Source organism: Pinus tabuliformis, chromosome 5_2, assembly GCF_031772625.1.
Source record: "Pinus tabuliformis cultivar Carrire ecotype Pingquan chromosome 5_2, CPIR1, whole genome shotgun sequence".
Lineage (NCBI taxonomy): Eukaryota > Viridiplantae > Streptophyta > Pinopsida > Pinales > Pinaceae > Pinus > Pinus tabuliformis.
Window position 1 is genome coordinate 259,475,543 of NC_142306.1, and position 144,179 is coordinate 259,619,721.

The window sequence follows — 144,179 nt, forward strand, 5'->3', positions numbered from 1 at the left end:
GGGACCTCTTCCAAGGAAGTGGAAGAGGAATTTTCCTTAGAGAGTAAGGCAAAGAAGGCCAAGGGAAAGATGTCCCAAGGTGAGGAGGGCGGAAAGAAGATGGACTTGATGAAAGTCAAGTGTTTTCATTGTCACGAGCATGGGCACTATGCTAAGAACTACCCACAGAAGAAAGTAAGAAAGAAGGATCCAGCAGTAGCGGCAGCACATGAGACTCTAGCTTCACAATTTGAACTTGATTTCACTCACATTTCATGCATGATTGACATCACCATGGGAGGCGTGTGGTATCTTGACAGCGGTGCCTCATTCCATATGACGGGGAATAGAGATCTCTTTAGTGATTTTGAGGAGAAATACCTCAAGCAGAGCATAGAGTTTGGAGATGACAAGAGGTATAAAGATAATTGGATTGGTACAATTACATTTCAGAGGGATTTTGGCTCCCCTTTCAAGATCACAGATGTGATGTATGTTCCAGGACTAAAGAAGAATATTGTTTTAGTCGCGGTATTGGAAGACCCTGGCTATGATGTGGTTTTTAGTAAGGGAAAGGTTTTCCTTAGACACATCACCACGGGACAGGTGGAACAAATTGGTGCACGGGTCAAGAACCTGTATGCTCTTGAGGTTCAAGATGCATGAAAATCCTTGAGGAGCAAGGTAAATGTTAAAGAATTGGCAGCTGAGAGGGAGAGTAAATTACCTCTCAACATGCAAACCTTGGAGAAGCCTCAGAAGCAGCTTGAGGAAGTTGTGGAGAGGCCACAACTAGAGGATTTGAGAGGAGACCGAGTGGACATATCCACTTAAGCAAAGAAGGAGTCTCAGAAGTTGTCTTAGATAATTGTGGAGCAATGAAAATTGGAGAAGCTGAGAGGAGATCGAGTGGAGGCATCCAGTCATGCAAAGACCTCTAGTAGGGGGGAATTTTGAGCCAAGTGGGCAGAGGGATCACATGCAGCCCTACCTCCAGGTGAGAGGTGGGGTGATTTGAAGTGATAATCCCAAGAGGGCTGAAATTGGGCAGGGTCCATTGAGTGGTTTTATCTCATGGATCGTACCTTGCTACAAGAGCCCAAAGTACAAAGTAGGTGGAAGAATCAGTGGCATTGATGCAGTCAAGATCAAAGTGATAGAGGCTAGTGCAGTCAGATACTGAAGGAGCATAAAGAGGGTTGAAAACAAGTGTAGAAAGGAAAAGTCAAAAAAAGCACAAAGTTTTTAGTTGATAGAGGCAATAAAAGTCAGAAACTTTGATGATAGAGGCATCATTCTAATTCCGGTTGGATGTTTTTTTTTTGGAGCTACTGGAGCAACAACACTAGAGAGAGGTGTTGCATGCAAAACATTCCAAAGGTTCAGGATCAGGATCAATTTGAATTCCTTTCTTGTTGAGAGGGAGTGTTGAAAATAGCAATAAGAAATGATAAAAATAGAATACAGAAATTCCAGTTTAATTTTTCTTTGAATTAAACTGAGAATTAAAATTGAATTTTATTCTCATAGCAACTTGTAATAGTTAACTAGAGTGATCTGACTTAGTTAACTTAGGAATTTTGAGTTGGAAGTGTTTTTGAAGTCATGTATATGTTCTCCCTATATTATAGGGGTCCAGGATGAGTTAAGTACGAGTTGTAATTAGTTAACTCAGTTTATTGAGTTAAGTCCAGTTAAATTAGTTCCAAACTATTTGAGGAACTAATAGTGAGTTAACAGTCAGCTGATGCATTAGTGTACTAATCTAGTGCTACTCCAGTTAACTGAATATTCCCTCATCAAAAACTCATGCTTGTCAATTTTGAGAAAGACCGAGTTGAGACTAGAGTGCAGGGACAATGTACTATTTTTTTTAGATTTTTCTGAGTTGCACTGATGGTGCATGCATTCAGGAACTGAGGAATTTCCCTTTAAATATGGGCTATTTCTCTTAATAATTGTGCAAAGAATTATAATCTTGGAGGCTTGGAAATTTGGCTAAGTATTTGCCAAAGGATGTCATCAGGTGGAGGACAGGAAATAATTGTGCATGTTAAGCTCAAGGTTGAGCAGAGCATATTGTATTCATCTGAATTCTTTGACCACGGGCACAAGGAAATAGGGACTTGGAGAGAAGGAGAATTGGCTAGGTGTTGGCCAAGAGTTTACTTGTGAGTTGGGGATTGAGTTTATTGAGTGCTAGGATTGTTCTTGAGAGAACAAGAATTGTAATTTCATCTTGATATTTCGGATTAATACAATACAGATAGTGGAGTTTTGAATTGTGGCTTTCCTCAAATATTTATTGTGTTATGTGCCATTGATGTTTTTCCTCTTGTTGATTATTGTTTTGCTCGATATTTATGTGCTTCCGTTGTAAAGAGTAGAAGTAGATTCTTGTCTCTTTCTTTAGAAATTTGCATTAGCATGTGAATCTATAGGATTTTCTACATAGTGACACGTGGCATCCCATACAAGTTCTCTCTACTGAACCAATCCATAATCATGTCATCGTAGGATAATTGGAATAACTTTGTCTCAAAGAATCCAATCTCAGTCTCACTAGTGGGGTTTGAAAGATGACATAAAGAGATAGAAAATAACAAAATATCAGACTTTGGGAGGCCAAAATCACAAAGATACAATAGTTTCAAGTTCAGCCTTTTCAGCAAGCTGAAAATCAAGCTCTAAAAGGTGTGTATTTTTAAATTTGCATAACTTTTGTTTGAAAAATAAGTTTGAAGTTATTCAAAGAGCGCAGTGAAGCATAGATATAATTAATTTTTTCCAAAGTGCCTCCAAATCAAAAAAAATTATACACCCATTAAGCCCTCACAAAGCTCTAGTATGAGACATGAAGAGGAAGAAATGAAACATGATATATCAAAGTTACGGGAGCAAGTGCAACAAATTTCACTCTCACAAAGAGAAACCAAACATCAACTAAAAGGGGAGATGGATGGTTTAAAGTGGACATGGAAATTTTAAAATTGGAGATGGAAGGTTGGAAGGATGATTTAGAAGCATAAATGGAAGGCTTGAAAAATTTGCTACAAGAAAAGCTTCCTAATGGTGATGAGGTAGTCCATGAAACTCATGATAAGACAAAAAAGAATGTGAGTCATGATTTTAGAGACTCTAACTTAGGGCTAAAGATCAACCATATCCCAAAGATAAATATGAGGAAGTTTGATGGCAAGGATCCAGTAACATAGATACTACAGATGGAGCAATCCTTTGATTAGTATGATGTGCCACACACGCAAAAGCCCAATCAATTTGTGTGGTATCAATGGATTTGTTCTCATAAAGCAATTTTCAGTTGGACAATTTTTATGGAGGAATTGATAGCACATTATGAGGATACAAAGAGAAATACCTCTTTAGCCACTTAATAAATCTCAAACAAAAGGGTTCAATAGCAAAGCACAATGAGGACTTCCAAAGATTGAATATAAAGGTAAATGATATTCCAAAGGAGCATATGAATGATCTCTTCATAGGGACTTTAAAAGATAACATCCAACATAAGGTTCACCTTTGGGAATGTAATTCATTGGAAAATTCATTCAGGGTGACAAGAAAAGTTGAAAGAAAAATTATGGAAACAAGGAGGTCTATCACTCACAACTATAAAGATTCTCCTAGCCTCCCACAACCTACAAGATTAACACCACAAAAAATAGAGGAAATAAGAGAAAAAGATATTTGTTACAATTTGATAACAAATACACTAAAGGTCATAAGTGTTCTGAGAAGAAATTATTTTACGTAGATTGTGAAGAGGGGGAAGAAAAGGAATAAGAAACATCAAAAGAAGAGGATATACACTAGGAATCAACCCTAGAGAAAGAAAAAATAAATCGTAATATATCTTGTAATGCATTGGTAGGAATTACCACTCCTCAAACTATCAAGATAGAAGGATATATCAAGAAGAAAAATGTAATAGTGCTAATTAATTCAAGTAGCAACCATAATTTTATTCATTGTAAGATAGCCAAGGAATTGAATTGCTTTCTATATCCAACACCAGAGTGTCAAGTGATGGTTTCAAATGGAGGAACTATAAATTTCTCAGGGAAGTGCCATAATATCAAGCTAACCATGGGGGAATATATATTGAATAGTCCAATTCTTTCCATTCCAATGGGTAGTTTTGATGTTGTATTCAGAGTCGAATGGTTACAATATTTGGGGACAATATCTTTTAATTTTCAAGAAATTTTCTTAATTTTTTTTTGGAAGGAAAGGAAATTGAATTAAGGGGTATCACAAGGAAACAAGGGAAGATAATCAACTCTAATGTCATGAAAAAGCTTTTGAATAAACGATAACAAGGTGTGATTTCACAATTATTCTCACTCGATGTTTAAACATCGAAATCATCCATTTGTCTAGATCTCTAAAGAGTCTTGGACAATCATTCCAAGGTATTTGAGACTCCCAAGGTTTCCCACCTATTCATGATCATGATCTTTCTATTCACATGATTCTAGGAAATGTTCTGCCAAACATCAGATCCTACAAATACCCCTATGCCCAAAAGAATGAAATTGAACATATGGTTGCAAAAATGCTAGAGGTGGGTATAATTAAACCTAGCTAAAGTTATTCATCTTCTAAAGTAGTATTGGTGCACAAGAAGGATGGATCGTGGTGTATGTGTACATATTATAGAGAGCTCAATAAGCTCACTATTAAAGATAATTTTCCCATTCTTGTCATTGATGGAATTTTTGATGAATTACATGGATCAATTTATTTCACCAAGTTGGATCTTTGTTTTGAATATCATCAAATTAGAATGAAGATCGAAGACAATCCAAAAACAACATTCATAATTCATGAAGGTCATTATGAATTTTTGGTCATGCCTCTTGGCCTTACTAATTCACCTTCCACATTTCAAGGTTTGATGAATTCCACTTTCAAACCCTTTCTTAGAAAAGTTGTGTTAGTATTTTTTTATGATATACTAATCTACAAGTCTTGCAAAGATAATGTTCAACAAGTTGATAGGGTGCTTAAACTATTTTAGGAGAAACAATTGCATGCAAAACCCTCCAAATGTTTCTTTAGGGTACAAGAGGTGGAGTATTTGGGTCATATTGTATCTCATAAGGGTTTTAAGGTAGTGTTGTAGCTTACACTCAATTTTGGAGCCTTCCTTGGTCTTTCACATTGTTGTCACAAACATCGAAGCTTATTTCATGAGCTTTCTTGAAGTGTTTTGTTCCCTTTTGTATGTTGTGTGAACTTTCGTCCTTTGACATGTTTGGTTTCCGCACAATGTGTACAAGCCTATTCTGATAGTTTCAAGGGTATATATTTTTGCATACGACTTGTTTTAACTATGTAAAAATTTGTCCCACTCATTCACAAGGTTCTAAGCACTACCGCACAAGTGTCATCACAGTCGTCCTAAAGCCTATCTTAAGTGTTGCACTTGTCGTAATTTTTGCGCACTGAGGGAGATGATTTGTTCATATGTTCGGATTTCCTATGTTGTTGTGTCATCAAAATATTCTAATTTTGTGATCATAGTCAAAGTTCATCACCATTCACATTGATCTCACCGATCCCACACTTAACGATTTTCCGAAAAAGTTCGCTACTGAGCAACCTAAGTTCATTGGGACTCTCCTGAGCTGCACATTGCGCAGTCTCAAAACTTTAGCTGTGACCTTGCTACTTGGCACTACACAATGCATAATTCTTGCCTCCCAAAATTGTGCACTGCGTAGTTTCTATGCCCAAGCCCCGACCTTAACCTCTAGAATTGCACAATCATGTCCCTCACCTAGCTTAAATTGTGCACCTCACCTCCTCAAGCCTCAAGCTCATCCCTTGATCCCTTGAATAGTGTAGATGCGTAGTAGCCTAACCTTCCTTGACTCCCATAACTGTACAGTTACGTCTCCCAGTGCCCATTCCCTTAGCCTGTCCCACTGGCTCCAGAAATTGTGCAGTCTTGTCCCTCACACCTGCTTGAATTGTGCATTGCGCAGTCGTAGAGCTCAATATTTTCCTGGCTGTTGGAGCTATGCACTGCGTAGTCACTGAGTCCCTCTTCCCTACCTGTCACTTGTTTTGGGCTCAGTCAATGGATCAGAATGCATCATCTTAGACTAGGGGCTTTTTCAGATTGATGTCATCCCGTGATGAGTGAATTGCAGGAACATGTACCTTATCATTTCATGAAAATATGATGGAGAAGGAGAAGAAGGAGGGAAACATGATTAAAGACTCTCTTATATCTAAACTTACAAGTTGATTGATCAAGAGAAAGAAAAGGGGCACTAGTTTGTGACCACTATTCAAGACTTGAGATCATTGAAGATTCCTCATCACCAAGCCATGCCAAGCTGAAAAGAAAGCATCTTCAAGAAGTCATCAAGCACTTAGCAGCAATTGTGACTTGACATTGCCACATCATTAAGTAGTCCATGTCAACAGTGTTATGTCATGTCATGTCATGGGTGGTCATATGGCACATCACTATTGTGGATCATGTATATTGTATTCAAAATGTATTGTAAAGTGGAAGTCCAATGGACACACATGGAATATAAAGAGTCATGTAAGTTGAAAATTCATAGGAATTCAAACAATCATGAGGATAGTCAAAAGTTTACCCTTGGTTTTATATACTCCTTCATTGTATGAGCAAAAGACTTTTCACCTTGGCTCCTCCCGCAAGGCATTAGAGAGCAGATCAGTTCTTTGAGTAGCAAGGGGTGGCTCCAATTCTCCACTACTGGAACTAGTGATGTACATTGTAAACATGTGTCTTGGAACTTTTATTTAATAAAATAAGCCTTCAAGGCCATCATTTTATTCATGCATGGATTATGAATGTTTGTAGGACAATTCCGTGGATGTTTGTATTTCATGTTTGCTTTCACATGTGCTAAGATAGTTGAAATATTTCAGTTGTTTTATTACTTATATTATTAACAATGTGCTACGATGGTTGTCATTTCCCTACACATCCTTGTGGACTATTCCACAAGATATTAGACAAATATTTCTTCATTTGTTGGTTGTAACGACTGTCGCATCCTTTGTGGACTATTCTGCTAGATGTTAAACAGATCCTTTCGATTCATATGTGTCTCTAAATTTCAATTTAATTTGTCCTTGAATTAAATTGTGAATTAAATTGCAATTATTTTCTCATAGAAACTTGTAATAGTTAAACTAAGTTAAGTTGACTTATTTAGCTTAGGAATTTCGAGTTGGAAGTCTATCTGGAGTCATAAAAGTGTGATCCCTAAGTTTTAGGGGTCCAGATTGAGTTTATTTGAGTTGTAATTAGATAACTTAGTTTGATTGAGTTATAGACAATTAAACTAGTTCTAATTGTTTGTGGAACTAGTAGAGGTATAGTAATGAGTTGGTGCATCTACATTGCTACTCCATCTAACTGAATATTCACTCATGAGAAAATCATGCATGTCAGTTCAAAGGAAGACCCAGTTGAGACTAGAGTGTAGGGACAATGTACTATCAGTTGTATAATTATCCAAGTTGTACAAATGGTGCATACAATTAGTTGAGGACCTAGTTTTGGATTGCGCAGTTATGGAGGAAGGATTTCCCAATTAAATATGGGCTAATACTCTCATGAATTGCACAAGGAAATAGGGGCTTGGCATGCAGTGGAAATTGGATAAGTGTTGGCTAAGAGCGGGCTTGTGAGGCAGAGAGTTGAGCATAATTGTGTGGAATTGTTCTTGTGAGAACAAGCTTTGTATCTTCACTCATATTTATGATTTAATTCAATACAGATAGATGGGGTTTCAAGTTGTGGCTTTCCCTAGGAAAAATTATTGTGTCATGTGCCATTTATTTGTCTTCTTCTTGTTCATATTGTTTTCATTGATTTATTGACTTTCACTGGTTGAAAGTAGAAGTAGATTCTTGTCCTGTACTTTAGTAAATTGCATGAGCTTGTGAATCCACATGAAATCTTGCATGGTATTAGAGGTGAAGACAATATAGAAGATATTAGTTCAAAATTTTCCTTGCATATTGATGGAGCTCTAGTTTAGGGCAGATCCAAAAGACCCTATGTGTAGACTTCTTAATGGAGCTAGAAGGCTACTAGTGGGAAGATTGAGGAGAAGGAATTTTATGGGCGGCGAGTTTGCAGAGAAGATATGAAAATTTTCAAAAATAAAGAGCATATATGTATTTTTTGGGAAAAACTACCCAAATTTAAAAAAATAATAGTCCAAATTAGAGTCTCAATGAGGGAGATATCGTCGATTTAAGATCACTTTTTTTTTCTAGAAAATTTTGTGATGATGGGACAAATGAAACAAATTGGTGTGTGAGCCAAGAACCTGTATGCACTTGAGATACAATATGCATTTCAATCCTTTAGGAACAAGGAAAATGTTAGAGACTTAGTGGTTGAGAGGGAGAGTGAATTACCTCTCAACATGTAGCCCCAAAAGAAGCCTCAGAAGTAGTCTCAAACAATTGTGGAGTAGCCACAATTAGAGAAGTAGAGAGGAGATCAAGTGGTGACATCTAGTAGGCGGAAATTTTGAGCCAAGTGGGAAAGGGAGCCCATGAAGCCATACCTCCAAGTGTGAGGTGGGGTGATGTGAAGTGATAGTCACAAGAGGGTTGAAATTGGATAGGGTCCATTAAGAGGTTTTGTCTCATGGATCATACCTTGCTACGAGAGCCCAAAATACATAGTGGTAGGACGAGTTAGTGGCGGTTAATGTAGTCAGAGGTTAGAGTGACAGAGGCTAGAGCAGTTAGATATTGAAGAGTGCAGAGAAGAGTTGACAACAATGCAGAAAGGAAGAGTCAACAGAAGCACAGAGTTTTAAGTTAATAGAGGCAATAACAGTTAGAGAATTTGATGACAGAAGCATCATACTAATTTAGGTTGGATGTTTTTTGTTTTTTTTTTTGTTTTTTTTCAGGAGTTGCTGTATCAGCAACACTAGATAGAAGTGTTGCATGTAGAAAATTCCAAAGGTTCAGGATTGGGATAGAGTTTAATTCCTTTATTATTGAGAGAGAGTGTTGAAAATAACAACAAGAAATGTAAAAATAACATCTAGAAATTCCAATTTAATTTGTCCTTGAATTAAATTGTAATTCTTTTCTCATAGCAACTTGTAATAGTTAAATTAAGTTAAGTTGACTTAGTTAGCTTAGGAATTTCGAGTTGGAAGTCTATCTGGAGTCATGTAAGTGTGATACCTAAGTTTTAGGGGTCCAGATTGAGTTTATTTGAGTTGTAATTAGATATCTTAGTTTGACTGAGTTATGACAGTTAAACTAGTTCTAATTGTTTGTGGAACTAGTAGAAGTCTAGTAGTGAGTTAGTTCACTGGTGCATCCTCAGTGCTAATCCATCTAACTGAAGATTCACTCATGAGAAACTCATGCATTTCAGTTCAAAGGAAGACCCAATTGAGGCTAAAGTGTGGGGATAATGTACTGTCATTTGTATAATTTTTCGAGTTGTACAGATGATGCATTCAATCAGTTGAGGACCTAGTTTTGGATTGCACAGTTATGGAGCAAGGATTTCCCAATTGAATATGGGCTATTCCTCTCAGGAATTTCGCAAGGAAATAGGGGCTTGGTAGGTAGTGGAAATTGGATAAGTGTTGGCTAAGAGTGGGCTTGTGAGGCAGATTTGAGCATACTTGTGTGGAATTGTTCTTGTGAGAAAAATATTTGTATCTTCACTCATAATTATGATTTAAAACAATATAGATAGATAGGGTTTTGAGCTGTGGATTTCTCCAAGAAAACTTATTGTGCTATGTGCCATTGATTTGTCTTCTTCTTGTTCATATTGTTTTTATTGATCTATTGGATTCCACTGGTTGAATGTAGAAGTAGATTCTTGTCCTGTGATTTAGTAAATTGCACGAGCTTGTGAATCTACAGGAAATTCTACAGAATGTTGGCAGGTTTAGAATCGTCAACATTTCTGGTGCTAGAAGGAGGGAGACCAAATTTTTATGGCTGATAACCCCACCAACTCCTCTGGTCGAGGCAATAATATTTCCAACAACTCCCTTGCGCGCATTCCTAACATTAATAATTGTTCTCTATCCAAGACTACACAACCTTATAAACTTACATACGAACATCTCTGGGCCATCCTTCCATCACCCGAAATTTTGTGAGAGCTATTGGATTGATACCTGGAATAGAAACTCTTCGATATTTTCCAAGGAATAACCAAACCAACCCTACTGGGATAGTGGTTTCAACAGTTGAAGAGTTGGTTCTTGCCACCCTTGAAGAGTTAGAAGACTTTAAAGAAAACATAGAAAAACCAAAACAACCTCCAACCTTCAACGGTGGTGATGGTGATAACATAGTGCTCTTAGGTGATACTTTTCGTGGGTTGGGCAAAGAAGAAGAAGAATAAGACCAATCAGATTCTGAAGAAGAAAGGGAAGACATTGAAGAGGACATGGTAGAAAAAGGTCTGGATTGGATGTCTCAGGGCCCACTTACACTACCGGGTGTGTTACACAAGATGCCAAGGAATCCAGAAAATATCCTAATGAAGTATGACCCTGATAGAGAAGTGAAGGCAGAGTACCATCTGGACAACTTCTACCTACATCTGGAAACACTTGAGGTACACCACACTGATATTACATGTAGACTGTTTCCATGTACCTTAGATGATAGAGTAGCTATGTGGTATCATATTCTTCCTCCAAATTCCATCCAGAATTGAAGTGGGTTTAAGAAAAATTTCCTTAAGAAATTTGTTGATAACAAGACCCCCGCCATGTTATTTAAAGAGCTGGGCAGTCTCAAGATGGAGCAAAAGGAAAAAGTGAAAGATTTCAATTAGAGGTTTAACCATATTTTGAACAAATCCTCAACAAACACTAAACCTCATGACTCCATCACCATCGATTATTACACTTCTGCCTTGCCAACCAACATTGCATAGTTTGTAAATAAAACTACGAAACAAAAATTGACCAATTTTTTTGAAGAAGAAATCGTGTTTGAAAGGGACTTGCGTGTGATTGGAGTCATTTTAGATGATGAACCAACTAAAGACTCCAAGGACATGGGTAAAAGGTCTCAAGCTCTATAAGTAAGGCCAAAGAGAAAGAATCTATTGATCTTGAAAGCTTGACCCGTACTATGAAGACTCTATCAAATGAGTTGGCAGAATTGAAGAAAAGGTCAAACGAGACCAATGTAAGAAGCAGGCCTCCTAAGTTCAACCTGTTTAGAAGGACTCCAAATTTTGACAGTAGTAGCAACCCACCCACAAAATTTTCATAGATCTCCAATGTTGTATTGAATATTGAAAACATGGGCACAGATAAATACTATTCATATCATCAGGAATATCATTGCGAGAAAACATGCCGATATTGGAATCAGGCCATGAGGTTCTTGCTACACATCTTATTGATGCAGTAACAGTTGAGGAGTGTACTAAGCTTACAGAAGAAAAGCTAGAAGCTATTGCAACTGAAGAGGCTACGAGCGTGGGGCACTCAGTAAACATGTTCAATTACATACTCACAACCCAAAAGAGTAGTGCCAACAACCAACCTCCGAGTGATGGCCCGACCAAAAAGCAGACCAACCGATATGATTTGAGAAGCTAGGGGCTGACTATTGCACTAAAGTTGATGACACAAAAAATCAAAGAAAAATTGTTAATAAATATCATTGTACCCGTCAGCTCGACATATAACTCTCAGAGAAAGTCTAATTATCCAACTACAATGAAAAGTTCTTCTGTAAGTAGTAAGAATAAGATCAACATTCTAAAAGTTAAAAACCAAGTCATGTCCCCAGACACTTCAACCATCCTTCCCGCTATATATTACAACAAAGTTGATGACATGAAGAAGGTTCATGCGAACATTTAAATGTTTGAACTAACAAAGTTCACGAGCTAGCAGGACATCCTCTTACATGCACTTGGGTAATCCAACGTAGGAAATGATGCTTCTTCTAACAAGGGATCTGGTATGTCTTCTGGTTCCCTCAAATCTGTACTTAATTCTTTAACAATGGATGCACATACACTCTACCCACCTTTTCTATTAACTTTTGAAACCTTCAATTTCAATGTACACAATTTATTGGTTGATTCAGGTGCATAGGTGAACATAATGCCATTATATGTTGCCAAGAAAATTAAAACAAAATGGGACAAAACATATGCACAAATTATTCAGCTAGTCAATACTCACGTCCATGCAATCGGTGAACTCAGAGATGTGATCATTCGTTTATCATCTGATGAGTGAGTCCACCAATGTAGCAACATAGTGATTGTGGACATTCCAGAAATATATGGAGTGTTGTTGAGTAGAGACAGGTCCAATAAGCTACAAGGGTACTTTGCTATGAACTGGTCACATTTATGGCTTCAGTATAAGGGTAGAAATAATCGTATCTAGGTGAATTCAGAAAGATACACGAAACATACTGTCACTCCCTTGAATGGACATAATGAATCAGTGGAATTCGCAAAAATTATCTTTGGAAATTGATTCCTTGAAATCCAACTGGGATGTCATCTTGCATAGCCCTCCCCAATCCCATCAAATACATAGTTGGACGTCCTTCCTAGTCCAATTGGTGAAAATGACATTTGCACAATTAGTAATAGTAATGATAGTACTAGTGTAGTTCCTAGTCCTTGTACATGTGATATGTGGACCTTGTACTTTGATGTTTCCAAAATGTAGGAGGGCTTTGGTGCTGGTTGCATTTTAATAAATCCATTACAGAGAAAAAATTTGATCTCTAGCCGCTTGGAATTTGAGTGCATGAACAACACTACAGAATATGAAGCATTGTTGGCTCAGTGGGTCCTGACCCAGGTGTAGAGTTAGTTTTTCCAAAACAATCCATACACTACTGGCCCTTTCGACATCAATCCATGGAGCGTGGACTGAAGTCTCACCTGAAGTAGTATGGGGGCACGTTAGAACCAAGTTTCCACACCCATAGATCAATGTAATTTCGTTTTATGTCCTGAATATGCCTTCGTGCAGATTGATTAGACTTTAAGGCTTATCGATATAACTCCCTTTAATTGGCCTCTAGACCTCTGCGAAGATCTATGACTATCTTTTATGGACCCTAAATAGGTGGATCAACTACTTACGCGTATCAAAGATGACTTATAACCCAATAATTACTCAGATCAGCTTAAGTGTTCAATAACTTCAACATACAACAAGATAATCTTTGCGTAAATAGTTAGCATCAATTGCGTTCATATAATACTACAAATCGTGTAAAGTCGTGCATCAATACAATATTATTTCATAAACCCATCATTTATCACAATATAAACACATTCATGTAAAACAGAGTAAGTAGACAAAACACAGGAATTTCTAGAATAATCTCTTTATTAATACTTCAATTCTGCTTACAGACTCAAGACATTCATGTGCACTTAGTTGCAGGGGTCCGCGCACTCAGCTGCGGACTCTACTCTAGGCTTCTATGCACACAGCTGTAAAGCCTTTCTTCTACTTTAATATTTATATGCTCTTCCTCTTACTGACCCATTACATTCATCTTCCTCTCTATTTCTTGCCTTAGACATCCTAAGACACACCTATTTATATAATCCCATGGTCCGCAGACCATGGGTAGATCTTCAAAAGCCGACTCAACTTACATAAAAGAAGGGTAAAACCCTTTATGACACTTTAACTATCTACGTGCTCCGCAACCACAACTTGCGGAGACTTTACATTTTATACAAAAAAACTTGGGATTTTGCCCCAAAATTGACCCTAGGGGACCCCATCCCAACAGACCCCCAACACAAAGATCATGAATCACCCCCAAGTCACTTTACTGGCACGTAGATCTTAGTGCGAAGATCTCCCAACTCTACTTGTGCCACTTCCACTTCAGCCACACTCTACATGGTTTCCTATCTGATCTTCTCCACCAGTGCTCTGTTGTCAGTCCTGCACTGTCCTCCTTGATTTTTTTGCTGTGTCCTATGTAAAGTTTCCAATTTCTCTTGGATGTTGGCAGAGACAATGTAAGCCTCATCCAACCAAGGCCCCAATCTGGCCTTGAGGATTGCCTCTCTCTGATGTGCTGCTTCCACCTGTAGATGAAGTTGTCTTATCTCCTCCAGCTTAGCAAGGTGTTGTGCGGTAGCAATGGTGCGTGCCATTACTTTGACTTCATCATATTGTTGTTGGAGTTTGCGATCTTCTACATTCAAGGCTTTCAGGTTGGGATCTTCCTGCATAGTCGTGACGACCTCCATTGCTTGCTCAAAAAGCGTGGTGTAGTCTACCATCGTGGTGTCTACTATCATGACTCCATCCTTCATAGCATCTTCGCATTGTTCCCTGACCTCTGGTGGAGTTGAAGGCTGTGACTTCAACTCTAATTCTATGATCTTCAAGTTCAGATCAAACTGAACTCTAGCCACTTCTGTCTTGGCATTGCACACACCTGCAACCAGCTTTCTGATCTTCACCTCCAACAATGCTTCCTTAGATATATGTAGTTCGGGCCCTATTCTGCAGGCTTCTGCCACTACAGGTATTTTGTGCCTGAAATTTTTTCTTTGCCTCTAGCACCTCAAACTTCTCAACAAACATCTGTTCATTGTTTACTCTATACTCGCTTATAAGGCTCAGTGCACGCCACTCTCGATCTTTAACCTCTGCTATCACACCTACGTGCAACATTTGAAGAAACTTGTTGGGGAACGCTGCCAGGTTGAGGTCGATGCTCTTCAAAGTGTTGAAAATAGCCTTTTCAGTGACCGCCTCTGTGCTCAAAGATCCATCTGGAAGTGCGACTGCCCAGAGACCCAGTGACTGTAACATCCCAGCTTCTTGAGTGGTCCCTGGTGCCAAATTTCTTGATGCAGTGCTAATCTTCCCTACCTCAACCTAGATCCTATTTTCCTAGATCTACAACTCATGTAGATGCTTATGAATAACACTCAGTGCTTGCTCTTGCTGTTGCTCGAACTACTGTAGTGGTTCTGTGGTGGTATCCTGCACCTTATCACCTATTTCATATAGGTTGCCGTCTGTCAAAGTAATTGGGTCCAGCGACAACTTGGTGGCTTTTGTTTTCTTCCATGACCCTTCCTTTTCCTACTCCCTGTACTGCTTCACTCAGAAGGGAGTGCTCTACTCATCCTGACCACCACCACCCTGCTCTGACTGCTCTTCCTCCTCTGTTTGGGGTGAAGGAGACTTATCACTCCTCTCGGAGCCATGCTCTTCTTGTTTTTCCTGCTTCTTCGCAACACATTCCGCTTTCAACTTGGGTCTTATCCTCAGGCTCTTTCCTTTGTTTCTCAGCCAATTGCTAAACCTTCTATTTGGATCTGTCCTTCTTCTTCTTCTTCTCTGTGGACTTGTTGGTGCCTGCTGTCATATCAGAAGGAGAATGAAAATCTGTTGGCCAACACTTGATGACCTCCTCAATAGCATCATCTATAGTGAGGTAAGGTAAGTCAAACCAGTTTTTCTCCAGATCCTTCCGCGCCCAGATGTATACGTGGTGGAAGTCAGCTTTGAAATCCACGTATCCTAAAAGCTATTAAAACACGGTTGGTGACAACCGCGGCTTTTGGTCAATGGCCATGCGAATGCTTGCCTCCATCAACACCCAAAATACTTTGGTCTCTGTGACCCGTGCAACATCTTTCATGGCCCACAAATATGAAAATTTTGTAGCTTTCGACAAATATTTCTCTATGGGAGGAAATTCGCTGTCCTCTGGAAAATCCCAGGCGACTAGCACAATCGAGAGAAAGAACCATGAATAGTGGAATTTTTTACTCTCGACTCATGCCTCTCTACAGTTCGCAAAGGAATTCACTACACAGGTAGCACGCCCAGTTGAACTACACGCCCTTCGCACACTGTGCAACCAAAGAAACCACTGGTGCTAGAAACTCGTTTGCATGACACTTTCTCATAACCTTTCCAGCCAGGATCTGCATGGCAACATTTACCGCGGGGTCAGTGATCGAGGTAATAGAATACCCACGTGGATTCTTCACAAGCTTAAACTTGTCCTTCATCTTCTCTGCGAGGTCACGCTCGCTTGTCTTTCTGCCAAACTCCTTGGTTGGATTCAATCCTAAGTGCGACAACAATATGATCCAATGGATCGACATATTGGTGATAAGGATTGGTGCGCTCAGCCACAAGCATCCGTCATGCACCAAGTACAACAACTGCTTAATGATAATCAAGTTAATATTGGAGCGATGGTAGTGGGGCACCCACAAAAGGTTCAGTAACCCCGATTGGTTCACTCTACAAATCCATTCCACAGGCTCTAATGCGGTGACACCAAATTGGTTGTATAAGACCCTCTTCATGTAGGTGTCTATAGAAAGGTGGGGGAACTGCTAATGGTTTGAAAAATCCCAATCTTCTAGCTTCAAATGTAGGATCCGTGCTAAGCGCGGACCTTCAAAGGTTAGGTTCTTTAGTAACAAGGGTGTGTTGAGGAGGAATTGTCCTGCATTTGGGTCCTTAGGGACCTTCACTTTTCCCTTGTGTGGAGGGATATACTCTGGAAGCTTAGATATAGGATCCACCCTTGCATTGTCTATATCTTCTGCACCCTCCTCAACCTCCAGATCCACCGCTTTCCCCTTCTTTTTCACACTCGACTTTTCCTTCCTCTGGGCCTATGTCGCAACATGATTTCTCAGTGACTTGCGCACCGACACCGACTTCTTTTTCTTATCTTTCTTTGATTTGGAGACCTCCCTCACCGACATAGGCTTTGCCCTAGGCGACCTTGGTGTTGTAGGCACTGTAGCTGGAACCTCCATGCTCATTACCTTTGGGGCAGCTCCCTTAGAGGCGATAGTTCCTCCAGTGCTAGCAGTTTTAGTGGGACCTGGTCCTAACATGATGTCAGTAATGAGTTTTCAATCTAACTCAGGCAACTTGTCGAATGCAGGGCTTGCGATTAGAGCTTTGAAATACTCGTGAATCATGCACACCAAACAACACAACACATATTATAAGGATGCAAAGTGTTTTCCGTTGGATGGCCACGCGTAATTTATAGGTGAATTTGAATTCAAATTCGACTGTTCCCCCCAAAATCCATCCATAAATGCTGAATTAGTGGCTGATTTTCCAATATTTCATTCTTAAATTTAGCTTTAAATGCCTTAAATGCTGTGCCCCACCCCCCCTCCCCAGCTCCTCTTAATGTCTCCTAGCAGTCAAATCATGAACAACGACTGTAATGATTACTTTCTGGCTACATTGCGTGGTCTCTCCTCCTATAGCACATCTCCCTTCGCGTTTCTTCTGGTACTATGACATCATTCATTTCTGCGTAGCCCCCTGTCACGTAGCTCTTCAAATGGATAGTGTGGTTTATAGTCCCATGCCTCCTTGCAACTGCCTGGAGTGCTAAGACTATGCTACCATCATGTAGTTATTGGGGTGGATCGTCGGTGTATGGATTCAATTGGCTTCCATTTACCTTCCCCGGAAATGGATCTCCATACAACTTTGCGAGATGAACTACTCCACCATCTGTAATCTCTTTGATAATATATGGCCCCGACCAGTGCATTTGAAATTTTCCTGGAAACTTATCAAACTTACTATCATATAATAAAACTAAATCATTTACATTGAAGGTGCACATTTTGATGTGTCGATCGTGCCAAGATTTTTCACGTCCCTTCTGAACCTGATGATGGAATCCAACCAAAAACCTATCTTCCTTGAGTTCTGTTAGCTGCGCGAGCCTTTATTCTAAGGCTTTGTGGTCTACCATTCCTGTGAAAGCCTCTATGCATAGATTAGGCACAATGTATTCCACAGGCGTTACAACTTCTACACCATAGACCAACCTAAAAGCTGTCTGACACGTAAGATTCTTATAGGGAGTTCTGTAAGCCCATAACACTGCTGGTACGCGCACGTCCCAATCATTCCACTGCGCATTGCAAACCTTCATCAGTTAATTCTCCAATATCTTATTAAAACCCTCAACCATTCCATTAGCCTGAGGATGGTATGGTGTACTATTTTGATGGTAAACCTAGAACTCCTTTGTTAGCGTGCTGATCGTTTCATTGAGAGAACGTGTACCATTGTCACTCATCAAAATCTTCGGGAAACAAAACCTCGTCAAGACATAGTCAAATAGGAATTTCATTGTTGTTGCCCTGGTACATTCCTTCAGAAGATGTGCGTCTACCCATTTGGTCAAATATTCGGTCACGATGATGATATACTGCACGCCCGTCTTCTTGCATGGAGGTTGAATCGGCCCTACAAAATCAATTTCCCATTTCTCAAATGGCTGTAATGTCACCTGTGGATTCAAAGGAAGCTCGTCCCTCTACGACAACTTTCCTGTCCTATGACATGCATCACATGCCCTATAATATGCTTTGGAACCCTTATGCAACTTTGACCACCACAACCCAATGCTTAAAATCTTCTCCACTATTTCTTTTCCTGCATAATGTCCTCCTGCAGCTCCTCCATGAGCTTCAACGAGGATATTGTGTCATTCAAAGTTGGGCACATAGCTTCAAAGTATTTTTTCGATCCCATCTTATACAAATGGCCTACAATAACTAAAAAGTCTATCACGCGTACCACCAATTCTTTCTTCTGTTGACTGGTGTATCCCTCTGGAGCCATCCATGTGGTTAGAAAGTGGATAATGTCTGCAAAGTGATTATCTGCTATGCACACCGCAAAGAGCTGTGTGTCAGGAAACCATTCCTCCAAATTGGTTGGATCCTCCCCTATTTCAATGTGCAACAGATGGTCTAGCCCCGCATTCAACCTTATTGGCTTCACAATTACTTCGAAATCATACTCCTGAAATAACAACAGCCATCTACATATTTCCCCCTCCAACGTAGGCTTATTGACTAAATATTTTAATGCAGAATGGTTTGTGTACATCTTAAAATGTCCACCTAGTAGGTAATTTCTAAACTTCTAGAGTGCGTACAACATAGCCAAGCCTTTGCATTTTGTCATCGAATAATTCTTTTCAGCCTTAGACAACTTCCTGCTCGCAAACGCTATAGGGTGATCCAATTCTCATTCACTGGCTTATGTCAGCACTACTCCTAGTGAAATACATGAGGCATTTACATGCACATGGAACTCCTTCTTCCAGTGCAGGAAGACAAGTATTGACACAGTGACCATTTTCTCCTTTAGTACATCCAGGTTATGCTGAAATTATTTAACCCAATAGAATTTAGCATCCTTCTTCAGTAATTTTTCCATAGGCACGGTAATCTGAGCATAACTTTTGATGAACTTTTGATAATATCTAGTATGGCCCAGTGTTGCAAACAACTGTTTAACACTCCTTGGTGCCTCCAAATTGATTATAACCATGATTTTAGTAGGGTCCACCATTAATCCTTGTCTGCACACCACATGACCCAACAAGATTCTGAAAGGGACACAGAACAAGCATTTCTTCAGGTTTAGTGCAATCTGATACCTTCGGCATGTATCCAACATCAAGCGCAAACTGTCTACATGGTGCTTAACTAGCCCAAACACTATCCAGTCATTGAAATAGACCTCCAAGAACTTGTGAATGAACTCTTTGAACGCTGCGATGACCACGTGCGAAAAAGATCATTGACGCATTCTTAAGTCTGAAAGGCATCACTGTATACTAGAAAAATCCCCATTCTATCGCAAAGGTGGTCTTACTCCTGTCTTCTACCATGATATTTATCTAATGGTATCCAAAGAACCCATCAGTGAATGAATAGGCCTCCTAACCGCCGACATTATCTAGTATTTCATCTGTGAATGGAGTTGGAAAAGGATCATGAATGCAAGCATCATTCAACTTCTTGAGATCTACGCAAATCCTTATTTTATCCTTCTGCTTCTTTTCTTGAATGACCTTTGGAATCACCCAATCAGATTCCTCCACTAGTTCAATAATACCCGCTGCAAGCATCCTTTCCAACTCCAAGTGGACCTTTTCCTTGTATTTGGGATTAAGGCGATTGAGACCATTTATTGGATTAGTGGGTCCTGACATAGGTTTAGAGTTATCTTTCCCAAACAAATCCCTACACTACCAACCCTTTCGACATTAATCCGCAGAACATAGACTGAGGTCTCACTCGAAGCAGTATGGGGGGATGCTGGAACCAAGTTTCTGCACCCAAAGATCAGTGTAATTTTGTTTTATTTCCTGAATCTGCCTTCACGTAGATCGATAAGCCTTTAAGGCTTATCGATATAACTCCCTTTAATCAGCCTCTAGACCTCCATGAAGATCTATGACTATCTTTTGCAGACCTTGAATAAGTGGGTCAACTACTTACACGTGTCAACGATGACTTATAACCTAGTAATTACTCATATCAACTTAAGTGTTCAATAACTTCAACATACAACAAGATAATCTTCGCGTAAACAGTTAGCATCAATTGCATTCATATAACAATACAAATCGTGTAAAGTCACACATCAATACAATATTATTTCATAAACCCATCATTTATCACAATATAAATGCATTCATGTAAAACAGAGTAAGCAGACAAAACACAAGAATTTCTGGAATAATCTCTTTATTAATACTTCAGTTCTGCTTACAGACTCAAGACTTTCTTACGCACTCAGTTGTAGGGGTTTGCACACTCAGCTACGGACTCTACTCTAGGCCTTTGCACACACAGTTGTAGAGCCTTTCTTCTACTCTAAGACTTCTACGCTCTTCCTCTTACTGACCCATTACATTCATCTTCCTCTCTATTGCCTGCCTTAGACATCCTAAGACACACCTATTTATACAATCCCATGGTCCATAGACCATGGGTGGATCTTCAAAAGACAACTCAACTTACATAAAATAGGGTAAAACCCTTTATGACACTTTAACTATCTACACACTCCGCAACCATAACTTGTGGATACTTTACATTTTATATAAAAAAAATTGGGATTTTTCCCCAAAGCTTGGGCTTTTGCCCCAAAATTGACCCTAGGGGATCCCATCTAAACAAACACTCATCTTGGGCTTGCAAAGAGCCATTGACCACAATGTTGCCATCTTGAAAGCAATAGGTGACTCATAAATTGTGGTGTGAGAGGAACACAATACCATACATTGTGTGTCACCTCATCTTAGAAGCTATTAACAAGAGGTATGGTGTTTGATTTCACATTTCCAAGCTTTTAATATCATTTATGTTCCAAGAATGTGTAACTCAACCACAAATGCTTTAACAAATTCTGCTACTATGTTGTCGCCATTTAGGGATGGTTTTTCTGTTGAAATTATTTATAAGCCATCCATCCTCGATAATATCATTAATCTATACATTTTTGATGATGAGTAGCAGATATTGTGCTTCATGGAAAATGTTGATGTGTTCAAAGACACAACAATTGATGAGGAAGAGCATGAGAAGGCATTGTAGGATACAACCAGTGAAAGCAAAAGAAATCTCATCCCAAAGGGTGTGGTATCGCTGGAAAAGCTGGATGACCTACATAATCGTTTTTGTGGACTTGTTAATGCTAAAATACACAGTTTCACGCTGTCGTATGAGCAGATTAACTTGAGAACTGAAAAGGATATGAAGTACGTCAATCTTGGTAGTTGTTGTACACCACAAGAGAGACAAGCCTTTATCCATTTATTCAAATAGTACCAAGATATGCTCACGTGGATGTACGGTGAGATTAAAACTAATGACATGTGAATCATCCAGTATGTGATACCAATAAAATAAGGGGCCAATCCATTCCAACAAAAATTGAGAAAAGTACATCCAATGCTTGAGCCTCTTATTCAGAAAGCGTTAAGGAAACTTGGGTGTCAAATTTGGTCCCAGTAAGAAATAAGTTTGGGGAATTCGCTTGTGTGTCGATTTTCGAAATCTTAATCTCACCTTGGACAAGGACAACTACTCATGCCATCTATGGAGCAAATGATATAAACAGTATTAAGGTCAGAATTTTTTTCTTTTCTATATGATTACTTAGGATACAACCAGGTTCTAGTCTCAGAGCCTAACAGACTTAAGACCACCTTCAACATGAATTGGGGCACATTCGAATTCAGGCGAATGCCATTCGGGTTAATCAATGCTGGTGCAACATTTCAACGTGGTATGTACATCGCTTTCCACGTATTTATTGGATGGAGCGTAGTGGTCTATCTTGACGACATAACAATAAAATTTCAACATGCTATGGACATCACTTTCTTTGGGTTTACTAGACGAAGCATAGTGGTCTATCTTGACGATGTAACAACATTCTCCAAATAGATGTCAAACCACATCTGCCACTTAAAGAAAATTTTCGAACGATGTCACAAGTGCGAGATATCCTTAAATCCCAATAAAAGTGTCTTTGCGGTGTTTGAGGGTAATATCTTAGGCCATATTATTTCCAAAAGTGGGATTAAGCTAGACCTAGACAGGGTCAAAGAAATAATGCAAATTCCCTTCCCAGTGAACAAAATGGCCATGCAGTTCTTCTTGGGGAAAAAAAATTTCCCCCGCAATTTCATCTCCGACTACACTCAGATTGTTAAGCTAATGCATGAGGTGGTGAAGAAGGATGCAATTTATAAATGGGATAAAAGGGAAAAGGATGTGTTTTCCTGTATTAAACAGGCTATTGTAGAATCATGCACATTGTATAACCCATACTCCAATAAATATTTTATTCTCTACACCTTTGCTTCTGACACTTCTCTCACCACTGTACTCACCCAAAATGATGATTTGAATAACTATTTCTTTCATGGTGCAAGTCTGTAAGGACCCAAAATTAACCACCCCATCGTGGATAAACAAGCTTATGTAGTATATAAGGTGGTAAAGCACTTTCAGCCCTATCTATTGAAAAATCATTGCATTATATTTGTTTTGCACCCAGTAGTTAGATCACTGCTCGTTCAACAAGAGTTGGGTGAAAGGAGAGTGAACTGGATGATTGGTTTTCAAGAATATGATCTAGAGATCAAGCCAGTTCACACAATCAAGGGCCATGGTCTTTGTTGACTAGTAGTAGAAGTAGTGAACACAAAGGAGGAAGAAGAAGATCTTTGAGGATGGGAGCAAGAAATTGAGATGTACAACATTGAGCGAGCCTCCCCCACTACTAGCACAAACTCTTTCTACGCTGATATGTACCAATACCTTGAGCATGATACCATTCCCTTCCACTTTCGACATGACAGAAGAGGGCACTCAAACTTAAAGCATTATCCTATTAGTTTGTGCATGGAAGGATTTTCATAAAGCATCACAATGGAGTATTTCTCAAGTGTTTGGAAGCACATGATTTAGAAAAGGTATTGTGTGATCTCCATGTTGGACCAGCTAGGGGACACTTTGCGGGAAACACAAAGACACATAAGGTCATGTAAGCCGACTTTTAATGGTCTAAATTATTCATAGATGCTCATGCTTACACCCATAAGTCTCTGGTCTGTCAGAGGTGTGCCAGTAAAAGCAAGAAGTCAACCGACCCATAGTAGCCCATTGTAGTGCAAGAACCTTTTCAACAGCGGGGCTTCAATATTATTGGAGAAATATTTCCACATTCATCGAAGAAACACCACTGAATTCTTATTGCACAGATTATTTCAAGCAGTAGACAAAATAAGTTCCATTAAAATAGGTGAATGATTAGGAATTCATTAGCTTTCTATAACAAAACATCATTTATAGGTTCGACATTCCTACTTCACTTGTTTTCGACAATGCAACATAATTCTCATCGCTAAGACTTTATGATTTTGTATTGGAAAATGGTATTATATTGAAACATTCAGCTAATTATTATCCATAGGGAAATGGTCTTACTAAATCCATGAATAAGAACCTAATCTGCATTATCAAAAAGAGCATATTCTTTGAGCGGTGAAACTAGCACTCTGCTTTGGTAAATTCCTTATAGGCTGATCGAGTCATGCTAAAGCCTTCCCTGAACAGCTCTCCTTACTTCCTAGTATACGGAAAAGAAGCCATCCTCCTGCCCAACATCTAATTTCCTGTCCTCCAACTCTCACAAGAATCCTAAGGCAAGTCGTGTCTATTGGCAACATAAGATGAACACCCTTGACAAGTTATAGGAAGAAAGGTTAAAAGGAGAAGAAAAATTTTCAATTCATCATAAACGTATCAAGAAGTGGTTCGACAAGAAGTCTATTGGGAAGAACAATGTTAGTGTGGGTGACATAGTCTTGAAGTGGGATAAATACCATGAGGACAAAGGAAAACACACTAAGTTTCAGTCCTTGTGGATTGTGCCATTCATAGTACACGAAAGGCATAGCGAACGAACTTACATCTTTAATCACTTGATGGGAAGATTGAATCTCTCCCTATCAATGGCCAAGACTTAAAAAATGATTTCCAATGATGATATAGGGTTGTGCCCTACGCTGTGTACATATTCTTTCCGTTCTTTTTTGCTTGAGTTTTGTTTTGTTTTCGTCTTGTGAATAAGTGTTGTGCATGTACATGTTGTGACTTCTAAGTATATGTTTGGTCGAGCTCTAAAGAGTCTCATGAAACTTCAACATTTGACTAACCTTTTTTCCATCTTCCTTGTGTTTGTTATATCTTTTGGCCAATGATGTTCTAATGGAAAATATGATCCGTCCATAAGGAGAGTTTTGGTCCAACCTAGAACCCAGGTCTATTCCAGAAACTTCATGCCTACACTCGGTCTTTATGTTTCAGTGTTTTCATGCTTATCCATATCATAGAAACAGAGGAGAAAAATCTAAACAAGAAAACCTAAATCATAGGTATCTATATGCTTCTCTGAAGGAACAACCTCTTCTTCCCTCAATAAGTTAGGATCCATCTTCCGCCCAAAATAAATAAGTGTTGATGCACAATTTTCTTTACAATCAATAAGTAAAGGTGAAAGAAGAGAAAGGATCCCTACATAGAGAGGTGAAGAAAGAACCTCCGCTAGGGTAATGTTCAGACTCGCTAGTAGCAGAGCAATGTTTGTGTTCCCGTGTGAGTCTTCCATGGCATTATTCAGGCCTACTGGCAGTGGAGCAACAACAGAGATGAAAAATTATACTTTGAAAATCTTAAGCTCGTGAAGTACACTACCCTTCCCAACTCAAAACATTGTCATATCATTGAATCTTATGTAGTGTTTAACTGAGAAGGGACAAAGGGGACCATGCATATTCAAGGAGTAAGTGGGAAGACCAAATTAATTTGCATGATGAATCTGTTATCATTCAGGTTGTTCCCAAAAGTTGTAAGAAAGGGAATACGGCTGAGGTAACCACAGACCAATATTTTAGACACAGATTCTAGCCAATCTGTATCCAGAGAGGGCTCTCTCTTTATAATTTAACTTTGTTTTGAAGTATATTAGGCTAGTTATGAAGTGCAAGGGTTTTGTTTAGAGTTTTGGTTGGAAGGACGGGGTTTCAATAGAACAATGAGGTAAAACTGAAGCATTTCAGTCCATTGGGCATGATGGAGTCAAAGAAGGATGGCTTCCTGGGTTGGGTTTCTTATCAGAGAATTTATCACAGAGCAAGGTACTCAAATATGAAACAATTTATCGGCTGAAATCTGATGGAATGGAGTCAACGGGTGAAGGGCAATTAAGAATTCTTCATCATGTTGACAGGGGGAAAATGGATGATTACTGCTAAGGAGCAGTTAAGAATTCCTTCGCTAATATTCAAGATGAAAGAACCAGAGGAAACAAGAGAAATTAAGAATTCACTGTCTATGCTAATTCTGAAGAAAACATTAATAATAACAGAGACTGAACACAGAGTGCAAACAAGCAAATTCTGGGTTATTCTTTTTCTCTATTATTTAGATCATGGGACATATATGATATAGTAAACACAGAAACTGTAAGACACAAGTTAGAAGGTACTTATTGATCCATAAAACGATTCAAAAATTTTGCAACATGGTCCTTAGCATCAATTCTTCATCCAGTGAGCTAGACAAAATGGTTCCAACAACCTTTTTATTTCCAAAATTGTTCAGTATTACAGTCAGAACTATGAACATCTACCACCAACCAACCCAAATACTTCGTCTGGGGGGGTATTTAAACAAAATGTTAAGATATTATCCAAAATATCTGATAGAAATGATATCTGCTGACAATTAATGCTTCTTTTACATGGATAGAGACAGATAGTCTCGAAAACAGGGAGACAATAAATAGATGCAATAAATTCATGTTGCGCTGGTTGATCCGAATTTATGATATGCACTGGAGGTAGGTGCTGCAAGTCGGTTCCCAACTATCTTCTACTGATACTTTGTGCTGATTTTCTTGCTTTGGCTGAACTTCCTTAACTCTGATGTGATGCGCTTTGACCCGCAGGACCGTGATTATTTTTTGTTCTGCGCATTGTAAAAGATGGTGCAAAATTTTGATTTGACCAAAGATAAGCTTACAGGATCTCTAGCATGCTATGCCACCACTCTGGTCCTAGTATTTTATGTCTCTGCAACTTTCTTAAAGTCTCGTTAGTCTCTGTGTACCTGTAGAAGTTAGGAGGGATGGTGAATAGATGCTTCACCTCATGCTCTACATAGAATAGATTTTCGAGGCTGCCATAAAGGGACTCGCCAGATGGAAGTGCTTTTTCTCCTGAAGTACTTGAAGATGCATTAGCTTGATTGATAGCATATGTATTTAATTTATGTACATAGTCCTTGTGCTTCATCAAACAATCATTATCTCCCAAAGGACTTGGCAAACCTTTTTGGTGTAGGACTGTAAATTTTTCTGTGAAAGAATCAATTTCTCCCTGCATGTCCTGGCATCTTCTGTCCAAGTTTTGCATTAGAGTTCTCATGGTTAGAACTCTCTTGATTTCCAGAATGGTACCTGTTCTGTCTCTGATATCTAGTGCTTCCAATTCTTCACTGGTCTTGTTATTCAAAAAATGTATTAGCCTGTTAGCTTGTTCAGGCATCTATCCCAATAAGGCTATTGTTTTCTGAATTTCTACTTGGGCTACTCTTATCAGATCAATCTATTCATAAATGGTTTGAATAGACCTCCATACATCACTAAGGGATTGAGTGATGTTGGTCCACAAAATTCCTCTGATTTCTGCCAGAGGCTTATGTAGAGAGAGATCCTTTTCTAAGGCTCTTACCTTGTTTTCCAATGCTTTGACCTCCCTTGTTTTCTCTGCCACACTCATCTTGGATTTATCATAGCTTTGCTCCACTTTTGCTAGTTTTTCTTTGACTTGCTTCAATTCAGACACTTGGAGTTTCAACAACTCCATGGCTTTGATTAATTGCTCTGTGGTCATAGTTGTGCTGCTGCCTGGTGCTGTTGCTGCTGAGGTACCTGTGGTAATTTCTGTTGTAGGTGTTGGGACAGTGGGAGGCACTGCTGTTATGACTGTGGGAGAGGTAGTTGTGACTGTTGGAGCTACTTCAGGTGGCTGGGAGGTCGACTCTCCCTGCTTTTCTTGTAGTGATTTCTCCAATTCCTGCTCTTTCTCACCCAATCTATCGTTCAATATCATGAGCAGGTCCATCATGTCCTCTTTGGACTTCTGCTAAACAATATATGCTATCTGTGGATGCATAGAAGGAGGCATTTTGAGCTATTTTCTGAGGGCAGAAATGTCCTCTTCCTTTTTCCTTATTAGTGCTTTTATGCATTTGGCATCTGTGGGATCATGTCCCAGTTCAATGATAATATCCTCCAAGGATTTTATCCTATTGTCCTTTGCTAAAGAAGAAGCTTTCTCTAAGTCTAATTGAGCAGAGGTGTTCTCCAATGAGTTTTACAATTTATGAGCCAACATTGCTTTATCGGCCAGTGTGGAATACACCATCTCTCCAATCTGTTTGTGCAGCTCAATCTGGTCTATTGGATGAAAGTCTTTGGTGAAGGCCTCCAGATTTTTCCTGATATAATCAGCTGCAGATTGTGGTTGCTGCACTTTGGGCTTGAAATAGCTCATGATCATTTTTCCCTCCTTTATGTCATATGCTGACATTAATCTTTGTTGTTTTGTGGGGGCCATTTTAAGATATTGATTATAAATTTGCAGCCTTAATGGATCATTTCTAGCCTTTATCTATGTGAATGTTCTTTTGATATTAGAGGTATGCTTACTTGGTGGCCTAGTGGATGAAACTTCCACACTATACCGCCTTTCCAGCTCTTGCCTGTGTGAGCTGGTTGATGTGTCTATCACTGGGGAGGTCTGTGGGCTGGTTGCCCTCTCACCTCTTAGGCTTTCTATAGTTTCTTAAATGGTTTCCTCTTCAGATAGAGGATTTAGTCTTTGCCTTTCTGCACTCGGCTGTTCTGCAGGTCCATTGATGGGTGTGGCCTCTTCTCTGTCCCTTTTCTTGCCTTCTTCCTCATTTAGAGGAGTCTGTAGTGCAGGAATCTCTACTGCTTTGGTCTGTACTGGAGGAATTTGCTTCTGCTAGTCAGTTATTGTTCGCTGCTCTGTGCCTGCCACTTCCTTACCCTTAGAAGAGCTTGAAACTGGTGTGTTAGTTTCTTGTATAGGTTGCTGTGAAGTTCCAGCAGAAGATGTACCCACTCCAACTTGCTGAGGCAGTTTGAAATATACTTGTCCAAAAGAGTCTAGGTCAAGGGTTTTTTCTAAATCTTTAGTAGCTTGTTCCATATTTTCTTGACGAGTAAGTTCTTCTACTAATGTACCCTCTACCTACTCATCCTGATTAGCATATTGTTCTACTTCAGGGATCCTCTGATGTAGGTAAGTTGACAGCCGGTTTCTTACTTTTTTGTCACTTATAAAGCTATTTGGGTCATATGGCACCCACTAGAAGCTTTTCTTCAATTTAAGGTCTTCCCCTAAAATCTTTTTAGCATCTTCCCATGCTTCCCTCTTGTTAATGATAAAAGGGCCTAATTGGTTTCTTATTCTTAGCTGAACCTTCTTCTTTACATTGCAAAAGTGAGTTAAATCTGCATTGATAAGTTGCCTGAAATACTCCAGTGCAAATATTCTCATGGGCACATATTTGGGCAGCTTATAAGGGCACAGCTCACAACCATATATCCTGATTTCAGTGTGATCCTGGTAGAAGTACCAGTCACCTATCCTGTAGTTTTTGGAGAGCTGTAAAATCTTCTTTATGTCACCAGAGAGCCTAGGAGGAGAATCTCCTATCACTAGAGTGGAGGTTGGATGTATAAACAAGTCAATGAATTCACAGTGGGTATAAGGGGATTCACCAATTCTGTGGAAGACAGAGGTCCAAAAGATTACAGACCTCCTCTCTCCTTTGGAATCCAATTTCCTGATGGGAAATATAAAACTGTTTGGGTGATAATACAACAACAGATGGTATATGAAAGTTGTGTATTTAAACACTCCTTCGCTTTCCAAATTCATAAATTGAGCATGGATTTTGTTAGCAATGAAAGAGGCATAGTCATATTTAATAGCAGGGGGCTGTCTTGGAGTAAAGGTGGATAACATAACCAAGACCATTTCATCCATATATTCACTGGACCTAAATCCCAAGATCACTGATATCATGTCAAGAATAATTCTTCCTGTCTCATTGAACGAGACATATAAATAAGGAGGTGGGCCTTGGGGCTGGCATTCTGGTTTCATGAATAACTTAGCAATCCGGGTTATTTCTGCACTGGACAGTTGGGAGCCTTGCTCAAGCAGAAATCCCATGGAAAGAGGAGCAAGAGGCTGAACTGGATGAAAGTGTAGCATCTCATTGATAGACTCAACAGTTATGTAAAAGAGAATAGTTTGTGATGGAGTCATGACTGCTTTACTGATAGGGTCATAATTGGCACAGTAGTGGCGAATAATATCTAGGAATATATTGACTGAGGGAAGGTAATGCCTGGGGAGATTGGATTCCCATATTCCATAGATATCAGAGTTGTTTAGATGACTGTTTCTGATTAAGCAAAAAGTATGAAGATGATTTTGGCAACCAATCAAGTCTTTTATTTGGAAATCTCGGCCAGCCAAGGGTAAATGATGCTGGTCTGTATGAGGTGCATTGAGGGGTGCTACATTGAGGGCCATAGGGGCTTCCATTGTTTAGTTCTCTGTGTTTTTAACTTGAGGTCAAGTTTCTGTGGGAAAAATGGGCAAACGAACAATTCTAGATGGGTTGGTATGGCAATTATGGACTGCTTCAACTTGAATTTGGCTCCTATAGGTATTATTTGCAGAGGAAAACAAAAAATACACGTTTGGGAGGTAGGATGGGGTAAATACCCCTGTTTGGAGGCGAACGAGTGTAATTTGCAGGTTGACTGATGAGTTGAGGAGCAGAATGCTGGTCTTTGCTTAGTCAGGTGGCGGACTGGAGCTTCTGCAGTTGTTTGGATGTAATTTTCATGCAACAGTCTCGCGAAAACAACGAATAACAATGGACGAAGATGGCAACTTTACGAGTTTTTTAACAAAGATTGGCTTTGTGGGGCCTTTTGGTGCTTTTCAGTCAGATGACGTCATCGGGAGGTGACGTTTTGTTACGACGTGGGGTACCGATGCTGATGTGGAGGTGATGTGGCAATGATGTCAGCGGGCGAGGTCAGTGGGAGGGCGGTAAGCGGTATTGGCCCGCACCGCTTATGCGCTAAAGTGGTTTCTGGTGGAGGGGTCGTGAGCATGGCGGGAGGGCGCCGCGTGTCCCAGGTACGACAGTAATACTGCCGGCTCCCCGGGCGGTAAACATCGGTGGGGAAAGGCCTCGCGATATGATCGTGAGCCGTCCGATCAACGGGCCCAGATCCAATGGTTGGCGGTATGTCGGAGATGGGTCAGGGCTATGGCGCGGGACCCATATATTTAAATAATGATTTTTAACCATATCGGGGCGGGTTTGATTGGTTGTCGGGGGGATTAAACTGTTAATTAACCAGATGTTAATTAACTTTTACAATTGCGCGCGGGGAGGGTTATTTGCAAGGTTTCAGATAAACCTTGAATCCCATCATTTATATAGTGCTATGGTTATAAATTAACCAGGGGCGGGATATTAATTAATATATATATATTTTTTGGGAATTTTCCATATGTTTACATAATATGGGGGAAAGGGAATTTGTAAGGGATTTATATAATAATGTTAGCAGTTAATATGGGTTTATGAAGAAAAGGCGCTAAGTTATAAAGTTTGATAACTTAGGCTGAGGGAACAAGAGGATTTTTATTGAAGAAATGTGGATTCTTGTCTAAAGCAAGAATGTTATTTTACTCAGGTTTTTTCATGAAATGGGGTGATTTAGGAGTATTGAGCAAATCTCAATCTCCTTGGGGGGAGGTTAGTAAGTGATTTTGGGAGAAGTGTGAGGGGAAGTTAGTCATGCATCACTTCATTTGTAGCCAAACCATTGCCATAGTACTTATGATATCAACAAGATGAACACCTTTTGAAGGACAAAATTGATCATAAGATTGCTTCCGCAACACCAAAACTACCTACCCAGCCTATTACCTAACATTTTTTCTTCCTCTTACATGGGTGCACTTGGACTAGCAAACCCTTACAATTTTTCTTTTCTTTTCATGGGAATCCTATCTAAGTCTGCCCTTATTTATTCAAAGGGCTCAGATTTGATTGTTGAGCTCCTTTGCTTCTCTACCTAACTATTTATCTGCCCAGATTGAACTGTTTGGACATATTTTATTCTCTATTTCTAAAACAAGAAATTCAAACATGAACTGGCTAAGATTAAGTTGTTTGGCCATCCATCAACTGTGGCCAGAGTCAACTAACTGCACACAATGAGATTTTTTGCAAAAATAGACTAGTAGTGGCATTTTGGACTAGCACACTTTCATGGTCTTCTTTATTTGGGGTTCATTTCTTTCTTTTTTGACCATTTCATTCTTTTTGCCCTTCGATCTTTCTTTTAGGGCATACCCTCTTTACATTTTTTAAGTTTTTTGTTTTTTTCAAAATATGGTACCTTTGTAGCAGGGAAAGGATGAACATATTAGGGACTTTAACCAGTCAATCATGAAATATGACACCTATTGGTATAGGAGCATAACACTGGCTCCACTTGGGGATGGCTTTTCCTGGTGAAAAGTCAAGAACAACAGGTTAGATGGCCTTATGTACAATCCTTGCTGCATTCTGAAATTTTCCTTTGCTGTAAATAAACAAACTGTACAGAGGACCATGTAAAATATACACCTCTCTCATGAGCTGATCCAAACAATTGCACCTCTATTTTGGATAATTTGTCTAACTGTTTGTTCTCATATTTTGACTTCTTTTTCAATTAGGGGGAGGAGTACAGGGTTGACCCTTCTGAGTTTTTGCTTGAAAGGTTTTTGATTTTTGTTGGGACTCAGAAATGTCATATTTTCATCTACCTTTTTCTTCACTATTCCTTACATTTCATCATCCCATTAACCTTTTATCATACCATTTTCATAAATACATTTGGGTTTCACCTTCTTATTTTCCATTTTATTCATTTTTGTATTACAAGTGAATTTATGATTAAATATTAGAAAATATACATATTTTTATATATCTCAAGAATATGTGAGTTTTGTGATGTGTAGGAAATATGTGAAGAATTAATTCCAAGAGACTTATCCATATCTCCTCCACTATATTAAGGAGATAATTATGCAAGTCTATTCCTAAGGAGAAAATCATGGAGGATTTGGTTGGCATATCTTATCCAATTCCTAAGGAGAAGATCATGGAGGATTTGGTTGGCATATCTTATCCAAGATATGTGAGAGATTTGTGGAGGATTCAAAGGGATCATATTTTGTAATAATGGGAAAGTAGTTAAAAATGGTTGCGAGATTTATGGAACTAAAGAGAGATTAGTGGATGATCATTATGAGTTTGTTACTCATCCCATTGTATAAATAGGAGTACAATCTCCTCCATTTGTAGTCTGGAAGTTTTTGTCATCTTAGAATTTTGGAGTATGTAATCTTAGAAGCTTAGAGTTGTAATCTTAGAGTTGGTTTGTAATGGAGATTTTGAAATAAAGGATCATACTTCAATTTTGCTTCTACATCTGAGTCTCCATTGAAGTGGTGTGCTTGTGGAGTTATGGAGGGCCCCCATGGCCTCACTTGCATGCTTATTTGTTTATAATTTACTTTATGTTTTTGTTTGATTTCAACTTTCAAGTTTTATTAAATGTTCTAATATTGGAAGGATCTTATTTGAAAGTGTTTTTGTAAAAGAACCATAAGATCTCATACAATGATTAGATCTAGGTTTACTTCATTTCCGCTTTTAAGTTTTAGTTTGATGATCTAATTTTGGAAGAGATCTTGTAGAATATGTTATTGTAAGAGAATCATAGATCTCAAACAAGTGTTAGATCTAGGCTTGATTAGTTATTGAAAGATATCTTAATGAATATGTTCTTGTAAGGGGACTTTAAGATCTTGGACAAATTAGGAATATTTCTAGATCTATATATTTTAGATAAGCACTTCTAAGTTTACCTTCCCAGGTTGACATTAAATTAAACTCTAATTTGCATCCGCATTTTAGACCACACAATTTTATTTGAGAGGTATTGTATTTTGAATCACAGAAGTGTCATAGGATTTGAGATCTTCATAGCTCCATGCAAAGACATCCTGGAATTCCTTGAACAGTTCAACATATTTAAGCTTTTGGTCAGGAGGCAAAGTTTTGGACAATTTTATCATTTTAGGATTCTGTTCAGTCCCTATGTTACAGTCTTCAATCTCTGCGTTTAAAGGCTGCATTTTGGGTTTCCTTGGGATATCATTAGAATCCAAAATGTCTTCCAGAGGAGTTAATCCTGTGGGTAAAAAGTTGTCCTTTAAATCAATAACTTCATATTCTCCTCCAATAGTTTCATCAAAGTCTATTTTTTTAAGATTTTGCAACTCTTCGTTGGTAAATTTTGTTGCATGTAATATTTGAGTTGTTGTTTCAGCTGAAATGTGTGTTTCAATTTTGTCTATTTGATCAACTTCACAAATGGTGCCTGTGTCTATATTAGTGCTAGAAAATTCTTCTTTTAAGGTCAGGAAATTATTAATCTGAGTGTCATTGTCAAACACTTGCCAGTTTTTTACATTGTCAGGTATAGTTGGCCTGTGTTTAATCTCAGCTGTAAAATGATGATTAGGCTCAAATGGCAGTTTACAAGTGCTGGCAAATGTTGCCAAACTGTGAGCATGCAAATTGTGTTTCCTTGGAATTTTGGCAAGCTGAGTTTCTAGAAAGGTATTGAGTATTTCAATTGCTGCCCCTCTATAAGACCTTAATCTAAGATCATTTGTGAGGAAGTTTCCTTTCATTTGTTGAATAACTAAATCAGAGTCTCCCAAAATTGATACCCTAACTGCCCCTAGACTTTTGATCAATTTGAGTCCTAGCAAGAGGGCTTCATATTCAACCATGTTATTAGTGCATCTAAAATTCAACATGTATGCATGTCCTTCAGCATGATCATTTTCCATATTATGTATCCAAATTCCTGCTCTTGCTCCTAGTTTATTAACTAATCCATCAAACTCTAAATACCACAGGATTTCATGATTACAGCTAGTATCAGGGGTCTTAGCAACTTGCTTACTAGGGAGATTTAGATTTTCAATTTCATGTGGTTTCCCTTGTGTGTCTGATATACCAATTATTTCAGAAATTCCTTGGGTTTGAGCACTAGGTTGTTCGTTTATGATTTTTTCTTGTGCTAATGCTAAAACATTGTCATTAATTGAAGGGTGAATTTCAGCATTGTATAGGATGAAGGAGTCCATATCAGAATGCATGGAATAGATGGGAAAATTCTGAGGTTTCTCCTGGCTGCTCACCACGTATTTCATCAAAGTTTCTCGGTACAATCTCTTTGGTTGGCCAAATACTGAAATGGTATCATAGGACATGTCCAATTGTAAGGATCCTTGGAGCTTTGCACCCCAAGATCTAGACAGCAACATGCCATATTTTGGTTGAATATCAGCTACCACTACATCCATTAAAATTGTCTTGGCTGGGTATTGAACTAATGATACACATAAATCTTTGATCAATCCTAGACATCTGACCTGGCTTGAATAAAAAAAGAACAAGTCTTTGTATGGCATGGTGATATCTAGGTCCAACTTTTCCATTACAGATTTGGGCATTAAATTATGGGAAGCTCCAGAGTCAAACATTGCATTGTGCAGTATTTTGTCATGAATGTTTAGACTTACATAGAAAGACTTACATAGAAAGGAGGAACCCTTCCATCTACTGATTTGTCAATTACTTTAGGGCCAAAAATTAATTCCGGTTGGTCATCAAGGACATTTAATGCATCTTTGTTTTCTGAAATTTGAAGGGATCTGCTGATTTGTTTTCCATAGACATCATGTTTAGCCAATTCTGAAAATGGAATTGCTATCTTTAATTTGCCTATTTTGGTCTCAAGGTTGAAAGGATTTTCTGTTTGAATTTTTTCATTCCAGGCAGTGAGATTTTCTTTTTCAGCTGTGTTTTCAATGTGTTTTCCTTTATCAGGAGTAGTGTTATGGGCTGAAGCTGCTTGTATGTCAATTTTTGTAGGTTCTCCCGCAATTTCTTTGGAAGAAACGGAAGATGAAAACTGTTTATTAGGTTGTTGATTATCTGAAACATCTTCAACTGTTGGACTGTTTGGGTTAGGTATTTCTTTGGGAGGAGTTTGTACATGAGGGTTCTTGATTTTAGCTTTGGTAGGTTGCTTAGTTTCTTTCTGTTTATTGTCATCAGGGACATCTATTCTCCTGCTTCTCAAATTATATTGCTTGTGAACTTCATAGATGGTTGTGTCATATCCCTCCCTAAAATCGAATGATTCACCTAATTGGATTTGGAACTAATTAAGAGTGTGAGCCTCTTGGTCTTCTTGGGTTAAGAAACTTTGCTGTTTACTATTAAGCCCCATTAAGTTAATTTGAGTGTCTTCTATTGGTTCACTAGAAGTTGAAGCTTTAGCATAGTTTTCTTGGAATGGAGGTCTAATGTTTTGGTCTAGGCCAACCTTTCCAATATTGGGATTCTGATTTTTTCTGAAATTTGGGTTTCTTCCAGTGTTGTTCGATTGACCATCCCAAGGGGATTTTCTCTCAATTGTTTCTATTCTATCACCAAGTCTGTCCATTCCTTTAACGATAGCATCTAATTTTTGCTCAAATTCAGAAGGTTCTTCTTTGATTGGTATCCTCCTCTCAGCTCTAGCTTGAGCTCGTTTGGAAATCAGGTTGGCCTCAACATTGAAAACTATACTCTACATGTATTCTAGGCTTCGAACAACTCTTTCCCTAAGCTGGTATGCCATGTCAGAGTCAAATGCATTAGGAAATTTGATCAAGGCCAAGTCTGGTGGAGGTTTGAGATTCTGAGGAATAGCATTGTATACATTGTTAAATCTGGTGCAGTAATTCTGAACAGTTTCTTGTGGACCTCTCTTTAAGTTTTCGTATTCTGATAAAGTGTGGAGAGGATCTTTTTTCTTTTCCCATCTATTTAAGAAGGTCTGATAAAGAGCTTCAAGATCATTGATAATGTTTGCAGGGAGTGCTCTAAACCAGGTTCTAACATCTCCAGTTAAGCTTTGGACAAAGACTTTCATTCTTACATTATCATCATCAATCTCATAGTTTTCAAAATAATCCATCATGTTCTTGGTGTGTTGTTGAGCTGTGTAAGTGCCAGTACCATCAAAATAGGTGATCTTTCTTTGATAATCTTGAGGCATAGCCCCCAGATTTGCAGGTAATTACAGGGGAGCATATCGGTTTGCCATATTTGTAGAGATAAGTGTAACAACTGGGAGAACAGGGATACCAGTTGAAATATGTGTTGTGGATGGGGGAGTAGAAAAGATGGTTTGAAGTGCTGATGGTAAACTAGGAGAAGCAACAGTGATGGCAGAAAGGACTGGTGCTTTTCCAGGAGTAAGCTCAGATTGGATAAGGTTCTGCTGGCTTCTAATGTTCCTAGGAATCAGATTAGGGTTTTGAAACACAGGTTGGGGATTTGGATCTGGATTTGATCTAGTGTAATGAATATTCTTCTTTGGAGCCAACTTCTGAATATATTTTGGTTTTTATTGAAATATTTGAAGGATACAACTTTAACAGTGTCTTGTAGGAAGTCTTTCAAATATGGGAGATTTGAATTTTCCTAAAGATCTATTGAAACAGGTAACTGATCAAGTATTTGAGACAACTGTTCAAAGCCTAAAACTAGACTGGAGATAGACCGAAGTAACTTTTATTTATTCCTGCAATTGCATAGAAAAACCAGTTTCAAAGGCTACTTGGCCAACTTCAGGCTCCATCTGTAGCTTTAAAAATTAAACAACAGTAACAAACAATTATTCTGATCCCTAGTGGAGTTGGCAATGATGTTATCACTCAAGTTGTTCCCAAAAGTTGTAAGAAAGGGAATACGGCCGAGGTAACAACAGACCAATCTTTTAGACACAGATTCTAGCCAATCTGTATCCAAAGAGGGCTCTCTCTTTATAATTTAGCTTTGTTTTGAAGTATATTAGGCTAGTTATAAAGTGCAAGGGTTTTGTTTAGAGTTTTGGTTGGAAAGACGGGGTTTCAATAGAACAGTGAGGTAAAATTGAAGCATTTCAGTCCATTGGGCATGATGGAGTCGAAGAAGGATGGCTTCCTAGGTTGGGTTTCTTATCAGAGAATTTATCACAGAGCAAGGTACTCAAATATGGAACAATTTATAGGCTGAAATATGATGGAATGGAGTTAATGGGTGAAGGGAAATTAAGAATCCTTCATCATGTTGACAGGGGGAAACATTAAGAATAACAGCAATTAAGAATTCCTTAGCTAATATTCAAGATGAAAGAACCAGGGGAAACATGAGCAATTAAGAATTCACTGTCTATGCTAATTCTGAAGAAAACATTAATAATAACAGAGACTGAACACAGAGTGCAAACAAGCAAATTCTGGGTTATTCTTTTTCTCTATTATTTAGATCATGGGACATATATGATATAGTAAACATACAAACTGTAAGACACAAGTTAGAAGGTACTTATTGATCCATAAAACGATTCAAAAATTTTGCAACATGGTCCTTAGCATCAATTCTTCATCCAGTGAGCTAGACAAAATGGTTCCAACAACCTTTTTATTTCCAAAATTGTTCAGTATTACAGTCAGAACTATGAACATCCACCACCAACCAACCCCAAATACTTCGTCTAGGGGGGGGTATTTATACAAAATGTTAAGATATTATGAAAAATATCTGATAGAAACAATCTTTGTTGACAATTAATACTTCTTTTACATGGATAGAGACAGATAGTCTCAAAAATAGGGAGACAATAAATAGATGCAATAAATTCATGCCACACTGGTTGCTCCGAATTTATGAGATGTACTGGAGGTAGGTGCTGCAAGTCGGTTCCCAGCTGTCTTCTACTGATCCTCTGTGCTAATTTTCTTTCTTTGGCCGAACTTCCTTAACTCTGATGTGAAGTGCTTTGACCCACAGGATCGTGATTATTTTCTGTTCTACACATTCTAACAAATGGTGCACAATTTTTATTTGACCAAAGATAAGCTTACAGGATCTCTAACATGCTCTGCCACCACTCTGGTCCCAGTATTTTATGTCTCTGCAGCTTTCTTAAAGTCTCTTCAGTCTCTATGTACCTGTAGAAGTTAGGAGGGATGGTGAACAGATGCTTCACCTCATGCTCTACATAGAATAGATTTTCCAGGTTGTCATAAAGGGACTGGCCAGATGGAAGTGATTTTTCTCCTGAAGTACTTGAAGATGCATTAGCTTGATTGATAGCATATGTATTTAATTTATGTACATAGTCCTTGTGCTTCATCAAACGATCATTATCTCCCAAAGGACTTGGCAAACCTTTTTGGTGCAGGATTGTAAATTTTTCTGTGAAAGAATCAATTTCTCCCTGCACATCCTGGCATCTTTTGTCCAAGTTTTGCATTATAGTTCTCATGGTTCGAACTCTCTTGATGTCTAGAATGGTACCTGTTTTGTCTCTAATATCTAGTGCTTCCAGTTCTTCACTGGTCTTGTTATTCAAAAAATGTATTATCCTGTTACCTTGTTCAGGGATCTGACCCAATAAGGCTCTTGTTTTCTGAATTTCTACTTGGGCTACTCTTATCAGATTAATCTGTTCATAAATGGTTTGAATAGACCTCCATACATCAATAAGGGATTGAGTGATGTTGGTCCACAAAATTCCTCTGATTTCTGCCAGAGGCTTATGCAGAGAGAGATCCTTTTCTAAGGCTCTTACCTTGTTTTCCAATGATTTGACCTCCCTTGTTTTCTCTTCCACAACCATCTTGGATTTATCATAGCTTTGCTCCACTTTTGCCAGTTTTTCTTTGATTTGCTTCAATTCAGACACTTGGAGTTTCAACTCCTCCATGGCTTTGATTAATTGCTCTGTGATCATAGTTGTGCTCCTACCTGGTGCTGTTGTTACTGAGGTACCTGTGGTAATTTCTGCTGTAGGTGCCGGGACAATGGGAGGCATTGCTATTATGACTGTGGGAGGGGCAGTTGTGACTGTTGGAGCTACTTCAGGTGGCTGGGAGGTCGACTCTCCCTGCTTTTCTTGTAGTGCTTTCTCCAATGCCTGCTATGTCTCATCCAATCTCTCGTTCAATCTCATGAGCAAGTCCATCATGTCCTCTTCGGACTTCTGTTGAACAACATTTGCTATCTGTGGGTGCATAGAAGGAGGCATTTTGAGCTGTTTTCTGAGGGCATTAATGTCCTCTTCCTTTTTCCTTATTAGTGCTTTTATGCCTTTGGCATCTTTGGGATCATGTCCCAGTTCAATGATAATATCCTCCAAGGATTTTATCCTGTTTTCCTTTGCTAGAGAAGAAGCTTTCTCTAAGTCTAATTGAGGTGTTCTCCAATGAGTTTTGCAATTAATGAGCCAACATTGCTTTATCGGCCAGTGTGGAATACACCATCCCTCTAGTCTGTTTGTGCAGCTCAATCTGGTCTATTGGATGAATGTCTTTGGCGAAGACCTCCAGATTTGTCCTGATATAATTAGTTGTTGATTGTGGTTTCTGCACTTTGGGCTTGAAATAGATCATGATCATTTTGCCCTCCTTTATGTCATACGCTGACATTAATCTTTGTTGTTTTGTGGGGGCCATTTTAAGATATTGATTATAAATTTGTAGCCTCAATGGATCATTTCTAGCCTTTATCTCTGTGAATGTTCTTTTGATATCAGAGGTTTGCTTACTTGGTGGCCTAGTGGATGAAATTTCCACACTATGCTGCCTTTCCAGCTCTTGCCTGTGTGAGCTGGTTGATGTTTCTATCACTGGGGAGGTCTGTGCGCTGGTTGCCCTCTCACCTCTTAGGCTTTCTATGGTTTCCTCTTCAGATAAAGGATTTAGTCTTTGCCTTTTTGCACCCGACTATTCTGCAGGTCCACTGATGGGTGTGGCCTCTTCTCTGTCCCTTTTCTTGCCTTTTTCGTCATTTAGAGGAGTCTATAGTGCAGGAATCTCTGCTGCTTTGGTCTGTAGTGGAGGAATTTTCTCCTTCTGGTCAGTCATTGTTCGCTGCTTTCTGCCTGCCACTTCCTTGCCCTTAGAAGAGCCTGAAACTGGTGTGCTAGTTTCTTGTATAGGTTGCTGTGAAGTTCCAGCAGAAGATGTACCCACTCCGGCTTGCTGAGGTAGTTTGAAAGATACCTGTCCAAAAGAGTCTAGGTCAAGGGTTTTTTCTAAATCTTTCATAGCTTGTTCCATCTTTTCTTGCCGAGTAAGTTCTTCTACTAATGTACCCTCTACCCACTCATCCTAATCAGCATATTGTTCTACTTTAGGGATCCTATGATGTAGGTAAGTTGACAACCGGTTCCTTACTTTTCTGTCACTTATAAAGCTATTTGGGTCATATGGCACCCACCATAAGCTTTTCTTCAATTTAAGGTCTTCCCCTAAAATCTTATCAGCATCTTCCCATGCTTCCCTCTTGTTAATGATAAAAGGGCATTGATAAGTTGCCTGAAATACTCTAGTGCAAATAGTCTCATGGGCACATATTTGGGCAGCTTATAAGGGCACAGCTCAGAGCCATATATCCTGATTTCAGTGTGATCTTGGTAGAAGTACCAGTCACCTATCCTATAGTTTTTGGAGAGCTGTAAAATATTCTTTATGTCACCAGAGAGCCTAGGAAGAGAAGCTCCTATCACTAGAGTGGAGGCTCGATATATAAACAAGTCAATGAATTCACAGTAGGTATAAGGGGATTCACCAATTCTATAGAAGACAGAGGTCCAAAAGATTACAGATCTCCTCTCTCCTTTGGAATCCAATTTCCTGATGGGTAATATAAAACTGTCTGGGTGTTAATACAACAGCAGATGGTAAATGAAAGTTGTGTATTTAAAAACTCCTTCTCTTTCAAAATTCATAAATTGAGCATGGATTTTGTCAACAATGAAAGAGGCATAGTCATATTTAATAGCGGGGGGTTGTCGTGGAGTAAAGGTGGATAACAGAATCAAGACCATCTCATCCACATATTCACTGGACCTAAATCCCAAGATCACTGATATCATGTCAAGAATAATTCTTCCAGTCTCATTGAATGAGACATATAAATAAGGAGGTGGGCCTTGGGGCTGGCATTCTGGTTTCATGAATAACTTAGCAATCCAGGTTATTTTTGCACTGGACAGTTGGGAGCCTTGCTCAAGCAGAAATCCCATGGAAAGAGGAGCAAGAGGCTGAACTGGATGAAAGTGTAGCATCTCATTGATAGACTCAGCAGTTATGTAAAAGAGAACAGTTTGTGATGGAGTCATAACTGCTTTACTGACAGGGTCATAATTGGCACAGTAGTGGCGAATAATATCTGGGAATATATTGACTGAGGGAGGTAATACCTGGCTAGATTGGATTCCCATATTCCATAGATATCAGAGTTGTTCAGATGACTGTTTCTGATTAAGCAGAAAGTATGAAGATGATTTTGGCAACCAATCGTGTCTTTTATTTGGAAATCTCAGTCGGCCAAGGGTAAATGATGCTGGTATATATGAGGTGCATTGAGGGGCACTACATTGAGGTCCACAGGGGCTTCCTTTGTTCAGTTCTCTGTGTTTTTAACTGGAGGTCAAGTTTCTGTGGGAAAAACGGGAAAACGAACAATTCTGGATGGGTTGGTATGGAAATTATGGACTGCTTCAGCTTGAATTTGGCTCCTATAGGTATTATTTGCAGACGAAAACCAAAAATACAGGTTTGGGAGGTAGGATGGGGTAAATACCTCTGTTTGGAGGTGAACGCGTGTAATTTGCAGGTTGACTGACGAGTTGAGGAGTAGAATGCTGGTATTTTCTTGGCTGGGTGGCAGACTAGAGCTTCTGCAGTTTCTTGGACGTAATTTTCATGCAACAGTCTCGCGAAAAAAACAAATAAAAATGTGCGAAACTGACAATTTTATGAGTTTTTTAACAAAAATTGGCTTCGCAGGGCCTTTTGGTGCTTTTCGGTCGGATGACGTCATTGGGAGGTGACATTTTGTCGTGTTGCGGGGTATGGATGCTGATGTGGAGGTGATGTGGAAATGACGTCAGTGGGCAGGGTCAGTGGGAGGGCGGTAAGCGGTATTGGTCCGCACCGCTTATGCGCTAAAGTGGTTTCGGGTGGAGGGGCTGCGAGCATGGCAGGAGGGCACCGCTTGTCCTAGGTATGGAAGTAATACCGCCAGCTCCCTGGGTGGTAAATATCGGTGGGGAAAGGCATCACGATATGATCGTGAGCTATCCGAACAACGGGTCTAGATCCAACGGTTGGCGGTATATCGGAGATGAGTCAGGGCTATGGCGCGGGACCCATATATTTAAATAATGATTTTTAACCATATCCGGGCGGGTTTGATTGGTTTTCGGGGGGATTAAACTATTAATTAACTTGATGTTAATTAGCTTATACAATTGCGCGCGGGGAGGGTTATTTGCAAGGTTTCAGATAAACCTTGAATCCCATCGTTTATATAGTGCTATGGTTATATATTAACCAGGGGCGGGATATTAATTAATAATTTTTTTTTTTTTTGGGAATTTTCCATATGTTTACATAATATGGGGGAAAGGGAATTTGTAAGGATTTATACAATAATGTTAGCAGTTAATATGGGTTTATGAAGAAAAGGCGCTAAGTTATAAAGTTTGATAACTTAGGCTGAGGGAACAAGAGGATTTTTACACAAGAAATGTGGATTCTTGTCTAAAGCAAGAATGCTATTTTATTCAAGCTTTTTTCATGAAATGGGGTGATTTAGGAGTATTGAGCAGATCTCAATCTCCTTGGGGGGAGGTTAGTAAGTCATTTTGGGAGAAGTGTGAGGGGAAGTTAGTCATGCATCACTTCATTTGTAGCCAAACCATTGCCATAATACTTATGATATCAACAAGATGAACACCTTTTGAAGGACAAAATTGATCATAAGCTTGCTTCTACAATACCAAAACTACCTACCCAGCCTATTACCTAACATGTTCTCTTCCTCTTACATGGGTGCACTTGGACTAGCAAACCCTTACAATTTTTCTTTTCTTTTCATGGGAATCCTATCTAAGTCTACCCTTATTTCTTCCAAAGGATCAGATTTAATTGTTGAGCTCCTTTGCTTCTCTAGCTAACTATTTATCTGCCTAGATTGAACTATTTGGACATATTTTATTCTATATTTCTAAAACAAGAAATTCAAACATGAACTGGCCAATATTAAGCTGTTTGGCCATCCATCAACTGTGGCCAGAGTCAACTAACTGCACACAATGAGATTTTTTGCAAAAATAGACTAGTAGTGGCATTTTGGACTAGCACGCTTTCATGGTCTTCTTTATTTGGGGTTCATTTCTTTCTTTTTTGACCATTTCATTCTTTTTTCCCTTTGATCTTTCTTTTAGGGCATACCCTCTTTACATTTTTTAAGTTTTTTGATTTTTTGAAAACCTTCGCAGCAGGGAAAGGATGAACATATTAGGGACTTTAACCAGTCAATCAAGAAATATGAAATCTATTGGTATAGCAGCATAATAGAATCAATACTCATTGAAGAACCAAGGCCCTGCACAAAAGAAGTTAACCAAGATAAAGAAGTTGGAATTCAACTAGTGTGTCACGAAATGTTGTAGATGCTACAACACCCTCCAAAATTCTGGCTTACACTCAATTTCAAAGCCTTCCTTGATCTTGTACCTTATTTTTGCAAACAACGAAGCATATTTCATGAGCTTTCTTGAAGTGTTTTGTTGCCTTTTGCATGTTGGGTAAACTTTCTTCTTTTGGCATGTTTGGTTGTCGCGCAATGTGTACAAGCCTATTAGGATCGTTTAAAGGTTCTATGTTTGTGCATATGGGTTTTTCTTACTATGTAAACATCTGTTGCACTCATTCACGAGGTTCTGAGCACAGTCACACAAGTGTCGTCATGGTCTTCCCAAAGCCTATCTTAAGTGTCACACTTGTCATAAATTTCCATAAAGATGTTGCACAAAGGGAGATTCTTTTTTCATATTTTCGTATGAGCTATGTTGTCGTGTCATAAAAATATTATAAGTGTGTGATCACATCCAAATTTCATCACTGTTCACACTTATATCTCTGATCTCAATGATCCCACACTTAGCCATTTTTGGAAAAACTTCCTGATCGAGCAACCTAACTTCACCGACCCTCTCTTGAGTTATGAATTGTGTAGTCTTAGTCCTCTAGATGAAATTACTGCTTGGCACTATGCAAAGCACAATTCATTCCTCCTAGGAATGTTGCACTGCACAATTTCTGTGCCCAAACCCGAACCTTGACCTTTATAATTGTGCAATTATGTCCCCATCCCGGCTTATACTGTGCACTTCACATCCTCAAGCCTCAAGAGAATCCCATGAGCCATTAAATTGTGTAGATGTGTAGTAGTACAACCTTCCTTGACTCCCATAACTGTGCAATTAACTCTCTTAGTGCCCATTCGATTAACCTGTCCCACTAGCTCCGGAAACTGCGTAGTCTTGTTCATCATACCTGCTTGAATTGTGCACTGTGCAGTCTTAGGGATCAAGATTTTCCCTTGGCTGCTGGAACTGTGCACTGCTGTTGAAGCCCCGAAAATCGGGTCGACAACAAGGGGGATACCCACCCGGTCCGGACCTTGGTTGGCAGCTCCTTATCCGTTTGGTATAGCGGGTCCGACTGGGGATAATGGGACCAGTTTCCCAATCTAAGGGTGTATGTGTGTGTGTGCAGAGTTGGATGTTGCTGATCTAAGAATACTTAAAGCTAATTTAATTCAAACTTTTAAACTAACTCTATGCTATTGTAATCTAATGAGAAACAACACATCTAATCTACGCTAACCTGGGGTGAATTTCTTCTATTATGAAATCTAAAGAGATTTCAAACAATAACTGGTAATAAATATCATTCAGCTATCATAAGAATAGAAATCAATTAAGATAAACCACTTTGCATAAAAAGTTAGGCAAAACAGTTGTGAAAAGCATATCGCATAATAAGTTATTCATATATCAGACATAAATAAATGGCTCCACTGTACAGAAGTGCCAAATGGTAACTCATACATTCATGCAGTAACATATAAACAACTGAAAACTGTATATCACTTTAAGAATATAAGCAGAAATGGTCAAGAGATAAAAGTACCATTTATGACTAATCCTACTCATAAGCTTCAAGCAAAAACGATTTATCTCTACTTGTTCTAACATCTACTAAGAGTACAAAAGTGCAACATCAGTAGCAGACATCAAATGCAAACATTAATAAACCTTGATCCATCCATTCATCAAAACCCCCTCCGAGGGTGCAAAAGTGCATGTTCTGAGGACAAGTTTTTTGACAAATTTCTGGACCCTTCTCCTAATGCCTATGAAGGGTTTAAATACTGCTAACTAATTAACTTAATTACATAAATTTAGGATACGGTTTTAAATGACCGCCCTTCTGCTAAAGCAAAACTATTTCTAAAAATTGAATCTAATTCCTAATCATTTCTGTATTTGCTCCTTAGTGCTGCAAGTATGCAACATTTGCCTGGAAAGAGTCGGCTGGTCGCCTTCTGCTTTCGTTTGAGCTATGAAAATAGAAATAACAAGCGCTGGCACCACTTTCTAGTAAACTAGAAGAGATTTTCGAGAATCTTCCTCTGGCTGGGTGTGTTCACTGCGTGTATACTTCGTAATAACCCAAATTTCTCTCAAACTGATTCTGCTTTTTCTATTTCGGTTTCCGGCCTTGCAAATGATTGAATAAGTTAGGGACTTTTCTCTCTGAACAATTTTCTGCATCGAAAACCGCCTCCGTTCTTTGTTTCGGGCTTTTCTGGTGCATTTTCCTTCTTTAGCGCCTTTTTTCCTTTACCGGGCATAAGCTTCAGGATCTTTTGTAAACATGCTGCTTTTGTGCACTTTTGACTCTGAGCATTGGATGGCCTATTGACATCAGCATCTGTTGAGTGATACTCTGGAATCTGTGGTCCTATTGCATGCGGCATCCGTTTATGAAGGCATCTCTTCTCTGTTCTTCAAGCATTGATGCTTTCCCCTTTTCCTTAGATGTTTCCTGCACATTGCTTCATGTTATTTCCTGTCTTACAGTTTACGCAAAGGAAAAGAATAATGATAATAAAGATTGACATTAAAGCTTTAAGCTCTTATGAATGTATAAAATCATGACACCCATAGCGAACTGACTCTTCGAAAAACACAAAACTGTCCTTCTTGAATACTTTGGCGTAAATTCATTAATTTCTTTTAAGGCGCGCACCCAATTTTGGTTTACGGAAAACTTTCCTTGAATACTGCGCCGAGGAAAATTTGCGATGGGTGATTTCTGTGACTCGCATCGCAGCATCGCGGATCGCGTCGTCAAGATGTGTCATCGCAGAAATTCATGATCGCATTTATCGCAAATCGCATTCATCGCAAATCGCACTTAGTCATTCAATCATTGTGTGCTGCTTATGCGATGTTGCGATATGCGACGTCGCATATCGGCCGTTGGAGATTTCTTAAGATTTTTCATTTAAGAGCGCTTCATAATGTATGCGATGCGATGAATTTCACGTCGCTTCTTCGCAGTTTATTATGCTCATAAGAAAACGTTTTATTCTCTTCTCGCGATGCGATATAGCTTTAAGGAGTTGAATACAAAAATTTTCATAAAATGTTTTTTGGATTTTTTATTAAGGGTCCCCATTTTCTTGGTGTTATTGCTAATACCAAACAAAGAGGGGGGTTGTTGGTGGCCACAACAATGGCGATTCACTGGGAAGAACCAGTTATCTTTGCTTTTCTATTGAATTTTAACTTCCAAAGCAGAAAAATTTTCATAAGTCTAAATTTTGTTATGGACAGATAGAGTACATTATGCCTTATCCTATCAATGATATTTTGTTTCAACCTTTTTCTATTCCAATTGTTTGCTTCCTCAGGCTTAGTCCTTGCATTTACATCAGCCATTACTTGGTCTTTTAAAGATAAAATAAGGTCTTCTCTGTGTGTTGGCTTTTAAAATATGCTCATTTGTCATAGGTAGAGCCTCTGCTGCCAGCAGGCGTCCATAGCCTCGACAGGGTTACCTGTTACCCAACAATGATCCTTTATCTTGCTTAAGGCTATTTACAACTTTTCAGAGAAAAACCCATTTTGACACTTTTTTCCTTTTTTATTCTCTAAAGAACAATGTCTTGGTTTGGTGGCCAAATTATGACACAGTCATTCACTTGATTTACACTTTTGCTGGACAAGCTGGCTCGTGATGAGACCCCTTGTCTTTTGATTGCAACAATCTTGAGTCGTTGCCTTGTTCTGGTGGATAGTATTGGCAAAGTCAGCAAGTTATAATATCTGTGATCATGATAAGCCGGCTCGTGATGAGACCTCTTATTCTTTTAGATATAGTGTTTTCTCGGATTGTTCCTCTGAATGCTGCGATTTCCTTTAGCAGGGAGGAAATCATTGTTTTTCCTTAAGAAAGCTCTGGACGACAATAATAGAGTTTGAAAACAGTAGTTTTACAGAGAATCTTTATTTTATTATTGATACCTTTCATTGTGCTAATATAAAACAATTTTTTGCCAAAGGTTGTTTTCATCAAATTTTTTGAAGTTGAAACTAGTATCATATCTAGGCTAAAGTTTTTTTTTTTTTTAACTCTATCTGTCAATAATAAAGATCAGGTTTTTCGAAAAATTTTACTATTTGTACAAGAGAAAAAAAAATCAAAATCTGATAGAGAATTGGTGTCTTTTTCGTGAACCCCTGTAGTAACCATCTACAACTGGTTTTATTTATAAGAAAAAAAAAAAACTATCCTACAAAATAGAAGAATAATCTTCTATGGAAAATATATTTTAAGGATCTGTCCATTAACAGGCAAAGAATCCCTTCTACCTGCTAAATCCTGCAACACAAACGTTGATGGGCCTATGACTTCTACAATCTGAAAAGGACCAAGCCACATCTTTTGAAATTTTGTATGTTTGCCCTTTTCTTCATGAGCCTTATCCCATTTCAAAACTAGATCTCCCATCTGAAAAAAATTTCTGCTCATTATGCTTGAATCAAAAGAGGATTTTATTAGCGCTTGGTGATGAGCATGGGTTTTCTTAGCTTGTTCTTGTCATTCTTCTAATTTAATTATTTCCATTTGTCTTAATTGTAAGGAGGAAGTAGATACTTCATCGATGTATTGTACTAAAGACAAGGAGGGGATCACTAAGTGAGTTGGGAGAACCACTTCCTTCCCATAAACTAAATTAAAGGGAGAAGTGCCGATTGAAGCTTTCTTCGTTATTCTATCTGCCCATAAAGCATTTACCAAATTTTTGTGCCAATTCTTCTGGTTCTGGTCAACTGTTCTTTTAATAATCCTGATTAGGCTTTTATTTGTTGACTCAGCCAATCCATTACCTTGCGGATAGTAGTTGGCCGAATATTTCAGTTTGAACCCTCTTTTAAGTGCAAACTCAGTCATTGCATTCCCAGAAAAGTATGAGGCATTATCAAACATTAAAGCCGTCGGCAATCCAAACCTAGTGATTATAAATTGATCTGTGAATTCAATGATGTTTTCAGAATTATCTGTCTTGAGAGGAACTGCTTCTACCCATTTAGTAAAATAATCTGTTGCCGTGAGGATGTATCTATGCTGCTTAGAAGAGTGAGGAACGATCTCACCTATTATGTCCAAGCCCCACTGACTGAATGGTTGCTCGATGTTTACTGGCTGTAGTGGCATGGACGGTTTCTTTTGTCTCCCTGCAGTAGTTTGGTAGACTTGGCATTTCCTCACGTAACTGTGTGAGTCTTTGAATAGCGTGGGCCAATAATATCCTGCACGTAAGATTTTATGTGCAGTAGCATCTCCAGCATAGTGTCCGCCTGCTGGTCCATCGTGGAGTTCCTGCAAAACCATTTCGGCTTCAGTTTTCTCAAGACACCTAAGAAGAACAGAATCGTAATTCCTTTTAAACAGAACATCATTTATGAGCTGATATTGTTTAGCTTTCAATCTCAGAGCTCTTTTCTTGGTGTGATCTAGGTGTGATGGAGCATACCCGTTCTTAAGATAATAAATGGTGTCAGCATATAATGATTCTGCATCGTTTAGGCTTACCTCATACATTTGTACCTCTTCAGATGAATTTTCAGGAATTTGCGATGCTCCAGCCAACATTTTGCAGAAGCCTTGACCTCTTACAATGCTTGCTGGTTTGATCTCAAGGTCGTATTCTTGTAAAGCAGTGATCCAATTTGCTCTTTTTTCACCCACATCCTTCTGTACTAGAAGATTTCTTACCGCTGGAAACGGTACTATGACCTTAGTATGGGTTTTAAGTAAGAAAGGTCTGAAATATTTGACTTCTTTGAAAACAACATATGCCTGTTTCTCCACGTCGGAATAGTTGAGTTCAACACCTTGTAAATTCGAGAAAAAAAATGCGATTGGAGCTTCCGCTTTCTCTTGATTTGCTTGAGTTAGAATCGCAGCATATGATTTCTCTGAGGCAAATGTGTATAAGATAAAAGATTCTGAAAAACTTGGGGTTGCTAAAGATAGAGCGTTAATGATAGCTTGTTTGATCAGGTTGAATGCTTCATGCTCATCTTGACCCCATTTAAAATTTGAATTCTTTTTAATCATGGTTTGCAAAGGAGAAACAATTCGTGAAAAATCTGGGACAAATCTCTTCAAAAAATTGATTTGACCAAGGAAAGATTGCATGGCTTTTTTATTATGAGGTAGGGATATTTCAGAAATTGCTTTGATTCTGTCAGGCTCAATGTGAATACTAAATTTTGACACTATGAATCCTAGAAGTTTTCCTTCACTTAATGCGAAAAAAGATTTCTTTGGGTTAAGTGAAATTCCATACCTTAAACATCGTTGAAAGATTTGTTTCAAGTCTTTGAGATGGTCGCTTCGCTTCTTGGAGTACACTGTTATATCATCCAAATAAATTACTACGGATTTATTGACTAAACCCTTGAATGCGATGTCCATGGCTCTCTGAAATGTAGCGCCGGCATTGATCAAACCAAATGGCATCTTCCGATATGTGTATGTGCCCCATTTAGTTCGGAATGTGGTTTTTAACTGATCATCGAGATGTACCAGCACTTGATTGTATCCTGAAAATCCATCCAAAAAAGACATTAGTTTTGAGCCTGCTACTGCCTGTAATATCTGATCCATAGGTGGGAGGGGAAAATTGTCTTTTTGACAGGCTTTGTTGAGATTCTGAAAATCGATGCAGATTCTAATATCTTCATTTTTCATTCTAACGGGTACCATATTGGAGACCCATTTGGAATGTCTGACGAGGAAAATTATTCTGGCTTTTAATAACTTATTTAGCTCAGTTTTTATCTGATTTTCTAAATTGGGGTGGATTTTTCTGAGTTTCTGTTGGACAGGTTTTTCGTTGTCAATCATAGGGATATTATGTTGAATGATAGAAGTGTCGTATGTCTTCAGATCATTGTAATTCTAGGCAAAAACATTTTTGTATTGTCTCAAAGGACGAATATACGCTAGTTTTTCTTCAGGGGCTAGGCCGTGGCCTAGATTAACGTTTTGTGGTTTATCATCAGTTCCTAGGTTTACTAATTCGTAGTTCAGAGTTGAACTGTAGAGCTTAGAATTGGTAGACCTTTTAAACCGACTTTTCAAATCGTATAAGTCTTCCAACTTAACCACCGATTTAGGTATAACATTATCAGTGCTATCTTGTTGTATTTGTCGATCGTGATGGTCTTCGTCAATTATTTGATTGGAGTAGGATCCTTCAGAAGTGAGGAAATTTACAATGTCAAGATCGTCATTGAATACTCTCCAATTTGTAATGTTGTCAGGGATGGACGGTCTAAAGATTAATTCTATTGAGAATCTATATGGACTAAAATCTTCGGAGGGAATAAGTCTAGAGGCTACGTTAGCTAAAAGGTTTACGTTCGCGTTTTGGAGTCTTGGGATTGACGAAATATTGAATGCTATGAAATGCTCAGTTAGATCTTGTACTAAAGATTGATAGTGTTTCAAATGACCTGATAGGCAATGTATGGTGTTACGTACCTGTTTGACGACAATCTCAGAGTCTCCGAAGACTTGAAGATACTTGACGTTCAACCCGATTGCTTTGTATAGGCCTTACACCAAGGCCTCATATTCCGCTGTATTGTTTGTGCAATCGAATTCAAGTCTGCACGTAAGCATGGTCTTATTTCCTTCTGGACTAATCAGAACGCATCCTGCTCCTGCTCCTTCGTTAGATTTAGAGCCATCAAAATATAATTTCCAAAACAAAGATGTATTTACAGGTTTATCTACAAAATTAACACACTTTGAATTATCAGTTTGGGAAAAATTTTCGACTTGGGACAAAACTGAATTTTCTAAGTAAGTTGATGTATGAGCATTGAAATTGCTGAGGAAAGAATCTACCGAGTAATTGCCTATGATACTGCTGTTATATGCTATTGATTCATTTTCTCCCTCCAATTCTGTTACTATGTACTTCTGGTGTAACTCTCGTTCAACCTTTATTTGATTCGGTTTACCATTATAGGGTAACCACATGTGCAACCAGTCAGTTGAGAAGTATCCATGGAGTTTTTCGGACCAATCCCTGCTAAGAATCAAGCCATAGAATTCTGGGATATAAGCTACTAGAATGTCAATAACCTAACATACCTTCGGGTTGGACGACAATCTTATGGTTACTTGATTAAGTTCACCAATCACTTCGACTTGAGATCGATCAAGCTGAACTATGCGCACTGCGGATTTTTTTGGTTGAACATTCAACTTGGCACATATTGATCTGGCTAAAATATTCGTTGAAGCACCAGAATCTACCAAACAATTGTGCACATTTTTATTGAAAATTTCATAAGTGAGAATAAAAGGGGGAGCGTGAGACCTTGATCTTCCTCCAATCAAGGCGATGTCATTTGGATCAATCTTATTGATCGTGTTGGTTGGAGGTCTTCCCATGTTGTGGGAAGCTACAGCTGTAGGCAAAGATGTAGTAGGCATGGCATGTAATTCTTTCATCATTATCTTTTGTTGATGTTTCAATTTTCTCAATTCATAAAGAGTGATATTAGCCCTAGTATTTTTCATGTCATCAATAATATTGTATTCCATTTCATCCGACACTATCAGTGTTCTTGATGGAGGTGTTTGATCTGGTTGGACTGGGCTAGATTGAGTCGCTTTAGCGGTCGTTTTCTTTGTTGCGACTTTATCTTTTGCTGCAGGGCTTACGCCCTTCTGCTTAGGGGTAGTTTGGGGAGGATCAAGTTGATTTTTGCTTCGCGTGCTAACCGGAAATGCTTCTTGATCTTCTTCTTGTGGGAGGATTAAATCCCACATTCCTTGTAGTTCCACAACTTCTTCGTCATCGGTCTGCCCTTCAGTGGTACTCTCTTCTTCTTCTTCTTCTTCAGATTCGACATTTGAGATAGCGTTGGGTGGTTTCACATCCATTGAAGGGCCTCTTTTAAAAGCTTTGTAGGGCTTTTTTGAAGAAGTTTCTGCTACTTGTTTTTTTATGTCAATCATCTCATTGGACATGGTCTTTAATACTTTTTGCAATCCTTCCAAATCGAAAGGATCTTTCGTTTGTTTCTTCTTGGAGTCTTCCTTGAAGGTGACTTTTTTAGATTTGCATTCCTCTATTGCAGATCTCTTTTCCAGGGCTACTACGCGTTTCTCTACTGCTATCGCCTCTGTCAGGTTTTCAACTAAGGTTGTTTTATTTGCCCTATCCACGAAGATTGCTAAGTTTGATGGTAAGGCCGTAATATACCATTCACATCGTACTTCTTCGCTGGGTTGGGAAGTAGTGGGAATTTTGTTGAGGATTTTATTGAACCGTAAATTGAATCTTTGATGGGTTCTCTAGCCTCGGCTTTAAGATTGGATAGGTCATTGATTAACGTTGCTGTTGATCTGTCATCACCAAACTTGGTAAGGAATTGACTTTGAAAAATGTCCCAACTTGTGATAGACCTGGAGGGTAATGAAAAGTACCATGACCCGGCTGTTCCTTGCATCGTATAGGGAAAACGCCGGACAACAACATCCTCATTGGTAACTCCGTTGAGATTGATAGAAAGCATGAAATTGTTAATGTGCTCTTCAGCTAGCATGCCTGCTTCTGGATTGAATTTGGGTAGCCATTTCTCAGGATGGGCCGGTATTTGGGTCAGGGGTGGAGGCATTAAAATTGCCCCAGGATTGTTCCATGGAGACTGGGCCATCGTTGAGCTGCTAGTAAATGAAAGTGCAGAGGATGATCCCTGAGGCTGGGAAGATGAAGATATTATGATCTTAGATGATTGAAGAAGAGGGGTTGTGGAAGATGGATGGATGGTTTGGAATGAAGATGTGGGTGGTTGACTTCGTGGTGAGGGAGTTGAAATGGACGATATAGATGAAAGAGTCTCACTGTCAGACTCTTGTGGTGTTTTCCTTGCTCTTTTCTTGGTGGGGAGAGCGAATTCAGTTGGCTTGATGCCAAATTTTTCACTCTTTAATCTGGTCAGGGGATGAGCAGGATCGTACTGCGAAGTCACGTTGCTTTGAGATTTATCAGACCTCTGTGTAGAAATAGAAAATCCCTGGAGTTTGCGAATCAGAGTTTGAACTTCAGGGGGTTCAATGGTAGATTGGTCTGAAATATTAGGGTATGTAGTAGCGGTTAATACTCGAGCGACTTCTGACTCTGGATTTAAACATACTGGGGAAGTCGGGGGAGTTGATGAGGGTGATTTACTCTCAGAATGGTATTTAGATTTTGATTTAAGTGCCATTCATAGTTCGGGCCCTCCTTCTAGCACCAAATATGTTGAAGCCCCGAAAATCGGGTCGACAACAAGGGGGATACCCACCCAGTCCGGACCTTGGTTGGCAGCTCCTTATCCGTTTGGTATAGCGGGTCCGACTGGGGATAATGGGACCAGTTTCCCAATCTAAGGGTGTATGTGTGTGTGTGCAGAGTTGGATGTTGCTGATCTAAGAATACTTAAAGCTAATTTAATTCAAACGTTTAAACTAACTCTATGCTATTGTAATCTAATGAGAAACAACACATCTAATCTACGCTAACCCGGGGTGAATTTCTTCTATTATGCGATCTAAAGAGATTTCAAACAATAACTGGTAATAAAGATCATTCAGCTATCATAAGAATAGAAATCAATTAAGATAAACCACTTTGCATAAAAAGTTAGGCAAAACAGTTGTGAACAGCATATCGCATAATAAGTTATTCATATATCAGACATAAATAAATGGCTCCACTGTACAGAAGTGCCAAATGGTAACTCATACATTCATGCAGTAACATATAAACAACTAAAAACTGTATATCACTTTAAGAATATAAGCAGAAATGGTCAAGAGATAAAAGTACCATTTATGACTAATCCTACTCATAAGCTTCAAGCAAAAACGATTTATCTCTACTTGTTCTAACATGTACTAAGAGTACAAAAGTGCAACATCAGTAGCAGACATCAAATGCAAACATTAATAAACCTTGATCCATCCATTCATCAAAACCCCCTCCGAGGGTGCAAAAGTGCATGTTCTGAGGACAAGTTTTTTGGCAAATTTCTGGACCCTTCTCCTAATGCCTGAGAAGGGTTTAAATACTGCTAACTAATTAACTTAATTACATAAATTTAGGATACGGTTTTAAATGACCGCCCTTCTGCTAAAGCAAAACTATTTCTAAAAATTTAATCTAATTCCTAATCATTTCTGTATTTGCTCCTTAGTGTTGCAAGCATGCAACATTCGCCTGGGAAGAGTCGGCTGGTCGCCTTCTGCTTTCATTTGAGCTATGAAAATAGAAATAACAAGCACTAGCACCACTTTCTGGTAAACTAGAAGATATTTTCGAGAATTTTCTTCTGGCTGGGTGTATTCACTGCGTGTATACTTGGTAATAACCCAAATTTCTCTCAAACTGATTCTGCTTTTGCTATTTCGGTTTCCAGCCTTGCGAATGACTGAATAATTTAGGGACTTTGCTCTCTGAACAATTTTGCATCGAAAACCGCCTCCGTTCTTTGTTCCGGGCTTTTCTGGTGCATTTTCCTTCTTTAGCGCCTTTTTTCCTTTACCGGGCATAAGCTTCAGGATCTTTTGTAAACATGCTGCTTTTGTGCGCTTTTGACTCTGAGCGTTGGATGGCCTATTGACATCAGCATCTGTTGAGTGATACTCTGGAATCTGTGGTCCTGTTGCATGCGGAATCCGTTTATGAAGGAATCTCTTCTCTGTTCTCCGAGCATTGACGCTTTCCCCTTTTCCTTAGATGTTTCCTGCACATTGCTTCATGTTATTTCCTGTCTTACAGTTTACGCAAAGGAAAAGAATAATGATAATAAATATTGACATGAAAGCTTTAAGCTCTTATGAATGTATAAAATCATGACACCCATAGCGAACTGACTCTTCGAAAAACACAAAACTATCCTTCTTGAATACTTTGGCATACATTCATTAATTTCTTTTAAGGCACATGCCCAATTTTGGTTTACGGACAACTTTCCTTGAATACTGCGCCGAGGAAAATTTGCGATGGGTGATTTCTGTGACTCGCATCGCAGCATTGCGGATCGCGTCGTCAAGATGTGTCATTGCAAAAATTCATGATCGCATTTATCGCAAATCGCATTCATCGCAGATCGCAGCATCGCAGATCGCGCTTAGTCATTCAATCATTGTGTGCTGCTTACGCGATGTTGCGATATGCGACGTCGCATATCGGCCGTCGGAGATTTCTTAAGATTTTTCATTTAAGAGCACTTCATAATGTATGTGATGTGATGAATTTCGCGTCGCTTCTTCGTAGTTTATTATGGTCATAAGAAAATGTTTTATTCTCTTCTCGTGATGGGATACAAGTTTAAGGAGTTGAATACAAAAATTTTCATAAAATGTTTTTTGGATTTTTTATTAAGGGTCCGCATTTGCTTGGTGTTATTGCTAATACCAAACAAAGAGGGGGGTTGTTGGTGGCCACAACAACTGCACAGTAACTAAGTCCCTCTTCCCAGCCTGTCAATTGTTCTGGGCGTAGTTGGTGGATCATAATGCATCATCTTAGACTAGGGGTGTTTTTGGATTGATGTTATTCCATCATGGGTGAATTGTAGGCACAAGTACCTTATCATGTCATGATAAGATGATGGAGAAGGAGAAGAAGGAGGGAATCATGCTTAAATACTCTCTTGTAGTTGAACTTACAAGTTTATCAATCAAGAGAAAGTGAAGGGACACTAGTTTGCGATCACTATTCAAGACTTGAGATCATTGAAGATTCCTCATCACCAAGACATGCAGAGGTGAAAAGAAATTGTCTTCAAGAAGACATCCAACACTTAGTAGCAATAGTGGCTTGAAATTTTCACGTCATCTAGTAGTCCATGTCAGCAGTGTCATGTCATGTCATGTCATGAGTGTTCATATGCCACATCACTATTGTGGATCATGTATATTGTATTCAAAATGTATTATAAAGTGGAAGTCCAAAGGACACACATGGAATGTAAAGAGTCATGTAAGTTGAAAAGTCATAGGAATTCAAATAGTCATGAGGGTAGTCAAAATTTCACCCTTGGTTATATATACTCCCTCATTGTATGAGAAAAATATTTTTCACCTTGGCTCCTTCCTTAAGGAATTACAGAGACACATCAGTTCTTTGAGGAGCAAGGGGCGTCTCCAATGCTCCACTACTAGAGCTAGTGATGTCCATTATAAACATGTTTCTTCAAAATTTTACTTAATAACAGAAGCCTTCAAGGCTAGAATGTTCTTCATGCATGGATTATGAATGTTTGTAAGAATATTTTGCAGATGTTTGTATTTCATGTTTTCTTTCACATGTGCTAAGATAAGTGAACTATTTTAGTTTTTTTAGTACTTATATTATATAGAATGTTTTGTAATGGTTGACATTTTTGTCCCATCCTTGGTGGACTATTCCATAAGATATTAGACATATCTTTCTTCATTCGTTGGTTGTAATGATCGTCACATCCTTTATGGACTATTTTGTTGGATGTTAGATGGATCCTTCCAGTTCATGTGTGTCTCTTCTTGGGTGGTACTAATACCTCTCACTTAGAGGCTCAGTTTTCTCCCCTCTCTGCAGTAGAAGAACCTCGACACATTTACAACTAAACATTCACCATACACACCTTATTTATTTTCAAAGACACCATTGCATCCCTCTCTCTTGCTAACAGTTAGAGCTAAGGAAAATATTTAAGGATTTGACAATCATGCCTTTATACCAGATGAGACTCCTACACCAAACAGTGTGAGGTCTAGTGATCCAGGTGGATATCCAGACACCAGTGGCATGGAAAAGGCTCAAAATTCAAAGTGGAAAAAAGACAATTAACTTGACATCAGATTAAAGTGCTTGTCGCCTTAATTCCAATGGTGTGAATGACACTCCAATCCGAGTCCAGCTGAGGAAGATAGAGGCAGTCAAAGTTTGGTTGAATTTTGCTTACTCGACAAGATTAATGGAGACACAATTTAGACTTTCTGGCAGAGGGAATCTGCCCAACTCCAGCCGGATTCTGGGAGAAATTGTCGCCTCGTTAAAATGTCTCCTTCGGTCAAAAATTTGGGTTTTTAAAATCAGCCATATTGTTTTTAATAACAAAAATTATAAAAAAAGGGTGGTAGGCCACCAACCCCGCCACCCCAATCCTTATCACATGTTTTATGGAGGGGCGGGCCACTACCCTCGGCCCCTCCCACCATACGTTGCCGTTACCAGTTGGAGACTGTGAGTTTTACGCAGGGCCGTTATCGTGCATGCGAGTACTATGTGGGCTGGCCCTTGGGGCACGAACCCAACCTCAAAACCACTGCTCGGTAAGTATGGAGCACCGTGGGATGAGGGATAGGTGAGATGGGCAGGCTACCTAAGGCGGGCCTAGCTCGACCACCCTTCCTTTTTTTAAATTCAGTTATGTAAAAAAAGGGAGGGGGCAGGGTTTGACTGCCTGACCTCCTCCACAACAAATGGATTCGTAACCAATTCGCCAATGATGTGTTTGTAAACTCTACCCATTTCATGATATTTAAACTCAGTTCATCAGTGCGCCCAGGGAAGAGGAGCATGCATGTAGTTTGAGGTAGGCTATTTTGTAGGTGGCAGAACCATGAGCAGTGCAGAGAGAGGGGCGAAACCATGATCTGAGCAATTTCTCCAAGGGGCTAGATTTTCACTTTGTTATATTTTGACAAATTTTATATGTTTTCAGCATTTCTCAATGCCACGAATGCAATGGTGTTGTCCATTTCTCCAACAGAGTTTTGCATTTTTCGGCCATTTTTCACTATGAAGGTATAAGACTCCTTTTTATAATTGATGCTTTTAGTCTTCTTTCTCATGCCACTTAATGAATGAAGGCCTCCCCATTGATCGAGCAGGGCCCAGAGACATAGTCCAAGTCAGAGGAACTCCGTTATCAAGTTTATTTTCTTCTTTCATGCTTTATTTGTTTCTCCTCTTCTCTCATGTGCACATTAAATTTATATGTTTAAGCTACAATTTATGCATGTAATTATTTAATACATCTATAAGCAAAAGATCTTGGATCATCTAGTTGGGACTTCATATTGAGGAGATCCCCTAAATGTTGCTGGGTCCAACATAGCAACATTTTTGGCACTAGAAGGTGGGAAGCCAAATTTTTATGGCTAGTAACCCCACCAATCCCATATTACTTCCTCTGGTCAAGGCAGTAATATTCCTAAAAACTACCCTATGCATGTTCCTGAAGTTGACAATTCTTCTCAACCTGAGACTTCACAACCTTAATAACTTACATATGAACAACTCTAGTCCATTTGCCTCGTCACCCAAAATTTTGTGAGTTATTGGATTGATAGCTGGAATAGAAAGTCTTCAACATTTTTTGAAGAAGAACCAAACCACCCCTATTGGGATAGTGGTTTCAACAATTGAAGAGCTAGCAGACTTTGAAGAAAACACATAAAAACCAGAACAACCTCCAACCTTCAATAGTGGCAACGGTGATAACGCAATCCTCTCAGGTGATACTTTTAATGGTTTGGGTAGAGAAGAAGAATAAGAAGACCAATCAAATTATGAATAAGAAGGGGAAAACAAAGAAGAGGACATGGTAGACAAAGGTCTAGATTGGATGTCTTAGGGTCCACTTGCACTATTAGGTGTGTTACACAAGATTCCAAGGCATCCAGAAAAACTCCTAACGAAGTATGACCCTAGCAAAGCAGTAAAGGTGGAGGCTCATTTGGACAGCTTATACCTACACCTACAAACACTTGAGGTACGCCATGATGATGTTGCATGTAGACTGTTTCCATGTACCTTAGATGGTAAAGAAGCTATGTGGTATCATAGTCTTCCTCCAAATTCCATCTAGAACTGGAGGGTGTTTAAGAAAATTTTCCTTGAGAAATTTGCTGATGACAAGACCCCCGCCATGTTATTGAAAGAGCTGGGTAGTCTCAAGATGGAGAAAAAGGAAAAAGTGAAATATTTTAATTAGAGGTTTAACCACATTTTAAACAAGTTCTCAACAAACACTAAACCTCATGACTCCATCACCATCGATTATTACACTTCTACCTTGCCAACTAACATTGCGTAGTTTGTAAAGAGAACTTTGAAACGAACATTGACCAAAAATTATGAAGAGGAAATCACATTTCAAAGGGACTTGCACGCGATTAGAGTCATTTCAGATGATGAACCAACTAAAGACTCCAAGTACATGGGTAAAAGGTCTAAGGCCTCTGTAAGTAAGGCCAAAGAGAAAGAAGCCATTGATCTTGAAAGCTTGACTTGTACTGTTAATACTCTATCAAATGAGTTGGTATAACTGAAGCAAAAGTCAAGCGAGACCACTATGAGTAGAAGGCCTCCTAATTTCAACCTGTTTAGAAGGATTGCAACTTTCAGTAGTAGCAACAACCAACCAGCTAAGTCTGTGTAGAGCTCCAATGTTGTATTAAATGTTGAAAACATGGGCTATCATGCAATGTGTACAAGCCTATTTTGATGGTTTCAAGGGTATAACTTTGCACATATGAGTTTTTCTAAGTATGTAAACATATGTCGCACTCATTCACAAAGTTTTGTGCATTATCGCACATGTGTTGTCACGGTCGTCCCAAAGCCTATCTTAAGTGTCGCACTTGTTGTTACTTATCGTAAAGATGTTGCACGGAGGGAGATGATTTGTTCATATGTTCAAATGACCTATGTTGTCATGTCATCAAAATATTATAAGTGAGTGATCACTGTCAAATTTCATCACCATTCAAACTGATCTCACTGATCCCACACTTAGCCATTTTTGGAAAAAATTCCCGATCGAGAAACCTAGCTTCATCGGGACTCTCTTGAGATGCGCACTATTCAGTATTAGTTATCTAACTATGACCTTGCTTCTTGGAACTACACAATGCATTGTTCTTGCCTCATAGGACTGCTACACCATATAGTTTCTGTGCATAAGCCTCGGTCTTGACCTCCAAAATTGCACAATCATTTTCGCAGCTCGGTTTAAACTGCAGACTTCGCATCCTCAAGCCTCAAGATCATCCCCTGAGTCCTTGAAATACATAGTTGCATAGTATCCCAACCTTCCTTGACTCCCAGAACTATGTAGTTAGCTTTCCTAGTGCCCATTCCCTTAGCCTGTCCAATTGGCTCCAAAAAGTATGTAGTCTTGTCCCTCATACCTGCTTGAACTGTGCTTTGTGCAGTATCAAGGCTCAAGCTTTTGCTTTGTTGGCTAGAACTGCACATTGTGCAATTAGTGAGTCCCTCTTCCAAACCTGTCACTTGTTCTGGGAGTAGTGAGTGGATCAAAATGCACCATCTTAGATTGGGGGGTTTTCAGATTGATGTTATCCCATCATGAGTGAATTTCAAGAACATGTACCTGATCATGTCATGATAAGATGACGGAGAAGGATCAAAAGGAGGGAAGCATGCTTAAATACTCTCTTGTAGCTCATAGCTCATCTTATCATCCCCAATTTGATAAACAAACTGAGATAGTGAAAAAATGTTTGGAAGTACATCTTCATTCCTTTTTATTTGATAAACAAACACAATAGGTCAAGTGGTTACCTCTGGGAGAATGCGAGTATAATACTTCCTTCCATACCAAAACAAAAATAACCCCTTTATGGAACTTTATGGATATCATCTACCATCCATCACATCATCTTTAAGAAAAAATTCTAAGGTTCAAGCATTGGAAGATCACATCAAGCATCTACAACAAGTTCTCTAACCCTACAGGATAACCTAACTATAGTGCAAAATAGAATGAAATAAATTGGAGCTTCCTGCATTGTCCCTAGTACACCTAGTTTTCCATGTTTCATGCTTAAAATAGGTTATAGGTGACAAGCTTCCAACTCAAACAATATTACCAGAAATTGATGAGGAAGGAAAAATCGTATTGGAGCCTTAAAAAAAAAAAAACAAGAACCTGACAGCTACAAAATTGATCAATTTTAGAATATCTCATTAAGTGGAAGAATTACCAGCTGAATATTCGACATGGGAGGATGAATATTTTACACAATAACATCTAAAGTTACTCAAGCATTGAGAAAAACACTTTTTTGAAGGAGAGGGGCATGTTAGGTCCCTATAATACTAGTGTATCCCCTATATTGTTTTTGTTGTGCCCTATAGAAGCCCACTATTGTTATTGTTGTGCCCTTACATTTTTATTGATATGTAGGCCTTGATTATATTGTTACCATTTAGACTCCTATATATACCAAGGAGGTCTTGTCATTTATATCATCCAAGAGTTGTTCATTTATGTGATGTAAAAGGAGTTTCCCCCCTCGAAGAGGCTTATTTTCAAGTCGTTGATCTATATTTTCTTTTGTTTTATGATTTGGTTACATAAATAAGTACCATGAAAGTCCGACCATGATATGATTGAATTAGCCTCCAAATTTTTAAGCCATCACTTAGCCTCTCCATTTAAAGAATACTAAAATGTTCTCATAACCACATATTCATGAATTATTTCAAAATTATCTATGAAACATTCAAAGGTTAGCATATGTTCCTCTACTGTAACATTTTCTACCCCACTAAATTTAGGAAGGTACTTTAAATATTTGGTTGGGTAAACATGAAGAGTAGATGTAATCTTTTAGGGTTTAAATAATTCTCTAATTCTAGACTAAACTTTAGTGGGATGATGGCAAGGTACAATAAAGACTATAGGAGATGGTAAATCAACCTTATTATCTATAGGTTGACATGACTGGTCATATTCAGGAGAAATTGTTGAAAATTGGTAGCTATGGTCAATATTCCTTAATTGTATTAGCCTAAAAAAGAAAAGGAAATTGAAAAATATAAATTTGAATTTAAGTCAGTTCCAAATACAAGAGGGAAAAGTCAAATTTTGAAATTCAAAATTGTTCCTACAAAAATTGGTGAAGTTGCTCTAGCTAAGGGACACACCTATTTGGGTTCATTCATCCACTATATATTGCCACTTTTTCTCCTCCATTGGTATAAAAAATTCAAATCACAAAAACATAAAATATTTTGTTCTTCCATGCGAAGGAAAGAGAGGAGAAGCATATTGAAAGTTGACCAAGTTTGTCTAGCATTAACCAAACATATTTTATTTTTGTATTGACTTTAATGTGTAGGTTACAAACCAAACTGTTCTGAGGTTTTTTTGGTAGGAAACCAAAATTCTATGGGAGCTGTAGGAGGCCTAAATTCATCCTAGTTGACCTAAGTTGACCAACCATTACAAGAGGCCAAAAATATCTATGTTTGAATATGTTTGACATCATATTGTTTACTAGTTTGTTTGACTTTATTTGACTAGAAAAATCAGATTGTATCTCTTGCTGAATTGGAAAATTTCTCTAAGAAATGGTTATTGGGTTTTTCCCTAGTTAGGGTTTTCCTAGGGTAAAATTTTGTGTCTATTGTGTTTTTGTTGTCTATTCATGATTATGCTAACATTATTGTTTTATGATTGAGATTTTCTTTGTATAATTTCTTAATGATGAATGTCACACAATAATGATTAATTAAGAAATCATTGAAAGTGATTATCATATTAGAAAGTCATGAAAAAAAATTGGTATTAGAGCATGGTTAAAGAGCGACCATTTAAGCTACTAAAGAAGGAGTATATGGACTAATAAATAAATCCATTTCTAGAGAAAGATGTTATCTATGGCCTTGTTTGTCCTGTCCTAAAAGAAAGAAGGTTGAATCCCTATAAGGAGGCCTAAAGGCCTTAGGTTGATATACTGGATCAAGGTAGTAAGAATAGGCCTTAAGGAGTAGGCCACAAGTAAAAAAGAAAGGGATGAGAGGCCTCAAAGGACTGAAAGCAGGAACGAGTTACCTTAAGCCTAAGAAAAGACTTGCAAAGGTGCCTTAGGGTTTGATATTCATGGAATAAGGGTTGGCATAACCCTAGTAATCTTTAGGACCAATTTTTTTCTAGAAGTTTGTGCCCAAGTATTGGATGATATTTTGTTGATAACCTCAACCATAATTGTAGGAGGGTCGAAGGACCTTAGTCCAGGAATAAGGAAGCTGAGAAGCCTTAGTTCGAAGGGAAAAAGAATATAAAATGCCCAAAGAGGCCATTGAAGTTGTATTTATGTGTAGGAAGTTCGCTAAAGTCTATTTAAGGAGGTTTAAGTAGCAGGGTTTGATGCTTCCTAAAATTGTAATCTTGACTAATAAACCTCATATTGAGGATAATATTAGTATTCATTATTATTATGAAGTCTATTAACAACTTAAAAATAAATTATACTACTAAGGTTTCATTGTTCTTACTAGAATATATTGGAAGATTGTATGATTTAAGGAAGCTAAAACTAGAGGGAAATAAGTCTTAAGTTATTAGTTTGAGATTCACGGTTTAAAGGAAAATATTCTAGAATCTTCCTATATTGACTACATATTTTGTGATATAACACCTAGATTTGTGCCAAACCAATACCATTGATTGCAGAATGGTAATTCCATTTCATAGTGCCACTTGGAGGCCATTGGTTACACAAATATTGAGGAATTGTTGACGAAGCATTATTATGAAGGAAAATAGAATGTAATGGTCTTATTTCCTCTTTTGAAGACATCTTACTTTCAGGATAGCTAGAGGATTGTGTTTCTTTTCAGTAAAGAGGAAAATCATTGATATTGATAAAATTGCTTGGACTAATATTGGTAGCTTGACTGAAATGAAACATTATTGATTGATTGATATCATAGAATAATGTTTCACTAAGATTTAGAAAAGTGAAGTAACAGAACCAATATAAGGGTTCACATTCAAACCTTGTTGGGAGGTTTCAAGTAAAATGTAAAATTCTATTTAGAAAGAATCAAGAGTGTTGCTCATGCATGTGTAAGAAACACCTTATATGTGTTGAAGTTTGGCTTAGATATCTTGCTAGAACATGTTTAATGATACTTCAGATCTATAGGGAGACGAGGAGAAACATTTTGAGTGATGAGATTCATAATTAAAGATTCAAGATGATATGATGGCATCCTATATCAATTTTTTTGAAGGAACAATGATTCGTTCCATGAATATAGCAGGCTAATTTTCACATGACAATTTTTTTGAATTTACAAAGGGTGTTAATGAAATTTGGAATTCTTAAGTTGAATGAAGAAACCCTATCTCATAGCTCATGCAAGGAAGTAAAGGAAATCCATATGTTAATGATGAAGACAAGGATGACGAGTGTGTTGTTGAAATTCAATAAGAAGGAAAGGATCAAGAGCGAGTTGGCAAGTTCCTTGCAATCCTCAGATCAAGAGATAAGTATTTCATATTTTCTTTTTTTCCTTGATTATTATTACTTTATTGATCAACCTCTTGTCTTTGTATCATTTTCTTGGTTATAATCATTTCTTCCATGACCTTGTAATGAGGGTTTCAAGAAAACTGTGAATATTCCAAGGCTTTGGCAAGTATATGGAAGCATTAGGAAGAACAAAGCAAATTTTATGACAAGAGGATTCTCCCAAGATCAAACATAAACTTAGCTAGAGTAATTTGTGTTCAAGAGGGAGAAATTGTACCGATGACCACAAGTGATCCTAGTTCAGAGGGAGCAGGAAGGGCAACACGTTTGAATGATGCCATGATGGATGGAAAATATGTCAAGGCCTGAGGGGAGTCAGTGGTGACTTCCAAGTGAATCTATAAGAAAAAGGATGTGGTAGATAGAAACATAGAGAAATACAAAGAGATATTAATGAGGGTTGTCCTAGAAAGAGGGAGAGGACTATGAGAAGACATTTTATCTAGTTACTAGGTACACTTCTATTAGAATTATTATTTATATTACTTATATTATGGGTTGAAAATTGTATCATATGGATGTGAATCCCTCTTTCCTTAATGGAGTGAGGAAGACGAAGTCTACATAGAACAAACTCAGGGATTTGAGGTACATGAGAGGAAATCTCATGTTAGCAGATTGAAGAAAAGTTTGTACAAGTCTTTAGCATGGTATTCCTGAATTAATGAGTCTTAGTTGATCTTATTATTATATGAATTATTTCTAATGGGAGAAGAAGGACTCACATGACAGAGGGAGCAATAGTGGTAAGAGAATTTGCTATTGTGATAAAGAAAGTAATAAAGACTTGCTTTAGTGTCAGAGGGAGTTGACCTTTGAGTTTGAAGTGAAGGACCTAGGTTTGATGCATTGCTTCCTTGAAGTATAGTATTGAGATCCTTCAGATATTTAGGATGATGGACTGTCACTGAGATTTAAATTGTTAGATTAGATGCCCAAAGACAAGAAGTCTCTAAGAATAGTATTCCTTTTATGAGTGGACCATAACATATATGATTTAGTGACTAGGAAGCAAAAAAGGTAGAGGAAGCAACCAATAGGATCTCTTTTAGTGGGAGCACCCAATTAAGGTGACCAAAAAGTAGTCGTGGTAAAAGATCCAATAAAGGAAGCTAGTCAGTTTATGATTGAGCCAAGGAATGTGGCTTAAACATGTATTAAGATATCTTCATGGAACAATCAGTTAGGGATTGAAAAATGTCTTGATTAATGAAGTACAACTAACAAAATATATAGAATAAGAAGATAATGTAGAAGATAGGAAGAGAACATAATGATGTTTTAGGATGAGAAGGAAGTAGATATTTATCGCACTTATCATTGTAGAGGTCAACTATATTGCAACTAGTTTGGTGAGTTTTGAAGTAGTGTGGCTTCGAAATCTACTTGCAAGATTATTTGCTTAGGTGTAGGAGACGACCATGGTGACAAGTCGAAGCACATTGAGTATCACTATATTTGAGACTTGGTACAAATGGCAGCAATGAGGCTCCAATGCATTTCTACAGTTGAGCAGGATCTTGAAATTCTCAAAAAAATTTGTCCTATGTGGGAGTTTGTATACTTCAAGGATAAACTTAGATTAGTTAAGAATGCTTCCCTTAGTTAGAGGGAATGTTAATGTTGTAGAACAAAGGGGACTACATTCTCCCCAAGTTAGGATATTGGCAGGTCAAAGGTATTTACTAGGGGCCATGTAATGTGGATAGGAAGAATGGCCCATAGAGAATCAAGGCACAAACTGCTCCCCCGAATTGCCAATAAGTACTTGGCTAGTGGGTAGATTGAGTTCCTATAGCATCAGGAAAGTGTATTACCCTTCAATTGACATGAAAGAATAGTAATTTCCTAGGATTTCACCATAGGTCACAGGTGATAACCAGATTCTGGGTGATGACTTGGATAATTGGTGACCCAGGGCTGGTCCTTAACCTAGAAGGCCAAAAAGGTATTTGGATAGTGGGACCTTAGAATGCAATTGGCTGGTGGGTGACTCGATCCATTTGCAAAAGAGATTTGACTAGTAGGAAACCAAATCCATTTGCACGATTATGATGCATGATTCTTTCCACATGGTTATAGAATATGACATGAAGGGGATGAATACATCAACATAACTAGCTCATTTAACCTTTTCTTGGAATGGAGAAAATTTTCAACAAGAGATCATTTGAAGAAGTCAAAGAGAATACCTCCCTAGCTAAGAGGGAGTGTTAAATTTTGATATCTACTGTTGGTATTCCTTAATTGTACTAGCCCAAAAAAGAAAAAGAAAATGAAAAATATGTTTGAATTTAAGTCAACTCCAAATAAAAGAGAGAAAAGTCAAATTTTGAAATTCTAAATTTTGCCTCCAAAAATTGGTCAATTTGGCCCCAATTAAGGGACACACCTATTTGGGCTCATTTTTCCACTATATATTTCCATTTGTCCTCCTCCATTGGCATAAAAAATTTAGATAACAAAAAAATAAAATATTTTGCTCTTCCATGCAAAGGAAAGGGAGGAGAAAGTTGACCAAGTTTGTCTAACATTGACAAAACATATTTTATTTCTGTTTTGAATTCACACATGTGGGTCATAGACCTAAGTTTTCTAAGGTTTTCTGGGTAGAAGCCCAAATTATATTAGAGGTGCAGGAGGCTAAAATTTGGCCTATTTGACTTGAGTTGACCAGCTATTACAAGAGGCTGAAAATATCTTTGTTTGACTAGGTTTTACCTGGGATTGTTTACTGGTTAGTTTTCCTTTTTTGACTGGAAAAATCAGATTTTATCTCTTGTTCAATGGATAATTTCTCTAATAAAAGGTTGGGGTTTTCCCTAGTTAGCATTTTCCCAGGGTAATTTTTCTTGCCTTTTGTGTTCGGTTGTTTATTCATGATCCTACTCTCATTATTCTTTTACATTTGATATTTTCTATGTATAATTTCTTAATCTTGAATATGAAACAAGATATAGTAATTAAGAAATCATTGGAAGTAATTATCAAATTAAAAAGTCATGAAAAATCAACAAAATTGTAATATGGAAATCATTTTTTTCATATGATTCAGAGGAGGGAGTCTGCCCAAGATCTATAATACAAGAAGATGTAAAATATTCTTGTTCAAATGAAGAATATACAATTGAAGGTTTGTGATAATCTGAGTATATAAAAAAATGATAATCCTCCTGATATGTAAAGTAAAATGCATGATAGAACTAATGAGAAAGAATATAATTTCCTAGTGAAAACTTATAATATGATACCTAGTCTTTTTATATTGCTTCCTCATTTTTAAATCAATAGGGTTTCTTATCTAGTGAAATATTTGATCATGGAGTTTCCACATTAATGATGAACAACCAATGTTTAATATATAAATCTTGTTTTCCAACAAGAAATAGACCTTATCTCATTAAATACCTAGGGAAATATATTTATGTTCCTCTATTCCCCTAAAACAATGCAAACTTGATGTTGTAACACTAGAGACAACTCCTAGATGTAGGGAGTTAGTTTTCGGGACATCACTCAGAACTTTATGAAAACTTTTAAAATAACATGTTGGAGTGGGATTGTAAAAATGCATTGACTAGTCTAATTGAGAGACTTATCACTTCCAATCAAATGATTGGCATTTGAGGGTTGTAGACCTCAAAATTTGTGATATGAAAAGAGGAAAACTTAGAAGAGACAAGATTTTAAAACTTAAGCCAAATGGAAGTTAAGTTAAAACCATGAGAGTAAAATGATGAAGTGAATAAGGAAACATGTGTATTTTTTGAAATATATGGAGTGCTAATTATGCAATTTTCTCAAATTACACCATACCATCTGGAGCTAACAACTACATATGTAAATATGTAACACTGAAACATGCTAATTTTTCATACGAAAAATCTCTTTCAGTAGAAGAAAAAACAACGCGAAATAGTAAATACATAAAGGAGGAAAATACACACATTGCAACATTGCTCAAAATTAGGAATCAAATTGATCTTCATTAATTGTCTCTAAATTATCAATAGATTCTACAGGTAAGAAATATCAAAATCTCAGAACCCCCATTTGTTTTTTTTGTTTTTGACTTTTATTTCCTCAGAAAAAGTAATTGTCTAAATTAGTTATGAAACTGATTGCTTACAATTATAAAATTATTTCCATTTAAACATGTTCTTTAAAAGTATCAATGACTCATTATTAATATAACACTTTTATAATTTATATATAAATATAAATATATATAATATTAAATTATTCTTTTTTCATTAAATGATCTTTACAAATATATATTTGGGGTTTTTTGACCCATCAAATATATTATATTTAAACCAAAACTTAAAATTCAAATGGATGGAAATGTGGGCCCATCAACAAAACCACTTGGTGGTTTGAGAACCCCCTCGTTGGTTTTTAAAGTTGTGAAAGGGGTCCCTCAACAAATATTGAACATTTATTTGGTAACATGGTATTACCATGAATCCAAATGAGGGACCCCCCCAATTAAACTTCGATGGGGCTGAGGGCCCCTCATGTTGTCGATATGAGCATGTAACATTGTGGGCCATTGATCGATCCACTAAATGAATCTAAACTTAAAAACACTTGCAGGGGGCATAACATAATATGGCGATGGCCCTCTACATATTCTCAGGGAGGACTTGCTTGACTAACACATTTCTCATGTGAGATAGAAGGGGATGTTTTTCTCACAAAGTTTTTTGCAACTTTGAATCTTTGAATGAAATGTTCAACAAATAATTTTCCTGAAGGTCAACGATTTGCTGAAGCTCATAAACTACAATTATGATCCTTTCCCACTAATTTTGTATTAAGTTATTTGTGTGTTTACTTTGATAACTTCATGTATCCAAGTAGTCTTCCACAAATTATCACATGTACCAGCATAAGCTAGAATAATAAGTACCACTAACTCGATCATCAAAATGAAAAATGAGAGTTTTTTCTACATCTTCTCCTTGAATACTATTCTTATAACGATAACTAGTAATAGCACATTGCTACATTTTGCTGCAATTGCATAGGAAACTAACAAAGTATCTAGGCTCTTTACATAGCAAATAAATTCCACTATTTCAAAGACAAAAATGGTTACAAAGGAAAGGAAGTGAGACAACAAATGCTTGAAATATATTGGACTTTTGAGAATCAAATAAAAGACAACTGGTATACCCATAATAACTCACTGAACTTCCACAAAAAAAATCCGGGGATGGAGATAAGTGTGTTCCCATATTATCCAAGCTGTGAATGAAGTTGTAAATACTGCTTTTAGAAAACTTAGGACTTAATGGACTTCTCAGATCCGATAATCTAGCCAAATCAGACCATGAGTTTCCATGGTCCATAAATTGGTTAAACATCTTCTCCAACAAGTGCTCAAGGGAGTTTCTACTACTATAACGATTGAACGACACGAGAAATTTCTATCCCGAGAGCTTGTATATGCCTCTCAAGTGCCACACGTGTTCGCTGATTCTCTAGCTTCTACCATCTGGTCTCAACCTATCTCTCTAGTATTATATTGAATTTTAACGAGGAAAAGTAAAAAATATTTAAACCTTAATTCGATCCACGTATGAATCAATGACGAGGAGGACTATATAGTATGGACTAAGAATCCACATGGAGAATATGCTCAAAATTTGTTTACTTATCTAACTTATGGACTTGCAACCAGTGGTAGTGGAGGAAACTTTGGAGGTTTCAACCTTTCAAAGATGCGCATTGTAATGTGGCTTTTCAAAATAGTATGACTCGAGCCTTGGAGGATGTTGTCTTTGAAAATTAGCCGAAGAACTAATCCTTCGTATCGTCCTATGCTAGAAATTCCATAACTTTTATATGTATGTCTTCCCAACAAGAAAGATTGGTTCCACTACTACTTTCGAGCTCAAACGCTCCAATTGTTGTAAGCTCTTTAGTTTACCTAGGGAATGAGGTAATTCTTTTAACATTTGGTTATCCAGAATTAGAACTTCCAAGTGAATTAGCTCTTTGATAAAACTAGGAAATTCTTTTAACCATTTACCTTTTAAAATTAATTTTCCTAATAACAGGTCATTTTCAACTTGAGGAGGAAATATTCAAATCTTTGAACAACTATAGATATCTAAGTATTGAAGTGTGCTTATCTTTCCAAAAGTTTGGTTAGAGATGGTCAACTTGCAACAATTTTCCAAATACAAATGTTCAATCTGTAATGAATTCCCAAAGGAATTTGGAAGCATTTGCAAATTTATGCACTAGGACAAGTCAAAATGTTGGAGTTTGCATGAGAAAATATTCTATAATTTAACTCTACAATTTTTTGGTACAACTTCGACACCAACTAGGGACAATGTCTCCTTATGGGACACTAAGAATTGTAGACTAGGTGCTTTTATGGTTGGGCTAATGGAGTCAATTCTAAAACTTCTTGCAATTAGTTATGAGAACTATGAAATTTGAAGCCCCCTTGAAGAATTTATTCTTTGGACCTCTACTCATTGAAACTTGACAAGGTATGTACACCAAAAATAAATAAATAAATAAACTTGTTGAGCTTATTTATGCACATCATTCCTACTACAAACAAATCAGGTGCCCACAGTCAAGTGAAAATCAAACTTCTAGTGATACTAAGACATCATCTGGATGCTTGATTATATACCATATCCCTTTTGATCATTTAAAAGAGAAAGGAACATAGATAGAAAAATGTCATCAACAAGAGTTGGTATATACCCAAAAAAGGATATCATTTTTAGAAAACATATCATCTCCAAACTTCTCAAAGAATCCATATACTTTACTATAGGATTACGAAGAACATGAAAGAAGATATTATCTTGATTGGAAAATAGAATTTGTTGTATAACAACAAAATTTTGTATCAACAACATGTCCTAAGCAGCTCCGACATTTTCTTTAACAATTTTCCGATATATATTTGGCTAGTCGAGGTTGTCTTCATGATCATTAAATACCCATGTTGTTGTGTTCGAGATAATTGAATTCAAGAAAATATACTTATTTGTCATAATCTGATAAATTTCTTTAGTCTTAAAGATATGTCCACATATTTGTTTGTTCAAATTTTCACATCAATATTCTAAGGGAATATTGATATGAGAATTTGTTTTGGAGAATTTTCTACATGCTCCTCTACAACAAATTTATAGAAAAATCATCCATTTGTTCATAACTGGACAAATTTTCCATTGTACATGTAGCATCACCATGCTCATACAAATTTCATACATCTTTAATAGTGGAAAAATCTAATTAACTAATTGCAAGATTTGAAGAAAAGGAAAAATCTGAAGATGATGCATCTTTACACTGAAACATATGAAAACACAGATATGATCTTTGTTGTTCATATTTTTTATCCTATTCCTTTGTGTCTGAATCTCCATTCCAAATTTGAGTGGAAGTTTTTCACAAGTCCAAAGATTATTTTCAATTTCTTCGACGTGTGTAAACATTTGTTCTAAGGTTGCAAGTTTCCTCTCCCTAAGATAAATAGCACAATCAGGGTGATGAGCTGCTAAGTAACACAACATGACAATAGATTTAGAAGGTTGAATGTGCTTAGGCATATTAAGATAAAAGCTTTGAAATGTTCTGTTAAACCTAGTAACAATTTCACCCTTCTTCCTCTGCATAGCATATAACTCAAAAAGATATTGATTATAAGATTTGTTTTTACCATAATTCCTTAGGAAAGTGTAATGAAAGTCTGGCCATGAACTAATTGAATTAACCTCCAAATGTTTAAACCATCGCTTAGCCTCTCCATTTAAAGAATCATAAAAATTTCTCATAAACACATCTTCATGCATGATTTTAAAATTATCTATGAAACATTCAAAGGCTAACATATGTTCCTCTACTGTAACATTGTCTTCCCAACTTAATTTAGGAAAGTACTTGATATGTTTGGGAGGGTAATCATGAAGAGTAGATGGAAACTTTAGGTGTTTAAAAATTTCCCTAATTTTGGACTGAACTTCAGTGGGCTGATTACAAGGTACAATAAAGGCTACATGATATGGTAAATCAACCTTATTATCTATAAGTTGACATGACTGGTCATATTTAGGAGAAATGGTAATATGGACATCATTTTTCTCTTACAATCCAAAGGAAGGAATCAATCCAAGATCAATAATGCAAGAAGAGGGAAAATCTTTTTGTTCTAATGAATAATATATAGTTGAATGTTTGTGATCATCTAAGTATATAAAACAAAGGGTAATCCTCTTGATACGTAAGTGAAATTACAAGAAAGAATTGATGAGAAAGAACATAAGTTCCTATAAAAAACTTATAATATGATACTTAGCCTTTTTATACTACTCCCTCATTTTTCAATCACTAGGGTTCCTTATCCAGTGAAATATTTGACCATGGAGTTTCTAGACGGATGATAAAAAACCAGTGTTAAACGTCTAAATCTTGTTCTCCATCAATAAATAGGTCTTATTTTATTATATATAGAGGGAAATATATTTTTGTTCCTTTGTTCCCCGGTAACGATGCCAATATGATGTTGTAACCCTAAAAGACAACTCCTGGCTATAGGGATTCAGTGCCTAGGATATAACTCAAAAATTTATGAAATCTTTTAAAATAATAGGTTGGAGTTGGACTGTATAAATGCAATGACTAGTCTAATTTAGATACTTCTCCTTTCCAATGAAATTTGCTGGCATTTGAAGGTTGCAGACCTGAAAATTTGTGAGATGGGAAGAGGAAAACTTAGAAAAAACAAGATTTTAATACTTAATCCGAATGGAATTTAAGTTAAAACCCTGAGAGTGAAATGATGAATTGAATAAGGAAACACATATTTATGTATTTCTTGAAATAGATGGTGCACTAATTCTGCAATTTTCTCAAATTTAGGTACCATCTAGAGAAAACAACTACATAGGTAAATATGTAATGTTGAAACATGCTAAATTGTCATGGGAAAAACCAAAATTTTGCTGCTACATACATCTGTTTCAACAGAAGAAAAAACAACATGAAATAATGAAGACATAAAGGAGGAAAATAAACATACTACAACATTACTCAAAATTAGGATCAAACTGATCTTCATTAATTGTCTCTAAATGATCAATACATTGCATAGGCTACAAATCTCAGAATCTTCAAACCCTCATTTGATTCTTTTTTTTTTCCCTCAAAAACTTACTATGTAAATCAATTATGAAATTGATTGTTTACAATTACAAAACTATTTTTTTTTAAATGTTTTATAAAGAATAATGACTTTTTAAAAGTATTAATGAATCATTATTAATGCAACACCTTTATAATGTTATTATATATATATATATCTATATATATATATATATATATATATATATATATATATATATATATATATATTATATATATATATATATATATATCTATATATATATATATATATCTATATATGTATATCTATATATATATATATATATATATATATATATATATATATATATATATATATATAATTATTTCTTTTCATTAGTTGACCTTTATAAATATATATTTGGGGTTTTTTTGACCTGTTAGATATATATGTACAATAAAACTTAAAATTCAAATGGATGGACATGTGAGCCCATCACAGAACCACTTGGTGGTTAGAGGACCCCCCTCCTTGGTTTTTAAAACCACACAATGATTCCCTCAACAAATCTTGAATGTTGATATGTTAACATAGTATTGACACGAATCCAAACAATCTCCCCCCCTCTCGTTAAATTTTGATGGGGATTGGTGCCCCTTTTGTCGTCAATTTGAGCACATATTATTGTGGGCCATTTATCACTCCATCAAATGTGTCTAAACTTAACAACAATTGCGAGAGTCATGATGTAATATGGTTATGTACCTCTCCATATTCTCATAAAGGGCTTATTTGACTGACACATTTCTCATGTGAGATAGATGGAGAGAGAGGGAGAGAGAGAAAGAGAGAGGGAGGGAGATAGTGATATAGTTGGAGGGTGGAGAGAGAGAGAGTGTATGATGGGGGGAGAGACAAAGGGAGGTGGGAGAGAAGGGGAGAGAGAGGAAGGAAAAAGAGAGAGGACTTGAGAGAGAGGAGAGAGAGAGGGGGGGAGAGAGAGATGGAGTTGGAAGGGGAAGAAAGACATAGAGAGAGAAAGGTGGAGAGGGAGTGGCAAGGGAGAGATGGAGAGTCAGTGAGAGAGAGAGAAGGTGAAGAGAGAGAGGGAGAGGAAGAGGGAGGGAGAGATAGATAGATATGGAGAGAGAGTGTGTATGTTTTGGGGGTGAGAAGGAGAGACAAGGGGAGATAGAGATATAGATGGGGTGGGGGAGAGGGTAGAAGAGAGAGGAAAAGAGAGGGAGGGAGGAAGAGAGATATATATGGAGAGAGAGAGAGAGAGAGAGAGAGAGAGAGAGAGAGAGAGAGAGAGAGAGAGGGAGAGGAAGAGGGAGAGAGAGAGATAGATAGATATGGAGAGAGAGTGTGTATGTTTTGGGGATGAGAAGGAGAGACAAGGGGAGATAGAGATATAGATGGGGCGGGGGAGAGGGTAGAAGAGAGAGGAAAAGAGAGGGAGGGAGGAAGAGAGATATATGGGAGATAGAGATATAGATGGAGAGAGAGAGAGAGAGAGAGAGAGAGAGAGAGAGAGAGAGAGAGAGAGAGAGAGAGAGAAGGGGAAGAGATAGAGAGGGAAAGGAAGAGGGAGAGATAAATAGATAGATATGGGGGGAGAGAGAGAGAGCATGACATGTGTTTAGGGGGTTGAGATAGAGAGACAAATAAGGAGAGATGGAGGGAGGTATATATATAGATGATAGGGGGAGAGAGGGAAGAAGATAAAGATAGATAAAGGGAGGGAGAGGCATATAGAGAGAGACGAGGTAGAGAGTGAGGGGAAGAGAGAGGAGAGGGGGAGGGATATAAACATAAAATGGAAGGTGGAGAGAGAGGGAAGGAGAAAGAGACACACAAAGACAAATATAGACATAGAAGTTAGATATAGAAAGTCATGAATATTTTGGATTTTCACTAAAATAGGTGTATTGATTTCAATGTAGTTGTTGATTTCTAATCCTATTTGATCGCATGCACTATATGCATCGATTTTAGTGTAGATATTGATTTATAATCCTATTTAATACCTTACACTAGATGCATTGATTTCAGTGTCGATGTTGATTCCTACTTCTATTTGATTGCTTGCATAGGATGCATTGGTTTCAATGTAGATATTGATTTCTAATCCTATTTGATTGCTTGCACTAGATGCCTTGAGTTTAGTGTAGATGTCGATTTCTAATCCTATTTAATACCTTACCCTAGATGCATTGATTTCAGTGTAGATGTTGATTTCTACTCATATTTGATTGCTTGCATTATATGCATTGGTTTTAGTGTAGATATTTATTTCTAATCCTATTTTATTGCTTGCACTAGATGCATTGATTTTAGTATAGATGTTGATTTCTAATCCTATTTTATTGTTTGCACTAGATGCATTGATTTTAGTGTATATGTTGATTTCTATTTTGATACATCTAGATGTATGATGTACATTAATTTTAAAGTAATTAGATTAATAGTGTGCATTGATTTCAGTGTAAGAACATCTCTGCCTCTTCCATTTACATCTCTATCTCCCATTGTATCTCCTTCTCTAACTCTCTATCTCACACCCTCAACATACACACTCTCTCTCCATATCTATCTATCTCTCTCCCTCATTCCCTTTCTTCTCACTCTCTCTCTCTCTTCACATTCTCTCTCTCTCTAACATTTCTCTCTCCATATCGATATCTCTTCCTCCCTCCCTGTCTTTTCCTCTCTCTTCTTCCCTATCTGCCCCCCCATCTATATCTCTATCTCATGTCGTCTCTCATTCTCACCCCTAAAACATACACACTCTCTCTCAGTGTAAGCACATAAAAATTATTCACGACGTGCATTGACGTGTTATAGTAATTCAACCATAAATATAATACTTGAATTTTCATCCTAAATAAAATGTTTGCTTACCCAAAATGTTTTGTTATTGAAACTATAAACTATTTATAATTGGCTACATTCTTATTATTCCCATTTTCCATCATTCAACGTTGTTAATTACTTTGCATTAAAAAAATAACTACCATTGAAATTTATTTGGGGTTTAACACTCCATAAGGCACAATGATTGACTTTGGCGAAAACTAGTACGAATATTGGATAGCAACAAAGACAAGGTATGTTGTTTACTACAGTAGCTCGAAAATATTTGAATGATGTATGATTCCAACTACTCTTTTCATATGATTGATATGAGAAAATGGAAAAACTAATAGGCGTGAAAATAACAAGAGTAGAAGAAAATAGTTTCAGATTGATCGCAATGAAGATTGTTTGTAATTGACTATATTATTATTATTCACATTTTCTATCATTAAAAATCGTTACATTGACACTCTGCACTCAAAATTTGTATTTCATCATTCAAGTTACTAACAGTCTCTCTCATCTCAACAAACTAAGGTAACTAAGTAAATTTTAAATTAAATTGACCAAATTAATCTTAGACATATTTAGCATATTTAAAATGATCAAAATAATTAGATGTTCAACAAATTTTGTATGACCGCACATGACTGAAACCAGCTAGATCCATCTTAACACCAGATCTATTAAGCACTTAGAGGGATAAAATATATCTAAGTGCAAACCTTTCCTCAAGTTTTTCACTAAAAAATAGGTTTTAACCTTGAGATATTTGATCCCTCTCAGTGCTTGATAGATTTGATGTTGAAAAGGATCTAAGCTGGTAAATATAACATTGATAAGGATGGAATTAGTGAAACCCAAAGTTTTTTTTGTAAGTCAATTATTTCTATTAATTCAAGAAAAGCTTACATTGTGATGGGCACAACTATGGCCTCACTTCTATCAGATTTGTTGGCCAATAGATAAAGAAAAAATGAATCTGACATTAACAAGAGAAAACTAGAAGATGTGAGACTGATTACCCATACAAACCAAAACTGTCCCAAAACCAAAATAGATCACATCCTCATCCTTAAAATTCCATATTACCCAGATCCAAGTTATCGAGCCCTCTTCATGAACATGAGACTCCATATGTGCCATTCTCCCTTCGAAGTTATCCAACTATGCTTAGATTCATTTTTGATCTATATAAAGGAAGACTAGCTGGTCTAGAATATGTCACTAGTTGTGTTATAAATCATTTAGGAAATTGATAACCTCATTGTGCTCATTGTGTCAATCTCTAGCAAACTATTAAATTTCTACTGTCACTTGCCAAATTCGCACCTCCAGGGTGTCGAAAGGTTGGGGTAGCTCCACATGCCCCTAGGAGGTAGCTTGCTCCTGCTTCAACTCCTTCCCATCATCCTACAGATCCATATGATGCAAAACCCCCTGCCTACAACCTCCCCTTCTTTGAGTCTGCCCTCTTTGGTGAAACATAGACCTACCAAATTCCAGACTGTTTTAATAGATGAAGCATACCTAGGTCCGAAAAGCTTCAAACATTGATATGACCAATCCTCGCGTTAAAGACCCACTCTCCAAACTTTTCCTAGCCATCAAATAAGTGTTTTTCCCAGTCACAAATATAAATACCCACCAATCCAAAACTGTATGATAACCCTTCCACAAACAAACCCACTCTTCACTTACCTGGTCAGCATCTCTTTGGGTGGGCCAAACACTGCCATTGTAGCCTTGAGGGCATGTATAACTCCTAAATCCAGACCATCTACACAATTCCCCTCCTTGAATGGGACACTACCACCAATAGCTCCTCCACCCCTCTGAGTCTTTGAAATATACAATTGACCACCTCGGTCTAACCCTAAGGCTCCCAACTCTTCCAAGATTTCTTTTTAAGAGACTAGAACCATAGAAACCCTGGTATACAAACAAGACAACAAAATAATGAAGCCCCCACAACCAAGAGAAAGGGGTGACTATTGAAATTAGGCCACCAAGATCGCTAACATACCATAAAAATTTCCTCTTTCACCCCAATTCTACACAATAGAAAAATTCAATTACACAATACTAATAAATGAAGCCTATAGAGAGAAAACAAGAAAAAATAACCTACACAAAGGCATAGATTGTTGTATCACTACCCAAGATTATGATAAACCAATATTTGAGCATCATTACTCACTTGATTAACATGAATCTAGCTAGGTTCTTAGCAATGCGCCATGAACCAAGGTCCCAAATGGCGGTTTGCATTACCTGTGGATCCAACACCACACCAAAATCTCCCCATTGTTCACATTCACCACCGTGATACCAGAAAAAAGGAATGGCTCAAATGGAAAGCCTCCCATCGCACCTAAACAAACAACACCCCCAACAAACCTCTCCTTCATCTCCCATCGCTTGCAAATATGTTCTAACATCAATATGAAGCCAATTGAATGCAAGAGCTTCTTTAGAACATTCACCCACAAAGTTCCATGAGAAACTTGTCAAATATGCTTCGACATCCTTAATTACACGTGGTGTTTGCATTAACACCCAAGTGTTAGGCTTCCATTTGAGTAGTTGGCACCCCCAATGGGGAGAAACCAAGAGTTTATTTAACTTGATGGTGTTGATAAGGTTTATCAGTGGATTTTGGGGGTTAGAATTTATTAAGTGAGAAAGGGAGGAGGAACAAGGAGTTGACACCTATTATTTAGTGAAGATATAATTTTCTAGAGGGTACCATTGAAGTTTATCCAGAGAAGGTGAACAAAATAGGGCTTTGTGCAAGTGCTCAGGTTGATTCTTTATGCTATAAGCTACCTTGAGGTCTTGTTGTTACAAGGTGCATTGATTGTTTTTGTAAGGCTAGTTACAAACAAATTGAGTTAGAACTTGAAGAATTTAGTAAAAGTTTCCAAATACTTCTTTTGAAAATAATTTCTAGTCAAGTTATATGAAAATGGTGCAATTTTATAAAGTTGATTCATGGCCTAGTTGATTTCAATTAAATTTTTAATTAATTTTCAATAATAATTATTGTGAAGGGAACATTAGGTTTAGGGTTGGTTCCTATAAGAAAGCGAGGTAAGATAGAAGTTGAATTAGCTTTGCATTGAAACTTGTTAATGGTTTTAATTGTTGAGACTTTGTCATTGATGTCAAAGCAAAAGAGCTATGGTCAGAGCAAAAAATGATCAAAGTTAAATGGTTGAGAAGTTATCATTGATGACAACACCAAGATGAGCCTCCTTGATCTTACTTGAAGCATTGATATAGGAGATTTGAAGACGATGCATTAATGAAATATCACTTCCTTCTTTAGACAAGGGAACAAATTCAAGAATGTTGTAGAGTAGTGTTACTTATGTTGATTGTATGGAAAGTTGTAAAAGAAGATGTTCACTCTAAATACATAAGTGATATTTTGCCAAGGTCTCAAAATACTGAGATATGCGATTAACGCTCCTAGGTCAAGAAACAAAGGTATAAATATTTATAATTATATTCTTAGACATGTGCTACAAATATCTTGATTTTTGGAAGTTTCCAAAGTTAGAAACAAACTAGTGCAAAAGTCACATTAACCAGATAAGACTTCATGTTAATACAAGTTTTACTACAGTGCCATTCAAGACAAGTGATTTCTACCTCTTCTTGGCAGGATAGAAGAACAAACTATAACTTTTTCACAAGTAATGGATTATTGAAAGTGCCAAATCAAAACAGTCAGAGGCAAGGGATTTGGATACTTCAGTAATTCAGGACGAATTATTATGTAAATTTTCGACCCAACTATAGACCCTAAGTGAAACAAAGGATAATGAAACCACAAGTGAGATGGAGAAGGTAAGAACAAGAAAAATCGTGTGGGAAAGAGGAAGCAATATGGATGCAAGTAAAATCTAGGAAGAACACGACTAATTCCAACTGTTGGACCGAAAATTAAACTCACAAGTTGGCTAAAAAAGGTGTCTGACTTGTATAAGTATGTGTTTTGAACTCGTCATTTATCATATGATCTTAGATACAAGTTCTCTGAGGTAGAAGGAAAGAATTCTAAGACAAGATTGAATAATTTGGTGTGGTTTAAGAAGTATTTTGAGAATTTTTAGAGGTTTTTCATGTAGCAAATACTTTGTGATATTTTCAAGGGTTCTAGTGTAGAACATAGTGAATTTTCTGAGTCACCATAATAAAGGTTCTGAGGCAGTGTGGTAAGGATTCCTATATTAACCCCAGTGAATATTCTAGTACTCCAACCAGAAAAGGCTTTGCCAAATTTTCTGAGTGATTCTGGCGCAATTCCTAGAGAATTTACTAGTCTTTATCCTAGTGAAATTATGGTCTCTTGGAATGACGATGTTGTTGTAGTAATAAGGTATCTAGAGATATTAGAATGATCTAGTAGAGGTAGGGCATGTCCCTATGAAGGAAGAAGACAACAATTGAAGGCTACTGATCAAGGGTAACATGTTTTATCTCCTTCCATTATTAAGGAAATGTATTTAATCTTGAAAATTATATTGAAGTCCATGTATAGAACAAGGGGTCATTCTTGAAGGACTTGTTGAAGGTTTCAATTTTAGAGGATTTACATTTACATTACGAGGGTGGTAGGATGGTGTGAGGTAGGAGAAAGTAATATCCTTTTATATTGGTGCTTGAGAAGTCTGAGTTCATGTTGAACAATGGGTTGGTGTCTCCTGTGGGTTGGTGCCCATAAATTCACTAAGTTATTTCTCAATTGGGGATTGGCGTCTCCCGTAGGTTGGTGCCTAAGAAAGTCTTAGTTAGATCTGATAAACTTGATTGTAGTTTGTATATATTAATAAAAGTTGAAAATGATTTTATCGCAATTATAAATCTTTTATGTTAATGTTTTCAATCTCGATTGGTTAATGTTGTGATTTGTTGATGGTTAAAAACTAGATAATTGATGAAATACTGATTCAATCCCCCTCTTAGTATTTCCAACAATTGGTATTAGAGCAGGTTCATTCATTCACACCGTGATAGCTGGAAGGAAGATCCCAAAAGAGTATATGGAAAATTCAAGAAAGTAGTCCTCCAAGCATTCAAAAGAAGTCCCCTCCAATGCTATGTTGTCAAAATCTTCTAAAGATATTGAAGAAAGTTTGTTTTTCCTATCCCTTTCATTCGATGGAACAAAGTATGATTTGTGGAGAGTTAAAATGAGGCATTGTTTGATGAGTCTTGGTTGTGAGGTATGGGAATCAGTTGTTACTGAAAGCACATATACAAAGGAGTCAAAATAATACAATACAAAAATGATTAAATTGAGCTTGAGTAGTGTAACAAATTTTGTAAAAGTCAAGGTGAGTCATTGTTTTAAGTGAAAATTCTTTATAAAAAACTAAAAAATATTGAGGTAGAATCCATCCTTGTGTTTTCTGTTCCAAAATCATAGTATATGAAATAATACCAAAAAAATGATCAAGAATCAAAGGAGATAGATGAAGGAAAAATTGAAAACACCAAAAGCATGGAAGACTATGAAGATGAAGAAGACTCTAAAGTAGAGGTTGAAGTAGACCTTAAAGTAGAGCTTGTGGCTGCTCTAAAAGAAATAAATAGATTGAGAAAAGAAAATAAAGAACTTAAGAAGTAGATGCAAGATGTTGAAGAGAAGAATCATGACCTTGATGGTACAAAGGAAGAAGTTGTCCTCCTAAGACTCCAAGTAGAGGAAGCAAAAAAGAGAGAAGAAATTATGACAAGCCATCTTAAGGAAAGATCTAAGGATTTTAACAAGCTTGAAGTAGAATTTGGTCAAAAAGAAAGGAGACATGAAGAAGAAGTCATCTCCCTAAAAAATCAACTAGAAGAAGCAAAGAAAATGGAAGAAGTAATGAAGATCTAGTTGATGAAGAAAAAAGAATATTGTGAGAAGCTTGAAGAAGAGATTGTCTCATTGAGAAATGAAGTTGACAAGCTATGCAAAAATTTGAAGAGTTCTCAATCATTGGATGAAATTCTCAACCAAAAAAGTGTTGGATGTGGAGTCTGATTATCTTCATGGTTCAAAGGTCTTGTTTCAACCACGTTTGGATCCCAATCCCTGACAGGTGGGGTGGGAGGGGGGAGGCTTTCCCCCCTAACGGGTGGGGTGGGAGGGGGGGGATTTCCCCCCTAACAGGTGGGGTGGGAGGGGGGGGCTTTCTCCCCCACTAATGTTGCCTAGGGGGTCCGGGGGCGGGGGGGACTGCATGTTTGGAGTCCCCCCTGGAGGGGGTTTTGGGGTAGCTATCAAAGCTAAAAATAGATGAAAATTTTCCTTGTAAAATATTGTAATTTTGTAGTCAATTTGGGTCGTTCACTAGGCAGATGATCTGTCAGTAGAAGTTATGTTAATTTAGGGTTGTTGGATGTAGAAGGAAACCCTCAGTTTACATAAGGGAATTATATTATGGTTGGGTATTATTATTATGAGTGAGAAAGAGAGAGGAGATTGTGTGAGAGTGAAGAGGAAATTACATTGGATCTGATGTAAGTTGTATCTCTTCATTTTCCTAGATAATATTAAAGGAAGGAGTGGTTGTTTTTCCCTGGATGTAGCCCAAATTGGGTGAACCACATATATTAGTGTCTCTCTTGTTCTATGCAATTTAATATTTGTTTTTTCATAATATTTTGTGTATTTCATTGCTTTGTTAATTAATTTCTAACAATTGGTATCAGAGCTGAAGGTTTATTTGGCTCATAAACTTGCATGAGAGAAGGGTTCCTGGTTCAAGTGGGAACAACGAAAGAAGATGGTTGGTTTAGGGTTGAGAAATTTAATGACCAAAAATACCAGTTATGGAAGATGCAAATGGAAGATTATCTGTATCAGAAAGATCTGTACCTAAAATTGAGTGGAAAGTCAAAGAAATCGATGAGTATGATAGACGCAAAATGGGAGATTCTCAACAGAAAGGCACTAGGAGCAATACGATTGTGTTTGGAAGTTTCGGTGGCATTCAAAATTTCAAAGGAAACGACAAAAAAAGGTTTAATGATGACGCTAGCCAAACTATATGAAAAACCATCGGCCTCAAATAAGGTATTTCTTATGAAGCATCTATTTAATATGAAGATGTCAAAAGGTGGATTTGTTTCTCATCATTTAAATGAGTTTAATAAAATTACCAATTAGTTACGTTTTGTAGAGGTAAATTTTGATGATGAAGATAGGGCTCTATTGTTTCTATGCTCATTACCAGAAACTTGGAATGGTTTAGTTATTGATCTATTATTGAATGTTAGTTTTGCTATGCTAATTGCAATTACATATTTATAACAAGTGCTTGTTGATTGCTTCATGTGCATAGGTTTCCTTAGGTAGTTTTGTGATTGTAAATAGGTAAATTACATCATGTTTTATCTGACATTCATGAGAAAATTATCTTAAAAGACAAGTACTGAAAAACAAAAATAAAAAGTACAACAAACCATCAATTTAACACTTTAACACAGTGTTTTGATGAGGGAGTTCACCCCTCCTAGGCTACATCTCCTTGGTTCAGCTTCCATGGCTTGGGCTTCTGTATTAGCTCAATATGGAAAAAATGATTTTTAAAGCACTACTTCTCCTGATACCTGCACTAATGTGTTTGGAATGTCCAAATTAGCTAGGAACACCTTTTCTTGAGCTCAATTTGGTCGAAAAATGCTCCAGTTATGGCTAAAACAAGTTTCCCTAAAAATCTCCTCCGAATCTGGAAAACTTCAGAGAATCCTACTAAAATTGGGGGTGGTTCTGGATTTGGGGGAATCCACCAAAATCTCCCCCAACTGTAAGGCACGTTAAATTAGCACTTAAGCATAGTTAATTAGCGCTAATCACCGTTTAATATTAAGCACCTTTAATTAAGGGATAAGCCTGATTAACTAGGCTAAGCACAGTTTAGCACTGGATTAGTGGCTGATTGTTCTGTAACTATTGGCATTTTAGGCAGAGGTCACATGTTGCATTAACCGTCGCAGTAGTGGTTTGTTAGCACTGTCTTCCAGTCAACTGACCTCCACCTCCACCATTGGATTAATGCGTTCACATGGATGTGGCGACTGTCAGGGACATGGTTTTATGTTGGAGCCATCGGATTACTAACCGTTTGGTGTTAATTATGGTGCGATCAAATGGGCAGGGTTGGCTTGTAGGCTACCCCCCCCCCCTCCCAACCACCAACCCTCAACACATAATGTTAAATATATGTGGAGCACTATAGTGGTAAGCTACAACTAGTGGCGGAGGTGGTAGAGAGATTTGTTCTGTGGATAGGAGGTTGCGGGGTCTAACCTTAACGCCTCCATAATTTTTTTTTACACTATGTCAAGCCCGACCTTTGGGGAGGGACACATGGCAGCCTTTAGGCTTACCACTTGTCCCCTCCTCATTGGTCCAATTCAAACCACTAATAACCTACCATGTCATCAATCTAAAACCCAATAAAAAATTGACACTTGTTGAAGAATGATTGAATGTTGACCGAAGTTGACCCTGCATAGTCACCTGCCACATAAACAGTATGGACTATTGACTGTGCAGTGACTATGCAATTTTTTTTAAATTTCTCTTGTTTAGCAAAGTGAATAGAACTCAATAACTTCCTCATATGAAATCAGTTTTCAGTGAAACGAGTTGCGTTAGGATTTTTTTCTGAGACGGACATGGTTATTCAGGTTTTGAGCCATTCTGAGAACTTTGATTTTTGAGCTAAATACTAAGCGCTTGATCAATCCTCCCCACTAGAATCATTTTGGACCCCAAAATATACTATCAATTGTTCAACAAGTGAGGGTACAACTCCCTCACATTCTCGATTTGCAACCATTTGGTTTTATAAGGCTTTTGTTCCTCGAGTCCAACTCTAAGGTATTCAACATCCCCTTTCTTCAAAGTCCTGGTTCTTCTGTCAAGTATGAAATCCTACTGAAGTTCATCAAGATATTATGGAAAGAAATCATCTATTGATGACAGTTGAACATGATCTCCTTGATCATCAATCAAAGGAGGCTCAAACAATCTCAAATTCTGAACATTAACAATAGAGTATTTTTCATATAAGGAGGAAAATCAAGCTTAAATGCATTGTTACCTATCTTTTCCAGAATTTTAAAAGGACCATAACAGATTGGCTTAATATTTTTACCTTCCCCTTGAAGTCTCTCCTTGCTAATATATAACCAAACTTCAACTCCAACTTGAAATTTGTGATCAACCTGGTGTCTATCATGCCTTGCATTGTAGCTTCTTTGACTCTTTTCCAACTGTTCTTGCACTATATGATGTATGAAATGGATTTTCTCTATGAAATTCCTTTCCTTATCAATGTCACTGTGACCATCGATGGTGACATCTTTCTCAAAGATGAAGTCCAATGGCGATCTTGGAAAGTACCCAGAACATGCCTCAAATGGCGGTGTGTTTGTGGAAGAATGCTTTGCCCTATTATATGCATGTTGTATGTAATGCAGTTGTTCATCCCACAACTTGGGATGTTTTTTGCAATATCCTCTAAGAAGATGAATGACTGTTCCGTTGACCACCTTATTTTTTCCATCTGTTTGTGGATGAAAGGTTGTACTCTTCTTCAAATTTGTGTCCATCATGTCCCACAAATTTGACCAAAAATTCCTGACAAATCGAGAATCTCGATCACTTACAATAGAAGTAGGAAGACCAAAATGAATTGACATGTTTTGGAAGAAAAAGTGAGTTATTTTTTCAACTGTAATTTTCTTTTTACATGGTGTTAGTATACACATTTTGTTGAACCTGTCTACAACTACATACAAGTAGTCATGACCTTTCCTTAATAATGGAAGACCTCCTACAAAATCCATTGAGATACTCTCCCATGGATGTGAAGGTACTAGAATTGGTGCGTACAATCCTAGTTTCCTATCACTAGGCTTACTAGTTGCACACAAAGAACATCCTCTTATGAAATGAGATACATTATCAAACATGTGTGGCCAATAACAATACCTTTGGAGATTTGCTACTATCTTTCCTACACCAAAGTGGCCAGCAATCAATGAAGTGTGTGCCTCCCTTATGATACTGTTTCTTTCTCCCTGTGGAATACACAACCTGCCCAAATGATACAACAAATTGTTATGTACATGATAATCCAACTCTTCAATTTGGTTTCCTTGACTCAAGATTGCATACATATATGGAAATTCATTATCATATGCATATTTCTCAATGTAAATTTCATGCAAAATAGAATTATGCTTGAGTATAACAGATCAATTTACAATAGGCCTTGAAAGCATATCAACTACCTTATTGTAGATTCCCTTTTTGTACCTGATAACCAAATGAAATGGTTGTAGAAAACCCATTCATCTAAAATTTCATGACTGCTGCAACTTTGACTGTGACTGTAAGTACTACAATGGTTGATGGTCAGTATGGATAATGATCTCCTTTCTCATCAGTAGTGTTTCCATTTTTTGACACTTTGTACCAATGTGTAAATTGCTTTGTCATAAGTGGGACAATTAGTTACAACTCCATGAAATGAAATGGGCTTACCATGTTGCATAAGAACTGCTCCCATGGTGTAATCACTAACATCCATTTGAATCTCAAATGGCTGTCTAAGATCTAGAAGATCCAACACCAGTGCTGAACTAATATATTGCTTCAAAGCATCCAATGCTTTGTGTTGTACATCTCCCCAATGGAAGATTTTCTTGACACTTGTCAATGCATGTAATGAAGCTGCAATGGAAGAAAAATTAGCAATAAATTTCATCCAATATTGTGCTGCCCCTAAAAAGCTTCTTACCTCTGTAATTGTATTGGGCTTGGGCCAATTCAGAATGACCTCAACTTTAGAGGGGTTGATCTTCAGCTCACCTCCCCCAACAATGCGTCCCAAATACACTAAATAAGTTTTTCCAAGTTCACGCTTTTACATCTTTAAAAACAACAGTTCTTTTCTCCAGAAATCAATTACTTTTTTTACATGCATGACATGTTCATCTTTGGATTTGATGAATATGATTATATCATCTAAGTACACAATGAAAAAGTCATCTAGAAATGGTCTCTATACATCATTCATTACTCTCATGAAAGTAGCTGGAGCATATGTAAGACCGAAAGGCATAACAAGCCACTCAAACAATCCTTGTTTAGTTTTAAATGCAGTTTTCCAAATGTCTTCTTCAGCTATTCTAACTTGACGATAACCACTTCGTAAGTATAACATAGTGAAATACTTTGCATACCTCAATTGACCAAGCAAATCATCAATTCTTGGGAGTGGATAACGATTCTTTACCGGGTTTTTGTTTAATGCACGGGAATCCACACACATGTGTGAAGTCCCGTCCTTCTTTGGCACCAAGACAATGGGCGAACCACATGGAAAAGTAGATGGGCATATGATACCTTTGTTCAACAATTATTGAATTTTCTTATTGATTTCCATGCTCTCAATAATTGATATGTGATACATGCCAATGTTTGGAAGTGGAACATCCTGCTGCATATCTTGAGACTAGTAAATGCATATCCTGAGTAAAGATTCATAATCAATATCATTCCTTTTCTTGATCACGACAAGCACAAAATTTTTACTTGCATTTACTAGTCCCTTAATCTGCCCTACATTAACCAAATAAATGTTCAACTTTTTGTGATGGGCTCTCACAATGTACTCCACCCCATTCTTGAGAAATAAATATTTGTTTTCATGGAGATAAAATACCGCTTTCCTGTCATACAAATAACGACTACCCAAAATGGTTTCTAAGATGTCAAGTGGAACTACATCTAACTCAACTTCATCAATGAACTTTTCAGTAATGACGAACTTGAATAAACACTTCCTTGTAACCTGTAAGTTTGTATTATTGATTATCCAACCCAATGGATATGGCTTATGACGAGGTACGGTTTCAAGGTTGAGCTTTTTGACCAAGTATTATGAAATTAAGTTTGATTGTGACCCACTATCAAATAATGCATCAATATTTGTATGATTTGAAATTACCCTTACATTAAACAACTCTATTCTTGATTCTTCATTTGGAGTGTTTCTTTGACTATTTGAGGAACTAATGCTTGCAATAGCTTCTTTCCCTTTTGTGACCATGGCTGAAATCTTGGTCTCATCACTAGAATCTGATCCAAGACCATGTTGTGTGGTAGCGGTCATCTTTTGTTTTCCATTTTTGTTTTGTTTCTTAGGCCTTAGTTTGGGATGTAATTTCCAACAATGGGCTTCATCATGCCCAACTTTGGAACATTGTTGGCATATGGTTTTCTCCCCTTCTTTCTTCACACTTGCATTCTTCTTTCCCTTCAATTTCCCCCCTTCTCTTTCTCCTTACCCTTGAAAGGCTTCTTCTTACTACCATCTTATTGAATGTTCTTTCCCCTTGATTCAAGGTGCATGGATTGTACACATACCTCATCCAAATTGTTTGGATTGAACATAAGGATACTATGTCTCAAATAGGAATGTAAACCCCCAATATATTTCAACAGTGTATCTTGGGAATCCAAATTTAATCCTAACAACAAAGCCCTCTTTCTAAACTCCTGGGTATATTCTTAGATTGTTTGACCTTTAAGCTACCTAAAATTCTGCCAACTCATAATGGATTTTTGCATATAGGCTAAAGCATAAAACTATCTTTTAATTGCAGAAACAAATTCAACCCAAGAAATGGATATCTTACCATGAATTCACATTTCCTCTTGAGTCTTTGCTTCCCACCAGACTAATGCTGATCCTTCTAGCCTCAATGAAGCCAACTGGATATTTATGTCATCTCCTTGAAGCTTATGAATTCTGTAGTATACCTCCAATTGTTGAATCCAATTGTCTAACTTTTTTGCATTCACTTCACCATTATACATGGGAAGTTCAAATTTAATGTCCAATTTGAGTAAGGGAGTTTTCCCTTTTGGGGTTTGGGAATTAGTATGGATAGTTTTGGTGGTGGAAGTGGAAGATGTTTGAGATGTTTAGGATGATGAAGATGATGAAGATGGTGGAGATGGAGGTGGATTTCCTCCATTACCCTTGGAATCCTTGTTATCATTTTTTTTGTATCCTGAGCTTCCTTCTCCATGTGGAGGTTTAGAATTCTATCCAACCATTCTAGTATTCCTCTCTTCATAGAGGACTTTAACCATCTCAGTTAAAGTGTAGAAAACTTTCTTTAATTCTTCCTCTTCTGAAGAAGGACCTTCAGGCCCTCTTTCCCCAAACATAATGGTTGTGGATTAAAGCTCAGAAACTCATACTGCTCGTACCTCTTCAATCTCAATTGAAGGTAAAACTTGAGGTGTTTCAAGTGCCGCTAGAATTGGAACTTTGGGTGGTCGATATTTTGGCCTTGTGTCTCTCCTTCTTCTGGGCATTACCTCAGGAGTTGCAACCAACAATTTCCCTTATCCTCTTTACAACTTTAACCTTGTAAGCATCATGATTTTGCAACCATTAAAACCCTACTTTGCACAAAAATCAAACAAATAAACCTTTGCTCTAATACAAACTTGATCTGTTATTGAATGTTAGTTTTGCTGTGCTAATTTCAATTACAGATTTATAACAAGTGCTTGTTCATTGCTTCCCGTGCATAGGTTTCCTTAGTTTGTTCTGTGATTGTAAACAGGTAAATTACATCAAGTTTTATCTATCATTCATGAGAAAATTAGCTTAAAAGACAAGTACTAAAAAACAACAATAAAAATTACAACAAACCATCAATTGAACACTTTAACATGATATTTTGATGAAGGAGTTCACCCTCCTAGGCTAAATCTCCTTGGTCCAGCTTCCATGGCTTGGGCCTCTGTATTAACTCAATATGGCAAAAATGATGTTTACAAAGCTCTACTTCTCCTGATACCTACACCGATGTGTTCAAAATGTCCAAATTAGCTAGGAACACCTTTTACTGAGCTCAATTTGGTCGAAAAATGCTCCAGTTAGGCTCAAACAATTTTTCCCTAAAAATCTCCCCTAAATTTGGAAAACTTCAATGAATCTCACTCAAATTGGGGGCGGTTCCAGATTTGGTGGAATCTTCCAAAATCTCTGCCAACTGTAAAGCACATTTAATTAGTGCTTAGGCACAATTAATTAGAACTTAAGTGCAGTTAATTAGTGCTTAAGCACAGTTAATTAGTGCTACTCACCGTTTAATATTAAGTGCCTTTAATTAAGGGATAACCTTTATTAATTAGGCTAATAAAAATTTACTATTGGATTAGTGGCCGACTATTTCATAATCACTGGCAGTTTAGGTAGAGGTCACATGCTATATTAACCATCGTAGTCGTGGTCTGTTAGCATTGTCCACTAGACAACTGACTTCCACTGTAATCGTCAGAGTAATGCATTCACATGGATGAGGTAACTGTCGGGGACATGGTTTTATGTTGGAGCCGCCAGATTACTAACCATTTGGTGTTAACTATGGTGCATTCACATGGGGAGGGATGGCCTGCGAGTTGGCTCCCCCCCTAACCACCAACCCTCAACACAATACACGTTAAATGTATGTGGAGCACTATAGTGGTAAGCAACAACTGGTAGCGGAGGTGGTAGAGAGCTTTGGTCTGTGGATAGGAGGTTACGTGGTCGAACCATGACACCTCCATAAAATTTTGTTACACTTTGCCAAGCCTGACCCTTGTGGAGGGACACGTGGCGGCCTCTAGGCTTGCCACTTGTCCCCTCCTCATTGGTCCAATTCAAACCACTAATAACCTGCCACATCATGAATCTAAAACCAAATAAAAACTTGACACTTGTCGAAGCATGTTTGAATGTTGACTGTAAGTTGAATTTACATAGTCACTTGCCACATTAGCAGTATGGACTGATGACTGTGTAGTGACTGTGCATTTTTTTTTTTAAATTTTGCCTGTTTAGCAAAGTGAACAAAACTTAATAACTTCCTCATATGAACTCGGTTTTTAGTGAAACAAGTTGCATTAGGATCATTTTTTGGAGACTGGTGTGGTCATTTAGGTTTATAGCCATTGTGGGAACTTTGATATTTTAGTTAAATACTGAGTGCCTGATCAGTTATGACCATTAGTAACTCTTTCTTTGGATCTAGTGCTGAAAAGTTTGATGATGTTGTTGGTGCCATCCTTAGCAAGTAAATGTGACAAAAAAGCTCCAATGAGACGTCAGGTAATGCTTTGACTATAGATACAAGGGGAAGAAAAATGGAAAGAGGAAGGAGCCCAAGAAATCACAGTAAGTCAAGAAAAGGAAAATCCAAATCCAGATCAAAGATAGTGTGCTAGAAATGTGGGAATAAAGGAAACTTGATGAAAGACTGTAAATCTCGGAAGGGGAAAGAAGGAGATGGAAAACAAGAGAACAATCATGAAGCGAATGTGACAGGTGATGTGTTGCAAGATGCTTTGATTCCTTAATTACAGAATATTATTGATTCCTGGGTGGTAGTTTCAGGGGCCTCATTCCATGCCACACCTGATAGGAAACATTTTCATGACTATGTTTAAGGAGATTTTGGACAGGTTCGTTTGGGTGATGATAAACCCTATAAAATCATTGGAATTCGTAAGGCTTTTATAAAGCAATAGAATGGAAACCAATGGATATTTAATGAGGTAAGACATGTTCTGGATCAGAAGAAAACCTGGATTTATTGTATTCGAAATAAATATGATGTATTTGATACTTTCAAGAAATGGAAATATTTGGTTGAGAATGAGATAGGAAAGAAGTTGAAGTGTCTCAGATCAAACAATGGAGGTGAATAATGAAACAAAGAGTTTAATAACTACTGTTCAGACCATGGATCCGCAAAGAGAAGATAGTTTAGGAACAACACAAGAAAATGGTGTGTTAAAAAGAATGAACAAGACAATCATGGAGTGTGCAAGGTGCATGAGATTGCAGGTGAGATTGCCCTTACAATTTTGGGCAGATGCTAAAGATACTATTATTTCTCTAATAAACAGAGGGCCTTCAAGTTCCTTGGATGGTGGTACTCTAGAGGAGGCATGGATATGTAAAAAGGTAAACTACTCATTTTTAAAGACTTTTGGTTGTGAAGCCTTTGTCACATCAATAATGAAAATAGAACAAAGCTTGAGGAAAAGTCAAATAAATGTACCTTTATTGCATATGGTGTAAACTATTTTGGTTATCAATTATATGATTATGAAAACCAAAAAATCATTAGGAGTAGAGTTGTCATATTCAATGAAAAGGTCTTGTATAAGGATTAAATGCAAGGAAAGAAACATGAAAAAGAAAACAAAGAATACGCAATGCTTGATGAGATCACAGAAAAAGTAAAGGTGTTTGAAAATCATAATGATCAACAACCACAAAAAAAAAAAACCACAACAGTAACAAGCACCTCAAACACCTGAAAGTGGTGTTAGAAGATCTACCAGGATAAGTAGACCCCCTGAAAGATGCTCTCCTTCATTATATTATGTATTTGTTACTGATTTTGGTAAACTGAAAATATATGAAGAAGCAATGCAGGTAGAAACTTGGAAAAAGTGGGAGCAAGCCATGGAAGAAAAGATGGAATCCTTGACACATAACCAGACTTGGGACTTAGTCAAGTTGCTTGTAGGTAAAACAACATTTCAGAATAAATGGGTTTACAGGTTGAAGGAAGAAGATGGAGGTAAACAAAGGTATAAGGCTAGAATTTTGGTGAAGGGGTTTGCACAAAAGAAAGGATTAGACTTTAATGAAATTTTTTTCTCCTATTGTTAAAATGAGTTCAATAAGAACTATTTTAAGTCTAGTTGTAGTAAAATATTTTCATCTTGAGTAGTTAGATGTAAAGACATCCTTTCTCCATGGGGCTTTGGAGGAAGAAATATATATGCAACAACCACAAAGGTATGATGTCAAAGGGAAGAAAAATTTGAAGTGAAAATTGAAGAAGAGCTTGTATGGCTTAAAACAAGCTCCAAGGCAGTGGTATCTAAAATTTGACAGGTTTATATCTGAACAAGGTTCTAGTATGTCACTCTGACCATTGTGTTTATCTTAAAAATAAAAATGATGGTAGCTATAATATATTGCTATTGTATGTATATGACATGATTTTTGTAGTGTATAACATGCAGGAAATAAATGTTCTCAAAGGAAAACTAGTAAATTCATTTGAAATGAAGGATTTGGTGCTGCAAAGCAAATCCTTAATATGAGAATAACTAGAGAAAGGAAAAATCACAAATTAACATTGTTTCAGAGTGAGTACATAGAAAAGGTGTTGGAAAGATTTAATATTCAGAATGAAAAACCAGTTAGTACACATTTGGATATCCATTTCAAGCTAAGTAAGGAGATGTTTCCTAAGACTCAGGAATAGATTGATTATATGTGTAAATTTTGATATGCAACAAATGTTGGAAGCTTAATGTATGCAATGGTCTGCATAAGGCCTGATATTTCACATGTAGTAGGAGTTGTAAGTAGGTATATGAACAATCCAAGAAAAGAGCATTGGATGGAAGTCAAGTGGATTCTCAGGTATTTGAGAGATACCACAAATAAAGAATTAATCAAACATTACTCTACATGGATTTGTTAATGAAAATATGGCAGGTGACAGAGATAATAGGAGGAGCACCACATGATATGTGTTTACTGTAGGTGGAACAATGATCAATTGGGTTTCAAAATTTCAAAAAAAAATTGCACTTTCAACAATGGAAGAAAATTATGTTGTTGCTACAAAGGCTAGTAAAGAAATGATTTGGTTACAAAGGTTCATGGATGGATTGGGAAAGAAACATGAGATGGGCAGGTTATACAGTGATAGCCAAAGTGCCATTCATCTTGCAAAGAACTCAACATTTCATTCCAAGATTAAACATATACAACTCAAGTACCATTTCATACGGTCAGTTTTGGAAGATGGACAGTTGAAGCTAGAAAAGATACACACTAGCCAAAATCCTACATATATATGTTAACAAAAGTTGTAACCAGGAAGAAATTGAGATTATGCTTAGTTTCAATTAGTATTCAAGAATGATGATGAAGATGAGAAATAAACAGGTCCAAAGTGGAGACATTGTCCAAAAGGTGAATCAATTGATATAATTAGTCTCCAAGTGGAAGATTGTTGGATTTGGAGCCTCATTATCTTCCTAATTTAGAGGTCTTATTTTAGCTACGTTTGGATACCAATCCTTGATGTGGGGGTGTGGAGGGACTTTCCCCCCCACTATTTCTTCCTGGGGGGTCCACAGGGGGTGGATGCATGTTTGGACTCCTAATTTTTCATGTTACTTCTACAATCACATGCATGTTTGGGTATTATTATTCTAAGCGATAAAGAGAGAGGATATGTGTGAGAGAGAAGAGGAAATTACAACAGATCTGCTGTAGGTTGTATCTCTTCATTCTGCTAGATAATATGAAAGGAAGGGCTGGTTGTTTCTCTATGGACGTAGCCCAAATTGTGTGAATCACGTATATATGTGTCTCTCTCATTCTGTGCATTTATGTATTTGTGGTTTCACAAAATTTTGTGTAATTCATTGCTCCGCTAATTAATTTCTAACATTTATATGACCATTTGACAAAAAGGGACTTGGTTATACATGTGAATCTTGATGAAAAAATATACAAGCTCCAAATCCCCAAACAATAAAATTGAATAAAAGGAGGAAAGAATAGTCATTGTCCTTTAAAGGCTAAACCATAACAAAATCCATAAGAATATTGCAAGTGTTACCTTTTCAAGCAATTATGCTAATGTCCACAAGGAATCTTCTCTTTATTCAGGTAATAGTGAGAATCAACCAAGGATTAAACCTCCTCTAAGGCAAAGAAATTTCAGGAAACCATCAAGGGAAGTCTTCTCATCTAGGTATCAAACCATATTATTTGGACACTTGTTTTCATGTACTAATTTTAGGCATAAGGCAAGAGATTGTAGGGCTTATACCAAGAGTGATTAAAGCAAATAAGTCGTTACTAGTCTTCTAGAAATCAATTTACAATCTATAAAGGAAGAGGTCCTATTGGCTACAACATAATTTATGATTCATTTGATCCATTTTTCATGTAAAATATAAAATGCTATAAATGTTATAGTCTTGGACACATAGCACGTGATTATAGAAGTAACATGATATAGACTCCTAAGCAAGTCAAAGAAAACATTATTTCTACTAGGAACAATAAAAATTCCACCACAGTTTGGAGAAGAAAACAAGAAGAGTCAAATATAGAAGAACATGACTTGGTATTAAATGCTCAATGAACAAATTTTTAAATCATCTTCAAGATTGATTGCTCTAAAGAAACTATGAGTGGGCTATTGAAAGTTGTAAAGAAGTATAGAAGCAAGAAAAATTCTTGTGAAGATCATCGAAGACTTGATTGAAGCCACTACAAAATTGCGGAGACAAGTACAAGAAAAAGACATCTAGCTAAAGGATAAATAATGCTTTCTCTCAAAGAGGATCATTATTTCTGATAATATGATGTTTAGGGATAGGGATCAATGATTATCTCCATTTCAGGAAGATTGATTCAAAAGCAAAATACTAGTACTGACTTTGTGGGATTGTTAGTAAAAATAAGCACGAAATAAATTTTTTATGGATACAATAACCAGTGTTAAAACTATGTTCTGGATAATTATGCTTCTTATAGTTCTCTTATTTTCACCTTCTTATATTTTCCCACAGGTTTGTGCACATTGATACCAAGGTAGTTCTTCCGATGAATCACAAGGTATTGTGTCTTATGGTATCGTTAAAAGATCTACTCTATTTTATTCGAAGTATAGATTTGGAATAGAATAATGTGATGTCAGGGAATGCACCATTCTCTTTTGAAAGTTTTCATAAGGTTGTGTCTGCCATCAGATAGTAGCTATAGAAAGGTAGTCAAATTACTCACTCCCCTTCACAAAAAATAAACACAAATATTGCAATTTTTCAACACTAATGATAGTGGAGGCCATCAAATGCTAAAGTTGCTAATTTTTAAGAAGAGTATTTAGATAGGCTCAAGAGAGAAGATATTAACTGGTCTAAATTTGCTAGAAGATCTAAAAGTTTCGATAAGCATAATTTTTGGTTCATATGATGTTGGGGCTCCAATTGAGTTAATATCCATGTATAATTTAGAAAGTAAAAAATCACACTTCATGAAACATTTTGGACTTAGTCACCATACATGGGGGGACATTAAATATATAGGTGATTGGATGAGATATACAATTGAAGACATCAAAGTTGCTTGGTTGGATCAACTTCTTGTCAATGTTTCAGATTGGCTAAACATAAGACTAGGGATGGATCATCTAGAAAGTGCATTTCATATCAATAATAGTTGGGGTGAGAACTCATATGATAACATGAGTACCTTAGAACCTAAATTTGTTTCGATAAGTGATGATGAGGGCGAGGTATCTCTTATAGATTTTTGATCAAAACAGATGACTTGGATAAATCTATTTTCCATTTTGTTGTCATTTTCTATGTACTATCCTATATTACTCTATAAATTTGCATTGCAAGTCTTGAGAAGAAGTGGCTGTTAGATAAATTTGAGATGCATGGAAAAGAAAAAAGGGGTTTTGGTATTCATTATTACCTGTATCATACTTATCAAATATATTTAAGCAAAGAATTATGTAAACAATACTTTGTGTTGCTCCCAAGAAGAGATAAATTTTGGATAGAGACCTGCAACACAAATGTAAACAATGAAATTGAGGTCAATTTGTTTGCCACCGAGTAGTTTGGTTGTGCCTGCTACATTGTCCCTTCTATTATAGAGGCCTTTGTACATGTTTATATTATTAGCTTTTAGTTATTGGCTAGTAGGTTCTTGTCTAAATGTGGCTACTAAGAAAATGATCATTGAACATGTTGTTTATAGTGACGCTGATAGTAAAAATGTTGATGACCCTAGCATGAATCTAGATGACAATATAAGGATAAAAATTTGAAGCATAAGCCCAAGAGGAGCTCGAGAAGATTATAATGACACAAATTTAAAAGGAGATAATACAAATAGGGGGAGCACATTGTAAAGATGAAATCAAAGGGAGAGATAGCCGGAAGAACCCCATATGCCATTGATGTCAAAGGGGGAGAGAAAGATAAAGAAGCATGATGACATGGGGAGAATTATTATCAGTGGAGTTATTATAGGTGTGTTTCCATTGATGACATGGGTATATTGTTGATATTTTGTCATTAATTTCAAATCAATGGAGCTATGGTCATAGCCAAACATGGTCAAATTTAGATGGTTGAGAAGTTTCCATTGAGGACAACACTGAGAAGAATCATCCTTGATCTTACTTGAAGCATTGGTATAAGAGCTTCAGATATAACACATTAATGAAATATCACTACATTTTTCATACAAGGGAATCAATTCAAGACTATTACAGAGTAGTATTCATTATGGTGATTGTATGGGAAGTAGTTAAAGAAGATAATATCCCCTAATCCCCATATGATATTATGATGAAGTTTGAAAATCCTAGAACATGTGATTTACGATTCACTGAAGACAAGAAACATATGTATACAGATTTAGAATTAGATTCTTAGATATGTACTACAAATATCTTGATTTTTGGAAGTTACCAAAGCTGACGAGAGACTGGTGCGGAATTCACATTAACTATACAAGCCTTAATGTCAATGAAATTTTTACTACAGTACCATTCAAGAGAGGATATTTCCACCTCTTCTTGGTATATAGAAGAAAGAACTATAACTTTTCCACAAGCAATGGATTATCGAAATTGCTGCATTGAAACAATCGAAGGCAAGGGATTTGGATACTTCAATAATTCAAGGAAAATTACAACATAAATTTTCAACCCAACTACAAACCCTAAGTGAAACCAAGGATGATGAAGCCACAAGTTAAATGGAGAAGGAAAGAACAAGAAAAACCATTTGGGAAAGCGTAAGAGATATGGACACAAGTAAAATCTAGGAGGAACATGACTGATTCCAATTTTCGACCCCAAAATTAAACTTGGAGGCCGATTAAAAAAAATGCATTTGGATGGTATAATATGTGTTTTGAACTCGTAATTTGATATGATCTCATACACAAGTTCCCTGAGGTAGAAGAAAATAATTTTGAGGAAAGGTTGAAGAATTTGGCATGGTTTAAGAAGTATTGTAATGAACTTTTAGAGGTTTTCCCTATAACAAATATTTTGTGTTCTTTTTAAGGGTTTTGGTGAAAACCATAGGGAATTTTATGAGTCACTACAATGAAGGTTCTGAGCCATTCTGGTAAGGATTCCCGTACTAACCCTAGTGAAGATTTTGGCACTTTGACCAACAAAGGCTTTTCCAAAGTTTCTGAATGATTTTGGTGCAATTCCAAGAGAAGTTACTAGCATTTTGTTGAAAAGTGTGCAACAAGAAATGTAAATTTAGACATTGCTAAAAATAGAACTGCTAAAAATAGCACTTCTAAAAATAGAATTTTGGCCACCTTGGGTGAGAGGTGAAACAGCTAAAAATAACATCTTCTAAAAATAGCATTTCTGGGTTCCTTCCTACTTATAGTAGTCCCTGGTCTATCTATAGGAAGTAAATTCGAATTTGGTCTTACTAGCATTTTGGAACATTAATTAATTAATTCTCCATGAGTTAATTAGTTAAGGAAAAGAAAACTTGAAGTCTTTGTGAGGACATGCAACAGTTTCTCCTTTGATTGAGGGATTTAACTATCAGTTAAAGGATGAGGATGAGTTGTAATTATGAGTTCTAATTAGTTGGTTCGGTTAACTGAGTCAAGTCCAGTTAGATTAATTTAACAAGTTGTTAAATTAATGAGATTCAGTTTGTTAATGCTTGCATGCATGTAACAATTGGTATTTTCAGATAACTGAATATTATAGCTTAAATAACTCATGCATGTTAGTTCAGACAGAGACCCAAATGAGATCAAAGAAGGGACAATGTACTATCAGTTGGATGAATATTTTTCGTATAAAGGAAGCTCATCCATGATGATGATTTATCTCCTTCAAGTTTGTGCAGTTAGATCAGAGGTTAGTGAGTGTGTGAAGAGGCCAATTCACACAGGTGGCAGCACTGGACCCCAAGGAAATTGCACAAGGAAATAGGAGGCTTGGAGGGTAGAGGAGAAGGTTTGTGAGAAGCCTTTGACTATCTATGAGCAGCAGAGGGATTGTACTGAGAGCTGGATAGCTTCCGAGCTAAGGCTTTGTGTAATCCAGACTATATTTCCACTTGTATGATAATACAGAGATGGGGTTTTAGGCAGGTGCTTTCCCCGGGTAAATTCTTCTGTGTTATGTGTGATTGATTCCTTCTTATCAGTTATATGTGTTCTTATTGATGTTGCTCATGGTTGATTAAGCTTCCGCTAAATTGTTTGTAGAAGTAGATCAAGTGTTTTTCTTTAGTACATTGCATTACCAGGTTGATCTACAGTGGGAATTTCTACATGGTATCGGAGCTAGCTGATTTGTAGAAAAAGTTCTACATGGTATCAAAGCTAGCTGATTTGTAGGAAAAATTCTACAAAATTCTACACATTTAGCCTAGTGAAATTAGGGTCTCTTAGAAGGATAATGTTGTTGAAGTAATAAGGTATCTAGAGATGGTAAAATGATATAGTAGAGGCAAAGCATGTCCATACGAAGGAAGAAGACAATAGATGAAAGTAGTGATCAATGGTAAGTGATTTTATCTTCATTTGTTATTAAGGCAAGGTATTTAATCTTGCAAATTATATTGAAGTATATGCATAGTACAAAGGGTCATTCTTGAAGGACTTGTTGAAGGTTTCAATTTGAGAGTTGGTGGGGTGGTGCTAGGTAGGAGAATGTAGTCTTTTGGTGATTATTTCCCTCAATCATGTATGCAAAAGACGAAATAATCCCTTGTTATATGGTAACATGCAATAGGCCAATTGTTAGTATAAAATCAAGGTTAGATACATGATCTATAAGATAATAAAGATGCACAATTACTCATATGAAGTAAATAGAAAAAGATATAATCTTACAAATAAAACCGAATGTAAGAACAAGAGATAAGTTAGTGTAGAATATACTGTAACTTCACCTCGTTGTCTAAAATACTACTAGGGGAGTAACTCAATCTCTCCCAAGGGAGGGGCATTCTCTCTCTCTCTCTCTCTCTCTCTCTCTCTCTCTCTCTCTCTCCCTCCTCTCTCTCTCTCTCTCCCTCCTCTCTCTCTCTAAATCCTCGTTCCCTCTACATAAACATGGCAACATAACTTTTATCTGATTGTCTCTCCTTTTCCTTAGCTTGGATCCTCTTTTTAGACATGAGTAGATAATATTTTTGGAAAACCTTTCATAATCACTAACAGGTCATATGTGATACCGGACATCGTCAAATCAATTTATTGGGCAGTATTAAGTGTATAAACATCTGTCATGTGTATGTTTCGTTGAAATCCATGTGGAAGTGTGAATTTATTGAGGAACATACATGCGATGACACACAATAAGTTAGAAAGTAGCATGGTAGATGAAACCTCAATTTTTTCCTATCCATATTCATATCTTAGGAAGTTATTTCAACAAGGAATGCTTTTACTAATGTTTGAACTTGATTCCAACATGCTACTATCCTGCCATCATTTGTATAAGAGGTGTAGAAAATTTTGGGATAATAGTTACCTCTTGATGTGTGAGGGGGGAGCATGGAAACATACACCCTAAGTACATCACAAATTTTTGTCCTACTGAATTGGGTACTACTGAAGCTATTGATGAGAGAGAGAGCAAGAGAGGTCAGACGAGCCCAAGGGATTGAGTGAGCTACAAACTGCAGGAACCAATACATATGAGTGACATATATTGATAATAAATATCTTGATACAAACAAGGCGGTCATGTCCCATGCTCATGGTAAATTTCAAATTAAAGTAAAAATTACAATGATGTTCATGTAATACCATGTATAATGATGGATCTATGAATCTACTAAAATTAATGATGTTGTAACTGTTGATATGAATAAGCCCACAGGGGTGGAGGATCAATATCAAGAAAGAGTCACATTGGTGATGATAAGGACCAGTAACCACAAGGGGTGTCCCCATTGATGGGGGATATGAATGTTTTGGGTGTATTGAGGTCTTCAAATATTCATGGGGTTCATACTACCTATGACCATGTGAATAGGTGTAATTGGAGTCGAGGATGGGTGGAGCTGATAAGATCATGGAGCACTGCTTTCTATCCTAAACCAACCCAAGGTTCGCTGAACATTGAAGGTGCAAGGAGCTAGAGAAAAAACATAAATTAGAGGTGTGATTTGTTGCCATGTGAATAAATTGAGTTGGAGTTGAACATGGGGTAATCCCGACAAAGCAAGGAGCACTGACATCTCTCTTAGTCTGTGACAAGGAGAAGTATGATACAAGAATGAATAACTAGAACAAAAACAATATTTGATGTATCAAAACTTCTAGACATTGAATGTTGGCATCGATGAAACTTAAAATCATGTGAGGGATGTACAAAAATAGTGGTACAACCAGAACTTGTACTGACATGGGGATTTTGAGAAACTATGGATAAGGTAATATCAATGAGAGGGGGTGAATTACTTTGAACAAAGCATATAGAATGACAACTAATACTGATGGAAACAAAAAGGATCATTTAGGTGAAAATAAAGGGATCGTTCCAAAGGTTAGAATAAGGTAATTGACACACAAAAAATGGCAATAAGTGTCATGGGGGTACTGGTGTGTTGAGAACACTAGTATTAAGACAAAGGGAGACTAGTATTAATGACAATGATATTCAAACTTGAAACATATGAGACATGTGGCAAAGTGACTAGGGGTATTAGGGTAGGGAAAGGAAAATAAGAGTCAAACAATGGGGAATAATATTAATGACAAGCTATAGTCAAATTGACTCGAGTGGCTCAACACGAATGCTCCAAACAAAGGTGAGATGGGACTGCTATCAGTATGGAATGGTTGATAGTACCAAGGTGGAAATATGTCACAAGCTAAAGTGGTTTATTATTTTCAGGGCCTAAAGGCTGGCAGAAAAAACATAACAAATAATGAAAATACAACTAGAAGACGAGTTCCCATGGTATGACCATGTGTATTCATTAGTGATTAAAACATGGGAGGGAGTGGACCTCTGGGAGTGTCTTCTAGGGGAAGGCAGATGAAACAAATAAAATTAAGGGCTCATAGTTGCATGGGGATGAAAATATATGTGAAACTTCATGATTGAATCCTAATGAAACCAATGGGGAGGGAGCCTGAGGTAGGTAAGCAAAGGAACAACTAAGAAAGGAGATGTAGTTTGAAGTGATGAAGAAGGACTATACAAACTCCCGAGCCTATGAAATGATAGCAAGGTTGTAAAATCACCAAGGAGATATATTGGGATAGTCATGGGGGTAGGTAAATGCAAATATAATTCTTTCGATCATACAACTTTGTATAGATGGATATACAGTGAACAAGAGAAGATATGAGTGTTTGGTTTCAAGATGATAAAAGGAAAAAATGAAATGTGTTTGAATAGGGATATTGAGAGCCTAGATGCCAGTTTGATTCATCATACCTGATGAGTCTGTTAAATCCTCTTTGATGGTGTGAGATGTCATATGTGGTTCATGCATAGAATCTGCACACAAGTAATCGAGAGTACCACAAATGAGAGTGATCAATCATAATAAACTTGAAAAGGTAGATATTTTTAGAAATTAATGAATAGAGAAATGAAACACATACAATATTACGGAAACACAAATATAGAAATGCATAAAACAAGAGAGACACGTATGTACGTGGTTCACCCAATTTGGGCTACATCCATGAAGAAACAACCAATCCTTCCTTCTATATTATCCAAAAGAATGAATAGATACAACCTACAACATATCTAATGTAATTTGCTCTTAACTCTTAGACAACCTCCTTTCTCTCTCTCGCTGAGAATAATAATCTACAACCGCAATACAATTCCCTCATATAAATCGAGGGTTGCCTTCTAGGGAAAAAAACCATAAATTAACATAACTTCTACCATTAGATCATTCACCTAATGAATGGCCCAAATTGAATACGGAATTAAAATATTTTACAAGGCAATTTTACACAATTTTTAACTTTGGGGGTGCTGCACTTGAACCCCCATTGGGGGTTTGCTAGCCCCCAAACCCCCCATCCAAGGGGGATGGTTCCCCTTTGACCCACACGGGGGGGGACAAGTCCCCCCCACATGGAGGGGTGTAAGTCCCCCTGGGGTATACGCCTAGCTAAAACAAGACCTTTGAATCAAGAAGATAATCAGGCTCCACACTCAATAAATGTAAAAGTGGTACATAAATATGGGTGCACCTATATGACACATGATGAAATAGTTCCTAAATGGAAGTCTCTAAAGTGTGGAACAAAAGAGACCATGTTGAAGGGTTCATCACAAGGAATCCAACACTGGAAAATAAATGTGAAAATAGAAAGGGAATCAATAAAAAGAAACCATATATAAGTGGGATTGAACCCTATGAGTTTCATGGGAAGAAAAATTTCAAATGCAACTCGTTTAATGGGTGGGGAAGAAAATTTCCATCGTGGTTGGCTAGGACATATGCCCCCTTGGGGAGACACTTGTGGATGATGTAGGGGCCATACCATTTGGGTTCAAACTTACAGACGCCAATCTTTGAAGTTGGTTTATGATCGATGAGAACAAGGTTTCTTTCATAAAAATCAAGAGGAGAAACATGTTGGTCATACTGAGCCTTGGTGCGATGCTTCATTGATTCATTTTTTTGTAGTGATGTTCGTCATTTTTCATCCAAATGTTCCAAGGCAAGTAATCATTTCTCAATGGGGCCCATGTCGGGAAGGAGCTCAGTTGCGAGTCACAATGTTGGTATTTTTCATTCTATGGGCAAGGTGGCTTCAACACCTTGAACTGAATGGAATAGGTTGAAACTCGTGGCTATCCTAATGGTGGTTTTGTAGGCCCATGGAATGGATAAAATCACATGATTCCAATTAGACCGATGTTTATTAATAGTATGTTGGAGCATAGTTTTGAGAATTTTGTTGACTACCTCAACATGACCATTTGGCTGTTGGTAAAAGGCAATAGAAAACTCATGTTTGAATTTGGGTAATGCTTAAAATTTCTCAAATAATTCATTCTCAAAGTGCTTACCATTGTTGGAAACAAGTTCCATAGGAGCAACTAAGTGTGTAATGCCATGGTTTAAGTAAAAGTGGGTTGTCATGTTAGTATAACAATTGAATGTTGCCATGGCTTTAACCCATTTGATGAAGTAATAGATAACAACAATGATATACTTATGAAAGTTGATGGATGTGAAATTTCACTCCATAAATTCAATCCCCCATTTACAAAATGTTATGACAGTAATAATAGCATGGAGTGGCATTGGAGGTGCTTGAATTTTACGAAAAAAGTTTTGGTAGTTTTCACAATGTTTGACTACTTCAATGCAAATGTTGAATAAGGTAGGCCTGAAGTAACTGGGACAAATAATTTTCTTGGTGATGGCCATGCCAAATCCATGGCCACCACAAGTGCTACTATGAAAATCGTTAGGGATCCACTCTACCTCATTATGGAAGAGGCATTGTTGTAATATGGTATCCCCTCAACAATATACTGTATCACAAATTAGGAGGAAGTTGGGGGTGTGACGGATAATTATTTAATAGTCGTCACATGTAAGGTGGGGTGAAAAGTTTTGGGTGCACATATATGTGAGCAAATATTTGTACCAAGGATTATCCAATGATACCTAAAAAAGATGCTCATCATAAAATTGGTCAATGAATGAAAGGGACACAATGTTACTAGGAAATGTAGTAATAAGCTTAGTGATAACAAGAGATTTATTGTTGTTAGGTGTTTTAAAATCCAAATAATACTCTTGAATTATGATAACCCATCTAGAAAACTTGCCACTAAGGAGTAATTTTCCTAAGATGTACTGCATAGGATTTGATTTAGCGACAAATTTTGTAGTGCTTAGAAGGATATAGTGGTGAAGCTTTTGAATAGATAATACAATAGTCATGGCAATTTTCTCATCGTGGCTATATCAAAAAGAAAGTTTAGATAAGGTTCTTTTGATGTAGTAATTAACATGCTCTTGCTTGTTGTCATTCTCTTGGACTAAAACACTAATGATGGCCAATTAGAGGTAAACAAAAACACAATGAAATCACAGTTAAAATCATGGGTAGAGATCAAGGGGGTGAGATAAACAGCTTGCTTAAGGGCATCAACGAATTGTTGTACAATATTTACCCATTGGAAGGGGACGTCTTGGTGCAAAAAATGAAGAAATCCATGGGATTGGGTTGCATAATTGGGAAAATATTGGCAAAGGAAATTAGTGCTACCTTGGAGACTCTATTACTAATGGCAAGTTTGAGGTGGGAGCAGTTCAAGTATGGCTTGAAATTTTAATGGGTCTACCTTAACACCATGTTTGGAAACAATGAGCCCCAATAAATGGTTGACAAGAACATAAAATATACATTTAAGGGGATTTGAATGGATATTGAATTAGCAGAAATAGAGGAAGATAATGTGAAGGTCTTCCACATGGGTGTTGCAGTGCTTGGAGCCAAAAGGGCATAACAAAATAGGAAAAGGTGCCCTCCACAGAATCCATCCATGAAAGAGAGGAATTCATGATCTGCACATGTATCAATTATTTGGTTGATGAATGGTGTGGGGTAGTTGTCTTCAGGAAAAGATGCATTTAGATCATGAAAATCAATGCAAACATGTATACTTCCTTGTTTTTTGTTAATGGGAATAGTGTTGGAAAACCATGAAGTGTGCACACTGGGGTAAATGAAACCAACTAAATAAAACTTATTCACTTTGAATTTAATGGTTGATGCTTTTTTTGGGTGATAGATAATTGATTTTTGTGCTCGGGTTTGGTGTTGGGATAAATGTCAATGTGATGCTAAAATATAGATGGGTTGAGTCCTGACATATTGGAATATTTCTAAGAAAATATGTCACATAATTATTGAAAGAGTGTTATATAAGAATTGACCTCTTTGGGAGAGAAATATGCTCTGAGCATTGAGAAATATAGAGGTAGCTAGATTAGGTGATTTCTCTTGTTTGATAAACACTTGTGATGTATTTTTACTTAACTTGATTATCTTCTTCTTTCAATTTATTTTTATTATTATTCTCTTCATCAAAGAACTACCAAACCATAAAGAACAATGAGACAAACAACACAAGATATAGGTGACCAACTAGGCCCAAAACCTCTCCATCTGAGAGGAAAACCACAATAATTCTTCTATTCTTATAGAATATTCAATTGATAAATTCCAAGACCTGTCACCCTTGACCAAGACCCTCCAAGACCAAGTCGAAATTTTCTTCCTTAGCGAGCTTTCCTTCCAACAACTTCTACAATTTTGACCTCCCAAAAGATTCTTCTGCAACTTCAACCTGCCCAACAAATTGTTCTGGAACTTCAACCTGCTCAGCAAATTCTTCTAGGAATTCAGCTTGCCCAACAAATTATTCTAGAACTTTGACCTGCCCAACAAATTCTTCTAGAACTTTGGCCTATGCAGGAAATTGTTTTGGAACTTCGACCCAACAATTTCTTTCAAGCACTTCGACTTGTCCAACAACTTTCCAGTAATTCAACTTTCCTAGAAAATTTCTAGCAATTCAACTTGTCCAACAACTGTAGAAACCCTAGCAAGAGAGAGAGAGAGAGAGAGAGTCCCAAAACTTTAATCTTGCTCTTCTTCTTCTTTCTCGTCCTTTTCCAGCTATTTTCTTGAGGATATCGAACTTTTCTTGAGAGTGTGTCCAAATGAGGCCGAGTTCCTTCTTATTTATGGGATTTTTAGCGGTATGAATTGCTATATTTAGGTTGAATTATCTATTCATATAAGTTGACTTGATCTTTGCACAATGACAAGGTCTTGGAGGGTCTTTTGACTCAAATAAATGTTCTTTACAATATGTAACATGCCCAAAAAAGGTCTTTCATACATGACAATGACTCAGTTGACATATAGACTCAATGACAAGCCCTAGAAGCACTCAATGGGTCCATGAACTAAAAATAAATTTACCTTTATGACGCAGGAGGTTGATCAAAACAAGGTGGTAGTCTTAAAATAGAATATTGGTTACTTTATAACCAATCAGGTGCGTTCAAGCGGATTTTGTACATGGCTTAATTTATACTGAGGGTCCTACTTTTCCCCTAAACACGTTGGTCCCATGTTGACTTTCCTGTTTTAAACATGCACTTAACTCTACGTCGTTGATCTCTTCTCTCCAGATCTAACAGTCATCAATTACCCCGATAAACAAAACAATTCGGTGATCACTCTATGCCATTGATCTCCTCTCTCTAGACCTAACGGTCATCAGTCACCCCGATCAATAAAAGAATTCTGTGATCACTCTACATCGTTGATCTCCTCTCTATAGATCTAACGGTCATCATTCACCCCGATCAACAAAACAATCCAGTCTTCCTCCACCATTGATCAAAGCGCACTTGATCCAATGGTTAATAGCGATATCGGGTGAGCCACTTACACGGGGATTACTTGCCTGATAAAGCGGTTTTCTCTCTCCAACCAAGTGCTATGTGTCACTTGGTTAATGGAATCAGGTGACCACCCTGAATTACCACTTACCACTTTTCTTCGCCCAATAACCACCTTTGTTAATAAAACCCACTTTTCCAATACAACCCACATGCATTAAATCAAACTTAAATAAAGCTCTTAATAAGTCTTTTAGTGCTTAATTCCAAGATTAACCATTAACACTAAATGCCTGTGATTAACGGTAAACACATAAATACTGAGATTTACAATTAAAGTGTGAAAACAGAGAAAATACTCGGTTAAGTTTTAGAACATGAATACATAGAGGTAATGGGAGTCTTCACTAAGATTAACACACAATTGCACACGAAATCAAATGATTCAACATAATAGAAGTTATAGAGTCTTAGCCCTCTTGACTCAATTACAACAATTTATTTTACCTTTGTCTCAATATCAAAACCCTATCTGTCACTCAAAATCTCGTCTCTTGCTCAATTCTCAATCATCTCAGCTAATCCCTTTCCATACATTTTCTTCTCTTTTATGAGTCAAATCTTATTCTAACTGTACTAACAACTCGATCCCTATTTTAATCAATCTAGCAATCAAATCTCTATTTTTAAGCTCTCTTACACACCTATGCTAACAATTTATCCCTTAGTCTAAAATAATATAAACAATAATGAAGTAAAGATCATTTTCGAGAGATCTAACCCTCTCTACCAAAACTGACTTTTAACAACACAGGTCAATGAAATTCAACTCATTTAGCCACAACATGTGAACAAACCATCACATCGCTGGCTAAGTCCGGATGCTCTTGCATCAGACTCCCAGGGAAGAAAAGAATCATCCATCAGACTTTTAGGGTTTACTCCATACTTCTGCAACTCTGGTGTCAATGAACTAGCATCCACTGGCTGTCCTTCCCATTTGACTAGATATTGAAAATAAACCCATCCTCTGGTTCTTTTGTATTCTCTTTTCTCCAAAACAGCTTCCACCTGTTTCTTAACTGTCTTTGACATTTTTTATTCCTAGTTCAAATTTGAACTTCATCTTATGTAGTTTCCTCATGTAGCTCTATCTCTATCTCTTTGTATGGATACAAATCTACAACATTGAAGATAGGTGATATTCCAATTCCTTCTGGCAATTCAATTTCATAAGCATTAGTTGAAAACTTTCTTACAATTCTACATGGTCCTATCTTTTTCATTTTTAGTTTATTGTAAGTCTTAGCAAGAAATCTTTCTTTTCTCAAATACACCATCACTAAATCTCCCACTTGGAATTATTTCTCTCTTCTTTTCATATCTACTCTCTGTTTTTATTTGCCACTACTTTCCTGCAATCTACCTTTGACATCTTCTTGTAGTCTCTGCATCTGCTTTGCAAACTCTTCAACTTTTGCACTTATTGTCTCTTGTTTACTCAAATTTCTGAGCTCATACACACCTCTTAGATTCATCCCAAAAACACTCTAAAATGGAATCATTCCAGTACCTCTGTTTAGAGTGTCATTATAAGCAAACTCAACCCGAGCTAGTGCTAAATCCCACTGCTTAGGATTTTGATACACTAAACTTCTTAATATGTTTCCCAAGCTTATGTTTACCACTCCAGTCTGTCCATCTGTTTGAGGATGGTATGATGAACTGAAACTGAGGTTAGCACCTAGTTCTTCCAAAGAGATCTCTAGAAATTCCCTACAAACTTTGTATCTCTATCAGACACAATACTTACAGGCAATCTCTGAAAAAAATAGATTAGCAATATGTGTTGCATCACTAGTCTTCTTACAAGCAATGAAATGTGCCATCTTGGAAAATCTATCTACCACAACATAAATGCAATCATCCCCCCTTTGATTTTTAGGTAACCTAAAAAAAAGTCCATGCTAACTACATCCCATGGTCGGCCTGGTATTGGAAATGGCTGGTACAATCCTCTATTCTAGCTTCTCCCTTTAGCATGCTGACATATCTTGCACTTCTCAACAAATCTCTTAACCTCAGTCTACATCTTTGGCCAATAGTAAAAAGCATTTACCTGAGAAAATGTTTTGTCTTGTCCAAAGTGACCAGATAATCCTCCACTGTGTTTCTCCTTTATTATGTTTTCCCTCATTGAACATTTGGGAATGCACAACTTGTTTCCTTTAAACAATAAACCCCCTTGGATAAGATAATCTAACCACTGAATTCTATTATGAAATATTGGATTTTGTACTACTGTATAAATATCTTTGAAATCTGCATCATCTTTATACATTTCAACCATTTCTTCAAATCCTACAACACCAACTTTTAATTCTTGAACAATGAAATTTACCCTGCTTAAAGCATCAAACAACTTTTTTCAACTTACCACTTGTGTGTTTTATCACAAAAGTAAAGCTCTGCAAAAACTCTACCCACTTGGCATGTTTCTGGTTCAATTTTGGCTGGTTGTTTATGAACTGTAATGCATGATTGTCAGAATACAATATAAACTCCTTTGGTAGCAAATAATGTCTCCATTTTTTTAAGTCTTGTACAATAGCATAAAATTCTTTATCATAAGAAGAATACTTCTTCTTAGCTTCATTTAATTTCTCACTAAAATATGCTATTGGTCTTTGTTCCTGACTCAAAACTGCTCCAATTGCAACTCCACTAGCATCTGTTTCAACTTGAAATAATTTTTCGAAAACAGGTAAAGCTAAAACTGGTTTCTCTGTGATTTTCCTCTTCAGCAAATTAAAATTTATGTCTGCTGCTTCTATCCACTTGAATGGCTAATTAGTCTCCTTGATTGTTTCAAGAATTGGTGCATAAATCTGACTAAAACCTCTAATAAATTTCCTATAAAAACTTGCAAGACCATGAAAACTTCTTACCTCAAATATATTCCTTGGAATAGGCCAGCTCCAAATTGCTTGGACTTTCTCTGGATCCATTTTCAACCCTTCTTTAGAAACTACAAATCCCAAGCAAATTAATTTTTCTTTCGTGAGACTACATTTCTTCAGATTTATCAGTAATTTCTCTTTCTGCAGAGTTCTTAAAACCAATTTAAGATGCTCTAGATATTCTTCTTTACTTATACTAAAAACTAGAATATCATCAAGAGAAACAATAACAAACTTGCCTTCATATTCCGAGACTTCATTCATCAATCTCATGAATGTGCTAGGTGCATTAGTGAGTCCAAAAGGCGTCACTAACCACTCATACAACCCACTGTTTGTTTTAAATGCAGTCTTCCATTCGTCTCCTTCTCTAATTCTTATTTGATGATATCCACTCTTCAGATCTATTTTAGTAAAATACTTTGACCCACTCAAACAATCCATCAAATCGTCCATGTGTGGTAAAGGAAACCTATACCCGATAGTGATCTTGTTTATGGCTTTGGAATCTGTACACATATTCCGTTCACCTCCTTTCTTTGGAATGAGTACTGTTGGTATATCACATGGACTAAGAATCTCTCTGATTAGTCCCTTATCCATCAGTTCTTGCACTTGTCTTCCAACTTTTGCATTCCCTTGAGGAGTTGATCTGTATCCTGCTTTGTTTGGAAAACTTGCTCCTGGTATTAGATCAATATGATGACTAATACTCCTGATTGGTGGCAATGCATTTGGCAACTCATCCACAATAATATCAGCAAAATCATTCAACAAAGTTTTAATTTCTTGAGGTAAATAATCTAGGTTTGTGGAAGTCAAAATTACCTTAGGTCTCCCAATGACAACAAAATGCATTTCTTCACCTTTTCCAACCTCTTGCAATAGCTCCTTTCCACTCATCAGCATAACACTGTTTCCAGGTGCTCCTTTTTCAGCATCATCCTTCAATGGCAACAGTGTATGTTTATATTCATCCTTCTCTAGAGTATAAGTATTTTTTCCTCCCATCATGAATAGCTTTCCGATCAAACTGCCAAGGTCTTCCCAGCAATACATGGCATATATCCATTGGCATTACATCACACAATATCACATCTTTATAAGTACCAATATCTATCTCTACCTTGCATTGTTCTTTCATAATAATCTGATGTCCTTTCTGCAACCATGACACTTTGTAAGGAGTAGGGTGTACTGTCTTCACTAATCCTAGCTTGTCCACCATCTCTGTAGAAACAAGGTTATCTGTGCTTCCATTTTCAATTATCACTTTACAACATTTACCTTTGGATTTGCATGTAGTTCTGAATAAACTCTTCCTCTGAGCTGGTTCTCTAGTCTCTTTCTCTGCCTTAAGCAATGACATTTTCAACAACAGGGATTCTCCTACTTCAGGGGATTCTTCCTTGTCTGTAATTTGACGTTTTTATTCCTTTGCCTCAACCACATTCACATTCCTTTGACTTGTTTTTTTATTATGAGGACAGTCCCATGATCCATGTCACCATTCTCCATATGTGTAACACCTAATATCTCTTCCTCGACCTCTTCCTCTAGGTGCAAATCTTCCTCTATTAAAATATCCCCTCTGTGGTGGTCTACTACATGAAATTCCTGCTTCATTCTGATGTTGCTGTAACCTTCGTCTGGTAGTTCCTCTACCTCTTACTGAACTTTTCCCTCTATTCATCTGATTTTGTTTTCTCAACATCTTCTCTTCTGCCTTCAAACCTACTTGATAGGCATATTCAATGGTCTTCAGACTCAACAAGCTGACCTCATCTTGTATGTCATATCTTAAGCCATTGATACATTTGGATACCTTCTCCATGTCATCCTCCACATGTCCTACTCTAATACTCAATCTATAAAACTCTTCTATATATTCTTTAACAAACATTCCTTTTTGCCTTAAATTCTATAATTGTTTGAAAATATTTAACTCATAATCTTTTGGCATAAATTTAGCTTTCATTTTACTCACTATTTTGTCCCATTGCTTGATCTTGGACTTTCCTTTTCTTGTTTTGGATGTTTGTAGTTCATCCCACCAAATAGCTGCATGACCCTTCAATCTGGTAACTGCAAATTTCACCTTATTTTTGTCATCAACCTCCTCATAGTCAAAATATTTGTCCAATGAACTGATCCAATCCATTAGCTCTTTTGCATTGAGACTCCCTTCATACGCAGGAATTTCCACCTTTGGTTTTCCACCTACTTTAGCCAACATCTTGATAACTTTGGTAGTTTCATTTTCCTCCTCTTCTTCTTCCTCAGAAGATTCTTCTGCAGCACTGTCAACTCCTTCATCAGGTGTTCTCCTCTAAGAAATCTCCATTGTGTCCATCCTTGTACGCAGACTCTAGATCTCCTCCAGCAGAACTGCATTTGCTTTAGGTCTTCCTCGACCTATGACAACTCCTCTCCTTGGTGGCATGTTTACAGCATTAAAACTAAATTTCTGTGCTCTGATACCAAAAATGATGTAGGAGGTTGATCAAAACAAGGTGGTAGTCTTAAAAATAGACTATTGGTTACTTTATAACCAATTAGATGTGTTCAAGAAGATTCTGTACGTGGCTTACTTTATACTGAGGGTCCCACTTTTCCCCTAAACACGTTGGTCCCACATTGACTTTCCCGTTTTAAACAGGCACTTCAGTCTATGCCATTGATCTCTTCTCTCCAGATCTAATGGTCATCACTCACCTCGATCCACAAAAAAATTCGGTGATCACTCTACGCCATTGATCTCCTCTCTCCAGATCTAATGGTCATCACTCACCCTGATCAACAAAACAATTCGGTGATCACTCTACGCCGTTGATCTCCTCTCTCTAGATCTAACGGTAATCATTCACCCTGATCAACAAAACAGTCCAGTCTTCCTCCACCCTTGATCAAAGCGCACCTAATGCAATGGTTAATAGCGATATCGGGTGAGCCACTTGCACGGGGATTCCCCGTCCAATAAAGCGGTTTTCTCTCTCCACCCGAGTTCTACGTGTCGCTTTGTTAATCGAATCGGGTGACCACCCCAAATTACCATTTATCACTTTTCCTTTGCCTGATAACCACCTTCACTGATAAAACCCACTTTTCCAATACAACCCACGCGCATTAAATCAAACTTAAATAAAGCGCTTAATAAGTCTTTTAGTGCTTAATTCCAAGATTACCCATTAACACTAAATGACTGCGATTAATGATAAACACATAAACACTGAGATTTACAATTAAAGTGTGAAAACAGAGAAAATACCTGGTTAAGTTTCAGAACATGGATACATAGAGGTAACGAGAGTCTTCACCAAGATCAACACACAGTTGCATATGAAATCAATTTATTCAACATAATAGAAGTTACAGAGTCTTGGCCCTCTCAACTCAATTACAACAATTTATTTGACCTTTGTCTCAATCTCAAAACCCTATCTATCACTCAAACTCTCGCCTCTCACTCAATTCTCATTCATCTTAGCTAATCCCTTTCCATACTTTTTATTCCCTTTTATGAGTCAAATCCTATTCTAACTGTACTAACAACTCGATCTCTATTTTAATCAATCTAACAATCAAATCTCTATTTTTAAGCTCTATTACACACCTATGCTAACAACTTATCCCTTAGTCTAAAATAATACAATTTTCTAATTATTACAATAATGAAGTAAAGATCATTTTCGAGAGATCCAACCCTCTCTACCAAAATTGACTTTTGACCACTCAGGTCAATGAAATTCAACTCATTTAGCCACAACATGTGAACAAACCATCACATTGTTGGCTAAGTCCAGATGCTCCTGCATCACTTTAGCATGAAACCCTTGCCTCACAAATAACAATAATAAATTTAACTTTCTCATTAGATCAAATACATAAAATCATGATTACATGTCATTATGAAGATTTAACTTAGTTACATATTTCAACGCTACCTCTTAACTAGGGAGGTATTCATAATCCATACAAGGTACTTGGACATTATCAATATGAAGAATTATCATAAGAAGAGTCAGATTGGTAACCCACTTCTTTAGCATCGTATCATCCAATATTGTCACATAGAAAGGCCTTGACTAACAACTATATCTCTCTAGAAGATTAGAGCACAATGCTCGAGAGACCAATGACTTATAGACACCATCATCATTGTCTCTCAAGGTACATACCCCACTTTGGTGTTCACAGAGTATGTCCTTCCATGACTATTCTTATCTTGGATTTCCAATCCTCAAAGAATATCGGTCCTCTACGACTACCTAATCCTCCATTATTTCTTCCCGAAGTGAAGACAATAATGATGTGTCTATCTCTCCCTCTCAACTACGGAGGACATACCCATTCCTATAAAGGAATGTACCCATTCCTATAAAAGGAATGTAACCAATCTCCCCCTTATCTAGGGACTTGTCCAAGATCCCTCTTAATGAAGGACTTGCTTCCAACAAATTTCTTCTCTTTGGTGGAGATCATGGGACTATCATATGCTTGGGAAATACTTCTTTCAATGTCATGAATTTAATTTATTATGGAGATTTCATCTTTTCTTTGTAGGGCATTGGCCATCCATCACTTTCCTTCACGAACCATGTCACTCATATCATCCTTTTCTTCATTGGAAAGTGATATTCTAGTCCAAAGCTAGCTTTTCTTCATACTAATACCTCTTCTAAGTCATGTTTTCCTTTCGTATATTTCATCCAACCACATGAGTGCTAGTTGTAGGTGACATCTACAACCCTCCTTTGGTACCCTATATCAACCCATCTAGATGTTGTTCAAAAATCAAACAAAGAACATAAAATCAAAGTTACGTTTTGTGATGTCCTTTAAACATGACATCTTGCTTGCTTGCAACATCCTGCCTATTTATAAACACATATCCAAGAATTCATATGTGAAGGGTTTCCTTTATTTACAAAATTCATCAAGGTCTTCATACCTTTTCCATGGATATGTCACATCAGGTCCTTCTAGTCCTTGGATGTTGATTCCTTATCTTACGTGACCATAGTTGCATCTTTCATGATCTCTTCTTTCTTTCTTCACATATTGCTTCCTAGGAACTTTCATCCATAGTTCCTTTATCTTTGTCAACCACCTCATATTCCATATGAGGACATATTATGTTGATTTCATCTTGTCAATATGTGAACCATGCCTTCATGCATTTTTCCAAAGAAAGAGATCCCTTTTCTTTGATCATGCTCATGAGATAGAGCATTTTCTCATTCTATTTGCAACTATATGAAGACATGACTTAATATATCAAATATATACATAGCTCTTTCCACCTTTTGGTCATCTAGACTTCCTTCGGAAAATTCCTTTCCTTGATTGAGAGTACTCCAGTCAACTTGTTTTGCTACACTCCTTTGTCAACATATTATCATCCTTCTAAACAATGTATTCCACATATGATGGAATGATAAGAGAGACACTTACTTCTTCCAAGTAGAGGTGAACCTTCTGTCGTGCGGAATGAGTCGATCTTGCGGACAAGATAAACCTTCCTAGAATCTAAAGAAGACCTAACGACAAGCAAACCAACCAGACACTATCTTTCTCTAAATATGCTTCAATAAACAATAGCAAACAAGGGTTTTTAGGGCCTACCTTTGGTCCAACGCAAGCTTGTGGATGCCCTTGCTCTTTTGATCCAAATGAGCTCCTCTTCGTGAATCTACAAACACAAACAAGGCAAACAAATTAAATAGCACCTGAAAAACCAATTGCATAAAACATATTTAACATGAAAGTCAAGGAGTCCATGAAACAAACAACATAAGATACTTGTTGAGAAAAATGAGTTTGATTGTATTAATTCAAAAGAAGAAGAACTTTACAACCTTTGCCTTGACGCTGTACAAGCTCCTCCCAGGGTCCAACAAGATGTCTCCTCTACTTTGACAAGTTTCACTCACTCTCCAATGGAACCAAGAGGTATGTGATCTTTCCTCTCAAGCTCAACCAAAGAGTCTTAATTTCACTAGCATTTACCCTCAAAATGTTCAGCTTCTAACCTCCTTAGTCCTCACCCCAATTCCTGTATTTATAGTGCAATGGAGGGAAGTTACTAGGTCCTCCTTCAAAGGGATAGCTCCTTTAGTCAAGGGATTAGCTCCTTCTCTTTTGGGATGCATGAACCACCTCAGAGCGAACAATCCATGTCAAAATTCCTTCTAGAAAACTCTAGAATTAACCCAAAGTGAGTTTTTTAAGATAAAAATTGCGCCTTTTGACTTTCACAGGGGTCCGCACCTGCACCGTTAGGAACAGAGCGGGTAGGTACGTAGCTTTTGTACACAGAAGGTGCAGGACCGCAGGTGACCATGAGAGAAAGTGCGGAACCAGAGTTACATTGATTTTTAATGTCTTTCTCCCACTTCCAAAGCTTGATTTGAAGAGCTGAGGTGTTAGACTTGCTTAGGAGGACAGTACAAGTGATGATAGACCCATACTGACTGTAAATAATCATAGTGACGATATTTTTGTGTAACAGATTGCCCCCTAAAGTGCGAAGTCTGTAGTAGATGAGGATTTCATTTATCATATAGGAAGAGTGAAGTACTTTATCATTTCGAGGATTATCTTGTGGAGAGCCCGGTCGGAACCTGTAAAAACATTCAATGCAAGATATATATATATATATATATATATATATATATATATATATATATATATATATATATATATATATATATATATATATATATATATATATATATATATATATATATATATATATATATATATATATGAGATCATATCATCGCTGAGGTAGGCATTCCCATACTCAGATCAAAACTAACTAGAAACCTATCTACTGCTCTGATATAGGAATGATCTTGTAAAACATTACAAGTATAGATTCGTGTGAACACAGTATGGACGCAGCCATCTGTTTATGAATAGTCCACAACATAATGAATACAAAATTCCTCGCAGCCTGGATGGTGGAAACTAGATCCAGGGTCTTCATTTCTACTTCCCGAAATAGTACGATTCTATCCATGCGAATAAATGTGTTGATGTCGAACATGGTAGAAACCACTTGATTACCAGTCAATGATGTAAACTATTAACAAGTGTGAGAGAAACCACCAGTGATGTCAATGGCTCTCAAAGTACCCAGTACAATCCATGAGATGTGAATAAATGTGTTGATGTCGAACATATCACGGAATCGTTCGATCGAAAGTCAGTGATGTAAACTGTCGTCAAAGGCGAGAAACCTGCCATTGAGGCATGCAGATCTCAAGGTACTGACAATTCCTAGATCATCTTTCTAGATAATGAGCTGATGTCGATAGAAAGCGATCCGTCGTAGGCAAGCCCACAACACGAAATCATAGATCAAGTTGAAGAAATTTAGTTGCAAGGACTGACTCAGGGATGGTCAAAATGGATGACAGATATTTTGCAGATGAATGGCTTATTGGCAGTGACCTCTTGAACACATAACGACATGACAGATGGCTTGGTGACAATTGACCCAAAGTTAATACCTAGAGACCGGCTGAAGACTTTCAATGTGGTTTGATCAACTGTTAGGCAAAGGATTTCCCAACCCAGGTGAATAAAAGTGTCGTGTTCAAGAGTGGTTACAAAGTATGACAAACAGGCTCATTTTCCTCTCTTTTTCCCCACCATTTCTGGCAAGTACCTCTTTATTTTTGACAAGCTTGAGGAGGATAACATTTTCTTGATTATAAGCTCATCCTTCGGATGAGTCCAATTTAGTTTAAATTCGAACCCTAAGAGGGAGTGGTTCGTTCCTGTCTGTAATTGAACAGGTCCTTTACTGTGAAATTTTAATGAGTCTAGTATAGGAGAAACTTGGCGTTTTTCAATTTTAGAGAGTCTGAAAAACTTAAGAAGACTCCAGGGTTGACCTTTTTCATAAATTTGTGTCTCCCAAGCCCGAAAAAGTATAAAATAATACTTGAGAGAACCGCTTGATCTTTTACGACCAAGGAGTACTTTTCGTTATTAGTGTCACTGATCCGAAAAAGTAAAAAAGCGATCAATGATACGTCGTTTTATAACCAATATCGAATTCGAAACGACAAAAATCCAGCAATCTTTTCGTATTTTTACGGTCGGAAAAGAGCTGTAAGTAGACAGTCTTTTAATTCCGTTTTAACGAGTGTAAAAGAAATGCTCGGCAATCTTTTCATGTTTTAGGAGTCAGAAAAGGGCTTAAAGATGACTCTGCTTGTTTTTTCGTTGAAAATGATAGATTTTGCCTGAATAATCCTTTATTCTGCACAAAGACACAAACATTAGTCATACCTGTTTGAAATGGATGAAAGCGTTGCAAAATACCTTTTCAAAGTGAAACATAAACAAATTTGTGATTTATTTACTCAAAAAACTTATAAAAAGGGCCTTTGTCAATTCATTTTTACCGTTCGAGTTTGGGTGAGAAAATAGTGCTTTTGCTTAGAAAACTTCCCGTGAAGATTGTGGAAAATCCAATCGTCGGAATCGAGCGCCGTCTTCTCCAGGTAATCCACATCATCCTACTCTTCATTTTCAACCGTTTAGTTTTTTAATTTAGTCCCTCATTTCATTTTTTGGGAGGGTTTTTAGGCGCAAAACCTGCATGCGGGGGTCCGCAGGTTTACCATTGCGGACCCGCGGACCCCGACTTTTTCTCTATTGGGAAAAAGATCAGGGTCCGCACCTTCCGTGTAGAAAAAATGCGAACCCACGCACTGTGTCTAATGTGGAGGGTGCGTACCCCGCAGTAAGGATTTTGAGCCCAAAATTTCTCAAAAATGTACCAATCAAAATGTTTTCTAGCAATCTAATTAATCTTTATACCTGATGCAGAAAATATATCATGCTAGATTGGCGTGAACGGGAGCATGAGGACGTGGATACCGCCACATAGAATCATCAGCCTTCACTTGATGCTTTGAGGGCATGCAGACTGTACAAATTCTGGACCATTCCTGGCATGAGGGCTCAGGTATATTTCTTACAGTGGCTGGTTGACAGATGGAGCGTACAGGACCAGTGCTTTTTCATTGGCGGGCACCGGCTCGAAATCGAGCCGGAGGACATTTATTTCTTGACTGGTTTGCCTAAGAGAGGCGAGGACTTGACTCTATTCGGGACTAGGCTAGGTGGCCAATTTGTTAATAGCCTCCGGCTAGAGTACTGCAACAGCCAGGCTAAAGACAAAGGGATAGACATAAAGACCATATCCCGTCCTGAGCTCATGGTGATTTTGTTTACTGTCACCAGACTTTGCGGAGCTACCGCATTACATGTTGCCACCGGATCCCAGATGCGTATCGCAGTTGATTGCTTTCAAGGCACCATCTTCAACTGGTGCAATGCTGTGCTGGCTAATGTGAAAGGCCAACTGACCAGGGCCAAGAGCGGAAAACTAAAGACCTTTTGTTATGGGGCTTTGGTCGTGAGTTTTGGCCTGGAGAGGGTTCCTATGTTGATCCCACAACACCTTACTGTTGGAGCTGGGCTTCCTCGAGAGCCCAAACTGATGCGATGGGTTGCAATCATGGCCCGTCACCCGGATGAGAGGACAGAGGTTGCTCGGTTCAAACCTGAGTATTTCCAATGGTTGGAAAACCAGGTCTTTTCCATTTAGGATTTCCCTTACGCTGGGATAGATTTCCATGGTGACCCAGACATGGCTCTTCCACCAGGAGAGCAGTGGGACGAGTCAGGTAAAATCCTTTTCAACTTTTCCTATTAAATTTTTTTTTTTTTATATTTTTCATCGTCTCAAAACTGATAGTAAAAATTTCAAATGCAGATGTGTGTCCACAGCGACCAACCACTCTCTGGCCTTTCGAGAGGAGGCAACCAGTTGCACCCGCGCCAGCCCCACAGGACGAATCAGCAGAGGTTTTGGCCGAGTTGGAGAGTCATCTTGAGCGCTTGACAGGAGATATTCCTGAGACCACCATAGATGACATTCCTCGTCGACTTCAGCGCTATGTGATTGGAGTCCTGGGACCTTTTAGGAGGTTCCTTTGCAAGGTGGCTCGGGCAGTGGTTTCTTATAGAGATCATCACCAGTGATAGGATGATCGCCTTTTGTGGGCACATGTGACATTTTTGTTTTTTGTACTTATCATTTTTGCCGATCATAAGGTGTTTTTCAACCTATGATCGAAGACGATGTATTTTTGACACACTCCTATATATATATATATATAGATAGATAGATAGATATATATATAGATATATATATCACTATTACCGGCTTATCTTGTAAATCATATTATGGAATGGTTTTAAATTTACATGTATGATTATTACAAATGTCTATTTAACATTCGAGAAGTAATTGCATCTACTAATGTATTTAAAGACCTTGGAATATGCTGATATTCAATGTAATCAAACTCACGTTCCAAGAGACACACTCTCAAAAATAATCTTAATAACACTGGATTTCTAATGGCATACACTCTATTAAGCTGTAACACAACGAGTTCAGAATCTAACCTCACTATCAAACTCTGAATCCCAAATGAAATAGATTCAGATAATAACTCAATCACTGCACTATACTCTGCAATGTTGTTTGTTGTTTGACCGAGGCTTACCCCATGCATAGAAACTAACTTGTCAGAGGGCGAATAGATAACCCAAGCTGCGGAAGAGATGTTCCGTGTATTACGACAAGCACCATCAGCAAACCCAATGTATGTTTGGAGAGGCATTGACATCTGCAATATCAAGAGTAAAACCAAGATAAGCAGGAATAATGACGAAAAAACACTCTCTAAGCTAAGCACACTTTTGTTTTTAAACTAAAACACACCAGCTAGAAAGAAAAAAATATCCTAACTAAAAATCTCCATACCCCATTCTTTAAGCATAGTATCTCTTCAAGTAAAGGCCATTTCTGGGTTTACCCAAAGAGTCCCCATCAAAGTCTACCAACTCATAGGCCCCTTTTGCTAGCTTTCTCTTAACAATATAGGGACCATGCCACATAGGAACGAATTTCCCAGCGCCTAATTTATCATTAGCTTGATCATACAATAACACTAGGTCTCCTTCCAAAAAATTTTGAGGGGTCACATTTCGATCATACTGAGCTTTCATACGTTTTGCGTGAGTCTCGATCGCCAATGCAACATCACGTCGATTCTCATCTAATTGAGCTAAGTATAACAAATGCTTTTCCTCTTCGGAAGTAGCTGGAAGTAACTCGATGGCCATTTGCAGTGACGGTCGTCGGATCATGATAACTAAAACTTTGTTGATGGATTCAACCAGACCATTTGCTTGTGGATAATAAGGGGTTGAACTATCGTGACGTAAACCAAGCTGGCCTGTAAGTTTGGTCATCATAACGTTTCGAAAATGACGCCCATGATCAGTGATTATCGCTTGTGGGACACCAAACCTAGCAATTATATGATTGAACACGAAAATTGCAGCTGTCTTGCCGTCTGCCTCGAATGTAGGCATCGCCTCAGCCCACTTAATAAAATAATCTACCGCAAGGATGATATACGCATGCCCCCCGGCCGAGTGAGGGTTACATGTAATAAAATCGATACCCCATTTGGCAAAAGGACTAACGGCAATTATAGGGTGGAGAGGAGCACGCATCTTACGATAAAAAATCTGGCAGTTGTGGCATTTTCGGACTGCTGTAATACAATCTTTAAACAAGGACGGCCAAAAATAGCCAGCGCGCAATATCTTTTGGGCTGTGGCATACCCAGATATATGACCGCCACATGCTCCAGAGTGACAGTCATTTAGAACTCTCTCAGCCTCTTCGTGAGTTAAGCAACGTCGAAAAATAGAGTCCGCCCCACGGCGATAAAGAGTATCTCCAATAATTTTGAATTGTTGGGACTGGAAGCGAATTTTCCGACGTTCTGACCTTGAAATTTCTAGCCGAAAGGATTGGGTCTGGAGATAGACAATGATATCCCCATACCACGGATCTAAAGTGCTGATTAGAAACAAAGATTCGTCCGCAATGGGCTCCTCTGCCACAGTTTCTGTGTCAGCACGCGGGAAGTCACACATTAACTCTGAAAAAACTAAAGATTTCTTAGACTTAGATTTCTCAAACTCCAAGTCGAACTCTTGCAGGATAACGATCCATTTAGAGTACTTGCCCCCTAGCAATTGTTTGGTCAAAATGTAGATCATAGGGTTGCAATCCGAAATTACCGTAGTTTTACGTAGTAAAATGTAGTGACGAAAACGTTGGACAGCTTGAACGGCTGCCAATGCTAATTTATCCACATGTGAGTATTTTAGCTCAGTTGGATTTAACGTTCGACTAAGGTAATATATCACATGTTCCGTTCCGAATTCATCTTCCTGAACTAAGACCATTCCAATGGTGGAATGGGAGGCGGCGAGATACAAGAAGTAATCCTGGTTGTAGTTGGGAGGATGCAACAACGGTGCATGGGTCAACGCGTGTTTGAGTGCATCAAAAGATTTCTGAGCTATCTCATCCCAAGAAAATTGAGTATTTTGTTTCAACAACCGTGTAAAACCCTTTGTAACCTCGGCGTAGTTAGGAATGAATCGTCGTAAAAAGTTTGCTTTCCCCTGCAAACTTTGGAGTTGGCGAAGACTCGAAGGAGGAGGCAAATTGATAATAGCTTCGACCTTCGAGGGATCAACGCGAATGCCAGCTTTCGAAACTACAAATCCCAGCAATCGACCTGTTTCTATACAGAAGACACATTTGTGTGGGTTCAATCGAATACGATAATGCCTACACCTCATAAATATTGCTCGTAAATGGACGAGGTGATCGGCTCGATGTAGTGAATGAGCAGGCAAGTCATCGAGATAGGGTTGCACAATGTGCTTGATGTCATGAAACGCATAAGACATCGCCCTCTAAAAAGTTGCTCCGACATTCTTAAGCCCAAAAGGTAATTTCCAATAAGCAAATGTCCCCCATGGACAAATAAAAGCCGTTTTTGGTTGATCGGCAGGTAGAATGTTGATTTGATTGTATCTGGAAAAACCGTCCATAAAGGAAAATATTTCACTTCCAGCACAATCATCAATGATTTGATCGATATAGGGAGTTGGGTAATTGTCCTTTGGACAGGCTCGATTAATGTCCCTATAATCGATGCATAACCTTCTTTCAACAGTTTCTCAACTTCTGCTTTAATTGCAGCAGCTTTTCGTGGGTGAATCTGATGCAAACGTTGCTGGACGGGTTTAGCATCTGGGTAAGTCTTGATCTCATGAACAACAATCACGGGATCAATTCCTGGCATTTCCTCATAGGACCAGGAAAACACGTCACAGAATTCTTGAAATAGGGCCTTATATAATTGAATTTCGTCATCTGTACACGAGGCACCTATATGAATGTTCTCAAAAATTTCGGGCTTAACCGAAATGTCAATGGGAATAGTTCGAGAGATGTTTCCCAAATTTAACTCTGAATCGGGAGGTTTCATTGGATTCTAAGGTTCCTTGACATACTCGCTATTTTGTCGCGCGGAATGAGTTGATCTTGCGGACAAGATAGACCTTCCTAGAATCTAAAGAAGACCTAACGACAAGCAAACCAACTAGACACTATCTTTCTCTAAATATGCTTCAATAAACAATAGCAAACAAGGGTTTTTAGGGCCTACCTTTGGTCCAACGCAAGCTTGTGGATGCCCTCGCTCTTTTGATCCAAATGAGCTCCTCTCCGCGAATCTGCAAACACAAACAAGGCAAACAAATTAAATAGCACCTGAAAAACCAATTGCATAAAACATATTTAACATGAAAGTCAAGGAGTCCATGAAACAAACAACATAAGATACTTGTTGAGAAAAATGAGTTTGATTGTATTAATTCAAAAGAAGAAGAACTTTACAACCTTTGCCTTGACACTGTACAAGCTCCTCCCAGGGTCCAACAAGATGTCTCCTCTACTTTGACAAGTTTCACTCACTCTCCAATGGAACCAAGAGGTATGTGATCTTTCCTCTCAAGCTCAACCAAAGAGTCTTAATTTCACCAGCATTTACCCTCAAAATGTTCAGCTTCTAACCTCCTTAGTCCTCACCCCAATGCCTGTATTTATAGTGCAATGGAGGGAAGTTACTAGGTCCTCCTTCAAAGGGATAAAGCCCTCCTTCAAAGGGATAGCTCCTTTAGTCAAGGGATTAGCTCCTTCTCTTTTGGGATGCATGAACCACCTCAGAGCGAACAATCCACGTCAAAATTCCTTATAGAAAACTCTAGAATTAACCCAAAGTGAGTTTTTTAAGATAAAAATTGCGCCTTTTGACTTTCACAGGGGTCCGCACCTGCACCGTTAGGAATAGAGCGGGTAGGTACGCAGCTTTTGTACACAGAAGGTGCGGGACCGCAGCTGACCATGAGAGAAAGTGCGGAACCAGAGTTAAATTGATTTTTAGTGTCTTTCTCCCGCTTCCAAAGCTTGATTTGAAGAGCTGAGGTCTTAGACTTGCTTAGGAGGACAATACAAGTGATGATAGACCCATACTGACTGCAAATAATCATAGTGACGATATTTTTGTGTAACACCTTCTAATGAAGACTCCAATAGAGGATCTAGATTATATTCATTCAATAGAATCTCCTTTTTCATGATGATGATATATGATGAATCCCTTTCATCATGCTAGATGAATTTCTTTTAGCCATATGCACTACACATGATTTTAATGAGGTTACCACGAGCTACTCCCTTTATGTGATGATTGCTACATCCTTGTAGTCTTCTGATTCAACTATCCTTTTCAAGCTACTATAATGGGCTCTCAATTCATTCGTATGCTTCTATCATGATGCCATATCCTAATATGATGCATCCTATCATACTTAAAATGATTCCTACCATGATAGCTATTAAAAACTAAAAAGAACTTTAGTCGAGGAGATTATCTCATTCATAGTGGAGATCTCTCACTTCCTCCTTCTTTGATTTCTTCTTCTCAGGTTCTTCCACTTCTTTGGTGATATGGGCTTCTTCCCTTCCTCTTTTGTTCTCGAGTTTAGGATAATCTCTCTTGTAGTTCCCATATTCATGACATCTATAACATTGGATTTTTTGCATATTCCTCTTGTTCTTTTTCTGAGGATGAAACTTCCAAACTTTCCTTTCTTCTTAGCCATGTTAGAAAATGCTTGGACTTGCTCTTTTGATCCTACACTGCTTTTTTCCTTCAACATGATTTCTTCAATTTTACACAATGAAAAAAGTTCATTGAATGGGTTGGCTTCCTTCTTTCTAAAGATGTTAGATGTAAATTTGCCCCATTCCTTTAGAAGAGCATTGCGCACTATGGTGCTCATTTCTTTGTCAGACATTATTTCTCCCAACTCTTGTACTTGATGTCTTATTTATGATACGCTCATAAAGTATGAGGCTATTCCGCCTTCCTTTGAGATCTTCATTTTGTACAACAGGTCCCTTAAATATATCACTTCTCCTGTAGTACTTACAAAGAAAACTTTTATTAACTTGTCATATATTTCTTTTGATGTCTCCAACTTTGATATGTAAGGTATGTGGGGATCCTTGATGGCTTATATGTGTAGGTTTTAACCCCGTACATAAATTACCTGCATACAAATTCTAAAAAACATAAAATAAACAATGGCGAGAGCATGACACATAAAACAAATATACACAGAGATTTTCCCTTGGATCCCAAAACCGGGACTACTTGATTGATTTTTAATTATGTTCCTTTCAATGTTACAATACATATATATACATGCTGAATCATCCATAAACCCCAATCAATTAACCCTGGATTAGAACATAACCATAGTTCCCTTAACCGGATCTACAAAATACCATGGACCGAAAACCATCGCACTCAAAACCATGTGCGAAATCCGTGCACAAAACCATGGGTAGGTCCACCCACCTAATATAGGGTCCAATTTTTTTTCTCCCTGGGGCATTGCCTTGGACCGTGTAGAGGGGGACTACCACCACCCTTAAACCCCCCGACAAGGGGGGCTGCCACCCCCCCTGTGACCCCCCCGCGAAAGAATATAACACAACCCAAAAATATGAGAATCCTTTGAGCCCTTATTTCCCCTTTCATATAATTTTCAAGAGTTTGATCTCTTCCTTTGGAGGCTTAGTGATTGTACCCTTAACATGTTCAATGACTTCATTTTATAGGAGGATCAAATATGTCCTATTCTTCCTTGCAATAAAGTTTGATGACCCAATAAATTTGTTGCTTTCCTTACAAAATGAAGTCATTTTGATAGAAAATTCAGTCATAAATATAGAGGTACTTACTTGTCAAGTGAAGATGCCCCTCGATGGAAATATATTAAACTCGATTCCTTCTTGATTTTGATAATGATGTTGATAATAGAATATTTCTTCTTGATGAAGATGCTTCCTTCAAAATTGATCCTTCAAACACAGGGAGATCACTTTGGTTCCTTGATGATGTTGAAAATGCCTCTTCTTGCTTCCTCGGATGATAGTGTATAGTATAGTGGCCTTCCCAAGATACTTCAACTGTAGAGTATTTCTTTGATTGAGTGGATGGCTGGTCCTTGAGGTCTTATTTCCTTTGAAGATTGTAAGCTTCCCAAGAATGCTTTAATTGGAGAAAACTTCTTTGGATGATCTAGGGTTTTGAGGTCTCCTTCTTGTTGTTGCTTCTAAATAGTGTGATCCTTGAGTAGTCGTTCTTAATGCTCCTTATTTTGTTCGGTCCTTATGAATCCATTCTTGATGATTCAATGTCCTTGATGTTTCCTGAATGATTTTCTTGTGCTTCAACCCTTGAGTATTGTTATTTAAGCTACCTTTCCTCGATGTAGTCACCTTAGCTCTAATACCATGTTCAGAAATCTAGAGGTGATTTCTATTCTTTCATAACTTCTTGTGATGTATTTATACTTAACTTGATTATATTCTTCTTTCAAGGCCTATGAACCTTGACCAAGACCTTCAAAGACCAATTCAAACCTTTCTTCCTTAACTAGAATTCCTTTCAGTAACTTTTGTAATTTCGAAATCCCAATAGATTTTTCAACAACTTTGACCTACCCAACAAATTATTCTAGAACTTCAATCTGCTCAAAAAATTCTTTTAGAACTTTGACTTGCTTAGAAAATTCTTCTAGAACTTCAAATTTCCCAACAAATTCTTCTGGAACTTCGACTTTCCCAACAAATTCTTCTAAAATTTGACCCAACAATTTATTTCTAGCACTTCGACTTTCCTAGTAGCACTTCGACTTGCCCATCAACTTTCTAGTAATTTGACTTGCCCAACAACTTTCCAACACTTTGAATTGCGAAAAAATTGTAGAAACCCTAGCATGAGAAAGAGAGAGAGAGAGAGAGAGAGATCAAAAAATTTGATCTTGCTCTTCTTCTTCTTTTTCATTCTTTTCCAACTACTTTCTTGAGGAGATCAAAATTTCTTGAGAGTGTGTCTAAATAAGGTTGAGTTACTTCTTATTTATAGGCTTTTGAGGGGTAAAAATTTCTATCTTTAGGCTGACTTGTCCCTTCATTTAGACCGACTTGATATTTGCAGCATGCCGAGGTGTTGGAGGGTCTTTTGACTTTCTTTTGACTCAAATACTTTTTCTTTAAAATATGTAACATGCCCAAAAGGGTCTTTCATACATTAAAAGGACTCAATTGACTTATAGATTCAATGACATGCCCTAGAAGAACTCAATGGGTGCTTGACCTAAAACTAAATTTCCATTGAGCATGAAACCCATGCCTCATGAATAACAATAATAAAATTATTTTTCTTATTACGTAAAATACATAAAATCATGATTACGTATGTCATTATGAAGACCAAACCTAGATACTTATTTTAACACTGAGGAGAATGTTCTCAGTGACATTTGGATTTCATGAAATATCCACTTGAATGGTAGGGGAGATGTTAGAAAAATTTCCTTCTTCAAAAGCATCAAGTGTTGGTATTATATTTTTAAGCCAATCGACATGTCAAGGTGGAAGAAGATCCTTAGTTTACATGGCATACTGACTTTTGGAAGCGTCAGTGGGGGTGAATGGGGTTGGTAAGAACATGGAAAGATGATGCATTTTATCCCATAGATAATTAGGTGTGTTAAGAGCATGTATAATATCTTCATTAGCCATGAAGATTGTTGTTAGTGGAGGAAATTCATGAGGGAGACTTGGGATGACCTTGTATTTTGATAATAGTGATACCAAATTAATTGTTGATAAGTAAAATATATTGGAGTAATCATCATCATTATTGAAACATAATGGTAATAATGCTCCATGGGAGCTTTCCAGCGATTGAGTGTGGATGGTGTAGGATGTTCAGGTGGTGAGATGAAGAGGAGGTATTGGCATGCTCCTTAGCATGGTCCAAGGAATGAGGAGAAGATTCAACCTCAGGTGAGAGTGTGAGCTTCTCAAAGTGGCAAGTCTCTTCAGATCCATCAAAGGAGATGAAAATGAGATCATCAGGGGGAGAACGTCATATTCGTTGGGCTCATCATCAGAGAAGTAGACGTTTATCATTCATCCACATCAGAAGGGGTTCTCATCTCATAATTTAGGGTCCCTTTGGAATGGAGCTTCAAACATGAATTTCATATGGCGTATGCTGTCACAGATAAGATAGCTCAATCCAAAATGCAAGAGTTTATAGGAATTGGAGACAAGATACAACAATTTCCATGATTGCATGGCCTAGGTGGATGAATTTTTGGGGGGACGTGACATATGTGCTCGCCCCCATGGGGGTCATGAAAAAGGGCCACATCCTTGTAGGATGTGTGGGTAAGATGAGAGGGAAATGATATTTACTGCTTGTTTCATAGGGGATCTTTTTGTTGGATGTCCATCTTAATGGAATCTATGACAAGGTCGAAGAATACGCAAAGGAGGAGGGTGTCCTTGCATGGGGGTAATCCCTACTGGTGACTTCTGTTGAGTTGTCATGGATCACGATGGTCCACTACTAAAAGATACTACTATGGTCTCAGTAGTATGGGAGGGAATATAGGTTGAGGGTGAGGGTGAGGGTAGTGTCGGTGGTGGGAGAAGTAGATGACTCAAAGGGGCGATGATGGAGGAGGATGGTCCATTGATTTGTGGGAAATTCTCATATTTCGAGCTAAATGAAAGATAAAGTATTTGAATGAAAATATCTCTTTCCTCTAGAGTTTACATGGGAGTGGATGTTTTGGGAATGAATAATGCAGAGTAGTTGAGAGTGAGAAGAGACTATTGATAATGAATTAGATCTAAGTAGTGATGAGTGTAATGACCATACACACCACATTTGGAACATGGGTCACTAGTATGCAACCTGCAAACTCATTTTCTTCCTTGCGAATATGGAATAGGTGGAATGGGAGGTACATTGAGCTCGTCCCATAAGGATGGTAGCTTAGGGAAGTTATTTTTGTTTTGTCCAAGGACACCATAAATAACACATTAATGAGGATGATTGATAGGTGTGCATGGTGGAGTTTGGGTAATATGATTTTTCCCACGTGGGTCCATGCTTTGGGGAGCCTTTCCTTGATGCCTTTGTCGGGTCATTGTAGGGGTCATGGAAGGGGGTTCATGTGGGGAAGGGATCAAAGGTTGTGAGGTGGGAGGTGGTAATAAGTGAGATTATCAACAATGATAACACTTACATCAAGGGGAAATATAATAATGTGAAATATGGAGCAAGCTTCTGCCTTCATGGCATACATGAAACCCCATTCTTATTAGGTCTTCATAATTCTAGTGTAGCCCCCATATTTTTATTGTTGTTCCCCATAGAATCCCACTATTGTTATTATTGTGCCCTTACATTATTATTTTTATGTAGGCCCCAATTATATTGTGACCCTTTAGACTCCTATATATACAAAGGAGGTCTTGTCATTTTTATCATCCAATAATTTCCTTTATTTGATGTAAAGGAGGTTTAACCCTCAAAGATGCTTATTTTCAAGTTGTTGATCTATATTTTCTTTTCTTTTGTGAATTGGTTGCATAACATTTTGTTTCAAAGCCTTGGATCCTTGTGTTTCGCTACTTCAAATGGGCCATCTTGGAATTTTCACTATAATTTTTTTTCTATAAGAAATCAAAAGTTGAAATTTTGACCAATGGAGCCAAAATCTTGGTGAACATCATGTAAAAATTTTAGAACTTGGTTCACTATATCATTGAAGATACGATTCAAGGAATTTAAGGGTTTTTGTATGCTCTAGAATTCTGTCTCAAATAGGTGCCTCAGGGATAATCATCATAAATTTTGTTTTGAGAATCCAAATTGAATTCCATAAAAGGTGTAAAAAATTGCATAGACTTTAATTTTTGGGATACTATTTTCAACATTGAAGGTAGAAACAATGACACTGTTGATTTATGGTGGAATTGGATGTGCTCTAAGCCTCAAAATTTGCGGGGAGGCTAGGATACATGTATTCCATAATACCTAGAAATCGTTTTGGGAAATTCCACCCAGAGAGAGTTTTATTAAAATAAATAATTATTTTTAATGGATGCCTGAGTCTAAACTTAGGAAATTAGAATAATTAAAGGGTATTAATAAAACTGGGTGTGAATCTTGTAGAAGAAGATGAAGATCGAGTCAACATGATCTAAGCCATTGATTAGAATTTAATTTGGGCCATTGATTACTCAATGGGAAGAATATAATAATTAATCTGATGGGAATTTGGATGACAGATCGAATGAGAGATCAAAGATTGATTTTCTCAAGAGAGAATCACAACAGTTGCCTGAGAGGTCATTGAGGAGATTTCTTACAGTGAGGGATATAGATAGTTTTCTAGTTGGATAGTTTCCTAATCTGGGGATACATTGCAGAGGAGGCAGAGAGAGATCCAAAAGAGGCAACACAGAGCCACACTGGGTAGCATAGAGCCACACTGAGCCAACACAGAGCCTGAGAGGAGATTCAAAATTTGCTGGAGAGTTTAGTGCTAGAGCCATAAGCTGGGGTGTGAGACCAGAAGGGAAGAGAGTCAAAGTTCTAGAGGAAAATCCAGCAGCAAGAAGGGTGACGCAAAGCCTAGTAGCTATGACACTAAACTACATAGGCAGACATAGAGGCAGTGTGGGGCTTGCCATCCTGAGCCTAGATCAGTATTGAATATCTAGTGATGGTGTGAGGTATTTCTCACTAATTTCTCTGCTAGTCAGATTATCTGTATAGGATAGCCAGTAAGTCATCCAAATATTGTATTCAGAAACTACTACATAATAATACAAACCCTCAACTATTGCACCAATTTTCCTGCATTAGGTTTTTTGGGGGACATTTGTCTAAAAACAATGGTGTCACTTGTGTGTGTATTATTTCTTCTTGCTCAGTTCTTGTTTTCGAATATAATTTAATTAATGAAGGTTGCAGTTTTATTTAATTCAATATTTATAGTGTAACACAATAAATAACTTGCATGAATTAACAAGTAGGAGAAGTAATATCCGTTTGCTGTACTAGGGATTTGGGTCTCCAAATTTTCATAGACACATGGCAGTCTGTAAAAGTTCACTCTACTGAACCAGTCCATAAGCATGTCATCTTGGGAGATTTGGCCTAACTTTATCTTGAAAATAAAATCTCAGTCTAACTAGTGGTGTTGGAAAGAGGACACAAAGTGCTACCAAAAGACAAAATTTTAGATCTTGAGAGGCCAAAACTATAAAGGTACAATAATTTCAATATCAAGCTCCAAAAAGAGAGGGGAAAAGATTTGTATTTTTTTAAATTTGCATTTTTGATTGAAAAAGAAGTCTGAAGTGATTCAAAGGGAATATTAAAGAATATATATCATTATTTTGTTCCAATATTCCTTGCAACCAAAAAATGGATACTCCTGGAAAAACCTAGAAAACTCTACTATGACACATGAAGGAGAGGAAGAAATGCAACATGATATATCACAATTATGAGACCAAGTGCAACAAATTTCACTCTTGCAAAGAGAAACCAAAAAATAATTAGAAGCGGTTATGAATGTCAATATCGATGGTTTAAAAGCATATATGGGAGTTTTTAAAGTAGACATGAATGTGATGAATGTCAAGTTGTAAGGGTTGACAAAGTTGTTGCAAGAAAGGCTTCCCACTGGTGGCAAGGTAATCCATGAAAATCATGATGAGGAAAATAATAAATATGAATTATGATTTTAGAGACTCCAATATTGGGTTTAAGAACAACCACATTCCAAAGATTGACATGGATATTATAGATGGATAAGGTCTTTGATATACATGATGTGCAACACACACAAAAGGTACACATTACAACTTTATATTTAGAACCCAATAAATTTGTGTGGTATCAATGGCTTTGTTCTCGTAAATCACTTGTAACTTGGTCATTTTTTACGAAAGAATTGGTAAAACATTATGAGGATACAAAGAGAAACACCTTCTTTAGCCAATTGATAAATCTCAAACAAAAGGGTTTAATGGCGGATCACATTGACGACTACCAAAGATTGCATATCAAAGTAACTAATATTTCTGAGGAGCATATGATTGATGCCTTCATAGGAATGTTAAAGGATAATATCCAACATGAGGTTCACCTTTGGGAGCCTAAGTAATTATATAATGCATTTAGGGTAGAAATAAAAGTTGAAAGAAAATTTATAGTAACAAAGAGGTCTACTACTCACAATTATAAATATGGAAGTGTTTCTAGTCTTAGGCTTCCACAACCTACAATGTTGATACCAAAACAACTGGAGGACAAAAGAGAAAAAAGCTTTGTTACAATTGTGATAGAAAATACAATAAAGGTCATAACTGTGTAGAGAATAAATTATTTTACATAGACTGTGAAGAGGAAGAAGAAAAGGAACAAGAAACATCAAAATAAGAAGATATACACCAAGAACCAACTCCAGGGGATGGAAAAGAAGAAATGAATCTGACCATATCTTGTAATGCATTGGTGGGAATTACCACTCCTAAAACTCTCAAGATAGAAGGATATATCAAGAAGAAAAAGGTAATAGTATTGATTGATTTGGTAGTACCCATAATTATATTCATTGCAAGATAACCAAGGATTTGAATTTCTTTATATACCCAACACCAAAGTACCAATTGATGGTTGCAAATGGAGGAACTATAAATTGCTTAGGGAAATTGCATAATATCAATCTAACCATAGGGGAATATCTATTTAATATTCCAATGATTTCCATTCCAATGGGTGGTGCTGATGTTGTATTAGGAGTCCAATGGTTCTAATCTTCAAGGATGATAACTTTTAATTTTCAAGATTGTTTTTTGAATTTTTTCTTCGAAGGAAGGGAAATTGAATTAAGGGGTATCATTGGGAAAACTAGTAAGGTAATCAAATCTAATGGCATGACAAATATTTTAAAGAAGAAACAATGAGGTGTAATTGCACAATTATGCTCACTAGATGTTCAAACATCTAAGTCTCCCATTTCTCCATATCACCAATGAGTTCTTGACAATCATTCCAAGGTATGTCAGACTCCCAAGGGTCTCCCACTTATTTGTGATCGTGATCATGCTATTCACTTGATTCCATGAAGTGTTCCTCCAAAAATTAGACCTTACATATATCCCTATTCTCAAAAGAGTGAAATTGAAAATATGGTTGAATAAATGCTAGAGGCTGGTATAATTCAACCTAGCCAAAGTTCTTTCTCTTCTCTAGTAGTAATGGTACACAAGCAGGATGGATTGTGGCGTAGGTGTCCAGATTATGGAGGGATAAAAAAGATTAGTATTAAAGATAAATTTCCCATTCCTTTCATTGATGAATTGTTGGATGAATTACATGGAGAAATTTACTTCACCAAGATGGATCTTCGTTCAGGATATCATCAAATTAGAATGAAGACCGAATACATTTTGAAAACAAGATTCAGAACTCATGAAGGTCATTATGAATTTTTGGTCATGCGTTTTGGCCTTACTAATGCACCTTCCATATTTCAAGGTTTGATGAATTCCATTTTCAAACCCTTCTTAGAAAATTTTCATTAACATTTTTTGATGATATACTAGTCTAGAAGAAGTCTTGGAAGGATCATGTTACACATGTTGACATGGTGTTCAAACTATTGGAAGAAAAACAATTATAGGAAAAAAACTTCCAAATGTTTATTTGGGGTACAAGAGGTGGAATATTTGGGTCATATTGTATCTCACAAGGGTGTTAAGCTAGAGCCTAACAATATTAAAGCCATCAAGAAATGGAAAATCCTCACAACTTGAAGCAATCTTTTGGATTTATGGGGTTGACAAGGATCGCTTATATCTATGTAAGAATTCCAAAATAAGGAATTAAAAAAAATGAATATCACACCTCTACTATAGGAGGGCACTCAGGACTTTTAAAAACTTACCATAGGGTCAGGAAGGAAGTTTTTCGAGATGGCCTTAAATATAATGTTTAAAATTTTGTGGTTGAATGTTTGGTTTTCCAACAAAATAAAGTCGAGACAATCAAAATTCCAGGTCTTTTATAACCATTAACTATTCCAAGTCAACATTGGGAAGAGTTCTTACTGGATTTTATCCAAGTCCGAAGGAAATAGTCTCATCATGATGGTAGTTGATATACTTACCAATTATGCACACGTTTTTGCTCTATCTCATCCTTTCGAAGCCAATATAGTCGCTACTACATTTGTGGAAACAATTCAAAAGTTACATGGAAATCCAAATATTATTGTAAGTGGCATAGATCCCATTTTCACTGGAAATTTTTTAACACAATTATTTTCTTGTCTTGGTACTCAATTGGCTCATAGTTTATCTTATCATCCTGAATTTGATGGGAAAACTAAGATAATGAAAAACTGTTTGGAAGGATATATTCATTGCTTTGTATATGATAAACAAACACAATGATTCAAGTGGTTACCTCTGGCAGAATTGTGGTATAACAATTCCTTCCATATTGTAACAAAAATGACCCCATTTATGGCACTTTACGAATATAATCCACCATCCAACACATCATCTCTAAGAGATAGTGCTAAGTTTCAAGCAATGGAAGATCAAATCGAGAATCAACAACAAGTTTTCCAACTCTTAAAGGATAATCTAACTCTAGCACATAATCAAACGAAGCAACACACAAATCAATATCGTAGTGAAAAAAGTTTTGACATGGGTGACTCGGTATTTTTATAGCTACAACCATACATGCAGATGTCACTTAAGAAAGCTAAGAAGGATAATAAACTATCACCCAAGTACTATGATCCTTATAAGGTATTGCAAAATATTGGTACTCTGGCATAAAAATTAGAGCTACTTGTATCATCACAAATAAACCCAGTTTTCCATGTGTCATGTTTGATGAAGGTTATAGGTGACAAGATTCCATTTCAAACTATATTTCCAGACTTGATGAGGGAGGAAAAATCATATTAGAGCTTGAAGCATTCATGGAAACAAGAATTTGACAACTACAAAATTGATCAATTTTAGAATACCTCATTAAGTGGAAGAACTTACTCGCAAAATATTCCACATGGGAGGATGAATATTTTATACAAGAGCATCCAAAAATACTCTAGCATTGAGGACAACAATTTTTTGAAGGAGAGGAGCATGTTAGGTCCCTATAATACTAGTGTAGCCCCCATATTATTGTTGTGTCCCATGTAGCCCCCATATTGTTATTTTTGTTCCCCATAGAAGCCCACTATTATTATTATTGTGCCCTTACATTACTATTTTTATGCAGGTCCTAATTATATTATGACCCTTTAGGCTCCTATATATAAAAAATAGGTCTTGTCATTTGTATCATCCAAAATTGTCATTGAGGCGTATTTTCAAGTCATTGATATATATTTTCTTCTATTCTATGAATTCATTGCATAAAAATCCTAACAATATATTGTAATATAAAGGGGTATCGATAGCCTCAATGTCTACTATGAATTTCTTCCCTCCCAATTCTACTGGCGCATTCTGATATACCCCATGGGGTTTGAATGGTTTTCTAGTATATGTGCATAATGGGATGTTAGAAGACGTCAGTACATGATAACTTATTTTCTTCCAAACATGAGTGGACATGACCATGTAGATGCAACTTCATCTACAATGCAACAATGGATAATGAGGTTGCAGATAGTGATTGACAACTAGAAAACAACTACAGATGGGAGTTGTGCTTTAGAATTATCTAAATCAAATTTGATAAGGTGTGAATAGCTGGGGTCTATCACACCAAGATTGTTCAACAATCCCTTGTGTTTTGTGGGGAAATATTTAGGAACTTTGAGGCAAGATATGGTGGTGGGCTACTGTGCTAATTCATTGACTACACTATATTGTTGGGCATCTCTAGCATGAGGGTTATCTGCAGTTTTTCAAATAGGAATTCTGGGAATTCAAGGTGTCGAGTCTAGGCATGAGATTTGTATCAGGACATTCATTTAAGGAATGAGACCTTCTTTCTCACGGGGAGGTAGATGGGGTCGATAGTTTTGGTTTTGAGTTTATAACAAGACCTAATATGATTGAATAAAAATATTATAGTATGAGGGATTCATAGGTTGAGATACAGATGGTGCATCTTGATGTTGAACCATACCCTAGGATAGAAATGGGTTATGTAAGACAGTGGTAGAGGTTTGTGGCTGACTGTGGGTGGAAGTTTCTTGATGTTGTTTGGATTCTTTCTACTGTCATATTTCTAGTAGCTGAGGGAAATGGTGGGTGTAACACTCCATTGACCCACAAATAATGCAAGGAAAATTGGTCTTGTATCATGGTTGACCCTATCCTCATCCTTTTCCCTAATGATTGTTAGTTGTAGGAGGAGAAACATATTTTGTGGGTTGCTAGTTGTTTTTGTTATGTCAACACTGCGACCTTCCTTCTTGGGGAAGATTATGATTGCCTCCTTAGTTTTTATTGTGATTACGCACTGATTTTGAGAGTTTGATGGGTTCATAAAGTTGAGCTACTTGAAGGACTGAGCTTGAGCTTGGGGACTTGGTTGAACAAATTTAAATTATGTATGGGGCTACACATGAGGTTGAGGAGTTCCTTGGAAAGGATAATATAGGTTAGACATGCCAGGGAAAGTATGAATAATGCATGTCACTCCATGAGTATGAGGTGTAGTCATGGTGGAAATGACATGAAGCTGTTGTGGTGGAGCATAAGATCAGTTTGTAGTAGTATTTTGTCCCTATGGAATGGTCTAATCCAGGGGTTTTGCAACTAAGCCAGCGAGACCATTAGTTGTATGGGACGCTTAAGGTGATATTGACTCAAAGGTATGATGCTCACATGCATAAGGAATAAAAATATATAACTATCTTGATTGAGAGTAAATCAAGTCATACTATTGGGCTTTGGTAATGGCATTGACTTTAATATTAAGTATGGTTGAAGTGACATCTTTGGCTATCAGAGGGAGGAAGGATTTCAAAAACCAATCAAGCAGTGTTACACAATATTTTGTCACACCTCCCACACTTCCCTGTGACATACCCCGAAGGGCCCAAAACTTGGAAATCATGTAGTGTACTCATCCTGATATGTAGCTCAGATCCTCCCTAAAACACTGATTGAAAAATTCCTTGAGCTTCCCCTGAAGAAAAGGGATTTAAAACCCTAATTTGAGGATCATCACTCCCCTGACATTGGAAACAGGTGCTGGTCACTAGATGCACTTCACTAGCTTCACACTGCCAGTGTGCTTTTGGCTTTGATACCTGCGATGATCTCTAAAAGGGAATTTTTCCCAACGAGGACAAGAAGCTTCGTGATCTAGAGGCTTCCAGAACGATGAGCTAGAGGTTGTTTAATATGGATGGGGTTGAGTTCTCTCAACTTGACCCTTTGGTATTATCCCTATGAGCCACCTCCTTGAGATGAGGGAATTCTTCTATCTTTTGAGACATCCTAAATCCCTTTCCCTGCCTATATATTCATCTTTTCCCATTCCTAAATGGTTGGTTTTTGACTATTTTCACCCTTATGCTAAGATAGTGCCTACATGCTACTCATTTGGCTTAGAGAAGGAATGCTTGGAGAGCTTGAGCTTGGACTTGGACATTCACTCAAGGAGAGGTTATTGATATCAAGGTTTGGTTGTATGCTTCCTCTTTTCTTCTATTAATATATACAATTGCTGGTTCACTTTCCATAAATGTGTGTGTTGATGCATCATTTATCTTAATGCTCCTTGATCTGTTAAGTAGGTTACATTAGTTTATTGTATTTGTATGTGTATGATTTGTTGTGTCTTTGATCTATTGTGTAGGCATTCAAATGCTGTGAGCAGTAGGAATGAGCCTGAGGTACAAGCGATTCGAGGTCTTGAACAAAGGAGGATGTTGTCACACAGAATGAGTCGATCTTGCGGACAAGATAGACCTTCCTAGAATCTAACGATATCTAGTGACAAGCAAGCCAATCAAAAACTATCTTTCTCTAAATATGCATTTATAAACAAAGGCAAACAAGTGTTTAGGCCTACCTTGGGTCCAATGCAAGTTTGTGGAAGCCTCACTCCTTTGATCCAAATGAGCTCCCTCACGAATCTGCAAACAAAAACAAGCAAACAAATTAAATAGAACCTAAAAAGCCAATATCATAAAGCATACTCAACATGATGATCAAGGAATTCATGAAACAAATGACATAATACAATTTGTTGAGAAAAATGAATTTGATTGTATTAATTCAAATCAAAGAAGAACTTTACAACCTATGCCTTGATGCTGTACAAGCTCCTCCCAGGGTCCAACAAGAAGTCTCCTCTACTTAGACAAGTTTCACTCTCTTCCCAATGAAGCCAAAAAGGTATGTGATCTCTCCTCTCAAGCTTAACTAGGAAGTCTCAATTCCACCAGCATTTACCCTCAAAAATGTTCAGCTTCTAACCTCCCTAGCAGCCAGCCCAATGCCTTAATTTATAGTGCAATGGAGGGAAGTTACTAGGTCCTCCTTCATAGGGATAAAGTCCTCCTTCAAAGGGATAGCTCGTCTCATCAACGGATTAGCTCCTTCTCTTTTGGGATTCATGAACCACCTAAGAGTGACCAATCCACGTCAAAATTCCTTCTAGAATCATCTAGAATTAACCCAAAGTGAGTTTTTTAGAATAAACTTGCGCCTTTTTGACTTTCACAGGGGTCCACACCCACTCCTTTAGGGACAGAGCGGGCAGGTCCGCAATTTTTATGAACAGGAGGTGCGGGACCGCAGGCAACAGTGAGAGAAAGTGCGGAACTAGAGCTTTGTTGATTTTCAATGTCTTTCTCTCATTTTCAAAGCTTGACTTGAAGAGCTGAGGTCTGAGACTTGCTTAGGAGGACAGTACAAGTGATGATAGACCCATATTGACTGCAAATAATCATGGTGACGATATTTTTGTGTAACAGATTGCCCCCTAAAGTGCGAAGTCTATAGTAGATGAGGATTTCATTTATCATTTATGAAGAGTGAAGTACTTTATCATTTCAAGGATCATCTTGTGGAGAGCCCGGTCGGGACCTGTAAAAACATTCAATGCAAGATATATATATGAGATCATATCATCGCTGAGGTAGGCATTCCCATACTCAGATCAAAAATGACTTAGAAAACTAACTACTGCTCTGATATAGGAATGATCTTGTAATACATCACAAGTATAGACTTATGTAGACACAGTATGGACGCAACCATCTATTTATGAATAGTCCACCATATAATGAATACAAAATTCCTCGCAATCTAGATTGTGGAAACTAGCTCCAGGGTCTTCACTTCTACTTCCCGAAAAAATATGATTCTATCCATGCGAATGAATGTGTTGAAGTCAAACATGGTAGAAACCACTTGATTACCAGTCAATGATGTAAACTATTAACAAGTGTGAGAGAAACCACCAGTGATTTCAATGGCTCTCAAAGTACCCAGTACAATCCATGAGATGTGAATAGATGTGTTGATGTCGAACATGTCACAGAATCCTTTGATCGAAGGTCAATGATGCAACTTGTCGTCAAAGGCGAGAAACCTGCCATTGAGGCATGCAAATCCCAAGGTACTGACGATTTCTAGATCATCTTTCCAGATAACGAGCTGAAGTTGATAGAAAGCGATCCGTCACAGGGAAGCCCACAACACGAAATCATAGATCAAGTTGAAGAAATTTAGTTGCAAGGACTGACTCAGGGATGGTCAAGATGGATGACAGATATTTTGTAGATGAATGGCTTATTGGCACTTACCTCTTGAACACATAACGACACAACAGATGGTTTGGTGACAATTGACCCAAAGTTAATACCCAAAAACTGGCTGAAGACTTTCAATGTGGTTTGATCAACTGTTAGGCAAAGGATTTCCCAACCCAGGTGAATAAAAGTGTCGTGTTCAAGAGTGGTTACAAAGTATGACAAACAGGCTCATTTTTCTCTCTCTTCCCCCACCATTTCTGGCAAGTACCTCTTTATTTTTTACAAGCTTGAGGAGGATAACATTTGCTTGATTATAAGCTCATCCTTCGGATGAGTCCAACTTAGTTTAAATTCAAACCCTAAGAAGGAGTGGTTCATTCCTGTTTGTAATTGAACAGGTCCTTTACTGTTAAATTTTAACGAGTCCAATATAGGAGAAACTCGGCGTTTTTCAATTTTAGAGAGTCTGAAAAAACTTAAGAAGACTCCAGGGTTGACCTTTTTCGTAAATTTGTGTCTCCCAAGCCCGAAAAAGTATAAAATAATACTTGAGAGAACCGCTTGATCTTTATGACCAATGAGTACTTTTCGTAATTAGTGCCCCTAATCCAAAAAAGTAAAAAAGCGATCAATGACACGTCGTTTTATAACCAATATCGAATTTGAAACGACAAAAATCCGGCAATCTTTTCATGTTTTTATGGTCAGAAAAGCGCTGTAAGTGGACCGTCTATTTAGTTCCATTTTAACAAGTTTAAAAAGAAAAACTTGGCGATCTTTTCATGTTTTAGGAGTCAGAAAAGAGCTTAAAGGTGACTCTAAATGTTTTTTCGTCGAAAATGATCGATTTCGCTGAACAATCCGTTATCCTAAGCAAAAATTGCAAACATTACTCATACCTGTTTGAGAGGGATAAAAATGCTGCAAAAGTTACCTTTCTAAAGTGAAACATAAACAAATTTACAATTCATTTATTCAAAAGACTTATAAAAAGGCTTTCGTCAATTCATTTTTACCATTTAAGATTTGGGTGAGAAAATAGTGATTTTGTTCAGAAACTTCCCATGAATATTGCGGAAAATCGATCCGTCGGAATCGAATGCCGTCTCCTCTAGGTAATCCACATCATCCTACTCTTCAATTTCAACCATTTCAATTTGTGTTTTAGGGTTTTATTTCATTTTTTAGAGGGTTTTTAGGCTAGAAACCCATGCGCGAGGGCCCACAGGCATAACGCTGGCAGCCCACGGACCCTGACTTTTTCTCAATGGGGAAAAAGTTAGGGGTCTGCACCTTCCATGAAGGCAAGGTGCGGACCCATGCATTGTCTCTAATAGAGAAGGTGCGGTCCCTGCAGCAAGGGTTTTTAACCCAAAAATTCTCAAAATTGACCCAAACAATTTAATTTTTTGCATTCTAATTTGCCTTTTTGTTGGATGTAGAGTGTACATCATACTTGATTGGCGAGAACAGGAGCATGAGGATGTAGATCTTGCCGCGTTAAATCACCAACCTTCGATCGATGCATTGAAGGCATGCGGCTTGTACAAATTCTGGGCCATACCTAGCATGAGGGCCCAGGTGGACTTCTTGCAGTGGCTGGTAGACAAGTGGAGCATACAGGACCAGTGTTTCTTCATTGGTGGCCACTAGCTCGAAATTGAGCCGATAGACATATACTTTTTGACTAGTTTGCCTAAGAGAGGTGAAGACTTGACTCTTTTCGGGACTAGGCCAAGTGGCCAGTTTGTCGATAGCCATCGGCTAGAGTTCTGAAACAACTAGGCTAGAGACAAAGGGATAGACATTAAAACCATATCCCGTCCTGAACTCATGGTGATCGCGTTTACTGTTACTAGACTTTGTAGGAGTGCCGCACTACATAATGCCACCGGATCCCAGATGCGGATGGCAGTTGACTGCTTTCGAGGCACCATCTTCAACTGGTGCGATGCTGTGTTGGCTAATGTAAAAGGCCAACTGACCAGAGCCGAGAACAGAC

General features: G+C 37.4%; 1 pseudogene; it reads left to right on the forward strand.

Moving 5' to 3' along the window:
- Positions 1-30,549: 30,549 nt before the first annotated feature.
- On the forward strand, positions 30,550-98,119 carry LOC149158499 (uncharacterized; annotated as a pseudogene).
- Positions 98,120-144,179: the final 46,060 nt, after the last annotated feature.